This window comes from Pecten maximus, chromosome 15, assembly GCF_902652985.1.
Source record: "Pecten maximus chromosome 15, xPecMax1.1, whole genome shotgun sequence".
In the NCBI taxonomy this organism is placed as follows: domain Eukaryota; kingdom Metazoa; phylum Mollusca; class Bivalvia; order Pectinida; family Pectinidae; genus Pecten; species Pecten maximus.
In genome coordinates, this window is record NC_047029.1 from 22,181,891 (window position 1) to 22,286,718 (window position 104,828).

Consider the following 104,828-nt stretch of genomic DNA (forward strand, 5'->3'; position numbering starts at 1 on the left):
GAAGTAAAATGATTTTTCATACTTGATAGCCGAGAAACGCTGTCACTCCGTACCACAGTTCTTTAATACAAACCTTACACGAACAAATATCGTAGCCTGTGCTGCAGCCATTCATAGTCCAAAGAGGTCAGCTTAGGTCTCCTCCATCGAGGTGAAATAAAATTTGACCACGCGTTCGTAGTATTGCTGTAGAGGGCCTATGAGTATTTTTCAGGTCTGTGATAAGATCTTGTATGTCAAGTTCCAATTACGCTTTGCTGTCCAGTGTGTGATTACCACATATCCAACAGTGGTGTACGTAGCATGGTGTTAGCAATAACCACAAGGTCACCATAGTGCAAGATGAAAACACTACTTCATTAGTACATTTGTATTATATTGGGCGACATCTCAATAATGTTTTGATATTGAAGACTGTCACACTAACTTTCTTCTGTATTCTACCCGTCGATTACTAGTTATTTTTAGCAATTTTATACTAGTATTAACTCTTTATTTTTTCCAATGATAATTTTCTTTACATAGTTGAACTAATACTTTCCTATTTTTTCACAATTTTGTAACGCAAAAATAGATAGATAAAATAAAGTAAGAGGACTTTAAACTGAAAGTAGAGTGCTTTAAACTGAAAAAGAATTGATTACAATAAAGGACAAAATAGCCTTAAATAACAAGCTTGTTGTAAGTTATAAATATAACAACTACACAAACTAGCTGAGATATGGATGAAAGTAAAATCAGTGGTATTTATGTTGTGTTCCAAATAATATTTACTTACTAACTATTATTAAATACACACCTACATGTGTTTGTTTTTCTTACATGTAAGATACTCACTAACGTTAAAAAAATAGCCACTAGGAGGTTTTTAAGAGTAAAGTTGGACTCCAAAGTCGTATCTCAGAGTACAACTTTTTAATTAAGATAGCAATTGTTTTGGTAGATTTCACTACTTGCCTTTTTCGGAGAAAATGATTCTTTTCTTCTATGATTATAAGGTATGAACCGTACATTAGAGCGCGCCAGTTACAAAGTATTGTACACAAGACACGAGTAATTTCCAAATAAACTGGGAGCTAGATACAGTCGAGATTAAATGAATTGAAATGGACCATACACTGTTTAGACCTCCTTCTCATAATCAGTGTTGTTAGTGATCATAGGATGCGACAAGAAAAGAAAATAGAAGAAGAGGAAGAAGAAACAAATAAATCTGGATGAGTAGGTGCATAAGATTCATAATTTCAATAAATAATAAATTTTCAATATTGGATTTCCAAAGCACGTTAAGAACATGTGTACGATCTGAACTGTGCGACAATTCCTAAGTAGTGTTCCAAACATAATAGTATTGTTTTCCAGTTAGACGAGGTCTATGAAAGGCGTCCCAATATATTGCTTTCTTCGTGTACAGCCTACCTTAAATGAAAAAAATACCCTTTACATACTAAAGAGATCATACAGTTGTTTCGTCTTCAAAATACTTTTTAACTACTATAGATGTCATACAGTTGTTTCGCCCTTCAAATACTTTGATGTACTTTAGAGATAAAACTGTTATTTCGTCCTCCAAATACTTTTTACTTACTATAAAGATCATACAGTTATTTCGCCCTCCAAATAATGCTTACTTGTTAAAGAGATCATATAGTTGTTTCAACTTCCAAATAATCTTGCTCGCTATAGAGACCTACAGTTGTTTCACCCTCCAAATAATCTTTGCTTGCTATATTGACCAACAGTTATTTCACCCTCCAAATGCTCCTTGTTTATTGTAGAGACCTACAGTTGTTTCACCCTCAAAATACTCTTTGTTTCTTTGCTTATTGTAGAGACTTACATTTGTTTAACCCTCCAAATGCTCTTTGCCTACTATAGATATCTACGGTTGTTTCGACCACCAAATACTGTTTACTTCTTTTATACAGTACCGTTTTCTATCGCTGTTCCTAGAGGGGATCGCTCTGGTGAAGGAAGCTAACCATTTCTTAGATATAAACAGGACCAAACAAAATCACAGGGGAAAAAATGCTGTTCGCGCTGTCTCAGTAATCAATGGTCATACAGTTAATGATGTTCAACGTCTTCAACCCGCGTCACCTTTCATGGCTAGCCTGGAACGTCCTAAAGGTGGTGATTTATTACAGACGAGGAGGATTTTGTACTTTATGTCTAATATTAAGAAAGATGACTGGAACAATTATAACACTGTGTCATTGATTTTATTTATTTATTTTATTGATTTATTTATTCAGTGTAAATAATCAACTGTGAACAAAAGATGCTGTGACATTCCGTGAAACTGGCGTTAAGATTTTTAAGAACCATTTGAAGGGTAAATAACGATAAACTAAATTCGTGGTAGCGGCGCAGCCAAGATCCAAGACGCTGTCTAGAAATTAACAGCTCGCTTGTCATCTGGTGTTAGTAAGTTGTTGTACCGAGACCCAGACAACATTAGTTATACAACTCACATAAATATTACTCAAATATTGCGTCGTTGAAGATATTACAGAAGTTACGGCGAACTTCCGTGATTATTTACAGCAGATAAGTTTTCGTTTATTGACGCAAACGGCAATAAGAAGAGCATTCTGTGATGCAGAGCGCTTGACAAGACGGTCGGTGGTAACATTGTTTTGGACAGGTGAGCAGATTCTAATCATTTAACGAGGGAGTAAGAAGGCGATTGTGTCTAATTAGGACATAATAGCAGAGTAATATATCTTGATCTGACTTACCGCCACCGCCAACGACGTAAATGGTGATAATTAGCTCTCTGGCGATGGATCAACTGACAAACTCAACGAGAGTACTTATACCTTCTTACCAGCCGCGGTGGAAGATCAAAGATATTCAGCCCACCCATCCCAGTTTCGCTGTCAGAATATATTAAAGATACTCCTACAAAAAGTAATTATGATCGATTGAAAACAATAATAGGTTGTTGTGGTGTATATTTATATACAACACTAAAATTTTACATAGTTTAAGCTATTGTCACCTTCCATTTGTTTGAGCTTCTCTATTTACCCTTCAAATTTAAATTCAACTAATAATAATTAGTTGCACCCCGACAAATTCTGTCATGTAAATAATTGGTTTTAATTCACATGCACATCTTAAAGAAGGTACATGTCGGTTGCTTTATCGCTCGATATTTAATTTTCAGAAATGTTCACGAAAATTTCCAAATTCACGGTATTGGCAATATGATAAAGGTAGCTGCTAGGTCCTGTGCTGCTATTGTGAGTGACGTCATATCGCATGCTAAGCTGTATTAATCCTCCGCGAGTAAGGCCTTTTTAACATATGCAATGTTTAGATTTTGTCAAATGTAAGCAAATCTTGGAAAAAATAGATGTATTACTAATACATTAGAACAAAGAATTACCTCAGATATATATTACGTAGACTATTATATGCTTTTTTTTTATATCACTGTTATTATTATTGTATTGCTCCATGTTTAAATTAAGCATAATTTCTTATATGTAATACTGCTTATGAGATAATATAATGACACAAAAAGGACATGTATGTATGTATAAATATAGGTCTATATAACATTTGGTTGGGTTTGGTTTGTTTTATTTGTCTAACGTCCTATCAACAGCTGAGGTCATTTAAGGACGCCCTCCCGTGCGTGCAAATTGCATGCCTGTGGTGAGTGCGTATGTGTGTTTTGGGAGGCTGCAGTATGTGCGTGTTAAGTCTCCTTGTGATCGTTCGGAACTTTTGTCGATTTATAGTGCTATCTCACTGAAGCATACTACCGACGAAACCCAGCAGGACACCCCACCAGGTCACATTATACTGGCAACGGACAAACCATGCAGTCGTTCCACTCCAAATATGCTGAGCGCTAAGCAGGAGTAGCAACTACCATTTTTAAAGACTCTGGTATGTCTCGGCTAGGGCGACAGAACCCAAAGCCTTCCTCACAGGGGCGAACGCTCAACTTAGGCCAAAAGTGAGGTATTGTAAAGCGGGACATTAGGAAGAAGAAAGTTGTTCAGAAAGAAGAGAAAAGATTAGATCCCAAATTTAGTCGCCTCTTACGATCATGCAATGGGGGCAGCAGGTACAAATGTTACGCCCTACGCATATAACATGTAGACCTATAATAATTATAAACTTATGATTTCATTGGTTATTGTATATACACCGCCCTAGAGAAAAGGCCTTTGCACGTGCTCAACAATTGCATTTCGTCACGTCAACAATATCATGACATCACGGCGACAATAAAATGACGTCAACATTTCCTTGCATTGATGTAACGTCAATATTGGATACATAAGAGGGTAAACAGGGTAAGAGAAAAATAATCATTCATCCCCATGGAATTGAGACAGGGGAATCTCAAGCACTCGGGGTAAGATAGTTAAGCTGCCAAACACTCGGCAAACCTCATGTTTGGCAACTTAAGAATCTTCCCCCTCGGGTTGAGATTTCCGTCTCACCTCCAAGGGAGTAAACTATTCTATTTATCCCGTCACTAGTCATGTGAAGAACATCAGAAATATCGCGCTCGATATACCGCCTAGGATACCTCGAGTAAGACACATGGGTGATATTATCGCCTCGGATATCTCGAGTAAGACACATGGGGTGATATACATGTATATCGACTCGGATATCTCGAGTAAGACACCTAGTCCACGTCAGATATCTCATGATGTCATGTCTTTCGTATCTGTTATAGATTATGTCGAAAAGCATGTCCAACATTACTGCTCTATAGAGCAACGATTGTCGAAAGGACAAATTTTTCACTCCGAAGACTCAATCGATACATCTCAGGGAAATTTCCGGCAATCCTCGGAAATCAGCTCCCTCGAATGCCCATCGCAACGTGTTGTTTACGATTGTCCGAAGATGATTTGTGATATTAATACCACGGAAGAATGTCTGTCTGTCCGTCTGTCTGTCTGTCTGTCTGTCTGTCCGTCTGTAGAAAAACTATTATGCGGACCGTGATGTACTCCCTCTAAACTATTTGAATAATTTCAACGAAACTACACAGGAATGTTCGGGATCATGTTTAAATGTGCATGCAAGTTTCTATTTCGTAATTTTCAGTTGCCATAGTAACCGGTCACTTTACACAGGTTTTGTGTAATGGCCAGTAGCTCATTAGTCATTTGATCAATTATATCCGAATTTGGTTACGTGGTGTACGTTATCAATGCCTAAAACTTGACACATCACGTGATCCAAGAACTGTTTCTATGGAAACATAATAAGAGGCTTGTTATTGGTCAAAATTGAGATATTGTCCAATTATACTACTGAAAATTAGTATATAAGGATTTTGTGGGATAGCAAACACAATTGTTACTATTTTGGAAAACATTAATTCGGTTGCCATGGTTACCAATAGAAGACCCTTGATTAGACAGATCTTGTCCGGACTACTCCTTGTAAACTTTGTAGATGTGCACGTACTTTGTTTTTGATGGAAAAAACTTCGTAAAAGACCACTATACACAGGTTTTGGTATAAAGCCCCATATCTCATACTGTCTTTACACCAATTTTGTTCTAGTTGGGTCAAATGATGAAACATCAATGAAGTTAAAACAAATAGTTTCCAATAATTATATATAAAATAAAGTTTGATTTTAATAGCCTAAGTGACCAAGGTACCTGAGTGGTACCTAGGGATCACGTGAGATGCGTGCGCATCTTCCATCATTAGCCATCATAACTTCCAACGAGACCAGAGACTTTTGTTTGTTTGCTGGGTTTATCGCCCCGTGAACAACAAAGGTCATTTTGAGTTGAGGTTTCATTGTAGTAGTTGGTGACTACCTCATTGAACAACCTACAGGAGTCCCGTCGCATGCCATCGACAGCAATTAAGGTAAGGTGTCTTGACCATGGACACAACTACGACTGCACCGCCTCTCAGCTTCACGAGAAACACAAACCTCCACGGGTAGGGAGCGTCGAACCACGCACCTCGGATATTCGCCTGAGGTCACGTGATCGGCGCTCTAACAGACTGATCTATCGCGGCCCCTGAAGAATCAGAGACCGACAATTCTTTCTCTGACAAAACAAATCATTGTGGATGCTTACACAAACTGTATAGCACGGTTCTACAGGAAACGCTTGTTTTTAGATAGTTTACGGGTTCCGTTTTTGAGACTCGTACCATAAATAAAAAGGCATGCTGACTTTGAAATCTTGGACTATTTCGTACAAAGTTCTATATTACAGAAACATAACATGTCAAAATCAAAATATATAAGTTAAAAATTAGATCAATTAAAACTATCTAGAAACACTTAATGCTTATATACGTACTACACATTTACAAACCTCTTGTCTGATTTGCAACTAATACCTAGCTAAGCACTTTCAGGCACATCTAGATACTCGATCTCAAAATTGATTAATGACAACTCGAGGAAAATAATATACACCAATATAACTATGTTAGTGATAAATTGATATGAAAATACCTAGTAATATAAATGGTTAAATACGGCAATTCGTGATATTTAAAGTACAAAACAGCTATCATAATTTTACTTTTTTTATTGACGTATATACTCAGCATTAGAATGTAATCGCGATGCACTTAAAATCGCGTAAAAACTAACATGAATCTAAGCTGAGTTAAAACCACTGCATAGGGTTTGACGCTTTTACGCAAAACAACGTATACGAAAATAACTGGCTCCATACTCTACCGACTGAACTATTGTGGTTACCGAAATCGAATGCCCGTTGCTAGCCATTTGATTGGCGACAGACAGAAACATGTCACCAAGAATAAGGCAAACATCTTTACTTTAAATATTACAAAAATGTCGCACAAAAATCAAAACTGGTCCCAAAGACTTTCCAGGCTAATCAACTCGTACCATCTGTAAAGCGGTACCAACAGAACCCCGATTTTGTGATAACATATTCAAAGGAATCAAGAATGGGACGGATTTGGTGTATGGCATAATGACACCAGTGACAACAAACTCGTATCGTCAAACGCCCCAACAACAGTATTTCATGAATAAGGGCGAGATGGATCAAACATCATTCGTCCCTCAGACTACTTTCAGTATGAGATAGCCCGAGTTTCCTCTGGCCCTGACGTCATGTCTGACCTACACCAGACATGGTGCCAGGGCCAGAGGAAACTCGGGCTCAGTATTAGAGTGCTATTAGGACTAGTAAGAGTATTTGACCGTTGACTTTACACTTGAACATTTGAAGAGAATACATACATAAGTTGTTGTCTTTTTTTTCCTTTTTCGATTTTACACGAAGACCCTCGAAAATGTACAAGAAGACCAAGACCAGGTGTTCCGGAAGAGTAGGCACCTCCCGCTGCATCAACGACATCAGCCATGTAATCTGGGGCCGTAATAGCTGAGTCGGTTAGAGCGCCGACAATGTGACCTCCGAGGGCCGTGGTTCGACGCTCTCTATCCGTTTGGGTTTCACCGAGGTGAGGTAGTTACAAACAACTGTAAGGAGACCTCGTCTCAAAATGTCCCACCAAAGCAAACAGCCGTTATCAAAAGGAGAGCTACGGTAGTGACAACGGAACCACCAGGTATATCAACAAGTATCAAACATGACAATGGAACCACCAGGTATATTAACAAGTATCAAATATGACAATGGAAGCACCAGTATATCAACAAGTATCAAACATGACAACGGAACCACCAGGTATATCAAACATGACATCAGAACCACCAGGTATATCAAACATGACAACGGAACCACCAGGTATATCAACAAGCATCAAACATGACAATGGAACCACCAGGTATATCAAACATGATAACGGAACCACCAGGTATATCAAACATGACAACGGAACCACCAGGTATATCAAACATGACAACGGAACCACCAGTATATCAACACATATCAAACATGACAACAGAACCACCAGGTATACCAAACATGACAACAGAACCACCAGGTATATCAAACATGACAACGGAACCACCAGTATATCAACACATATCAAACATGACAACAGAACCACCAGGGATATCAAACATGACAACGGAACCACCAGGGATATCAAACATGACAACGGAACCACCAGGTATATCAAACATGCAAATGGAACCACCAGGTATATCAAACATGCCAACGGAACCACCAGGGATATCAAACATGACAACGGAACCACCAGGTATATCAAACATGCAAATGGAACCACCAGGTATATCAAACATGCCAACGGAACCACCGGGTATATCAAACATGACAACAGAACCACCAGGTACATCAAACATGCCAATGGAACCACCAGGGATATCAAACATGATAACGGAACCACCAGGTATATCAAACATGACAACGGAACCACCAGGTATATCAAACATGATAACGGAACCACCAGGTATATCAAACATGACAACGGAACCACCGGGTATACCAAACATGACAACAGAACCACCAGGTATATCAAACATGACAACGGAACCACCAGTATATCAACACATATCAAACATGACAACAGAACCACCAGGGATATCAAACATGACAACGGAACCACCAGGGATATCAAACATGACAACGGAACCACCAGGTATATCAAACATGCAAATGGAACCACCAGGTATATCAAACATGCCAACGGAACCACCGGGTATATCAAACATGACAACAGAACCACCAGGTACATCAAACATGCCAATGGAACCACCAGGGATATCAAACATGACAACGGAACCACCAGGTATATCAAACATGACAGCGGAACCATCAGGTATATCAACAAGTATCAAACATGACAATGGAACCACCAGGTATATCAACAAGTATCAAACATGACAACAGAACCACCAGGTATATCAACAAATATCAAACATGCCAATGGAACCACCAGATATATCAAACATGACAACGGAACCACCAGTATATCAACAAGTATCAAACATGACAACGGAACCACCAGGTACAAACAAGACAATGGAACCACCAGGTATATCAACAAGTATCAAACATGACAATGGAACGTAATTCGTATAATGTTAGAAATAAAGAAAACTATACCGTTCCAAATTTTCGATTGTCTACTTCTTATGAATCCTTTATCCCATCTTCTGTTAGGTTATGGAATAATTTACCTATTGATATCAGAGAACAGCCATCCATTAGTAGATTTAAATCCAAAATAGAAAACAATCGTGATATACTACCTATTTATTATCTAACTGAAAATAGAAAATTAAATGTTTTACACACAAGGTTAAGACATGTTTGTAGTAGCTTAAACTATGATTTGTATAGAGTAAATATAATTAATGATACAACCTGTGCATGTGGTAATGAGTGTGAAAACTTGTATCATTATTTTTTTGATTGTATATTATACAGAAGAGAGCGTGAAACTTTATTTGATAATCTCTCCCGCTATTGTAATGTGACTCTTAATGTTATTCTCTGGGGTTCTCCTAAACTATCTGATGAACAAAATGGCTATATTTTTCAATATGTTCAAAATTTTATTAAATCCAGTAATCGATTTTAGGTCATCTCTCTCTCTCTCTCTCTCTCTCTCTCTCTCTCTCTCTCTCTCTCTCTCTCTCTCTCTCTCTCTCTCTCTCTTTAAATTAACTGGCATTAACATATTTACTTTTCATTCTGTCCCTCATCTCTGTCTTTTTCTGGAACCACCAGGTATATCAACAAGTATCAAACATGACAATGGAACCATCAGGTATATCAACAAGTATCAAACATGACAATGGAACCACCAGGTATATCAACAAGTATCAAACATGACAATGGAACCACCAGTTATATCAACAAGTATCAAACGCATCTGACTTTATTGTTTCAAGAAGATAATGAAATTCAGATGATATTGCTCGGGATTTGAAAACCTTCACAGAGAGTTAAACATTCAAATATTACGAGCTCAATTTTTATATTGGAGAGATATGTGAAATTGATACACGTTGTACAGAGGTTGAAATGCTGATTTCTTAGCTGAATATATAATCGTCAATGGCGCTTACCGTTGATTGACACCTACTGTCAATTGACTTGATATCAATCTTCACAGCTTCAGAGCCTTAGTGCTGACACGAGGTGAGGGAAGGTCATTTGACTGAGGATAATCGGTTATACTCCGGAGAGCGAGAGATTATCTGAGTCAATACAGGGAGGCGCCAAATTGACCCCCAACGAAAGAAAGTAAACAACATCACTGGTCAGATTATCGCCTCGGGGTTTTTACAGCGAGTAATCAACAGATAGGGATTCTCTCCCAGAGTAGGTTAATCTGTAGATCTGCTGCCAAGACAGATCAAAACAGGAAAGTTGGTTTTAGATATACCTACCGGGGAAGGGCGGGGTGTATATTTTGATACATGATGCTGAACTCAGTTGACTTTCTGAAGAGAGGAAAGTGATCGGAAATAGGAACAATATTTGTATTTACATTGACTCGTGTTATACATATTTTATTTCGTCTTTTCCCCACGATATCTTTTTCATTTTGTAAATGTTTTGCCTCTTGTTCCAAAATGCTCATCTGTGTAAAGTTTCATAGGAAATGTCAAAATGTGAAGCAACCTCATATCAAATCCCATTGTAAAACATTCAGTTTCTAGTTTCATCAACGATCCCAAACTTAAGTTAACATCTTAACTTAAAAAATTCCTTAGGAAACCATTATCGAATTTAAGAAAACGATCTTATCGAGGAAATGTGATATTAAATTCTTTGGATGTCATGATACTTCAACCAATTCGGCCATAATGGCATTAATTATTATACAGTTGTGACCCTCTGTGGGATCCATATCCTGAATTGTCTTCGCCCTCGGAAAAAAAGCCCTGCCCAGGGAGACAAATCTAGATGAATCCCGGCATAGAGGATCATTATTGTTTTATAATATCGAACAAAACTGAACAAAACTGAACAAATATAAATTTGCATGATTATTTAATCAACAAATACATAAACAAAAGGCCGATAGGGCTTGCATCGCTCACCTAGATATTTCAGCAATCATGTCAAAAATTTTTAAGTTTCATTATGACTATTTTTCTGCCCCCCCCCCCCCCCTTTCCCATAAGATCCCCTCTCTCCGGCCCCAAGGGGGCTATACCCTCCGTTTATACAACATTAGATATGTTTCGCCCAATAATTCTCCTGGCTAAATTTCAGTAAAATCCATTAAATTGTTCAATACTAGCAGCGATTTAAAGGATTGGCCTCATTTTCCCCTATTGGAATCCAGCCCTACAGCCCCAAGGGAGCCACAACTTCCTTTTATACAACATTAGATCTCTTTTGCCCAATACTGCTTCAGACCAAATTTCATCAAAATCCATTCCCCTATTAGGCCAACCCCTCTGGTCCTAAGGTAGGCAAAATCACCATTTATGCAAAATCTGTTTCCCTTCTCCCAAGGATCTTTCTGACCAAATTTGATTTAAATCCATTCAGTACTTTGTGACTAGTAGCATTTTGAAGCAAATGTTGACGGACGATTGATGGAAGACGGATGCTGTGTCATAGTATAATCTCATCGACCCGTTGGGCCTCGTGAGCTAAAATTAAACTTTTTTTCAACATCAACATCGAAGTTTACTACACATCTAGCGATATAAGGTGTAAATCCTTTGAATAGTAAACTTGTAGAAGCACTTGTCGGCAATCTAATTAAAATCTAGATGGCCATTCTCACTACATATTTATGTAACGTAGTGAGAATGACCATGTAGAGTTTTATGTAACGTAGTGAGAATGACCATCTAGATTTCAATTAGATTGCACTTGTTGGACGCGTATTTTCTTTATTGTAAATTTTGTTAAAACATGTTTTAACTTTTGCAATCATTTCATCAGAATTCATATTGACCTTAACAAGATCTCTGTCAAGTATACTGTTCCACTGATCATCAGGAAGATCTATGACATCATGACGTCATAATGGGGTCAGCGAAGTGTTATCACCCTCGTGCGGCATTTTCGGGAAATATCTGTTATTGTATATATATCAGGTGGTAACGTTTAGTCAAATCACATCAGTGTAAGTGAAAGTGAGGTATAACTGCTTCATTTCGCATTTGTTACCGCCATAGAGGCAAGATCATTTTAGTTTTGCAGAAGACTTTTTAGAGGTTCAAGAAAATCTGACCCCTATGACATTGGAAGTTTCCATTTCAGCAAACTAATGTTCAAACATGATTATCTGTCTTTTGGTTCCTCAGTGGAAGAAGCTCAGGTGAACAGGTTCACAAAGTATGTTAAAAAAGAAATTGTCACCTCTGAAGGACATGTGCTACAGATGCATCATGAATTCCGAAATATTGTCACATTTTGTATCCGATTTAGCCTCTTACGGTACCATATAGTGGAAACTATCATCACGGTCCTTTTGAGAAGAGTTACAAAATGAAAGTTACTAAAATTGATTTCTTGTGAAAATTCTGGAGCCTCTCATCAAGATTTTGTCTTTTTTGTATTTTGGGAGCAGTGATAGTACAAATTGGAGAAAATAACCACATGACAAATCTATATTTGACATATTTTATTATGTTTTCAATAACATATAATACACGAACGATGAAATTCACAAACACTGAAACATCCAATACTCTGTGACAAGTTATAGCACCTTAATGTAAAAAAGCAAGCGCATCATTAAAAATAAAAACATAAGAAGCCAAAGAATGAAAGAGTTATCTCCCTTCCAAATATAACAGAACGTCACAAAAAGGAGTGCGAAATGTCAGTATGCATGCACTTTCGTTAAGATAACACAGGGACTCTACCATGACATAGGAAATTATGTAGAAATACATATACCACATGTCCTGTCGTGACACAGGGACTTGAGTAGAAGTACACATGCCATTTATTTATCATGACACAGGGTCTTTAGTAGATGTATTCATACAACTTGTCCTTTCATAACACAGGAACATGAAGGTTGATTCTGTAGGGCACAGGGACTTGGGAATTGGTCCCTTTTTGTCTAAACTAAAGTGGCTAGCGACAGTTTTTTTTAAAGATCTTTTCAAGAGATATAAGAAGCAGTAATAAAGAATATGTATTGTAAAAGATCGTTCGTTGACATACACAAATACAATTGTTCAATTCTAAAATACAAAATAAATAGTAAACATACCAACAAATAAAACAACAAGAAGACAGGGCTGCCTAGAAGAATTAATTATACATATATATACTTCTTTATAAATTAATGATAAACAAACATTTACCAAGCTTCTTCAGACTCATTATTTTTCAAAAATCTTGACATATTATTACATATCAAAGGCTAATCTGAAGAAACATGGATAGTACTACTCTAATGAAGATAAAAATGCCCTCATATTTCACATGGAATGAAATGTCCATTTCTTTCTATAAATGAATGATCTGATGCGACATTTACACTATCATGAATCTGATGAGCTTGTTGAGTGTAACATGATTTCCTTTGATCCCAAATCTTGTGAGTACAGCACTGGAATGACTAGACATTTCCATATAGATTATCAATTGTCTGGATACCTTGCATTATAGATATAAATTAAATAGCAGCAGATGTAATCACACAGAAGAGTTCCTCTTTAGAGCTTTTATAAAAAAAAAAGAGTTATCTCCCTTAGATCAGACCTGCCTGTTCCGCCTGCAGTCCCGTCAAGAAGTCAAAACTGGAATTGTTTTTGTTACGTAAATTAAAATATCATATGACTTAAAGATCTTATGAACTGAATAATCAACCCAGTTTTAATGGTAAACCATATTATATTAAGTGAAAATAATGGATTATATTTTCAAAATCTCTTATTTTTGAGACTAAAGTTTTGTACTGGAGATTGCCAGGTTTGCTCAAATAAACAGGGTGTTTAAGCCAAAGACAGAAGAATTGACAGTGACATTATTAAATGAAGCAAGACACTATAAAAATATTCTCATTTTAAAATGATTTTCTTGCAACTAAACATTTGCACAACCTATAGATTTTGTTCTCTATGTTTTGATATCTTCTTCATTTTGTGTTAGAAAAAGTAAGCAAATAAAGATGTCTACAATGTAAACAATGATGACACAGTCACTACCAGCATTGTTATTGTCTAAATCAACAACACATTTCAAGAGACAGTGCTCCAAAACACAATCTTTTTAAAGCAAAATACCTACATTTCAAACAGCATTAATAATCAGCACTTAATATACACATTGTTCATGTATACAGAAACCATCAACAAATGACATTTTAGATCCTTAAAATCGCAGGGACTTGTCACTAATTACATACCATTAAATACAAATGTTTAAACATTCATACAATACATATATAGACATGGGTTTAAATTTGTGCCAAGTCCCGGCATGCAATAAAATTGTATGTATTGCAGAGTAATCTCCCTTCACTCAGAAGGGTGCTCCTTTAAAGTATACTTGACAACTCTTCATTCAGAAAAACTATCAAAAAGAAACATTTTTATTGTTCATTTGACAACTTTTCATTTAGACGAAAATTATCAGAAAAAAACCCAACATTTTTATTGTTCATTTAAATCCAGCAAGTCCATAAGAACGAGTAGCATTCACAAACATCGAATGTATTACTCCGTCAAATGCAGTGCTATAAATGTACTTTTCTTAGGCATGACGAACTGAACCAGAGTTATCTCCTTCATTGAAATTCCTAAAATTTGGCAAGTATGCTTAATGTAGGGATAATGTAGTAAATCAGTAAGCCAACAGTCCAAACACATTTGTTGAAGTGACAACGCTTAACATGTAAAATGGACTTCAATGAAAACGGGACAAACCTCACAAATATCAACAACCTGAACTTCCTTTCAATGTTTAACAAATAAAATGGCAGTAATTTTCACGCAGGTTATCTGCTCATTGCACAAAAAAAGTTAAGTGTATTAATGTACACTAACAAAAGTATTCCATCTTTGTCAAATTTGGTAAATACTTCTACTAACTGGACGAGTTACCTCCCTTCCTGAATAATTGGCATTTTCAAAAAATATGAGGATCAAACCAAATTTAAACAAAATAATTTCTGTATTTCAATTCACACAGAAAAGTCACATGGGACACTTATATAATTTCACAGAACAAATCAACGATAAACAAATAAATCTAAACATGTTGTTGGCCTGTATGAGTTCTCATCTTTGGAGGCCAATCTTTATGGTTCACCTAAAACAATATCCTCTGGTAGTTTGAGTTTTCTGTCATAGAGATAACAAGAAATTAAAAAAATATCTGTTTCATTTTCTTGTTAACTGCATTTACATCAATGTTGTTCAAATATTCAGAAACTCTTCGAAGACAGATGTATAGCTTTTAATTCCAGCACTAGTCCAAATCTGTGATAGTTTCTGAGGGGTTATTTATTTTACATCATTGCTGGCCTGGAGTAACAGTGTGGGGGGTCTTAGCGCGGGAGGAAAGAAGGGTACTCGGGGAAAACCCGTGTGGGGGGTCTTAGCGCGGGAGGAAACCAGGGTACTCCGGGAAAACCCACTTGGTCAGACAGGTGACCCTTTAACTTAACATAACTGACTGGGGGAGTGTCCTTGAAAGTACTATTTAAACCAGATTACAGGTGATTTAGTCACAGGTTTCAGGCCTACATGATTCAGATATACATACTGTAACAGGATAATATTATTATCAACAGGCTTGATATGCAATATTACAGCGTTCTGTCATCTCAGCAAATGATTAATTTTTCAATTATCATTTTAAGAGATTCGTGTAAGTGGCCTTGTCTATACAAAGATATTGTATGAAAGGGAGGCAACTGCACTGTTTGGATAGTTATTTGTCCTTTCGACGAATTCAATAACAATGAAATCTGTGAGGCAACATCAATTGTACGTAACATATTACTACAACTTGTTGATATCAACTTATGTAAGTGTCACACATATCCTTTTAATAAACATCAATAAATACTACACAAGTCTTAATCAATTCTTATCAAATTTCACCATCAAGATGATATTAATATCGTTAGGAAATCTACTTCCATATTGTACCTAGAAAATAAATAATACTTTACAACACATTATCTAACACATTATCTATCAATAAATAAACAGGAATATATACAATGGTGAATTATCAATAAAAAGTTATTTTATATATATATCTTATAATATTCTTTAAAAAATTATAAAGCTAAAATACACACACTTAACGTAAATCTATAACAAATATTAACAGATCATTTCTCCTCACAACAGATTCAACCTCCTGTCTCCCCCTAAAGATAAATGCAATGGATTGGTCCACTAAATGGGAAATGTGAACCTTACATCCCTTTAAACAAATGTTAGTTTCCAGTCTCATATCAATATTTTCCATTCATGATAAATATTATCAAATATTTTAACAGGATATAAAGCAAATAAATGGGACTTGAATTCTGGCATCACAAAAGTTTCACCAGGATCAAGTTGAAATAACAATGATCCTATGTTTGTCCTTTTGTACAATACAGTGAAGACCACTGCTAAAATCCTGTCACTTGGCCTTAAAAAGACTTGTTCTATTCTGCGTTTTTTTAAATTATTATATCAATTACATTTTAAGAATCCACTATATGCAAGATTGACAAGTTGAGGATTAACAAATATCACAATAACTGCTTTCACAACTAAAATCACAATAAGTTTTTCAATTCTCATTAATGTAAAATTAATTTTCATCGAGGTACTATTTTTATATATGTACAGGAAATTCATATTCAGTGAAATAAGGTTTGTTTTTTCATTAATACTTCTGATGTGTAATTAATAGTTTTTAATTTTTCACAGATCCAAATTGTGAAAGAACAGCAAATTCCAGCATTTTTTACTTTCACAGTAATAATAATAATTATCAGATGATAAAAATAAATGCATGACAGAATATATTAAAAAGAAAATGACATAGAATGAACAAAAACAAAACAAAAAACAAAAAAAACCCAAACATATAAGAGGGAAAAAACGTAATGAAGAAAACAGCGGAAGCCCAATATGGTTAAAAACAAACAGCAATTTTTACTAACAAAATTTGCAAAGCAATGAACATTATCAAACAAATAAAAATGTCATCAAAATAAAATTTGTGGCAATTAGTGGTTAAAGAATAAAGTTTTGTTACTTTAAAATTCATCAATACATTTTGTATCACCATAATTCCATTGTCCATCGATTGATATGAAAGTAATTCCTCGTGTTTCAATTATATTTATCCAACACTTGCCTTTGTCATAGGTGCTTTGTTCACTCCATGCTATTAAAATATAAAAAAAAGAAATACTTTGGAGATTTTACGTAAGATGACTGAGTTTTAGAAAAACATATTGTCAGGATTATGATGTGCTCAGTAACATCAAACTTTAACATGATAACATGTAAGATAGAACAAATTTTGGTGGTTTAATCACAAAAGGAAGAGAAAGTTTATATTGCACAAGTTCACATTACATATGCTCTGAATGAAAATAAGATAACAACAAATTTTATTTCAACAATTCATTAGTGTAGGATTACTATGCCGCCCAAACAACAATAAAAAATAAAAAATAAAAGAGAGGCTGGGAAAGAACTCTCAGATGTGATATTGCAACTATCCTATGGCTTAATGCACAAGAAAAACTAAAACGCTTTCCTGTAACATCTAAAGAGATTTAACAGCATACAAAAAATTGTGTAATATGGAACTTGTGGTCGAAATTATCAATAATAAAAAAATACAAAAATGTGCAACCAAATATGTATTTAAGTTGGTGCATTTTTATCAGATTCATAGTGCTTAATACAACTTCGCTAGCCAAGGGTGTTCAATAAGATAATCTCCTTTTCATTGTGGAAAGGAGAGTATCATATTGAACACCCTTGGAGAGCGAAGTTGAGGTTAATAATGAAAAATTTAACACATGTAGAAATTTATATTTCTTTCAAAAACACAATTTGAAATACAAATTTTTGACCTTTAAATTATTTCTTATATTATGATGAACATTTCTACATGAGACATCATTCGGGAGCTGGAGTGAAGTACACAGAATAAGCCAGCATAGTTCTACATTAGAATTTATACTATACATAGTATGTACAATATTTCTGTCATTGTAGTGGGTTCCATCTAAACTTATGCTCAAAATATGTTTCTGTGTAGAAGATAAATTCTTATTTATCAAATGATTACAATATATATATTCTGACACAGTAATGGTCAGCCAAGACTTGTATCTAGGCATCATATCAATTTTTGTTAATTATTTGATCGAATGAGATCTATTTCTATAAACTTCAAAAATATTTCTAAGGATAACAATAATAAAAAAAACCTTACTGGAAATATTTTTAATATTTCGCTTGAACAATCTAGTTTGCAGAGAACTGTAAGAACTTAATTTTCTTCCATTTTCCTATAATTATTCCAAACTTAGATTACAAGATTAAATAATGAACGTATTTCCTCTTATCACATCATGCCCTGTCCGTAGGAAATACAGGTCAATGATGATATAACTAAAGGAATTTTAGTCACATCTGTCTTAAACAGGTTTAAGGTGCATTTAATGTTCATCAATTGTGTTTTTTTCCTTTCGGATATAAAAAAAAAAACTACCTTGCATAACTATAGAATGAATTGATTCAAGGGAGATAACTGTTAAATTGTGTCATTATCAGACTGAAAATAGTTTTACTTTGAGGATTGGTCAATATCTTTCCATACAGTGAAGATGGAATATAACATCTTATAAGTGAACAGAATGGATTTCCTTTTTTGTTTTTTTTGACATGATTAAATTGTGGTCATATCTATCATATTGATCATTATTTTTAGTCATTATTTAACACACAACTTTAAGTAAAGATATATAATTAGATTTTAACAGTGGACCCTGATCAGAAAATGAAAACACTGGAACAACGTGTCTAACAAATGATGATAATGATGAAGTTGATGATGATGATACCAATGATGAGGAAGGTGAGGATACAAGACAACTGTATATCTATATATAAATGATGCAAAAGCACGGAACCTAAGCTTTGACTCATATCCCCTACACTGGGTCACACACCTTTAGCTGCATTTATCCCTGAAACTGAACTGAAATTTTTGGATGATCCTATCAATGCAAAGGCTCTGTAAATCCAACCAATCAAATCCTCGGACACATTGGCCAATCAAATCCTTTTTTGTAAAGGTGATTGACTTATTGAAATAGCCAATGAAACTCTTCTATTCTTCTTAGAGAACATTGGTTGACCTAAGTTCATTTGGCCAATCAAATCCTGGGAAAGAAGAGACTGACCATGATTTGACCAATCAAATTTGCAGAGACCAAACCCTATGTCAGGGTGTCTCCTGTTTGAGTTTTTTAATGGTGTTTTTTAACGCTTGTCGTTTGTTGCAGAACCACACGCGAATCACTTCTCGGTCATAGTTCAACTTTTCTGACAGTTCTGTCATTTCTGCACCTGAAACAATAAAAACAAGTTCCATATTAAGTTAAAGAAATTTTTCATTATTACAGAAATTTCATGGACATCCATAACATATTGACCCATTCAGTTCACAAACAATGCTATAAAGTTTTTATGAATATTGTCAAGCATTAACCCTTACCAAGATTGGGGTGGAAATTAATAATGTCAAGCAAGTTCAAAAGAAAAAGTAATTTGATTTTAATGCAAACCAGGGAGTTTTCTTAATCTTACTGGGACAAAATTAAAACTAGAAAATGTCCGTAAGACATAAATGCCCCTACTGCCACTTGACACTCCTGAGATTACCTAGTTACATTGCATCGGGAAAGGACATGATGCATTGCAAAGCCACAGGACGGGACGGACATGGGTAACACTATATGCCCCCCCAAATTTTAAGGTGGAGACATAACACAACACAATTGTTTGGACCAATTCTTCTTCGAAATGCAGAATTACATAAAATTCCGTGTTACCTGAAGGATGTGTATTCCTCTCGAAGAACTGGTTGAGAACCTCCAGTGCCTGTGGGGTGAAAGACGTTCTCCGTTTGCGTTTCTTTGATGGTTCGCTGCCTATAAAGTCAGTAAGATTGGACACACCATTCTTATAACGTTCTTCTGCCTCAAGCATCCATCGCTCTAATACAGGCTTAATCTTCTGAGCACTTTTTGGTGTTATGTCTAATTTCTCAAATCTGAAAAACAAATGAAAATACATCTAATTAATGGTGGAAATAGGAAAATTACACCTAAAGGCTGTGAATGGGGTTAATACGTAACACTAGTTTAGATAGCCTTCTTCAAATGCCACTTGTGGTAGTCTATATGGGACATGATAACTCATGAAGTAGAACAAGAAACTTATGGACCTGATCAGGAAGCAGAAATCATGGACTGTCTTATGCCATGGTGGTTGTGTCCTTGATAAGAACACTTTATCTCAGTTTTTCTAGATAGCATGTGACAAGCCTCCTTATGCTGTTCAGTGAGGTAGCCACCAGCTACTACACAGAGAATCACCTCAAAATGGCCTAGGATGTTCATGGGATGATTAGCCCAGCAAATAAACCAACAAATGAAGGACACAGTATAAGTGGCTGTATATGACTTACCTACAGATAGCGGACTGACTGTAAGCAGGTCCTTCCGTTGCACTGAGTGCCTGACCTACTTGTGTTTGCGTAAGCCCCAAAGACAGTCTCCGGATCTTAAATTGTTTGGCAAATTCTTTGATTTCATCGAGATTGATTCCATCAACGGTGGTGCTCTCTGTTGAATTACCTACTGTGTCTGAAAGGTTAACTTAAAGATAAGGTTCAGATCGATAAAATATTATACGATTTCATAAAAAATCTACAAGTCAGAATGCACAATACACACAGTAAATCTAAACTCTAAACCAGGAATCTACAGGTAACAATACTTAAAATATTAATTTCAAACTTTATCTTAATGTGGAAATTTGTGTCAAAACCAAAAAAATGTCTGCAAGAAATTAATGCCCCTGAATACATGTGAAAACAGGATTTTTACGTGTGAAAATAAGTATCTTTGTTTTCACAGGTATCTATGGATACCATATTCATCCAGCAATTAGCTCATGTCTGGTAACAAGCCCACCTATATATAATGTTATTCAGGAAATTTTATTTCAGTGCCCTGAATTAGACCCTATCCCTGTGATTAATTTGTATGTTGTCCCAATAATTTCATGGTTCTATTAATACATGACAAAAACAAGTGCAATCAATGATTGCGAAAGCTCACCGGTGGCAGCAATCACACTATGCATTCATTTTTTATGCATGTATAAGCATGTCATTTTGAAATTGTATGTCACATAATATCGCTTCTAGACCTCTAATGGATGTATAAACCAAATAAGAAGGGTGTGGACCTACAAGCTTTCCGAAAACTGACCCCAAAAACTTTAAAGTGGGTTTTTGTGTCAACAAAATGGTAAAATGCGAAAAAATCACAATTTTTTTTCTGCATGATTTTGCCATAACATCACTAATAGACCTCTAATGAATATATACACCAAATTAGAAGGGCATGAGGTGCATACTTTTGGACTTACAAGCTTTCCAAAAACTGACCCCAAAAACTTTAAAGTTTTGGGGTGGGTCGCCGACCCCGACGTGACAGCATTATCTCGGTTACTCGTAACCGATGAGCTAACAAAGCAACTACAGTAAAAATATATTATGCGAAGTCAATTCAGCATTTGGCATTTCCCTACTTGATTTTTAAACAGTTTGATACACATATGCATTTATCTAAAGTGGACAAATGTGACCTTTAACCTCGACTGATAACGAGCAGAATCTGTTCAGACATACATAGATACTATGGATTGAGTATTTACCACATCTGTAGAAAATTTATGAAATATATAATACAAAAGGCTTTTTTATTGCAGAATTCGTAAAATGTGACGCTGACTGATGACCATTGGAATATGATCAGGTGAAGAACTCAATGTTATGATTCCATGGTGTGAACTTAAACAAAATCTATATATTGAGGGTTTCTCAAAATATGATCAGACAGATGGACTGACATGGGTAAAACTTGATTGTCCCCCCTCCCCTCCCCAATAAAATGGTGGGACATAAAAACTATATACACACAAAATCAGTGTGGTAGGACATGAGAGTCACACATTATTCTACTCACTTGGAAGCAGCTGGCTGACGTTTGGGGGCAGGACATCAGAGGTGACGGTGGGGGTGAGAACCTGTGTTGGCAGTCTGGGTGGCGAGGACACCACCGGCGCTACCGTTGGCTGGCTGTTGGTGTGGGCGTGGCGAATTGCTGTGTGGTGTGTAGAGGTGGTGCTGTGATTGGCAGTTAGCTGGCCGTTGGTCTGGGAGACTTGGGTGAGTGAACTGTTAGCTGAGGAAGCGAGGGTAGGCTGCGTCAAGGACAGTGGGTTTATTACCTGTACAATAGAGAAAAATAAAATCCAACATAAAGGTCACAATCTGTTAATACTGTATCTTTGCCCAAATAAACCCTCGAGCTCTCCCTTAGGGCAAATTTTAGTTGTGAAATTCGAGAGAGATTATTTGTGGAACACATCTTGTTTACTGTTTAAATTTTTTTGGAAGATTCTGTTTAATTTAAGAGAGGATTATTTGTGGACAGTTGCTAATTTGTAGGTAAATACAGTACTGCCATATTTTGAATGTCTAATTTGTGGATAAATACGGTACTACCATGTTGTGAATGTCTTATTTCTTATGTCATTTTATTTATGGAAGATACTGAATGTAATTATTTAACATTATATAAACAATGTTATACATAAAATAAGTCTTTCCAAATACAAGCATTGTATTGTATATTGTGTTATTATAAAACTAATATGTAAATTCTGCTGGAATATTATGTATTATGATAATGATCTAATGAGCTGTCGATATCCCTTCACTTCAGACTACTGATGTCATCGCCAAGGCAACACGAGGAATGGCATTATTGATTTTCGATCTTAAATGTTAATGATTTTACTGCATGGTCATATAATGAATTAAATAATCATCTTCACTAAACATGAATATAAATGGATTCAATGTTTGTCTCTGATAATGTGTATACCGTATTTGACCTAATAAGGGCACCCCTACCTTTTTTCAAGGAAATAAATCTTTGACTGAGTGTCAAAATGGTGTCAAAATGGTGTTCAAAAGTAATAATTCATGTGAAATATTTTGCTACTTTATGTGTTCAATTTTCTTCAGTAAATTAAGTAACTTGAACACATGTTTTCGCCACATTTTGTGTATTCCTACAGGCTACAGATGACATAACTAAACACACATACAAATAATAACTTACCATCTTTATTTGAAGATAAAGTAAAGACTTCATTCTTGTTGATAAATAACTTTTGTTCAGAAAAGAAAGCTAGTAAAAGACATTGTAAATCAATTATTAGGTCAAAGAAAACGATGTCTGATATGATCTGGGAAATCACCTGTTTCTATAAATAGAACACAAAAGAGTTCCATTTGAACATAAATGGTGGAACACACGTTCTCTGGTCTAAAGATCAGCTGGCATGGTTTACAAGTTTACAGGAGTATTCAAGTGATGTTTAAGCTTAATATATGATAATGAATAGATATCTTCATCTGGAATATTTTTATGACTGAATATTTTACCGTTTCCACAACCTTGGGTATTCTGCTATAAGGTATAGTCTGTTTCATATAACTTCAGAATAACTAATCTTAATAAGGGCACCCCCACTGTCAATTACCCGTGCCCTGCGCCCTTATTAGGTCAAATACGGTATGTGATATCGATGCTGTTTATGTTGTTATATTACTGCCCAGGCATTAGGAAGTAAAACATTGCTGTTTTATCTGATACAGGTTTTATTAGAAGTATATGATAATAATAATTATATGTTTATCTGAAATATATGACCATAACTTCATTTGGAATATATGGCAATAGGTTTATCTAAAGTATATATGACAATACTTTTATCTGAAGTATATAACAATAGGTTTATCTCAAGTTTATGACAAAATGTTTATCAGAAGTTTATAGCAATAGATTTTTTTTTAGATTTATCTGAAGTACAATAACTTTATCCAGAAATATTATAATATGACAATAGGTTTATCTAAATTTTATGATGAAATGTTTATCTGAAGTATAAGACAAAAGCTCTATTTAAAGCTTATGGAAATAGGTTAATCTCAAGTATTTGACAATAGTTTTATCTGAATTGTTTATGGTTTATTTTGTTTAACGTCCTATTAGAAGCCAGGGTCATTTAAGGATGTGCCTGGTTTTGAAGGTAGAAGAAAGCCGGATTACCTGCAGAAAAACAACCAGCCTACGGTCAGTAACAGGCAACTGCCCCACGTAAGTTTCGAACTCGCAACCCAGAGGGGGAGGGCTAGTGACAAAGTGTTGGGACATCTTAATCATTCAGCAACAGCGGTCCTTTCATCGAAAGTTAATGACAATAGGTAAATAACATCAAGATATCATTAATGGTTTGAGAGTTATTGGCTCAGACAATCTGTCATTAATAATGATATATGGTACATTACCTGAGGACCGACAGCTAAGATCTGCCCCTGTGCTCCCGTGGTCAGCAGTTGAGGTAGAGAGCCGAGTTGATTGGCCAGTCCCAGTCCACTGGCCTGTTGATGACTTTGACTGGAGTTATTAGTGGAATTCTGGGTTTGATGTGCCCCTAAATAAAACATAAGTCAGAATATAGGATAGCACTGGTGAACAATATCACACAAAGTAACTACAAACTATAAAGTTAATTCTGTATAACATCTATAGATGTTTTTCTCTCATAACAAATACATGTATCTCAATAAAAATAACTAAGATACTGCTATTTGTTTAAGTTAAGACTAGACATATACCTGTGTTGTTGAGGTAGAGAGGTCGTATTAGGTTGAGATTTAGATTAGACATACCTGTATTGTTGAGGTAGAGAGGTCGTATTAGGTTGAGATTAAGACTAGACATACCTGTGTTATTGAGGTAGAGAGGTCGTATTAGGTTGAGATTAAGACTAGACATACCTGTGTTGTTGAGGTAGAGAGGTCGTATTAGATTTAAATTAAGTCTAGACATATACCTGTGTTGTTGAGGTAGAGAGGTCGTATTAGATTTAAATTAAGTCTAGACATACCTGTGCTGTTGAGGTAGAGAGGTCGTATTAGGTCGAGATTAAGACTAGACATACCTGTGTTGTTGTTGAGGTAGAGAGGTCGTATTAGGTTGAGATTAAGACTAGACATACCTGTGTTGTTGAGGTAGAGAGGTCGTATTAGGTTGAGATTAAGACTTGACATACCTGTGTTGTTGAGGTAGAGAGGTCGTATTAGGTTGAGATTAAGACTAGACATACCTGTATTGTTGAGGTAGAGAGGTCGTATTAGGTCGAGATTAAGACTAGACATACCTGTGTTGTTGTTGAGGTAGAGAGGTCGTATTAGGTTGAGATTAAGACTAGACATACCTGTGTTGTTGAGGTAGAGAGGTCATATTAGGTTGAGATTAAGACTACACATACCTGTATTGTTGAGGTAGAGAGGTCGTATTAGGTTGAGATTAAGACTAGACATACCTGTGTTGTTGAGGTAGAGAGGTCATATTAGGTTGAGATTAAGATTAGACATACCTGTGTTGTTGAGGGTAGAGAGGTCGTATTAGGTTGAGATTAAGACTAGACATACCTGTGTTGTTGAGGTAGAGAGGTCGTATTAGGTTCAGATTAAGACTAGACATACCTGTGTTGTTGTTGAGGTAGAGAGGTTGTATTAGGTTCAGATTAAGACTAGACATACCTGTGTTATTGTTAAGGTAGAGATGTCGTATTAGGTTGAGATTAAGACTAGACATACCTGTGTTGTTGAGGTAGAGAGGTCATATTAGGTTGAGATTAAGACTAGACATACCTGTATTGTTGAGGTAGAGAGGTCGTATTAGGTTGAGATTAAGACTAGACATACCTGTATTGTTGAGGTAAAGAGGTCGTATTAGGTCGAGATTAAGACTAGACCTACCTGTGTTGTTGAGGAAGAGAGGTCGTATTAGGTCGAGATTAAGACTAGACATACCTGTGTTGTTGAGGTAGAGAGATCGTATTAGGTCGAGATTAAGACTAGACATACCTGTGTTGTTGTTGAGGTAGAGAGGTCGTATTAGGTCGAGATTAAGACTACACATACTTGTGTTGTTGAGGTAGAGAGGTTGTCTAGGTTGAGATTAAGAATAGACATTCCTGTGTTATTGTTGACGTAGAGAGGTCGTATTAGGTTGAGATTAAGACTAGACATACGTGTGTTGTTGAGGTAGAGAGGTTGTATTAGGTCGAGATTAAGACTAGACATACCTGTATTGTTGAGGTAGAGAGGTCATATTAGGTTGAGATTAAGACTAGACATACGTGTGTTGTTGAGGTAGAGAGGTTGTATTAGGTCGAGATTAAGTCTAGACATACCTGTATTGTTGAGGTAGAGAGGTCGTATTAGGTTGAGATTAAGACTAGACATACGTGTGTTGTTGAGGTAGAGAGGTTGTATTAGGTCGAGATTAAGACTAGACATACCTGTATTGTTGAGGTAGAGAGGTCGTATTAGGTTGAGATTAAGACTAGACATACGTGTGTTATTGTTGAGGTAGAGAGGTCGTATTAGGTTGAGATTAAGACTTGACATACCTGTGTTGTTGAGGTAGAGGTTGTATTAGGTCGAGATTAAGACTAGACATACCTGTGTTGTTCAGGTAGAGAGGTTGTATTAGGTTGAGGTAGAGAGGTCGTATTAGGTTGAGGTTAAGACTAGACATACGTGTGTTATTGTTGAGGTAGAGAGGTCGTATTAGGTTGAGATTAAGATTTGACATACCTGTGTTGTTGAGGTAGAGAGGTCGTATTAGGTTGAGATTAAGACTAGACATACCTGTGTTGTTGAGGTAGAGAGGTCGTATAAGGTTGAGATTAAGACTAGACATACCTGTGTTATTGTTGAGGTAGAGAGGTCGTATTAGGTTGAGATTAAGACTAGACATACCTGTGTTATTGTTGAGGTAGAGAGGTCGTATTAGGTCGAGATTAAGACTAGACATACCTGTGTTATTGAGGTAGAGAGGTCGTATTAGGTTGAGATAAAGACTAGACATATACCTGTGTTGTTGAGGTAGAGAGGTCGTATTAGATTTAAATTAAGTCTAGACCTACCTGTGTTGTTGAGGTAGAGAGGTTGTATTACATTTAAATTAAGTCTAGACCTACCTGTATTGTTGAGGTAGAGAGGTCCTATTAGGTTGAGATTAAGACTAGACATACCTGTGTTATTGATATTGAGGTTGAGAGGTTGCGTTAGGCCGGGGATGTTGGCTAGATTTGTGGCGATGATCTGTCCGTTAGATGTTGTGAGAAGCTGGATCTGTTGGTTACCGCCCGCCGCCAGGGACACAGGAATACTAATGAACTGCTGAGCTCCATTGCCTACAAACATATCCAATAATTATAAACATCTGAATCGAAAGTAGGAGAATTTTACATACTAATACTTATAGCTCAATCACTTGATTAGGGAAAATCTCATTTCTCCTTTTCTTCAAAACCTGTGTTCGTGTATTCCTTAAAACAGGCAGGTAGGGAGAGACTGACAAGTGTTATAGTTTCATGAAACTGTGTCAAGTTAGTTTTACCAGAAATGAATTGATCAGGAGTTTTAAATTGTTGTTAAAATTTGATTAGCCTATTTTGGGTGATTATGCAGTCATAGTTGGTGGATCTGTAGATTATTTCCCTTTCATGCTTATTGTTTACCACACCACAGGTTGAACGACAAATTATTCCGGTATCGTCATACAAAATGTACCAGCTTCTCTTAGTTTGACATCCAAGAGATAAAAGTTATGTCTCTTTTTTTTTATAATTGGTTGGGGATGTTTCCAGTGAAACATTTGAGGGGTGAGTATTCTTTTCTTCTGTTTAGTTCTCACAAGAAAGGTCAAGGATGTTGAGTCAAATTTTTTCCAAATAAAGACAAATTACTTCCCAAGAATTGTCTAGATTAGCAAATTGATAGTGAATGAATCTTGACTGAAGTTAACATAGCGTATGTAGAAATTTTATGTCAACATTTATTAAACTTCCAAATTCATTCTTTTACCAAAATAAATGTTTCCATGCTAAAACTATGTTATTTCTGTACCAAAATATTTTTTCCAAGCTAAAGCTGTATAGTATAAGACCAACTCTTCCTAAATTAGAGTATCAATTTAAAATGCAAGTTTAGTTGTGGAAAGTGATTTTGAAAAAGTTGTGTTTGTATTAATTTTTTCAGAAGCCCACATGAACAAAGTTTAAATATGGACTAGTGCACTTTCCATGTTTACCCTGTTATAAGCGCAGGGGGTCAAAACATAAACTTTAGGAGTGGGTAATTTATAGGAAGACGATGAGGTTTGTTAGTATTATCACTGAACTTCAATAGATATGGACAGACTTATTAGGCCAAAATAAAAATATAGTTGGTTTGATGTAACCCGCCTGATCCAGAAAAAATGCGGCAACTCAGAAAAATTTTAATGTGAAAAACATAAAAAAAATTTGTTTAATGTTGACAGTTACAGATATTTATGTCAGGAAGTTGCTTTGCATGTTTGAAAATACGTCTCCTAAACCCAAATAAGCTTGGGGTGTGTTTCTTTTGTTTAAGATCACAAAATAAAGTATGATTTCCAAACAGTTTATATTCTGGTTTGTTTTTGTACTGAAGGTTGAAAATCTGTTTTCAGAACTGAATACCAAAAAGTTCAGCACTACCTACCTACATGTAAAAAAACAAGAGGCCCAGGGGCCTTAACGGTCATTTGACTCTAAATTAAAACCCTTATATTATTGTAGTATGCATTCTCTGTAGCAAGTATATAGTGGCACTGTTGGCCATGGTGGCCATCTTGGATTTCTGACCGACCCAATAAATAATAACACTTGGTCTGGACCATCTAAGGATAATTTCTGGTAAGTTACAGCTGAATCCCACCGGTGGAATTTGAGAAGAAGTTTGAAATAGGTGTTGTTCAGGAAAACCATGATTGCGTAATCATGTTACAAAATGGCCGCCATTGCTGCCATGTCAAAGTTTTTACGAGGCCGAAAAATTAACAACACTTTGTTGGCCCTCCTTCCTTAACATCCTCACCAATTTCCACCTCAATGGCACCAGTGGAACTGGAGAAGAAGTTTAAATGTGTTTTTCAAGATGGCGGCTATGGCGGCCATCTTGGATTTCGGACCGACCCGGAAAATAACAACACTTAGTCGGGATCATATCAGAATCATTACAGGCAAGTTTCAGCTCAATAGCATTGGTGGAACTTGAGAAGAAGTTTAAAATGTGTTTTTCAAGATGGCGGCTATGGAGGCCATCTTGGATTTCGGACCGACCCGAAAAATAACAACACTTGGTCGGGATCATATCAGAATCATTACAGGCAAGTTTCAGCTCAATAGCATTGGTGAATTTTGAGAAGAAGTTTAAAATGTGTTTTTCAAGATGGCGGCTATGGCGGCCATCTCGGATTTCGGACCGACCCGAAAATAACAAGTGTCGGGATCATCTCAGGATCATTTCAGGCAAGTTTCAGCCCAACAGCTCTTGTGGAACTTGAGAGGAAGTTTAAAATGTGTTTTCAAAATGGCGGCTATGGCGGCCATCTTGGATTTCTGACCGACCCGAAAAATAACAACACTTGGTCAGGACCATCCCAGCATCATTTCAGGCAAGTTGCAGCTCAATCCCACTGATGGAATTTGAGAAGAAGTTTTAAATAGGTGTTGTTTAGAAGAACCATGATTGCGCAATCACTTTTCAAAATGGCCGCCATGGCTGCCATGTCAAAGTTTTTACGGGGTCGAAAAATAACAACACTTTGTTGGCTCTCCTTCCTTAACATCCTCACCAATTTCCAGCTCAATGGCACCAGTGGAACGGGAGAAGAAGTTTAAAATGTGTTTTTCAAGATGGTTGCCATGGCGGCCATCTTGGATTTCTGACCGACCCGAAAAATAACAACACTTCCTCAGGACCATCTTAGGATCATTTCTGGTAAGTAAGAGCTGAATCCCACTGGTGGAATTTGAGAAGAAGTTTTAAATAGGTGTTGTTTAGAAGAACCATGATTGCGCAATCATTTTACAAAATGGCCGCCATGGCTGCCATGTCGAAGTTTTTACGGAGCCAAAAAATAACAACACTTTGTTGGCTCTCCTTCCTTAACATCCTCACTAATTTCCAGGTCAATGGCACCAGTGGAACTGGAGAAGAAGTTTAAAATGTGTTTTTCAAGATGGTTGCCATGGCGGTCATCTTGGATTTCTGACCGACCTGAAAAATAACAACACTTCCTCAGGACCATCCCAGGATACTTTCAGGCAAGTTTCAGCTCAATCTCACCAGTGGAACTTGAGAAGAAGTTTCAAATGTGTTTTCAAAATGGCGGCTGTGGCGGCCATCTTGGATTTCAGACTGACCCGAAAAATAACAACACTTGGTCAGGACCATCCCAGCATCATTTCAGGCAAGTTTCAACTCAATCCCACTGATGGAACTTGAGAAGAAGTTTGAAATGTGAAAAGTTTACGCACGGCGGACGGCGCACGGCGCACGACGACGGACGAAGCATGATGACTATAGGTCATCCTGACCCTTCGGGTCAGATGACCTAAAAACCTAGTCGCGTTACAGCAAACCAAGATATTTTTTAAAGATGGCCTTACTGGATATGGGCTAAAGGAGCTTTCTCAGGGAGGGCTTTTTGGGAGCTGATAATGGCCTCCATTCCCAAATGTTTTTCATAAAAAAATGTATATACAAATGTATATATATATATACCAAATTACCAACATTTCCAGTTTAATCCCGTCCTTCCAAATTCAACAAAGTTTTTATTTTTCAAATTGAGGAAAAGAGGCCCCTTCCTGAACCAGTGAAAAAGTCCTTGGAGCTTATATTGCTGGATAGATACTTTTAGAGGCTAAGAAGGGTGGGAGGTGACAGGGAGTTTGTGGTAGTGGTGACTACCTGTGGAGACAGGAATGAGAAGCTGCTGGATTGAGGAGGCCGGACTGTGGCACTGACCAGCCGCTGATGCCGCCGCGGCCTGCACTGACTGACCTGTGAGGAAGAACTGCGGTGCTGCCACCTGCGGCTGACCAAACAGCTGAGTGGGACTGGACAGCGATGTGATTCCACCTGTTAACCAAAATAACAAATCAAAATAATCATAATTCTTCTGAAATATTCTACAAGATATTGGAATCTTTTATATGCCTGTCAAATTCGAGGGTGATTTTATGGTGTGGCATTGTCTAGATTTGTTCGTGGTCTGTCAGGCGTAAATTTTGTTATTCCTGCAATTTCCTAAATTGTTATTCCTGCAATCTCCTACATTTTTCTACCAATCTCTTTGAAACTTGATATAGATTATAATCATGATATGAAGTTGTCTTCCCTTCAACAGAATTATGATTTGGCTAATTTTGGAAAAGTTATTGTCTGTTGTTTATCTATAGTACCCGAATCTTAATTGTCAGGAGATCTCCTACAGTTTTCAATCAATTTCTTTGAAACTTAGTTGTGTTTAATGGGTTGGAGACTTTTGATTACATATTTTCGTCAACCTTTTGGAAAATTGAACTGACTTTTTAGTGAAAGATGAGATTTATAGCATGCAAACTAGTCACTCTTAAAGTGATGCAAATCTTATTTGAATGCAAGATACATCGTATTGTTATTTAATATATCTATCTTGAAAACAAGAGGCCCATGGGGCCTGTATCGCTCAACTGGTTGGATTTGACCAAATGTCAAAATAATGTTCATGTTCAATTTGTTAATACATATACAAAAATGTACTTTCTGAAAGACCATATGGATTATTTTTACACCATAATGGTGTTTAAAGAAACTAAGTCCCTTAGGGTGGGGAAAACCCTTTGGCCTATTTTTACATAAGAATTGTGTTTATCCCTTAATGCCCAGCGATACTATACATATAGTTATGGGATTGAGGGTCACAGTAACCATTTATGCAAAATCTGTTCCCCCATCACCACGGATGTTTCTGACCAAATTGGGTTCAAATCCATTTAAAACTCAAATCTCTATTTCCCCTATTTGGCCCCTCCCTTCAGGCCCCTTGGGGGTCAGAGTCAATATTTATATAAACTCTCTTTCCCCCTTCCCCTAAGGATATTCCAGACCAAATTTGGTTCAAATCCATTCATAACTTTATGACAAATAGCGATTTAAAGGATAAACTCCTATTTCCCTATTTGGCCCCGCCCTTCAGGCCCCTGAGGGTACAGAGTAAATATTTATCTAAACTCGGTTCCCCTTCTCCCAAGGATGTTCTTGACCAAATTTGGTTAAAATCCATTTAAAACTTTATGGCAAATAGCAATTTAAAGACTAATCTCTATTTCCCCTATTTGGCCCCGCCCCTCAATATTTATACAAACTCTTTCCCCCTTTCCTCTCTGGATGTTCCTGACCAAATTTAGTTAAAATCCATTCGTAACTTAATAATTAATAGCGGTTTAAAGGATTAACCCCTATTTTCCCTATCGGACCCCACTCCTCAGGCCCCTGGGGATTCAGAGTAAAAATTTATACCAACTCGTTTCCCCTTCTACAATGAATATTCCTGACCATATTTGGTTAAAACCCATTTAAAACTTTATGACTAGTAGCAATTAAAAGACTAATCTCTATTTCCCCTACTTGGCCCTGCCCCTTAGGCCCCTAGGGGTACAGAGTAAACATTCATATAAACTCTGTTCCCCCTCCCCTCAAGGATTTTCCTGACCAAATTTGGTGAAAAGCTATTCAACACTTTAGGACTAGTAGCGATTTAAAGGAGTAACCCTATTTCCCCTATTTGGCCCCGCCCTTCAGGCCCCTGGGGGTTGAAAATAAAGATTTAAACAAACTCTGTTCCTCTTCCCCCAAGGCTGTTCCTGACCAAATTTGGTTCAAATTCATTAAGAACTTTATGACTAGTAGCGATTTAAAGGATTAACCCTATTTCCCCTATTTGGCCCCGCCCCTCAGGCCCCTGGGGGTTCAAAGTAAAAATTTATACAAACTATGTTCCCCTTCTGCCAAGAATGTTCCTGACCAAATTTCGTTCAAATTCATTCATAACTTTATGACTAGTAGCGATTTAAAGGAGTAACCCTATTTCCCCTATTTGGCCCCTGGGCGTTCAAAGTAAAAATTTATACAATCTCTGTTTCCTTTCTGCCAAGGATGTTACTGACCAAATTTGGTTCAAATTCATTCATAACTTTATGACTAGTAGTGATTTAAAGTAGTAACCCTATTTCCCCTATTTGGCCCCGCCCCTCAGGTCCCTGGGGGTTCAGAGTAAAAATTTATACAAATTCTGTTCACCTTCTGCCAAGGATGTTCCTGACTAAATTTGGTTCAAATTCATTCATAACTTTATGACTAGTAGCGATTTAAAGGAGTAACCCTACTTCCCCTATTTGGCCCCACCCCTCAGGCCCCTGGGGGTTCAGAGTAAAAATTTATACAAATTCTGTTCTCTATCTGCCAAGGATGTTACTGACCAAATTTGGTTCAAATTCATTCATAACTTTATGACTAGTAGCGATTTAAAGGATTAACCCTATTTCCCCTATTTGGCCCCGCCCCTCAGGCCCCTGGGGGTTCAAAGTAAAAATTTATACAAACTATGTTCCCCTTCTGCCAAGAATGTTCCTGACCAAATTTCGTTCAAATTCATTCATAACTTTATGACTACGGTAAACCTCCGATTAATTCGAACACGCGGATAGTTCGAACACACATTTTTTTCTAGAAAAACAGTAATTTTTTAGCTAGTAATAGTTCGAACACTGGCTGTTTATAACTGACACCATTTCGGATAGTTCGAACTTGTCAAATGAAGAACGTAAAGTAACATTTTTTCCGGCAAACTCCATTGAATAGCTCGCGACGACCCGGCCCCGATGACCGGCCAAGAAAAAATGCCAAGATTTAAATTTGATCAACAAGCACGTTTAGGTTATAAGATTGTATGCGTGATCATTAGAATGCGTCTGTGATTTAATATATGCAACATATTTTAGCTTTAATTCAGTTTTTGTTACATTGCAAAATACACCACGCACGAGACAGCTGATTGCAAAATTTAGGCCCCGACAATGTATAAATAACATGCGATATTTGTATTCGCGCTGTGTATGGCAAACTAAGAAATCGTCCGTGTATTTTCATATATAACTAGTGTTAGCTTAGCATTATGATTATTTAATTGTGACTGGACAATCTCTTAAGTATTGTCAATCAAGGTATTACCTGAAAACCTGCGACCTCACGCTAGGTAAGCAGGCCACGCGAGGTGTCGCTTGCGGTAAAGTTGAAAGGATCGGCCGCCCGATCGTGCCGAGTGATGTGAAGAGCATTCATATCCAGTCAAAACAATCCACAGGTGTCCCAATTAGTGATGGATAATTTTGCAGGTATCAACTATGTTTTGTAGATAATACGACTGGGCATATTTAAAAGCAGACATGTTGATGTTCTGACCTAATTTTACCAGCACATATCGCCTATTTTTACAGCAGTGACAACAGGTTATGAAAACTGCTTTTGATGTATTTAAGAGACCATTTATTACAATAATAAAGTGATAGTTTCTCATTCAGATAAAAAATATAATCATGCAAAGATTATACTGTACAAATGTTTAACTTTTGTGTCACAAATGAAACGTGTACTGTACTGTTTTGGGGCCTACTGTAGCCGATCCGCGAGCGGCTTCGCGCAAAAACCATCCTAATTATCGCAAAATGAAGAACGTTTAACGATCAATTAATATTGAATTAAATGAAAAACTATCATTTTACTTACTTATAAATGTGCCATTGTTCAGGCTGCCGTTGTTACGTATCAGATTTATGATGGATGTGTTTGTGTCTAATGATTATACTCTGCCGAGATTTTCGCCGATATTGTCTCGAATAGTTCGAACTCACACATATTTTCTGAAGCATAATTTCGAATAATTCGAACAGGTTCATCAATATTTATTTAATTTTGTTCGAACTAACCGGAGGTTTACCGTAGTAGCGATTTAAAGGAGTAACCCTATTTCCCCTATTTGGCCCCTGGGCGTTCAAAGTAAAAATTTATACAATCTCTGTTTCCTTTCTGCCAAGGATGTTACTGACCAAATTTGGTTCAAATTCATTCATAACTTTATGACTAGTAGTAATTTATAGGAGTAACCCTATTTCCCCTATTTGGCCCCGCCCCTCAGGTCCCTGGGGGTTCAGAGTAAAAATTTATACAAATTCTGTTCACCTTCTGCCAAGGATGTTCCTGACCAAATTTGGTTCAAATTCATTCATAACTTTATGACTAGTAGTAATTTAAAGGAGTAACCCTATTTCCCCTATTTGGCCCCGCCCCTCAGGTCCCTGGGGGTTCAGAGTAAAAATTTATACAAATTCTGTTCACCTTCTGCCAAGGATGTTCCTGACCAAATTTGGTTCAAATTCATTCATAACTTTATGACTAGTAGCGATTTAAAGGAGTAACCCTACTTCCCCTATTTGGCCCCGCCCCTCAGGCCCCTGGGGGTTCAGAGTAAAAATTTATACCAACTCGTTTCCCCTTCTACAATGAATATTCCTGACCATATTTGGTTAAAACCCATTTAAAACTTTATGACTAGTAGCAATTAAAAGACTAATCTCTATTTCCCCTACTTGGCCCCGCCCCTTAGGCCCCTAGGGGTACAGAGTAAACATTCATATAAACTCTGTTCCCCCTCCCCTCAAGGATTTTCCTGACCAAATTTGGTGAAAAGCTATTCAACACTTTAGGACTAGTAGCGATTTAAAGGAGTAACCCTATTTCCCCTATTTGGCCCCGCCCTTCAGGCCCCTGGGGGTTGAAAATAAAGATTTAAAGAAACTCTGTTCCTCCTCCCCCAAGGCTGTTCCTGACCAAATTTGGTTCAAATTCATTAAGAACTTTATGACTAGTAGCGATTTAAAGGATTAACCCTATTTCCCCTATTTGGCCCCGCCCCTCAGGCCCCTGGGGGTTCAAAGTAAAAATTTATACAAACTATGTTCCCCTTCTGCCAAGAATGTTCCTGACCAAATTTCGTTCAAATTCATTCATAACTTTATGACTAGTAGCGATTTAAAGGAGTAACCCTATTTCCCCTATTTGGCCCCTGGGCGTTCAAAGTAAAAATTTATACAATCTCTGTTTCCTTTCTGCCAAGGATGTTACTGACCAAATTTGGTTCAAATTCATTCATAACTTTATGACTAGTAGTGATTTAAAGGAGTAACCCTATTTCCCCTATTTGGCCCCGCCCCTCAGGTCCCTGGGGGTTCAGAGTAAAAATTTATACAAATTCTGTTCACCTTCTGCCAAGGATGTTCCTGACCAAATTTGGTTCAAATTCATTCATAACTTTATGACTAGTAGCGATTTAAAGGAGTAACCCTACTTCCCCTATTTGGCCCCACCCCTCAGGCCCCTGGGGGTTCAGAGTAAAAATTTATACAAATTCTGTTCTCTTTCTGCCAAGGATGTTACTGACCAAATTTGGTTCAAATTCATTCATAACTTTATGACTTGTAGCGATTTAAAGGAGTAACCCTATTTCCCCTATTTGGCCCTGCCCCTCAGGCCCCTGGGGGTTCAGAGTAAAAATTTATACAACCTCTGTTCCCCTTCTGCCAAGAATGTTACTGACCAAATTTGGTTCAAATTCATTCATAACTTTATGACTTGTAGCGATTTAAAGGAGTAACCCTATTTCCCCTATTTGGCCCTGCCCCTCAGGCCCCTGGGGGTTCAGAGTAAAAATTTATACAACCTCTGTTCCCCTTCTGCCAAGGATGTTCCTGACCAAATTTGGTTCAAATTCATTAAGAACTTTATGACTAGTAGCGATTTAAAGGATTAACCCTATTTCCCCTATTTGGCCCCGCCCCTCAGGCCCCTGGGGGTTCAAAGTAAAAATTTATACAAACTATGTTCCCCTTCTGCCAAGAATGTTTCTGACCAAATTTCGTTCAAATTCATTCATAACTTTATGACTAGTAGCGATTTAAAGGAGTAACCCTATTTCCCCTATTTGGCCCCTGGGCGTTCAAAGTAAAAATTTATACAATCTCTGTTTCCTTTCTGCCAAGGATGTTACTGACCAAATTTGGTTCAAATTCATTCATAACTTTATGACTAGTAGTGATTTAAAGGAGTAACCCTATTTCCCCTATTTGGCCCCGCCCCTCAGGTCCCTGGGGGTTCAGAGTAAAAATTTATACAAATTCTGTTCACCTTCTGCCAAGGATGTTCCTGACCAAATTTGGTTCAAATTCATTCATAACTTTATGACTAGTAGCGATTTAAAGGAGTAACCCTACTTCCCCTATTTGGCCCCACCCCTCAGGCCCCTGGGGTTCAGAGTAAAAATTTATACAAATTCTGTTCTCTTTCTGCCAAGGATGTTACTGACCAAATTTGGTTCAAATTCATTCATAACTTTATGACTTGTAGCGATTTAAAGGAGTAACCCTATTTCCCCTATTTGGCCCTGCCCCTCAGGCCCCTGGGGGTTCAGAGTAAAAATTTATACAACCTCTGTTCACCTTCTGCCAAGGATGTTCCTGACCAAATTTGGTTCAAATTCATTAAGAACTTTATGACTAGTAGCGATTTAAAGGATTAACCCTATTTCCCCTATTTGGCCCCGCCCCTCAGGCCCCTGGGGGTTCAAAGTAAAAATTTATACAAACTATGTTCCCCTTCTGCCAAGAATGTTCCTGACCAAATTTCGTTCAAATTCATTCATAACTTTATGACTAGTAGCGATTTAAAGGAGTAACCCTATTTCCCCTATTTGGCCCCTGGGCGTTCAAAGTAAAAATTTATACAATCTCTGTTTCCTTTCTGCCAAGGATGTTACTGACCAAATTTGGTTCAAATCATTCATTCATAACTTTATGACTAGTAGTGATTTAAAGGAGTAACCCTATTTCCCCTATTTGGCCCCGCCCCTCAGGTCCCTGGGGGTTCAGAGTAAAAATTTATACAAATTCTGTTCACCTTCTGCCAAGGATGTTCCTGACCAAATTTGGTTCAAATTCATTCATAACTTTATGACTAGTAGCGATTTAAAGGAGTAACCCTACTTCCCCTATTTGGCCCCACCCCTCAGGCCCCTGGGGTTCAGAGTAAAAATTTATACAAATTCTGTTCTCTTTCTGCCAAGGATGTTACTGACCAAATTTGGTTCAAATTCATTCATAACTTTATGACTTGTAGCGATTTAAAGGAGTAACCCTATTTCCCCTATTTGGCCCTGCCCCTCAGGCCCCTGGGGGTTCAGAGTAAAAATTTATACAACCTCTGTTCACCTTCTGCCAAGGATGTTCCTGACCAAATTTGGTTCAAATTCATTAAGAACTTTATGACTAGTAGCGATTTAAAGGATTAACCCTATTTCCCCTATTTGGCCCCGCCCCTCAGGCCCCTGGGGGTTGAGAATAAAGATTTAAACAAACTCTGTTCCTCTTCCCCCAAGGCTGTTCCTGACCACATTTGGTTCAAATTCATTAAGAACTTTATGACTAGTAGCGATTTAATGGATTAACCCTATTTCCCCTATTTGGCCCCGCCCCTCAGGCCCCTGGGGGTTCAAAGTAAAAATTTATACAAAGTATGTTCCCCTTCTGCCCAGAATGTTCCTAACCAAATTTCGTTCAAATTCATTCATAACTTTATGACTAGTAGCGATTTAAAGGAGTAACCCTATTTCCCCTATTTGACCCCGCCGCTCAGGCCCCTGGGGGTTCAGAGTAAAAATTTATACAAACTCTGTTTCCTTTCTGCCAAGGATGTTACTGACCAAATTTGCTTCAAATTCATTCATAACTTTATGACTAGTAGCGATTTAAAGGAGTAACCCTATTTCCCATATTTGGCCCCGCCCCTCAGACCCCTGGGGGTTCAGAGTAAAAATTTAAACAAACTCTGTTCACCTTCTGCCAAGGATGTTCCTGACCAAATTTGATTCAAATTCATTCATAACTTTATGACTAGTAGCGATTTAAAGGATTAACCCTATTTCCCCTATTTGGCCCCGCCCCTCAGGCCCCTGGGGGTTCAGAGTAAAAATGTATACAAACTCTGTTCCCCTTCCCCCAAGGATGTTCCTGACCAAATTTGGTGAAAATCCATTCAATACTTTAGGACTAGTAGCAATTTAAAGAAAAAGTTGACGGACACCGGACGACGGACGTACGTACGGACACTGCACCATGGCATAAGCTCACTGGCCCTTTGGGCCAGGTGAGCTAAAAACACATTATTTCCAGTTATACATCATTTAATGATTAACTCTTCATTTGTGATGAATTCAATATTGAAATTAGTCTAAATGTTAATATAACACATCTTAAATATAAGTTGAAACCCAAATCCCACGGACCAAAGTGTATCAATAGGTGCCCGTCTCATCTCGGTCACTATAGAAAAACACCAAGCAAATATGCTGGAGATTTGAGTTTGGTCGATATATATACTGTTACTGTAAAAGTACGATATCAAAGATTTACTTTCCCTCTATCTGGCCACTCCTCTCTGCTTTTTTTTTTTTATTATACTGAGTCCCATTAACCCCTTGTTGGATATTGAGGACCAACTTATTCAAAATCCTTTCAGCCATTCTGGATAATTAGTAATTATGTTGTAACAGAGAAATGTTTACACAGCATGGTCATGATATAAGCCCATTTCCCCATTTAGGAGAGATAAAAACAAAGGCAGTATCGGAGAGGGGACGGATATTGGCCACAATGCTGTAGAGTTCCAAGTCTGGGGAGATGTCAGACTGCATGTATCCGACTGACACAGACATATGTGATCTCTCACCATTCCAAACCTTTATTGATTTTCCTAGAAATAACTACAACAGGCCACATGTAATGGGTCTCCATGGGGTTAGTAGAGTTCCAGGGAGCTTCACATATTTCCCCTAGGAGTAAATCACTATAAAGGATTTTTTATCTATAACAGCGGAATTGTTTGAAATCACAATATTCTACATGGCTTTTGATGTACACAGAAAGATGGCCTGGTGCTGTAATGATGGGGTGTGTAATGGTATGATTACAGCTGCCTGTATCCCAAACATCAATATTGGCGTGATTAATGGGGACGCATGCAAATATTCATATAAGCTAAAAAAAATATAATAAATTACGCCATAAAATTGACAAAATAAAGTGCATGTCTGACAGATTTTCAAAGCAGACAGAGTACACTAATGGCGTTGGTATAAATTATTGTTTGATATCACAATAATTGATTTCTGAAATAATTCTAGAATCAGAGGAATGGTCTATTGATGTATGCATATCGTGACAAAGAACATCCCAACAACAAAAACCTCCAACGTAAATGGGTTTTGGTGTGAGATTTCTGTTTACACTATCGGAAAAAAACAATTATCTTGTTACATCTAATCCCAGCCAATGTCTTTTCATCTGTACAATATCCGGACCACTCAAGGAACCGAGTGAGTTTGTATCGTGTAAAGATCACAATTTCATAGGAGAGGATTCTCAACTGAAAAGAACCAAAGTGCTAGACTTACATTCGATGTCATCAGAAACCGACTATTATAAAAGTCAGAACACTGATTAGAAATAGCTTAACGGATGAGAACATTGTCTCTGTTGTAAGGAAATGTATCAAGTTCAGCCTCATCAGGCAGACCGATACGTTTCATTTCTGTAATTAGCATTTTTGCGTGTCAACTGTCTATATTGTATCTTTCTGACCCATTCTTAATGAATCCTACATGAAAAGTTTACAATCAGGGAATACGTATCCACGCAAGTTATTCCATGTAGTGTTACACATAAAGAAGTCTCACCAGCCGTAACGAACACTAAAGATATCTTATCTATAACAAGAGGCCCATTGGCCTTAACAATCACCTGAATGTAACCATTTTCAATGTATTTACAATGTATTTCTAAACAGTTCCTCATAATTCTAACCAATTATGAATTATTTCCATTAAATGTGATTTTCCTTACATAAACTATAGTAAAGTTTAGCACCCCTTCAGGGGGAAACATGAAACCTATAGCTAGGGGCCATGAAATTTACAATTCACCTGAAGACCTTTCCATCCATGAAGAGCATTTGATTCTATCACATCTTCAGAAGATTTTTGAAATTCCAGTCAATTTGGTCCAAAACATGGGATTTACCTCCAGGAAATTACTAGTATCTCAGATATGTAATAGTGATCTAACAGTTGCTTTTATATGATTTTCTTATGTTTCTCTCTATTTTCTCTTCATTTCTGTTGACAGATTATTTGATTACAAATTTTCAAACCTTGAACTTTGATGGTCAAGGTCAACTATTTGCTATTGAAGCCAGCAACTCATGTTGCAGATGTGCTAATTATCAAGTGTATGTGTCACAATAATGAAAGAAAAAACACTGCAAAATTTTATAAACTTGAATTTTGGCCAGAAAACATTTTTCAAAGTGTCATATACTGTATAGCGGGAAATTTTAGCGGTCATAAAATTTGGCGATATGGTCATGAAAACTGTAAGTTAAATTTTGGCAGGTTAGAATTTAGCGATTTCCCTTAAATCTAGGGTTTTAATTTGGCGTTGAGCATATATATTAACTTCTGGTATATATAGATAATTATGTTATGTACCTACTAGTATATATATATAATTATGTTATGGCCATATACATCCTATCCATGTTGATTCAGTGTGTTGTGTATTATCGATCCTCTGTCTCGAAACCGGAAACTATTACCGAAATTGTCAGACAAACACATATATGTAGATTTGCTAAATTAATGTTTATGAGTATGTGTACAAACAACAGACACAGATAATTTAACCAATCGTATGATATTGCTGTGGTTATCTATTTATGACGTGTATACCTACAGGTTTAACAATGAGTATACAGGAAAAGTACTAGTGCTAATTAACATTAGTTCATTGAATGGTATGGGTAGATGGCTTTGTTTTCACAAAAAAAAAATATATATATTTTTTGTTATTGCTATACATGTATCGTAAGTAGTTGTTCACTAGCTATTCGTATGTACCTATCAGCATTTTGGCCGACAGTTGCAAGGCAACAACCAACGTTAAGCACCACTCGTTACTCTCGGGAGTTATCAAAGGTAAATGATGGTCGGAACAGAAACTATAGGTGAAATTGAAATTTTCGAGTCTTTTTAATTGGCCGGTGATAAAATTTGATGGGTTGAATTTGGCGATCTATATACAGACCCGCCAAATCGCCAAGTTAAAGCCCCACTAAAATTTCCCGTTATATGGTATCTTTGTCATTTTTGATTATTTGACCTTGAAAAGTTGCATACACCTTTTTAAAAGCAGGTTCTTCAAAATATGACCCAAATAAATCATTTTGATCTTATCATCATTTGACCCCTGTGATCTCGAATGAAGGTCAGGGTTAATGATAACCAAAATATTTTTAGCCAACCATACATGCTATCGTATAGATAAAAGTAGCAGAAACCTTTTATGTGCAATTTAGGGTGATTTTTGAAAAAAAAATTTCTGTCATTTTGTATCGGATAATCATAAAACTTGCATGTTCTGTTTCAGTGGATCATGTTCTTTTATATGCGATGAAGATGTCAATTTGACCTCTTTTTACCCTGCCCCTCATGCCACTGTTGGGTAGGGACCGCATAATTTAGTTTTGTTAGTCCTTCAGCCATGGAAGGTTTACACAAAATTTCATTAAAAATAGTTCAGGAGTTTTTGAGAAGAAGTCGAAAATGTGAAAATGTTAACTAATACTGGACAAGGATGGGCAAAGCCAGATTGGAAATTGAAATATGCAATATGGAGTGATAAATACTAATGTGTTGGATAAAATTAAAACAAATTTCACTAAAACTTCATGCATCACCAGACACACTGCTTTTTGCAATATCTACTGAACAACGTAGGCTAGGAGATGTTGGAACAAATAACATTGAATAAAGTGGCAGTATGGCAGTCCATACTGAAGTTACATATAGTCCTATATCATAATGTGTTATAAAGATATGGAAATCAAAATTAAGGAAAAGAATACGAAAATGCATGAGGTATCTCTAGAGGGAAATGTTTACGACAGATGAACAGCATCATATCACACTATATCTCATCAAAATTGTCAACAGCTGTATTATTAAAGGACATGACAAAAGTTAATCGAATTCCAGGCTCTACATTGTACAAGGTGAACTATGATATTATATAATTATGAACTTATAATGATGGGTATACATGGTCACATCTAGTGTCTGAATGTATATATATATATATATATATAGTCAATCTTGTTGTTGACTTCAAGGTCACAATGACAAGACAATTGAAATTTTAACAACAGACTTCGTCATACCATCAGCTTTGCCGTCTCCATGAGAATTAGAACTAGGCGTGTCTGTCACCGAGGGGATGTGTGGCAGGAAAAGGTGGTCAGCGAGTCCCCCTAGTCCGGTGTTGTTTGCCATGGAAACGGTTGGCATGGAAATGGTTGGCATGGTAAATACAGATGAGGCTGTGGCCAATGGTGATTGTGTGCTGGTCGCTGAGAGCATGACATCCTGAAAAGATACAAAGAAAATATATTGACACTCTATGATAACGCAAATACAAATACTCTGTGATATATTTGTGGGTTCTTCTTTCTTTCTGTTGTTGTTTGAAACACTTTAGGAATTTTGTATGTTGCAAACTTTTCCGTATTTATACTCCATATATACCTTACATAGCTACTTGGGTTATTTCCCCTGATAATGTCAAAAGACATGATAACAAAATGTTTCTTTTTTTGTTACTCTGGACTTTTTCTGAGGATTTTATTTGTGTCTGATAATAATGGATGCCATTCCAAATTTTGATAAGTTGACATTCTGTCGAATTCCTAAAATTCAGCTTATTCCTGAAAATTTCTTTCCCAATTTTCCCAATTTCTTCGGAAAATGACAAAAAAAAAAGGCCCCTTAACAATTAGTACAAAATATTTTCTGCAGCACATTGTTAAGTCAAATAACAAACAAAAATATCTGGTATCGGAGGACCCCATCCCATGCTACAAGTTTCTACAGCTTTGTGAGTTATATGTATGGTGAACCAGAAATTATAACAGAAACGAATGGCAGCAGAGATCCAGATCAGATCACAATCTTCCTCCACTAATGACTCACTCATAACAGGTTGATTTATAGAGGTTGAAAGGTCAACAAAGATCAATTTCTAATTATTTATTTTCCATTGAGATTATCACTGTTGACACAGCTTCCAACCTAACCAATCAGATTCCTGTCTCTATAAGATGATTTTCTACTTGAGCAATGAAACACAATGGAAATTCTGACAAAGCAATCCGATTACAATGACAAGAGTTAAATACAATCTTGTTTTAATTATCACATCATGAATTGCTTTATATTGATCTACTAACACTATGATTTATAACAGCAATAGAAAGTATTAGTATTGTGCTGCAGACAATCAAGGAAAATTCTTTTGGTTATTGTATAGTGTACTCATGCAGATCACAATAAAAAAATTCAAAGTACTAGATCTTTAGATAATTATAATATTTTAGTAATAATAATTTAGAAAATATCTCGTACAATTATGATAGCCTCCAAAATATCTTGTCTTAGGGACAAGACAATTAATCCTAAAAATGAAGGCAATTCGAAAATATCACAAGATTATGATAACCTCTGAAATATCTTGTCCTATGGACTAGAAAATTTACTTGTCTTTTACAAAAAATCTGCTGGTCATGATCAGGATCACAGAGCTTCTTGGGGCCATCAGGCAGTGCATGGTTTACCTGTGATTTTGTGTTAATTTCTTTGACACAGCCTAATAAATGGTTTGTAGTTTGGTATTTTACAGTACAGCAAAAAGTTGATGTCACCCTTTACATATATATTTAATGGATTTCATCATTCTTTTTTTCAATCCCCATTTTTATGAAAACTTGTCATCCTAGAGGCAATGTTTGGTACTCTGGTCTAGTGGTAGGATGCAGGAATATATATAATGTGACCAAAAGGTTGGTATAGCTATCTAGTTTGAGTTACAGCTCAGGGATTTTGTTGTACCATCGAACACGATAATTAATTAACTTTTAATTTCAAGGGCAGTAAAAGAAATATGTGTATTTAAATGTTAGTGCCTAAATGGTAGCTACGGCTGTATGCTCCCCAGGGAGTTGAGAAAGACATTGGCTGGTCACTAAAGGCCCAATAATCACGGATAATAATTTGTGAAGTTATGTGGACCGTTTTGAGACAACAGTATATAAAACTCCAAATTGTTATTGTTATTACTCTGTTGTATTCAGTTGACTCAGCTGTAAATGAGTATGCGATAAGGCAGTCAAATGTTGTTTGTAAGTCGTTAGTACCAAAAATGGCAGCTCCGGCTGCATGCTCCCCAGGGAGACATTGGCTAGACCCAATGACAGTGGATACTAATTTGAGAACCGATTCGAGATTCCTGTACTATGGCAATGTATAAAATCAACTTACAAATTATAATTATTATTTAACCTGTGAATGGAGTTTGAATGAGAGCTGAAGTAATGAGATGTTCTGTTGAAAACAGTATTTGCTGAAACACAAATCAGAAAGACCATTGAATAAACAAAATCTGTGTTCGTTGATTCATTTTTAGACCAGTTGAATGAACAGGATCTCACGGTGTTCGCCAAATTTTTTTTTTTATCATTTCCTGATCAGAATACTGATTTGATCAAATTAATGGAGGTACATGTTTTGCATTCTTCATAAAGAACATTCAAGGAACAATTATAATACATTATTGAAACAGCAATTTTCCAATTATTTTGAAAGTTTCAATCTCTGCCAGGAAGCCTAATAAAGCCATTGTCAATATGAAACATAATGAAATGAATTGCATGATTTTATCTTTTTTTAATGAAATCTCTACTAAATGAAGACATGCCAGTGGGAGTTGCCTAAATGACAAAATCAATTGGACCATATATATTGATTTTAATCAAATGCAAACTCATAATTTTTTCATCAGCAGTACTTGTGTTTATTCAAGTAACCATGACCAAAATAAATCAGTTGTTAAAAACTGATGATTCTGATGAATTGGGTCCAAAGTCTAATGTGATTGTGAGTAATCTGGAGGGTTTCTCTGTAACAGGTTCTCAGTAACAGGTTACACAATCATGGCTGTATTGATTTCTATCCTTTTGGAATGCAGCCTCTGAATCCAGCCCAGGATAGGTCTGTAACTGAAGGAAGTAGGCCAGAGTTTCTAAAGTCAGACAAATCACAATTCTACAGCACAAAACATTTCCTTCCATACACCACAATGAACCTCAGAGACTCTGAAGAAGCGTGTAGTCTAGCCCAGTTCTGCTACATTCCTCTCTCGACCATCAACAAATTCTTTAATTCCAAAGACACATGAGACCACATACCACCTTCCATGGGTATTTAATTAGTTTAGCACCAAATGTAACAGAAGATTTTCTGGAAAAATGCAAAAACCATTCTAGGGTTTGAACTTGGGACCTCTGAACTCAAGACGGATGCTCTAACCATATGAACTAATACCTGGCCACTGGCATTCAGGCTATGAAGTCTACCTCCACTACACATAAAAATAAAGAATATCCAACATAACTGTTCTCAATATGAAATGATCTTTCAGTGACTTTTATAAAAGTAGGATGGTAATTAAAACAATTTTGAGATTCGCTTCATTAACTGTGTTTATCTGGAGTGAATGTTCCTGTAGTTCAACCTATCTCATATTATTTGTAACCTTTGTTGCCAGGAACGAAAAATGACTTATTACGAAGCCATTTTTTTTTTCAAACTGTACAATCTTCGATGATATTTTATAAGAGAGTTGACCATAAACTCTAAATGATATTCTGAAAATGAAGATTGTTAAGATGTGCACTGTGTGATCTAACTTCAATACAACCTGTCCTACTGGATGTCACTGGGACCAGCATATTTTGCCAGTTTACAGATCTAGAGGTGTCCGGTTTATAGAGATTTTCTATCATCCCTTTCAAGATGGACACAGATCATAAATAGTAATTCCTAGTATGGTTGGAATAACATTGACACTTTTTGAGAAATTAACACAAATTCCAAGCATCCCTAAATTCCAGAGTCACTGGACCATAAATTCTGAACGATATTCCGTAAATGAAGGCTAAGTTAAGATGTCAACTATGTGATCTTACTATACCATGTTTGGTTAAAGTTGAACTTATACTTTTTGAACAATAGCAATGAACGCAAAACTTGAAATGTTCACAAAGATGCTGTCACGACTGGAGAAGTAATACCAAAGCTTCACTTCACCACTTTGTCTCAGGCAAGACTAAAACTAGACCTAATATTCAGCCAAGTCAGTACAATGACATCAGAGTTCTCCTATTTTTGATCATTTTGATGATCGTGGTGACATGTGTCCATCCACCCAAAGTTGAGTCCCAACTGATGTGCATAACATAAAATGTACATTGTTTAATACCATACAACAAACATGAATTGTTTTTTTATAATAAATGTATACTTATGAATACAATAAGCACTACTTTATGTCTTGCCATACATAAAACACTACTTGTTTTTATTTTACGCATGTTGAACTTTCCGTATTGGATACATAAAACACTACTTGTTTTTATTTTACGCATGTTGAACTTTCCGTATTGTGAATATGTTCCAACACATATACATATTAACAATGATGTGTTTTATATATGGCAAAAACAATTCCTGAACTTCCAACTTTTCATACTGTGAAGGAGCTGCAATAGCCAAGTCAGTTAGAGCCCTGGTCACATATCTTTAGGTGATGGTCCAAGGTGTGTGGTTCGTGCTCCGTTAATTAGCTTTCTGTGGCACTTTGTGTGTCTCAGGATGTCATGGTTGCACCCTTGGGCAAAACGCTTTATCCTAAATACCCTGGATGGCAAGTGATGGGCCTCCCTTATGTTGTTCAGTGTGGTAGCCATCAGCTACTACAAGCAGACCCTGAATCAAAATGCCGAGCAACAGCGAAACAAACTGTATTGTGAACTGTTTGCCAACATTGGCCTTTTCCTCCTAAAACAGACTGCCAAGAAAAGGCTTTCCAATCCTGCGTTTTTTGTTTGCCAACACGAATCTGTCCGCATTTCAAATAATTTGCCTATGCATAACTCAATTCAAACAGTTTGTCAACACAAAACTGTTCACATTTTAAACAGTCTGACAATCCATAACTTATTTTCATACAGGAACAAGAAAAGATTGACAATATAACACTTTCTACATAAAATTGCTTAAATGTCAACCACCAATGACATTGCAAGTTGTTAAAGGTCAAATACTTGAACAAATGTTATTGCTTTTCATTCAAGAATGCACCTGACCAAAATATGATAAAGCTTGGCCTCTTAGTTACTGAGAAAGTTGTTATTTACAAGATTTTATGACACATGACCTTTCACTGTGAACTTGAAAGATGGCCGGTCAGTCGTTTGGTTTTTGATAAATGTGACATCCCTTCAAAGAAGGATGCATGCTTGGTTTTGATTACTCTTTTGTAAGTCCTGTTCAAGCTAATAGGCTATCTATAATGGAGAAGACTGAATACTTGTATAGTAAAACTGGCCATAGATCATTTCATCAAATTAACCTTTCCCATAAGGAAGCATTACAGAAATCAAATTCCTTAACAAAGATTTTTTCTTTTAATCTAACAAGACTTTTCTTTATGGTAAGGAACATTGACTTGGGGTTTGGTCCATTTATCAATTATAAATTACCAACAATTTTCTGGGTGTGTTTCTGGGAGATCCATATGCAGACTGAAAATTAACTGTCTAAGCTATTTTTGCAATCCTGTTTGGGATGGGGCCTTTTAAACAAATTTTGGGAAGAAATTGGTGACCTTAGGAAAGATTTTTTTCAGGAGTAAATTAAACTGCAAATGGGAAAGTTATAAATGTCACAAATTTTATTATATATTTCTGCCTATTAATTAATTAAAGCATCACATTTGTGATTCACTGTTAGACAATTATATTACATTAGGGACGGTGTTCACACATGATATAAATTTACATTACAAGCCTTAGCTGCCCTTCATTTTTACTGGTGATGGAACATTGGTTAGATATACAAATTAATTATTGATTCTAACCTGGTCGTGCATCCGATATGGTTTTGCTGATTACAATCAGCTGCTGAAGCATCTAGTTCAGTGTGTGCCTTTTATTGGATTTTTGAAATAAAGCAGACAAGAACACAACTCTCCTTACTGATTAATAATACTGCAGTCATACAACAATACAACATTGTTCTCCTCCAGCATCAAGCTGGTCTGACACTAGAAACTTTTTTCATTTATTTTGCTACATTTTGAATATGCATGTGTGTTGTTAGTGTTATAATTATATGTAAATAATGCTAGGATTTCCATTTAGATGCTGAACCATTTACTTTACCTCTTGCAATTTCAATACGTAATGAAATTTTCTGAAAGAAAGTCAGAAGCACGCATATAAATGAACTGTCTCCGTGCCAATTCTCTCCTTCATCATAAATAACACACACTTTCCATATCTGAAGACGACCAGAATATTAAGCATGGTTAGCTAGTTTGACGGGTAATAGTCATGCTGGTGATTACAGAACATAAACTGAGCTGTCTTTCTGATCGAGTTTGATAACTCCATCTTGCATGTCAATAAATTGATGAACCCTACCCTATGAAGGACAACAATATGACAAATTGTAAAGGAATGATCGAGATTTTCTATAACACAGCGTACTCTAAAAGCTAACAGAGATTTTACAATAGCACCAGGTCATCTATTCAAGTGGAGCTGAACTACTGTTTTCAGTTGTGGAAGCTAGTAATTGTCTTTTGGTGCTGAAACTGTCGCCATCTTCTTCAAATGCTGAAGCGGGTCGATCAATACTTTACTCTGTGCTGGAATTCGGTTTACGTTCAGAAACAAAACTTCAACTGCACTCAAGACTATTCTTTCGATGGAAAAACAATCTAATAAAGACCATTTTAGAGCTTAATTCCAGGAATTCTACATGTTAATTTATCTTTCTGCTGGTTTTGTTTTACAACAGACAATTATTTACTGGCAACTCGTTTTAAGTACATAACGTTTATGCTGTGGTTTTATTCTGTTAATATGTTTCCGTCCATTTTCAGAAAAGCCATTAATTTTTGTCAATAGACATATAGATATTGATAACCAGTTATAACATCAGAATATAATATGAATGTATGAAAGTGGTATTATTTTTAATTCTTCACCTTTTCCTGGAATATTTTAAGGATGCATGCTACCAATTCAGTTAAAATTGGACCACAATTCAACTTCTGGCCTTTCCAGTAAAATAGAGGAAGCATCCTCTACTAATGAAATCTGTTGGTTAGGTAAAACTGCATTCTTCTTCAGAATAAATATGTTCATTATGTAGAGAAATGAACCTCTTCCTCCTACAGGGAAAACCTGTTTGCTGAGCAAGTTATGTAATTATACCTCTCCCCACAAATAGATCCATATACATAACTACAGATGTACAATCAGACTTCTAATGTAACTGTCATAATTACTCTATTTCCTTTCCATTTAGTTTTGGCAAGATATCCATATGTTTTTCTGAATCAAATGTAAACAATTACATAATGAGCATTTCTTTTTGTACACTCTAAAAGGTGATTAGTCACAGATGTAATTATAACACCAAAGTCCTCCTCCAATGTAGCCTAGTCAGAGGTTATAGTGTAGAACATAGGGTACATTTTACTTAGGGAGATGCTGCAGGGAGAATATCAAAGTTATATAACCATCTAACTACTACAGCTTCAGAAAAGAATACCGACACATCGAAGATCATAGAACTAGAGTTGTTTCCCTTGCCCACTTCCATATAACTCCTTAAACTAATTTACACAAATATGAATATGCATACAAAGATTTTTGAAGAATTAATATTTAATCAGTATTATATCAACAATCCCTGTCAATATAACTATTCATTACTATAATTTTTCATTTTTCATATTTTTCCTTGAAAATAAGATCCAGCCAGAATCCTTAATAATTTCTGAGAAAATGTTATAGGATTTTGTCACACTCTTCACAAAAATCGTGGAAAAAAATCCCAAAAAGAAAATATTTTGTGTACATCTCCACAGAATAATAAACAAGTACTAGAAGATTTCTCGTTTTAATATTATAATCAGCAATCCCAATCTTAAAAACAAATTATCATACATTTGCTATATCTTATACAATTTAGGCAATTTCTTATAAAAATATTATTTATATACGTATTTTGGTGGTTGGTTGCAGCGCCCCCCTCTCCCCCCTCATGTTTCACATGTACAGCTGGTAGCTATCTCACAGCCTATAGAGTTCCATTACCAAATGTTCTGTACTAAATAACCTGTACACTATATAGTGCCTTTGATGTTTTACACCTGAGATAACGAGTCGTAACAGATTACTCCAGGTGTACACTATCTATCTCCTTTCCTCAGTACCAGGAGTCAGTTCGCCTGATCAGCTTCCACCAATTATACCAGCCAACACAAACTGTTTACAATTAATGAAAAACATACAGCCTTGTTTTCATTTGTATATAATACCATCTACAAAGTCTACTTACTCTATTTTTCATGTTCTGTTTGAAATTACAAAGTACGATCCCACATCTATCTTTATTTTTAGAAGACTTTACACATGCGGCACTTAATATATACTGGATCCTCTCATTAGTCTACACATCGTTAGTAATACACAGCTGGTTGGTAATTAAATTACCACTTAATTTTACTTACTCTTATTAATTCATTTACAACAGTTTTATATAATTATTTTTCATAATATGATAAAGGCTCGATTTACTTGATGTTTTAACCTGAATGATATGGATACCTGACAGAGACCATTTATTTTGTTCCAGAAAAAAAATTATGTTGCAAGAGATGTTTTACACTTGTCAAATAATGAGGTTATGAAAATAGAAAGATGATTAATAATTGTCTTTATGTTAGCTTCCCTTTCTCCTGAAATAATATTAAAACAAATTTGATTTTACCTCGCCGATTTCACCTACCCAATTTTACCAGTCTGATTTTACCTACCCAATCTTACCTAGCAGATTTTACCTACCCAATTTTACCTAGCAGATTTTACCTACCCAATCTTTACCTGTCTGATTTTACCTACCCAATCTTACCTAGCCAATTTTACCTACCCAATATAATCTTACCTAGCCAATTTTACCTACCCAATCACACGTAGCCGATTTTACCTGTCTTGATTTTACCTACCCAATCTTACCTGTCTGATTTTACCTCCCATTAATCTAATCTATCAAGAGTAATTTGGCCAATAGGACACTGTTACCAGTTAACTGCCCTAAACCTGAACATCTTTTCCTTGTGCCATTTGGAGTTACAACAAAAATCAACAATTTCTTTAAAAGATTTTCACCTAATAATTTTCTAAACATATTGATTTTTTGAAAATGAATGCCACAATTTTAAGATCCTTATAAATATCATATTACTCAAATTGATATCACTATATTCAATGTAAAGATATATGGATGAAAGCTGTAGAGCGTTAATACTAATGACAATACACTCCTTCTTTCCTACTTCATTTAAGACTGCTACATTTAACATGACATGAATCCTGGGTCTTTGAGAAATGGATTTTCATCAATTTCCATGGTAACATTCTTGCTGCCTCTATCTGAAATCAATGAACTTGTGTCCTGCAGAACGTCTATCTCATAAAATCAGAGAATGTATAGGCCTGTGTAATAGAAATATTAAATATCTCGGGGCAACTGGTATCATCTAAAAAGGATAATCACCATTTTATCATTATTCTAAAACATTAACTCAGGACAGCTGAAATTTTATCATTTAATCGCAATTTAATCATTAATTCTTCAACATCAGCAAAGATAAGCTTTATCATTTATTTACAAGCATTGGGGAGAAAAAGACTAAATTAATCTACATAATGTTCACGATTTCCATACATCCACGAAGATTTCTGAATTTCATTTGTCTTATCTACAAAGATTTCTTAATTTCAATTAATTACCAGGTACTCTGCATAAAAAAGATCATGAGTTTTTAAACTATAGATTAAAAGAGCTAATACAGTAGTAATCTTTTGATAAAATGGATATTGCTTATATATACAATTACATCTTTATAATTTCTGCATACAAATTGACAGAGTCCTATCTTTCCACCTCATAAGTACAGAAATTGAGAAATGGGTTCACCTGCTGCCGAAGCCCTATTCAACCTTTGAATGTGTATTACGAAGAATATAGAACAGGCTTTAGAATCTTAATATGCAGGAAAGGTGTTAAATAATTACAACAAAAGTTCAAAACTAATTAAGAAATGCTTTCAATGTTGATCAGATTAATTATAAACCATAATGTTGTATTTAATTTTTAATCAAATCAATTAATTAATCAATTTCTTTACAGACTGATAACAGTTTTAATGAATCAGATAACATAGTTCAATCAATGAGCGGTTCCTTTCAAATCCAACATCAAAAGCTGTAATTACAGCCAAGTAATTAATTACTCAATATATAATGACTTATACATGTAATTACAAAACACATACTGGATACCAGATCAATACAAATCCAATTCAATGAAAATTATGATCATAACAATTAAGTTTGTTTAAAATATATTTCAAATTCAATTAATAAATTAAGGAAAGGCAATTGATAAACCTGGAAAATTTCGCCAGCATTAATTTTGTTAAAATATACAACCGTACGTTTCTCCATATGTCTGTTGTTGTTCTGTAGATTTCTTACCTTTTCTTTTCCATTTTGATTGGATATAATCCCTTGTCAAATTGTTTCTGTACTGACACACTTGTATATATGCAATTTACAACCAAATACACCTTAAAACCCAATATAAATCCAGCAATGTCTTAGAATTCCACTCAACATCATCACGTCTACACAAACTATGTACCGTTACTTCCTGTACCCTGTCTCTGCATAATAATTTCCAAGAGAATTAAAATACTGCACTCATGAAATATCCAATTCAATGTTAATCCCGAGCATCCTCATAAACAAAACACCACACACAAATAATCAGTGTTGATAAAGTCTGTATCTAGTTGGGCTGAGTCAAATACTACATCACTATTAACTCAGTAAAATAAATTTTTTTCAGTGATTTATCTTCTCCGATAAAATGCTTGAGTAAATTTTAATCAGATAAAATTTGGTTGCAACATCCCCCCGAATGATATTCAGAGACTCGGCCCCATTACATAGCAAATCAACATAAGCACATCAGAATTGTCTTAGGTCATCCTCATAATACCTCGTAAAATATTTAAATTAAACATTATTGAAGGAAAGAAATTTTAATAAAGTAAAACTTGAATATTTACTTAAATTTTCAGTCTTATTTAAGCAACGAATCTCCATAATTATGAAAGTAAATAATATTTAACATGGAGTCAAAATTTACAACCACATAATTATGAGATACAACCAATAACAGCCTCTAGCTGTCACCAATAGCTACCCAAGTATCTCATTGACACTGAATATCTCATCCCAACCCTACCCGTCTCTACGTGCCAGCTGGTTGGTAGCAATTATCTCACAAACGCATAATAATGATAACTGTCTCCCAACACCATTTAATATAGAATGTGTCTGACACCAGTGATTACACAAACTGGTATAGTATGCATTGTCATAATTTTCTGAAAAGTTATGCCTTTCCTGGCTATTGTGCAGCTTACCTGGTCTATAATTAAACGACCCCGATTCTCCTGTCACTATTTAATTAATATTTCTTACACCGACAAGTTGTATTTATCAATTAGGCCGGCCTACATATATATTAATATCACATGAGCTCAGAGGTTGAAATATTTCCATTCATGGTTGAGTTAAACAGTGTATGACCTTCATTAACAAAATATATAGCGAAGGTAAATTATATAGATATATGTTTAATGAAGGAGTGTACCCAACCAGGAATGGTCAGAGTGGGTTTGTACAAGGAAGCTCAACTTATGCACATATATGCTTATATCTATTTCAGCACTGCCTCTAATATATATACATCAACCAGATCTAGCTTTGGCTTTCATGAAGAAATGTTAAGTTTTTTTATTGCATTCTGAGTAATGTTATTTTATGAAAAGTTATGAGTTTGGAGCTTAACATTTCTAGCTCTGGCCAAACAGCATCAGAGCTGATTACAATTCCTACTGTGGAGAAAATTTATAAACATGGTTTCAGGAATTCTGAATGGGTGAGAGAGATTTAGGCCTCTGCAAGATAATCAACTTCTCATATTATTAACATAGATTTGTTAATGAGTATACTCATTATTATCATTCTTGCACCTGAATAACTGATGGAACAACAGCTGGTTTTCACCTGGAGACAGACGGAGCAGATGGAAGAGCCACTCAGACGTGGCACCATAACCACTAGGGGATCTTTGCTCTCCACAAACATGGCAGTGGGCTGTTGCAGGCCTAAACAAGGTTACATTACACAACAAACAACCGAAAAGGGAGTTGAAACGTACCTGTTTAATGATGGCTGTCTGTGCCAATTTCGCCGCATCTGGTTTTGTTTCTCCATTTAAAGATTCCGTAGTAGTTCCATCATTTGAATCACCATCCATATTTGGTAGGACTGGGCACTACTCTTGTTAATCGGTGGGCGAACAGCGCAGATTTTTTCCGGACTTGAGGCGGCATGAACCTGTCGCTTGTAGGCTGCGAAGGAAAAAGCACAGAAAATCAGCCCAACCAAAAACTCTGTTTTAGGAGGCTTGTTGGATGGACAAGAACACCAGAATGGTAAAAGATAGAATTGGTCACAATTTTCCATTTTTCTGAGTAAGTCACTTTCCACAACAACTATTTTTTTTTATTTTCACTTATAATAAATGACCAAAGATATGTCTAAGTTATGACTAATTATTAATTGTATGCTTGCCAATATATGCCTGATTGTGTGTGCACACTGTATGCTGATTATTATAATATTTTCAGAGTCGGTACCTGATGGAATCATAAATATCCAATGTGCTCTGCCTCAAGTGAAAAGACCCGCTGAATAAGTGTGTGCTTGTATGTGTGTGTGTATGCTGGGCCCTGATCAGTAAGCAGAGGACCAGCATCAATTCTGCAGTAGGCTTGGCATATTGCAAAGCAAGCCTGCCTTGACTGTCATTCTTTCCAATAACATTACCATAGAATTATAGTCAGTTCCAGAAAAATACTAAAACAGTAGATGTTTCCTAGGCTTTCACTAGAGAAATTCACATTCTTTTAGATCCCTGATTAAACATTGCGATGCTAACTATTGATATAAAGTCTGTTTCATTTTGATGCTTTAAAACAAGGAATCTTGTTTTTTATTTCCTTGGATATATACAAATAACTTCTTAGTCATCTTCATAACAAATGATGGAAATAAATAATGCAGAATACAACAATGTATTCTAGAAAAATTTGCATTTCAATCTGGGCATCTGATCATCATAATTTCCAATTCTGCTTGTGTATGCTTCAACAGGTGGGACAATCAATTGGATATGTGTGTGTGGATCTGATAATTTATTTACGAGGATATTGGGATGTCACAGTATACAGGAATGTGATTCATGTTGATGATGCTGTGCTGGAACACACATGGGGCTCTTCACATTCAAATGCTGACTTGAGTGTGCAATGTTAAAATTCAATTGACAATCAGGTGTTACAACTGCAGTGTGGCTAGCTTTTGTAGAGAGATATAAGGTTTCACAATGACAGAAGTTTCATGGTAACTCTAGCCACACAGAAGAATGTGGAGTTTTATCCAGGGCACTGGTGCTGGTCTATAAACAGTGTCGGGAGTGGTCGGGAGTGGTGTCGGGAGTGGGGTATGGAACCCTCGGGAGTGGTGTCGGGAGTGGTCGGGAGTGGTGTCGGGAGTGGGGTATGGAACCGAACAATTGGGTAATGGTCAACCGGGTCAGTTATTTAGAAACTGCATGGTTTATTTGGTTTATTTTCTTTAACGTACTTTAAACAGCCAGGGTCATTTAAGGACCTACTAGGTTTTGGAGGTGGAGGAAAGCTGGAGTATCCGGAGAAAAACCACAGGCCTACGACCAGTACCAGGCAACTGCCCCACATGGGTTTCGAACTCGCAACCCAGAGGTGGGGGGCTAGTGATAAAGTGTCAGGACACCTTAACCACTCGGCCACCATGGCCCCCTGTAACTGCATAGTTATAATACTGTCTATAGCTATGTGACTCAGCAATAGATTGAGTCATGTAGACAGTAACCCAGTAACTATCTATTTTACCTACCTAGTATATTATTATTTCCTGGGTAGGTGGGGTGAACCTCCCTTATATTTGTTTTATTCTGTCTTCATGGGGTATCATCAGTTTAGTCAGGATTTGTCCAGTAGGTTGGTAGGAGATGTTTTTAAAGCAAATCTGTCAATTCTAATGCTTATACTATCCTTAGTCTGTATAGTGGTGCTATCCCACAAAGGGTTTCTTTTCGCTATATTCGTGTTTCAACTTGAATCTGTGAATTCTAAACACCCAGCAAATACTTAACACATCACTGACATTATGAGATGTGTTATACATGTATATTACTTGATGAAAATATAACTCAACATTACAGAAATTACATTTTAATCCACTTAAAAATAAAAGTGGGGATGTGTATCATATTCCAATAATGGATATATCCCTGGTCTGCTCACAAATCTGTCTGTCCATTTTTACAACCCATATATGTTTCGGTTATTTGTCAAAAGACCTGGTATAATTACAATTTAAAGTGCCAATATATATGGATGGATAACTATCAGTCAAGTAAAAACAACACAGAACAGACAAAATCATGTTCTAACAAATACATTAGAGAATCATGCGGTCTTACTATGCATATACTGTACTTATATATAACTACCTATAGCTAGTACAATATTAAATAATTGGGACCTTTATACGTTTCAATTATTGCACCCATCCTCTTTTCCTGAAAAAGACAGGAGGGGGAGGTGTTGCTTATTGGGGCAAGTTAGCTAGCTTATATAGGTCAAATCTGGTAGTACATAATACTTTTTATTCCAGTAGCCTCTAGCTGCAGCTTCTCCTTTACTAGAACATAAGCTATTATTACAACATGGTTGAAACCTGTCCAATTGTTTCAGAGAATACTAATATTTGAAATAATGATAAGTGTATTTGACAACTTTTTATCCCTCTTCCCAACTTAAAAAGATTAGGACCTTTAATTATATCTCAATGTGTATAACACTCATGATCAATATCCCTGTGTATGTGTCAGCACATTAAATGTATACATTCTTAGCAAGAATTAATTAAAATCTGTTCAGCAATTTGGGAGGAAATGTCATTTAACTAATATAGCAGATCTACTGATCAATGATTTGCCATTTGACTGATCATGATCACTCGGAATTTAGGGTCAGCCATATTAATGATCTGGGATTTTAGAAACAATCTAACAGAGTACTTGGAAGGTATATATCAGTACATTTTAAACATTTTATTTTACATATCTATTACTTAATGAAAGCTGTGTACCCATGACTATATGTATCTTAATACTGAATATTTCTATACTCCCAGAGTATTACGTTTTATCCCCAATGGGCCATTCAGTATGCTTACCCCTATGATATCTCCCAGGGGCTTGACACTATCCTGTAAGTCAGAATGAAACTAGAAAATGTCTGTTAAACATAAATGTCCCCGCTGCCACTTGACACCCAGAAACACAGTTTGGTTAGGATCGCATCATGCAGTTCCCGAGATTAGCTAGTTACATTGCATCGGGAGGGGACTGGACTGGGCGGACGGGATGGACGGGATGGACGGGACAGGACAGACATGCAGGTAACAATATCTGCCCCCCCCCCCAACCCCCATTTCATGGCAGTGGCATAAAAACAACCTTTGGGTCTCACCCCTAGGCCATTAATAAGTGATCTAAGGGGTCAGACCCACTGGTTATTGTTTTCATTCTGGATCATAGGAACATGTCAAGCCCCTGTGTGATATTCCCTACAAATTTGACCATTTCTGACCCGATTCCTTATTTAATTATCCTCCACTGGAACGGAGAGTCTAGGAAGGGATTTCTTAGACCACTGAATCACGACTGACTGTTCAAACCGATACATGTACCACGAGAATTTTGCTGAAGTCAGCTCAATACTTTGGATAGGTTGTTGCAAAGATCATGGGCTATGGAAGATCGACAGATAAAGAATATGAATCTCCAGTACATGTAAACGCAGTACACAACATATTACAATACCAGGACACAATGGTCACTGTATGACAAGTATTCAACCTCAAAACAAAGAGAAAATAAGTTTGAATATGATACAAAAGTATTGTCAGATACTGTAAAGCTGCTAAATGTAGATATACTGTACTCTGGTATTTATATACATATAGTAAATATTATCAACAAACAAATCTGTATGGTTTTATTGCTATCAAAAAACACCTATATGTAATATACAGATTACTTTATTTATTCATCTTATGTATAATGTATGTAATATATACAGATTATTATATTTATACAGTACAATGTACATATATATAATTTATGTAATATATACAGATTACTATATTTATACAGTACAATGTACATATATATAATGTATGTACAGTGGACCCGCGATAATCCGGACGCCGATAGTCCGGAAAACTCGCAGTCCGGACGGAATAGCATGGGAACGGATTTCCGTAACGTTATTTGTACTCACCAGTCCGGAAATTCGGTTTCCGATTCCGGAAGCCCATTTTGGGAACGGAAAGTACTTTTCATTAGTAAATTTCCCCCGATAATCCGGACAATTTTTTCACCACGAGGAGAGAAAAATGTCGGGCAAGTCACCCGTGTCGACAGCTGTACAGACTATCGCTTGACACTGTGCGTAGTCATAGCGACCGTTGCCAGGTCATAGCCCCGGGTGTTTACCTGTGTTACAATGTAGCTCTGTTTTTATAACGGTACATTGCTTTTCTTTACGATCGACCTAAATGCTTCAGTATTAAAGGGTTTTATAGTGTAGACTGGTCTTGCTTTTATCAACTTGACGTACAATATCTATTATAGTTATTTTACATAGTGCTATTTCGTAGTTAGCAATAATTAATTCACTAAAATACAGTATGTGATACGATACTTAATCAATCACAAATGCATGTAATAAATTTATTATCGGTAATTAACATCACTAACAATTGTATTGGGTAAACAAGGATATCGGCTTGTAACACCGTTACGTGTAATGACGACTCATTGAAAGATGCATGTTATTAATTACACACATGGTACATTTACCGGGTCTTTCATTTCAGGTTCATAATTTACGTAAAAAAACGTACATTGTACATAGTGGGTCTTTCATTTCAGGTATTTAACGTATGTAATTTCTACTCGTTTGTGAACCTCTGGGACGTAACCCATGTGTGTTGTTTGTAGGTCACATATGTCCGCTATAAATAAAACAACTTTCACTTCACATGTTCTTTTAAAAACATTGTTTATTTTTTAGCTTCTACAAAATAAAAGAAAACAAGAATCATATCAAGAACATAAGTATATTTATTTTTTAAAAAGACTGACAATTAGACGTGTTTATGAAACGTCATTAAAACGTCCCGTATTGTATAGAGTCAAGGGAGATAACTCTTACACAACATTTTTTTTTGACCTGGTAGACGAAATTCGGTAGTCCGGAAAACTCGTAATCCGGACGGTTTGGGCTGGGAACGAAGGTGTTCGGATTATCGAGGGTCCACTGTAATATACAGATTACTCTATTTATACATCATATATATATAATGTATATAATATACAGATTACTATATATTTATACATTATATATAATATTATGTATGTAATATACACATTACTCTATTCATACATCATATATATTTATTTATACATCATATATATATAATGTATGTAATATACAGATTACTATATTTATACATTGTATATAATATATACATACAGATTACTATACATTTATTCATTATCATATGTATGGAAATCTGGTATATTTTCTTTATTCACTGAAATCAACTGAAGGTACATGTAGCTTGGTTTCACCATTCTGATAACAGACTAGCTTTAATATAGCTAGCTTCTAGTTAATCAGAAAGCAAATATATTACACTTATCAATTCATGAGGTTTCCATAGCAACCATTAGATACATATAATACACACTCAAATCTCCACCATAAATATATACCCTTCAATTATACATATCTCTAGGATACATATACATCATAAAACTTTATACTTATATCTAGTTCTAATGTCTGTATTGTCAGAATCTCGTGATGATTTCAACACAAAATACATATACATTATATATATTTGTGACATTTAAAGCAAATGCTTTATAAAAATATTTAACATAAACGATATTTTTTTTGATAATGAAGAGGTTTTCATCACTCACAGTTTGAACAGACATTAAAACTGAAGTACCAGGTGGGAAAATAAAGTGAATGACTGCGCATTTATGTCCTCAATTGACCAGGGAATGACGCAATCATTGAACATTATCCTCAAGAATAATTAGTGCATGTTCCTTATCGCTCTGATCAATAAGACAATCAGTTCGGAGTACAAGAGCTCTATTCTCTCATGAATAATTCCTCATCTCGTTCTGGATTTCCTTGTCCTTACAGACACTCTAGTGTATAATGAGGAGATTATGTACATCCTACACCAGACATCAGGTTACAATCATGATGTAGACCTGAATTTCTGGCAATAAAACATTAAAATAATTACACAATATTATGCACAAAATCAATTTATAAATGAAGTCGCTAGAGCGCTGACAATAGGTAAATGTATGTACACATGTGTATAAATATAAGCTCAAAAGGAATGTTCTACCTCCTCCCGGACTTCTTTGCAATGGATAATAAGCCAAGAAATCCTAGCTCCCTAGCGAGGTCAATGAGACTTGGTGTTGATTATTTCATGATATTAATCGATTCTACGTTAGTCTGCTTTCTTTACATTTCTTTACTCTTTTTTTTTAGGTTTTCCTCAATCAACAAAAATATGACTAGATCTATTTTCTGATCAGTCCGAAAACTGAAGAAAGTTCTCGGAAAGACCCATGTCAATGGTGGAAAATCAGAGTCTAGTTCGGTGAAAGGTGTGGGTATATACTGACCTCAACTTCAGGTACATATAACCATATATTCACCTCAACTTAAGTCCATAATTGATAATTATATATACATATGAAATACATTTCTTCCATACTCCTAGTTAATGACTTTGGAAGGCCACTGGGGGAATTATGAAACAGGCTATACTGGGATGGGGAGAGCACCTGAGGTCAACACACATTAATGATATTGTCAATAATGAGGGCATATTCCTCACTATAGTTACTATATGCACAAAGACACTTCTGTAATCTAGTGTGTATTTGCTTGGCACCGTATGAGATCACAATCATTAATTTAACATCAGAACACATTTGGATCCATGATAGTACAGACTGTGTTACATTTGATAATAAACAGATGTTATAAAGATGAACATTTTTGTGTGTTGTTTTAAAACATTTATTAATTGTTTCATTCAGAATCATAAATATCAATTAAATATAACTTTTTCACTCTTTATGTTTATTATGAATAAAAAACATAAATATGAAAAATGCACACCATTGAATGATCATTATTGGTTCTATGTCAGACTGATCTCTCTATTTTTCTTTTTTTCTTTTTTCCCCCCTCTTAATAATTTGATAAAGAAAAAACAAGTGTAACCCACACGTGATTTTTGAGAAAAATCCTTTCAGTCCTTTTCAAGAAATAGTGTTAACAAACTTCAATTCTCAAAATCCAAGAAGGCCACCTTCCGGCCATTTTGTTTTCCTGATCAAAAATCTTAAATGAATTTGCGTAACTAGGAACCAAGGGGAACCTACATGAAGTTTCAGGAGAATCCCTCCAATACTTTTCAAGAATAGCAAAAACAATCTCGAATTCTCAAAATCCAACATAGCCTCCTGTTAGCCATTTTGTTTTTCTGATCAAAAATCTTAATTGAATTGGTAAAACACAACTATAAGGCACCAAGAGGAACATACACATGAAGTTTGAGGAATATCCCTCCCACATTTTTCAAGAAATGGTGATAACAAGGTTTATGGATGGACAACAGATGGACCACGGACCACTAAGCAGGGCGAATTGATCATGAAGAGCCCACCATTTGATGATGGTTGGCTAAAGACAGAAACTTTTTTTTCAAAACTTAAGAAATGATGAATACATTCAATGAATAATGAATGGAAGCTGAAAAAATTCATTTAAGATGTGACTACCTATCATCTGGTTCCATTTATATAAGAATCTTTTTTCATATAGGATATTAAGAAACAATCTTCCTGATTTTTTTTCCATGTGAGCTGTCACTTGAATCACTGGCAATATTATGACATCAAAATCCATTTCTCAATGGTATATTACCATTTATGCAAAAATGTATTACATGGTAAATTTATAGGATAACAGGTTGCAACATAAGGTAATAACTGTGATGTTGTGTACATGTACTGCATTTTCAGTACTGAAATGACATCCTTTATTATACATTTAGTAGACTGAAACAACGTCCTTACCACATTAAGTAGACTGAAACAATGTCCTTACTACATTTAGTAGACTGAAACAACGTCCTTACCACATTAAGTAGACTGAAACAATGTCCTTACTACATTTAGTAGACTGAAACAATGTCCTTACCACATTAAGTAGACTGAAACAATGTCCTTACTACATTTAGTAGACTGAAACAATGTCCTTACTACATTTACGACTGAAACAATGCCCTTACTACATTTAGTAGACTGAAACAATGTCCTTACTACATTTACGACTGAAACAATGTCCTTACTACATTTAGTAGACTGAAACAATGTCCTTACTACATTTAGTAGACTGAAACAATGTCCTTACTACATTTACGACTGAAACAATGCCCTTACTACATTTAGTAGACTGAAACAATGTCCTTACTACATTTAGTAGACTGAAACAATGTCCTTACTACATTTAGTAGACTGAAACAATGTCCTTACTACATTTAGTATACTTAAACAATGTCCTTACTACATTAAGTAGACTGAAACAATGTCCTTACTACATTAAGTAGACTATAACAATGTCCTTACTACATTTAGTAGACTGAAACAATATCCTTACTACATTTAGTCGACTGAAACAATGTCCTTACTACATTTAGTAGACTAAAACAATGTCCTTACAACATTTAGTAGACTGAAACAATGTCCTTACTACATTTACGACTGAAACAATGTCCTTACCACATTTACGACTGAAACAATATCCTAACTACATTAAGTAGACTGAAACAATATCCTAACTACATTAAGTAGACTGAAACAATGTCCTTACCACATTTAGTAGACTGAAACAATGTCCTTATTACATTTAGAAGACTGAAACAAAGTCCTTACTACATTTACGACTGAAACAATGTCCTTACTACATTTAGTAGACTAAAACAATGTCCTTACTACATTTAGTAGACTAAAACAATGTCCTTACTACATTTAGTAGACTAAAACAATGTCCTTACTACATTTAGTAGACTGAAACAATGTCCTTACTACATTTAGTAGACTGAAACAATGTCCTTACCACATTTAGTAGACTGAAACAATGTCCTTACTACATTTACGACTGAAACAATGTCCTTACTACATTTACGACTGAAACAATGTCCTTACTACATTAAGTAGACTAAAACAATGTCCTTACTACATTTAGTAGACTGAAACAATGTCCTCACTACATTCAGTAGACTAAAACAATGTCCTTACTACATTTCGTAGACTGAAACAATGTCCTTACAACATTTAGTAGACTGAAACAATGTCCTTACTACATTTCGTAGACTAAAACAATGTCCTCACTACATTTAGTAGACTGAAACAATGTCCTTACTACATTTCGTAGACTAAAACAATGTCCTCACTACATTTAGTAGACTGAAACAATGTCCTTACTACATTTAGTAGACTGAAACAATGTCCTTACCACATTTAGTAGACTGAAACAATGTCCTTACTACATTTAGTAGACTGAAACAATGTCCTTACTACATTTCGTAGACTGAAACAATGTCCTTACTACATTAAGTAGACTGAAACAATCCTTACTACATTCAGTAGACTGAAACAATGTCCTTACTACATTTAGTAGACTGAAACAATGTCCTTACTACACTACGTAGACTGAAACAATGTCCTTACTACATTTAGTAGACTGAAACAATGTCCTAACTACATTAAGTAGACTGAAACAATGTCCTTACTACATTAAGTAGACTGAAACAATGTCCTTACTACACTACGTAGACTGAAACAATGTCCTTACTACATTTAGTAGACTGAAACAATGTCCTTACAACATTTACGACTGAAACAATGTCCTTACTACATTTAGTAGACTGAAACAATGTCCTTACAACATTTAGTAGACTGAAACAATGTCCTTACTACATTTAGTAGACTGAAACAATGTCCTTACTACATTTAGTAGACTGAAACAATGTCCTTACTACATTAAGTAGACTGAAACAATGTCCTTACTACATTTAGTAGACTGAAACAATGTCCTTACTACATTAAGTAGACTAAAACAATGTCCTTACTACATTTACGACTGAAACAATGTCCTCACTACATTCAGTAGACTGAAACAATGTCCTTACTACATTAAGTAGACTGAAACAATGTTCTTACTACATTTAGTAGACTGAAACAATGTCCTTACTACATTTAGTAGACTAAAACAATGTCCTTACTACATTCAGTAGACTAAAACAATGTCCTTACTACATTTAGTAGACTGAAACAATGTCCTTACTACACTACGTAGACTGAAACAATGTCCTTACTACACTACGTAGACTGAAACAATGTCCTTACTACATTTAGTAGACTGAAACAATGTCCTTACAACATTTACGACTGAAACAATGTCCTAACTACATTTAGTAGACTGAAACAATGTCCTTACAACATTTAGTAGACTGAAACAATGTCCTTACTACATTTAGTAGACTGAAACAATGTCCTTACTACATTTAGTAGACTGAAACAATGTCCTTACTACATTAAGTAGACTGAAACAATGTCCTTACTACATTTAGTAGACTGAAACAATGTCCTTACTACATTAAGTAGACTAAAACAATGTCCTTACTACATTTACGACTGAAACAATGTCCTCACTACATTCAGTAGACTGAAACAATGTCCTTACTACATTTAGTAGACTGAAACAATGTCCTTACTACATTTAGTAGACTGAAACAATGTCCTTACTACATTTCGTGGACTGAAACAATGTCCTTACTACATTAAGTAGACTGAAACAATGTCCTTACTACATTAAGTAGACTGAAACAATCCTTACTACATTCAGTAGACTGAAACAATGTCCTTACTACATTTAGTAGACTGAAACAATGTCCTTACTACACTACGTAGACTGAAACAATGTCCTTACTACATTTAGTAGACTGAAACAATGTCCTAACTACATTAAGTAGACTGAAACAATGTCCTTACTACATTAAGTAGACTGAAACAATGTCCTTACTACACTACGTAGACTGAAACAATGTCCTTACTACATTTAGTAGACTGAAACAATGTCCTTACAACATTTAGTAGACTGAAACAATGTCCTTACTACATTTAGTAGACTGAAACAATGTCCTTACTACATTTAGTAGACTGAAACAATGTCCTTACTACATTAAGTAGACTGAAACAATGTCCTTACTACATTTAGTAGACTGAAACAATGTCCTTACTACATTAAGTAGACTAAAACAATGTCCTTACTACATTTACGACTGAAACAATGTCCTCACTACATTCAGTAGACTGAAACAATGTCCTTACTACATTAAGTAGACTGAAACAATGTTCTTACTACATTTAGTAGACTGAAACAATGTCCTTACTACATTTAGTAGACTAAAACAATGTCCTTACTACATTCAGTAGACTGAAACAATGTCCTTACTACATTTAGTAGACTAAAACAATGTCCTTACTACATTCAGTAGACTGAAACAATGTCCTTACTACATTTAGTAGACTAAAACAATGTCCTTACTACATTCAGTAGACTAAAACAATGTCCTTACTACATTTAGTAGACTGAAACAATGTCCTTACTACACTACGTAGACTGAAACAATGTCCTTACTACACTACGTAGACTGAAACAATGTCCTTACTACATTTAGTAGACTGAAACAATGTCCTTACAACATTTACGACTGAAACAATGTCCTAACTACATTTAGTAGACTGAAACAATGTCCTTACAACATTTAGTAGACTGAAACAATGTCCTTACTACATTTAGTAGACTGAAACAATGTCCTTACTACATTTAGTAGACTGAAACAATGTCCTTACTACATTAAGTAGACTGAAACAATGTCCTTACTACATTTAGTAGACTGAAACAATGTCCTTACTACATTAAGTAGACTAAAACAATGTCCTTACTACATTTACGACTGAAACAATGTCCTCACTACATTCAGTAGACTGAAACAATGTCCTTACTACATTAAGTAGACTGAAACAATGTTCTTACTACATTTAGTAGACTGAAACAATGTCCTTACTACATTTAGTAGACTAAAACAATGTCCTTACTACATTCAGTAGACTGAAACAATGTCCTTACTACATTTAGTAGACTAAAACAATGTCCTTACTACATTCAGTAGACTAAAACAATGTCCTTACTACATTTACGACTGAAACAATGTCCTTACTACATTTAGTAGACTGAAACAATGTCCTTACTACATTTAGTAGACTGAAACAATGTCCTTACTACATTTACGACTGAAACAATGCCCTTACTACATTTAGTAGACTGAAACAATGTCCTTACTACATTTAGTAGACTGAAACAATGTCCTTACTACATTTAGTAGACTGAAACAATGTCCTTACTACATTTAGTAGACTGAAACAATGTCCTTACTACATTAAGTAGACTGAAACAATGTCCTTACTACATTAAGTAGACTATAACAATGTCCTTACTACATTTAGTAGACTGAAACAATATCCTTACTACATTTAGTCGACTGAAACAATGTCCTTACTACATTTAGTAGACTGAAACAATGTCCTTACTACACTACGTAGACTGAAACAATGTCCTTACTACATTTAGTAGACTGAAACAATGTCCTAACTACATTAAGTAGACTGAAACAATGTCCTTACTACATTAAGTAGACTGAAACAATGTCCTTACTACACTACGTAGACTGAAACAATGTCCTTACTACATTTAGTAGACTGAAACAATGTCCTTACAACATTTAGTAGACTGAAACAATGTCCTTACTACATTTAGTAGACTGAAACAATGTCCTTACTACATTAAGTAGACTGAAACAATGTCCTTACTACATTAAGTAGACTGAAACAATGTCCTTACTACATTTAGTAGACTGAAACAATGTCCTTACTACATTAAGTAGACTAAAACAATGTCCTTACTACATTTACGACTGAAACAATGTCCTCACTACATTCAGTAGACTGAAACAATGTCCTTACTACATTAAGTAGACTGAAACAATGTTCTTACTACATTTAGTAGACTGAAACAATGTCCTTACTACATTTAGTAGACTAAAACAATGTCCTTACTACATTCAGTAGACTGAAACAATGTCCTTACTACATTTAGTAGACTAAAACAATGTCCTTACTACATTTAGTAGACTGAAACAATGTCCTTACTACACTACGTAGACTGAAACAATGTCCTTACTACACTACGTAGACTGAAACAATGTCCTTACTACATTTAGTAGACTGAAACAATGTCCTTACAACATTTACGACTGAAACAATGTCCTAACTACATTTAGTAGACTGAAACAATGTCCTTACAACATTTAGTAGACTGAAACAATGTCCTTACTACATTTAGTAGACTGAAACAATGTCCTTACTACATTTAGTAGACTGAAACAATGTCCTTACTACATTAAGTAGACTGAAACAATGTCCTTACTACATTTAGTAGACTGAAACAATGTCCTTACTACATTAAGTAGACTAAAACAATGTCCTTACTACATTTACGACTGAAACAATGTCCTCACTACATTCAGTAGACTGAAACAATGTCCTTACTACATTAAGTAGACTGAAACAATGTTCTTACTACATTTAGTAGACTGAAACAATGTCCTTACTACATTTAGTAGACTAAAACAATGTCCTTACTACATTCAGTAGACTGAAACAATGTCCTTACTACATTTAGTAGACTAAAACAATGTCCTTACTACATTCAGTAGACTAAAACAATGTCCTTACTACATTTACGACTGAAACAATGTCCTTACTACATTTAGTAGACTGAAACAATGTCCTTACTACATTTAGTAGACTGAAACAATGTCCTTACTACATTTACGACTGAAACAATGCCCTTACTACATTTAGTAGACTGAAACAATGTCCTTACTACATTTAGTAGACTGAAACAATGTCCTTACTACATTTAGTAGACTGAAACAATGTCCTTACTACATTTAGTAGACTGAAACAATGTCCTTACTACATTAAGTAGACTGAAACAATGTCCTTACTACATTAAGTAGACTATAACAATGTCCTTACTACATTTAGTAGACTGAAACAATATCCTTACTACATTAAGTCGACTGAAACAATGTCCTTACTACATTTAGTAGACTAAAACAATGTCCTTACAACATTTAGTAGACTGAAACAATGTCCTTACTACATTTACGACTGAAACAATGTCCTTACCACATTTACGACTGAAACAATATCCTAACTACATTAAGTAGACTGAAACAATATCCTAACTACATTAAGTAGACTGAAACAATGTCCTTACCACATTTAGTAGACTGAAACAATGTCCTTATTACATTTAGAAGACTGAAACAAAGTCCTTACTACATTTACGACTGAAACAATGTCCTTACTACATTTAGTAGACTAAAACAATGTCCTTACTACATTTAGTAGACTAAAACAATGTCCTTACTACATTTAGTAGACTAAAACAATGTCCTTACTACATTTAGTAGACTGAAACAATGTCCTTACTACATTTAGTAGACTGAAACAATGTCCTTACTACATTTAGTAGACTAAAACAATGTCCTTACAACATTTACGACTGAAACAATGTCCTTACAACATTTAGTAGACTGAAACAATGTCCTCACTACATTTAGTAGACTGAAACAATGTCCTTACTACATTTAGTAGACTAAAACAATGTCCTTACAACATTTAGTAGACTAAAACAATGTCCTTACTACATTTAGTAGACTGAAACAATGTCCTTACTACATTTCGTAGACTAAAACAATGTCCTCACTACATTTAGTAGACTGAAACAATGTCCTTACTACATTTAGTAGACTGAAACAATGTCCTTACCACATTTAGTAGACTGAAACAATGTCCTTACTACATTTAGTAGACTGAAACAATGTCCTTACTACATTTCGTAGACTGAAACAATGTCCTTACTACATTAAGTAGACTGAAACAATGTCCTTACTACATTAAGTAGACTGAAACAATCCTTACTACATTCAGTAGACTGAAACAATGTCCTTACTACATTTAGTAGACTGAAACAATGTCCTTACTACACTACGTAGACTGAAACAATGTCCTTACTACATTTAGTAGACTGAAACAATGTCCTAACTACATTAAGTAGACTGAAACAATGTCCTTACTACATTAAGTAGACTGAAACAATGTCCTTACTACACTACGTAGACTGAAACAATGTCCTTACTACATTTAGTAGACTGAAACAATGTCCTTACAACATTTACGACTGAAACAATGTCCTTACTACATTTAGTAGACTGAAACAATGTCCTTACAACATTTAGTAGACTGAAACAATGTCCTTACTACATTTAGTAGACTGAAACAATGTCCTTACTACATTTAGTAGACTGAAACAATGTCCTTACTACATTAAGTAGACTGAAACAATGTCCTTACTACATTTAGTAGACTGAAACAATGTCCTTACTACATTAAGTAGACTAAAACAATGTCCTTACTACATTTACGACTGAAACAATGTCCTCACTACATTCAGTAGACTGAAACAATGTCCTTACTACATTAAGTAGACTGAAACAATGTTCTTACTACATTTAGTAGACTGAAACAATGTCCTTACTACATTTAGTAGACTAAAACAATGTCCTTACTACATTCAGTAGACTGAAACAATGTCCTTACTACATTTAGTAGACTAAAACAATGTCCTTACTACATTCAGTAGACTAAAACAATGCCCTTACTACATTTAGTAGACTGAAACAATGTCCTTACTACACTACGTAGACTGAAACAATGTCCTTACTACACTACGTAGACTGAAACAATGTCCTTACTACATTTAGTAGACTGAAACAATGTCCTTACAACATTTACGACTGAAACAATGTCCTAACTACATTTAGTAGACTGAAACAATGTCCTTACTACATTTAGTAGACTGAAACAATGTCCTTACTACATTTAGTAGACTGAAACAATGTCCTTACTACATTTCGTAGACTGAAACAATGTCCTTACTACATTAAGTAGACTGAAACAATGTCCTTACTACATTAAGTAGACTGAAACAATCCTTACTACATTCAGTAGACTGAAACAATGTCCTTACTACATTTAGTAGACTGAAACAATGTCCTTACTACACTACGTAGACTGAAACAATGTCCTTACTACATTTAGTAGACTGAAACAATGTCCTAACTACATTAAGTAGACTGAAACAATGTCCTTACTACATTAAGTAGACTGAAACAATGTCCTTACTACACTACGTAGACTGAAACAATGTCCTTACTACATTTAGTAGACTGAAACAATGTCCTTACAACATTTAGTAGACTGAAACAATGTCCTTACTACATTTAGTAGACTGAAACAATGTCCTTACTACATTTAGTAGACTGAAACAATGTCCTTACTACATTAAGTAGACTGAAACAATGTCCTTACTACATTTAGTAGACTATAACAATGTCCTTACTACTTTTTGTAGACTGAAACAATGTCCTTACTACATTTAGTAGACTGAAACAATGTCCTTACTACATTAAGTAGACTGAAACAATGTCCTTACTACATTTACGACTGAAACAATGTCCTTACTACATTTAGTAGACTGAAACAATGTCCATACTACATTTAGTAGACTGAAACAATGTCCTTACTACATTTAGTAGACTGAAACAATGTCCTTACTACATTTAGTAGACTAAAACAATGTCCTTACAACATTTAGTAGACTGAAACAATGTCCTTACTACATTTAGTAGACTGAAACAATGTCCTTACTACATTTACGACTGAAACAATGTCCTTACTACATTAAGTTGACTGAAACAATGTCCTTACTACATTCAATAGACTGAAACAATGTCCTTACTACACTACGTAGACTGAAACAATGTCCTTACTACATTTAGTAGACTGAAACAATGTCCTTACTACATTTACGACTGAAACAATGTCCTTACTACATTCAATAGACTGAAACAATGTCCTTACTACACTACGTAGACTGAAACAATGTCCTTACTACATTTACGACTGAAACAATGTCCTTACTACATTTAGTGGACTGAAACAATGTCCTTACTACATTTACGACTGAAACAATGTCCTTACTACATTTACGACTGAAACAATGTCCTAACTACATTTACGACTGAAACAATGTCCTAACTACATTTAGTAGACTGAAACAATGTCCTTACTACATTTAGTAGACTGAAACAATGCCCTAACTACATTTAGTAGACTGAAACAATGTCCTTACTACATTTAGTAGACTATAACAATGTCCTTACTACTTTTTGTAGACTGAAACAATGTCCTTACTACATTTAGTAGACTGAAACAATGTCCTTACTACATTAAGTAGACTGAAACAATGTCCTTACTACATTTACGACTGAAACAATGTCCTTACTACATTTAGTAGACTGAAACAATGTCCATACTACATTTAGTAGACTGAAACAATGTCCTTACTACATTTAGTAGACTGAAACAATGTCCTTACTACATTTAGTAGACTAAAACAATGTCCTTACAACATTTAGTAGACTGAAACAATGTCCTTACTACATTTAGTAGACTGAAACAATGTCCTTACTACATTTACGACTGAAACAATGTCCTTACTACATTAAGTTGACTGAAACAATGTCCTTACTACATTCAATAGACTGAAACAATGTCCTTACTACACTACGTAGACTGAAACAATGTCCTTACTACATTTAGTAGACTGAAACAATGTCCTTACTACATTTACGACTGAAACAATGTCCTTACTACATTCAATAGACTGAAACAATGTCCTTACTACACTACGTAGACTGAAACAATGTCCTTACTACATTTACGACTGAAACAATGTCCTTACTACATTTAGTGGACTGAAACAATGTCCTTACTACATTTACGACTGAAACAATGTCCTTACTACATTTACGACTGAAACAATGTCCTAACTACATTTACGACTGAAACAATGTCCTAACTACATTTAGTAGACTGAAACAATGTCCTTACTACATTTAGTAGACTGAAACAATGCCCTTACTACATTTAGTAGACTGAAACAATGCCCTAACTACATTTAGTAGACTGAAAAAATGTCCTTACCACATTAAGTAGATTGAAACAATGTCCTTACCACATTAAGTAGACTGACATAATGTCCTTACTACATTTAGTAGACTGAAATAACAGTCGATTGATCTGAAACCTTGACAGTACTCCATACTGTACATGTACAGCTATCATAAATGTGACATTTGCATTATAACTCGACACTAAAATGATATACACTTCAAATTTCACACTAAAAACATTTTATTGGAGTGTGTACAAGTATATAAATGTGTGTTCAATCTTGTGGGAATGTGTTCTGTTAGTATTGTTATATTATTTTAAAGCTTCTGTGTCAGTAAGCATCAGCGTTAAACATGTACTCGAAGAAATCTTATTTGACACGTGCACTGACAGATAAGTTTAAGTGTTCCCAATACCTGAAGCATTCCAACAGAAATAATCAGAGCAGATTCTTTCTAACAAAGAAGAATTGATTTTTTTTATCATCTATGACATTACTTGAGGGCTTACCGATGGGACCATAACTGATTGTACTTTAAAGAATTAATTTCCACATATTTTTTCCCTTCTGCTAAGTGTACACATCAATTACCAGTATTCTGCCAGAGGAAAAGCAAACCAACTGGAAATTCCCAAAGTTAACATCGATAATGTTCATTCTATGATTAATGCCTTGTCGGATACATAAATTGACTTGTCATTATATATGCATAAAAAATTACCCAATTTAATGACTATGCGGATATATTTTCAGAAATAATCTTTCACCTCTTATTACATCGATCAAATCAAGGGGAGATACATATCTTTTAGGATTTAATTAGCATCAAGTATTTGTATTTCATTTAGTATCAATATGTCAAACAAGATTAATATTTCATTACACATCAATATCTCGGACATTTTCATATTTCATTTTTCAAATCAATATTTTAGAAATTGAGTATTTCATTTTACAACGATGCTTCCAAAAGATTCATATTTCATTTCATATATGTATATGATCATTTCAAATCAAACTTCTACTTCATTTCCATGTAGATTAATCTATAAGCGTTGCTAGAGAAAAGACACAGGTCTTCTAATGCAAAACTTTTTATCAAACAATATAAGAAATTTAAATGATATTTTTATCCTAATCGCAGCACCTTGAAACGGGAGGTTTGTTTCTCAGAAAGCTGAGAAATGGGCCCAAATGACCTGTCGTGGTTGTATCCTTTGGCAAGACACTATACCCTAAATATAATTGCTTTGGATGGCATGCGACAGGCCTCTCGTATTTTGCTCAGTGAGATAGTCACCAACTACTACAAGGAGACCCTGCTTCAAAATTACCTTGGATGTTCAAACAAACAAATGTACAACAAACCTTGAAAAATAATTGACCACTGATCATAATTCACTATTTTCCAGAAATTAACTTCGGTATTTGTAGAGTAGGGTAGAAATTATAGGGTAGCTAGAAATTATAGTCCATTGTCATAAGATGGATATCCTATTTGTGCGATAAATCTTTTGTTGCAAATTGTAAAATTGATGAAAAAAAAAGAGAAAAAGCGATTGGGTCAGACTTTCAGCAATGAAAGAAATACTATGTAGCAACTATGCTACAGATTCAGAAATAGAAATAATTCTACAGAAATCTATGACTCAACAGACGTACCAACTCATTATTATTCCACAGGGCACAAATGTTGATCAATAACATTTACAAATCATGTTTAAAAAGCAGGCTCTCTCTCACTCTTTCAGGTCATGTCGTATTAATATGCACATGACAGGGTCCTATTCAACAAGCTAGATTTCCATCAATACCAGTTCTCTAGCTAATTTAACATAAATCAATAACAGTTTATAATGAGACGATTTTGTTATAGGCAAACTGTTGATGTCAATAGAGATAATCAGGGGCTGGCCAGTATTATTTTGAGAAGATGACAAACAATACCCTTTGGTCTAAGTATCAGGAATCCTCATCAATACCCCATACCCTGATGGAATAAAGGCCTAATGTGTTTGCTAATGCTGCTTGCTGTCCCAAATGGCTCTACTGAAGCTTGAGAGTTCAGCTCAGTAAACAAAAACTTTATAATTTTATAACAATGATTTTAATTTCAATAAAATATGTGTGTTATCAAACAAAGAAACTAAAACTCAAGAATATTTGAAAAAACTAATCCCATTTCTGCTTTGACAAATGACAACTACGAGTCAAGATTTTTACAAAGTTAAAAATGTGTCAAAAGTTTGGACATATCTTCAAGCTGTCTGATTTGACTTGACAGTAATGATAACATTTTCCAAAAGCACTTTGGTGCAAAAATTACCAGCATCAAGATTATTGACTTTAGTATTCTCATATTTGCCATTAATTCCTGAACATGGATGTGGTGGACAGGGAAAGTTGAGGCAGCTTCATTATAATTCTGAGTTTGTATCATTTCATCATCAGCTCTGTTAAGCTGAAACTCGAAACTAATCAGTCCAGAAGGATATTCACTGATTAATATTACAGTATTAATGAAGCATTTTACACTAATACTAGTGCAATGGTTGATCAATACCTTTCAGACTGATGAGAAAGAAGTTTTTTATTCTGAGACAACGAAAACAATGTGGATGACAATGTCAGACTTTTCCATCAGAAGATTATATCATAATTTATTTACAAATTGTATTCTCTGTTATTAATACACAGTGTGACAATAAGATGCAGTATCATCGCTTACAACATCGATCACACCATAGCAGCTGAATGTACTAGCATTTAACTTCTTCACACCAATCACACCTTTTGTTTTCAGCATCGTCAAATAAATTCAAATAATTTAATATTTCACATCACTTGAAACTTGGGCAATTTGTAGATAAGGGCAATTTGTAGATAAATTTTTAAAATCTTACTAACTTATCAGAAAAATTTAAGCAGAAAGAACTTGAACAAAATGTACTATAAAATTAATGTCACAAATATAATACTGATAAATTGATTCTAAATATTGTATTTATAAACTACGTAAGTGTGTCTGCCTCTGTGAGAGTGGGCTTAACTAGCCCATTAAAATGTTTGCTTACCTCACCAATTTTCTATTACAATCTTTAGTCTTTAAATACTCTGTTCCGGAGTAAAAATAAAAAATTTTAAAAATTATTTCAATTGTTTTTCAACTTTAGTTTCAGTTCACAAAGTCATTGTTCCCAGTAACTTTATTTATTAAACATATCTCAGTTGTGTTTTGTAAGCACACATAGTGCATTTGTTAGGGCAGAAAATGGTGTGTTTTTCTTTTTTAAATAATTTATGAACATTTAGGTTTAACATTTTCATCAGTTCACATATTTAAATATTTCCCATTAAATATGAAAATATTTTAAACTCATAATGAGTAAATATTACCATTGTACCACAAGTCTAAAGCATAGGAAGTCCAGTAGTTAAAACAAGTATCTTTATGTTTGACCAAGCTTTATTATTTCAAATTCTAACAGTGCCAATTATTTTCTAAAACATTAAAGTACCCTTCAGATGGCCTCTCATCTTCAGATTATAAATCATAAAATCTCCAAAGAAAAGACTTATCGAATTCCAAAACAATACCCACAAGTAAAGTAATTAAATATATTCTAATTAACATAAAATAACAGCATACATTATCAGTAAATTACATTTATTGTCATACTTAAGTGGCTGTTTTGGAATTAATTTATGGTAATTTTCCCTTATGGGGCCTCTCTGAAATTCAGTTGAGATTCCAGCACAAGAAGACTGTTTTCTAAAGCTAAACACTGACAGATGCAGGCCAACTCTCTGGGCCTCATCACTTGGCTACTATAGAGACAGACTCTGAATTGGATCAGCTATTGATTTTGTGCCCAAGCACTTCCATTTGTTGCAAGCTTTATGATGGTACTACTGACTACTGGCCAGACCATCATAGAATATCCCAACTTTATTGATCCCACAACCACCAACAACATAATTTATATGGAACCCACTGTGTCCTGGCCTGGAGGCTTTTATCTGAATGGAACAGAGGCCTATACTGTCCAGACAGTTCTGCCTGGAATCATCACAGGACAGACAACATCTGAATCCACAAAGACTCTTATAAATAAACTTTCATCTAAAAAAGTGTCACTTTACATTTAAGATCAAAGGGAATAATAATGTCCAACTATGAAAACAAATAAAAAATGCAACAAATCTGTCACAGTTGAGTTAATGTTCATGAAGAAACACCAGATCGATCCAACTAAAAAAAATTCTCTTCCTGACAGAACATACAAAAAACTTATTATCAAAAATAAATGACTCTCGAATTCAATACTGAATTGCATATCCAGTATAATATATATTTGATCATTTCAAAATTCCCAATTTTGCTAATTATTTCATAATACAGATACTGGATCCAATTTGTTTCGCAAACCACAGGTATGTCTCGGACTAGAAGCTTGGACGATTCAGATCCAAGTTAATGATTGTATTAAGAAAAATCTGAAATATAATAACTTTTCAATCCCAGTTGTGAAGTACAATATTTCCTGTGTATAAATTATACACATATCTTCTGAGATTTAGAATACTTTAGCATCTATCTCGGCTACCATCACCTTTATGTTACTTAGAAACAATATCACGACTTAGAGAAAATCATTTAAGCTCATATTGCTAGTGGCAAAATGCTATTAATATCTTGTGCTCCATATCCAAAGTATGAAGGAACTATTGTGGAATGTCTGGTATGTAGTGTTTTAATGCTTCAATAATTCAGTTCAACAACTTCGCCATTATAAATTATTTACCAGCCAATCAAATGTTTACATATTTAAAATACTCCACTTAAGACAGCTGGCTTATCATAACAGACATGTATTAGCAGATTGTTATTGCCTACATCAATTCCTTCCATAAATTATTAAGTTCTAATTTTATCTAGAATGTTCAAAAGGAATTCAAACAAGCCAATTTTGAAGAACTTTCAATGCACATGCAGAAAATAAACATTTTTAAGCCTAAAAATAAATTATCTTAACACCTGTGCTGTGCTAATTCGACAAACATAAAAAGTGGGACACCAAAGCTAGATAAAAAAAAAAAAACCTAAATTAGAAATGAAATGTTGTATCACTGCAGAAACCAAATACATTGTTTGAACATCTGAGGTTTTTAACATTTGATTAAAAATCATAATAAGTTCAGTAACATTTTTTTTCAATTAAGAAGCCAATATTTAAACTAATTTAAAAAATGTTCTATTCTGAAAGTTTCAGCATAGTTTATAATTTACCTTTATTCTACATAATTATGCAGACTTTTTAACTGATGTATTAGTTTTACCTACTAACTTATAAAGCCTTTTGTGCTGACATGAATTGGATAAATACAATTTATCAAATTAATTTCAGAATTTTGGGAGAATAGCACACTTGTAAAATATAATATGTTACCATAGCAACTAGCTGTTTCTATATACCAAAAAGAAAAGGTTTTTGAAAATTAAATCTGTTTCTAAACGGAACAGGTGCCGATCAGATATTCAAATATTGCACAACATACATGTATTTAATGGGTACGAAAATTAAATACTAGCACAGGTGCTCAACAAATTTAGTTACTTTTTTTTTGTATGTTCTTATAGGTATATAGGGGTATATATGCTTTGTATACCATAAAACTTGTAAAGTTCTAAATAATTTTCATTAATTCAAAATTTTTCAAAACCTTGCCAACAACAACCACAAATGCATAAACACAAAGTTTACACACTATATTAACACTTAATATTCATCCTGAAAAAAACTTGACTGAAAAATAAAAAAATAAATAAAACCAAATTGTGATTAGAACATTTATTTTATCTTTTCAAAATTCAACTAAAGATACATGTACAAAGCATTTTTATACTAAAATCATGAAACATCATTATGTGTGAAATGTCTATATAACTTCAAAATAAAATCTAAGTTTGACATTTTAGAGTTTCTACTCTGATGATCACAAACTGATACTTTTAATATATAATTATGAATTGCAAACATTTAAAACATTCTCAGTTAATGATTTGATTATAATAGTAATGACATTTATAAGCTATGATAATACTCCATTACATATAAACATTACTTTAATAAATTATAGCAATTTTTCAATAATATACACATTATGCAATTATAAATTATGATAATGGGACAACATTTCATATTCCAGCCCATATCATAAATATATTCTCTGACCCTAATCGTTTATATACATCTACATGTGCATCTTCTAGCTTTTATTTCTGGTTTGTCTGAAAACCGCTTCGCGCGCTGCAGCAGGGATGCTGATCTCCGCGCGCGGCATCCATCTTCCTCGCCGCTTCAGCAGCCCGACGCTTGAATAATGGAAGCTTTGTATCGATTTCATGAGAGGGACAAAGAATATAGTGAACACTCGTTTCTGTGTAGTGCCACGGAAAATGCTAATAATGACAATCTTTTACGGTATAATTCTTGCGCATTTATTTGATAAATTATGTTAATATTTTGTCGTATAAATCACTAATTAGAAAATAAATTAATAAATAAGCATATATATGACCTACATATTTACTTACCTGATATTCGCTCGATGTCGATTTTCCTAAGCTGTTGTTGTCCAGTTGATCATTTCACATCATTTTATACAATGTGTCTTCAAAATTAGCGGATCGTGGAATATTATATTATCAATGTATTCAAGCACATGGGATTTTATAATAAATTATGTTAATGCGTGCTCGCGGTCTTCATAAATAAATATTAGCTGCTTGCTAGTCCTACCTTCCAGTAGTCTACCTTGACCTACACCGAATAAAATAGTTCGGCAAATAAATTCTACTCCGAAAAAGGAAAGGAGTTTAGAGTGTCGGATTACAAGTTAGGGGAATACGAAATAAATATGAGTGTTATATTTATTTTAAATTGGGGCTAAATTCTGCTAAAAATAATATTTTGTGAGACTAGAAGAGGGTCTTCATAATAAAGGGGTGAAACACCAGAGAAATTTTTATTTGGCAACGGGCACCTGCTTACTGTCGGGGGTAGTTTACCCCTCTTTGGACCTCAGTTTATTACGCCTAGTAAACACGTAAATAACATCCGCGTCAGAAAATAGTTCATAATAAACATGCAGATTTTGCGTTGTATGATAATAACATATATCCAACATTACCAATTTAGTATGTAAGTGTATTAAGATATGTTGAAATAATTCGTATCTAATAACATGATTGATATTTTTTATTGTTTTGACATTTCACTCCACGCCTCCTTTTCAGATCATGTGACATCTCAGAATCAAAAATGGCGACCTCCACACCGAGCCAAGAAACAGTTGAGGTTTCGTTTTATTTTCTTTTATGAGAACTTAACATCAGCCTTAAGAGTGAAAAACTTACATCTATGTGTACAAATTGATCACATGACACATAACTATATACTAATAATTGACGATTATGTAATGTTTTTTCGGGGTTTTGATACAACAACGTTGGTGTTTATGTTTTTGAACGGATTCTACTCGAGTCTTGACTCAAGAATATGTTAATATTATCTCCTCACATTAATATCTGCCAGTATCAAAATGTCATTTCAATTTCATCCTGGAAAATGCCCGTTTCATTTGCAAAATGATATTGTAGCAGCTAGCTATTTGTGTTTATTAGGCCTATTGGGACAATAAAAGGACAAATGTTGATAAAAACAAAATCATAATTCTTGCTTTTTTAATGCGATGATTTCTGATTTTTATCGACATTTTAAAAATCTTATGTAGGTCGACTAACATATGCATCCGATTAGGCAGCCCATATTAAGTTTTCAAAAGGCTGATAAAACATCACAAATACTTTCACAGTCAGTATACCAATGTTTAATCAGCCTTCTATTTCTACTCTGGTAAAAACACCAGAAATCTTCGAATTAGCACATTTTTGACTGACGAAATGTTGGATTACTATATATGATTTCAAAAACAGGTATTGTTTGGAGCAGCAGATGTGTTTGGACAGTCTTGATATTTCATTTTAATTCATTATGCATAATATAAAAAACAAAAATCCAATAAAGTAAATAAATAAATGAAATAAAACAGTTCTATAGATTAGGATAAGATATTTTCCTTTTTATATGGATAATAAAGAATGAAATATCAACCAGAACTTGTATGTTTTATGCTTACTTTGGGATATACATGTACTAGAATTTGAAGATACATCCCTGGAGCAGTCTGTCTTATCTAACTACGTGTATATATCATCTTCATAATCAGTTGTGCACAAAGAAAAATCCTATACAAAAATAGAAAAGGAAGATGAAGATTACCTTAAACCAAAAATATTAACATCATTTCACAAGTAATGATCGTCTTCTTGTATGAAATGAATTGTTTTTGGTTGTGATATGCAAATAATATAATAGTTTCTCTTGTATCAGGTGATCACAGTTAAGTTTTAGAAATCAGAAGAGTTTTTGGAGAGAAGTTCTCACCATAACATTAAGCTGAACATGTAAAAAAAAAACAGCTGCGAAATTTGTTTTATATAATGGGAACATGGACAGCCTTCAAAAGGAATAATTAATTAATGTCAAGCATAAAACAAAACAAAAACAAAAACAAAAAATTGTAAATATTTAGAACTTGTTTTATACATTGTACAAGAACTTGGAAATTAAAAAGATTTAATATGATAGACAATTAGACATAATATTGTTTCACTGGGTTTCAGTCAAGTTTTCTTTGTTGAAGCTGAGTAATATTATCATGCTGGTATTTCTTTTCATTCATAGGATGAAGATCAAGATGAAAGTGATGAAGAATCATCTGAGGAAGTATGTTCTTAATTAAAATATTAAATGGTGAGGTGGGGTCATCATCGGAAACACTGGTAAAACTTATATACATTTTAAAATGGAACAATTTTACCGAAGTAGCATACATGTGTAAATATTTGTGCCCCTATTGTAAAGTTATTGACAATTTAGGTACAGGGAATAGAGCAAACACCATGGTTTTGAAACTGGTTCACAATGTTGTGATATTATTTCAGGAAGTGGAACCCAAACTTAAGTATGAGAGACTTGGAAATGACCTCAACACAATTCTCAGTAAAGACTGTGCTAGTTGTATGGCAGTTGACTCCAAGGTAATCCTTTCATAGGTGACTGTTTTCATTGAAAATGGTAGTGTAAACATCTGAAATGATGTTCATGACTTTCAAAGAATTATTATATTAATTTATAAAATTAGACTTTCTTTAATTTTCATCAGACAAATGAACTTCAGGTGAAGATTGGAGGCGTTTTGTTCGATCCCAACTCAGGGTGGTTTGTACTACATTTCTTTCAAAACAATAGGTATATTTCCATGTTTGACAAACAATTCATTTTGCTAGCATATAGTCAAACCTCACTTAGCAAACACCTGTATAAAATGACCACCTGTCTATAGTATAGCAACCAGTTTCTATTGGTCCTATGATTGGATTTCATAGACAAGTTTTACTGTATTGATGAGTGTCATAGATTTTGACTTTGTGTTACAGTTCCTAGCTGTGGGGACCCACTGGGGTATGATATACATATTGGACTATATTGGGTTCAACATCAACAGTAAAGAAGTAGCCTCGGTGAGTTCTCCATACAAATGTCTTGTCACTCCTGTCTGTGATTACTACTCCATATTAACTCTATAAAGAAATATTAGGAAACATTTTGTTCTGGTTTGTATTTAGAGGGCATGTTAATAGACTTTTGTCTATCACAACCAGTGTTAGTATATATACATAGTAGACAAATTAACTTCTCCACAGAGTAATCATAGCCAAATTGACTTGCACACTGTTTACATCTTCAGTGTACATAAGATTACAATGTGTCCAAAAAGTCCTGTTGATCTGGTAACGATATGAGATACATCATACCTCAGTGTACATATTACACTTCACTGGTAATTGTTTGATGAAGGTGACACTGAAACGTCATGCGTAAAATCTAATACTGATTTTGATATCTACGAAAGTTTATTTACGTGTAATAAAAAGTGAAACATTTTTCAAGTTGGTAAGTGTGTATGTGCACAGAATTTTGTGTATCAACTAGTATGGAATTGATGTGTGATGTTTCGGTGACTATACTCAGTCACCTTAATCGGACAAAAACTGTTGTCAAGAACGGCTATCTACATCTCTTTAACAATATTCTAATTATAGATGTTTATTGTTTAATTATAAATATTCTACTCTGTTATAGGTTTTTGATGAAATGAATATCTCGTTTAAGTCATTGTTGTCCAGTTTACTATTTTAATCATACCCTCTCTATGCTATGCTCTGTTGAGGGAAATACTCCCAACAATATTAGAGGTTCAACACAGCAAGAAACATAGGCAGGTGCCATTACAGTTAGTACAATATTGTCAGATAATAAATTGGTCGACTAGCTGGCTCTTATGTTATATGAGTAGCGAGGGAATGTTACATTACCACTGTATTTTTATTCATGAAATTATGCAACCAGTGTCTTGATTGGTCAAAACTAGGAATCTCAGTTTATGAATGAATTTCCTCACATTAATCTCAATTTAATGTGGAAATAAAACGGTCATGGTTGGCTTATTAACTTAGAGTTCTTTATGTTTCAGCATTCCACCACTGTTAATCAGATCAGTTTAGATGACAATGGAGACTTCATCGCCAGCTGTTCAGATGATGGACGGGTGGGTAGATGTGATTTATACATTTCTGATGCTTGAAACAACAGATCAGCATTTGTTTTTGAAATTCAGTAATTTTAAAAATGACATTTATTTTGTGAGAAATTTTACTTGATTTATATACTATTACAGATTTAGATTTTTAACACAGGAATACAAATAATGTTATCACATCTGATCTGTGGTTTTAATTAAAATGTTTGGAGGAGTAATGAAAATTGTTTGTATTTTCTCTTAAGTTTTTTTTACAACGGGATAAGAAAATCATTGGATATGTAATTCAGGTGTAGTAGGAATGAGCAATGAAAGAAAACCTTTGAACACACTTGGCCTCGAACAAGATACCTCGATCTCACTCTCTGGGCTGACATCCTACCACTAGGCTAAAGGGCAATTCCTGCTAGTCTGAGCTAGTAAGGTGACCTTATACTCTCTTACACATACACAAATGACAAAATGATGTAAATGGTGATTAGATAATTAATTTAGTTTATTTTTTCTTACAGATAATGATCACTGGACTGTATACTACTGAAAACAACCAAACTTTGAACTTTGACCGGCCGGTAAAGGCGGTGGCCATGGATCCCAACTTCTACAAACACGGTAGTGGACGACAGTTTGTCACCGGAGATGACAAGGTGATCTCTAGTGTACTGTCAATGTGGATCATATCCCATATTAAGGGTATATGTATATTGATATATTGTTGACTTCTATGCAAAAGATTTCCGCCCATGAAAAATCGTGTAAGATAGAATTTTGATTTGTAAAATTATTCAAATAAGTGCAAATGTATACAACATAAAAAAATGAATGAGGTAAGAAATGAACAACCAGAGGTTATCATTCATTGGAAAGATTGTATGTATATGTATATAATATTATAAAAATTATTGTATTTTACAGTTGGTGCTGAATGAGAAGGGATTCCTCAACAGGCATAAAACTACAGTGTTACACCAGGGGGAGGGGCCAATACGCGAAATCCAGTGGAAAGGCAGTTTCATAGCGTGGGCCAACGACTTGGTAAACTCATTAAAGATACAATTGTACTACCCACTGATAGCATGTAACACTGCTGGTCACAAAATAAATAACACCCACAGTATAAAAATATATCTAATTAAAACCAACAAATAAATTAATATTAACAGTGCCCTAAAAAAATAATCACTTATAAGATTGAAAGTTAGTTATATACAAAATAAAGAGGATTTCTTTGGGATGCGATTTATTTTATTAGTCCCGTACTTGTGAGAATTGGGCTAGTGTAGGTTTCCTCTCCGTCCTTCTTGTATGTACTGTACGTTTTGTATGTAATGCCAAAGTTTGTCAGCACTCTAGCGTCTTCATTTCTTGAGAGATTTTGGACCAGTACGCTGGAGGTCGCTGGTTCGATCCCCGGTGGAGTCACACTACTTTCTTTCCTGTTACAATCATAAAGTATTATTTTTTGCTATTTTATAAGATTATACAGTTGATCCTTGTTTTCATTCGATCAATATTACTCCATGTCAGGGATGTATCCTCTCTAACTATTTTATACAATGATTCCCCTTTGGTCTTAGGTGTTGTTGTACAGTAAGACCTGGTGAATATCACTAAGGTCAAGCAATGGTTTATTTTGATGTTACTCTGTAAAATTAATTTTAAATTATTGTAATAAGCTGTTCCCAATGTTGACTGACACTGCTGACACTGTCTGTTTTCTGTATATTTCAGGGTGTCAAAGTTTACGACATGAACTCTCGGTCCAGAATAACCTTCATTCCTAAAGGTCACGAGTAAGATCAATATTCAGTTATAAAATTAACATACACGTACATTGCCACTGAAACTAGGTCACTTGTAACCTATTTTTGTAACTTTGAAACTAGGTCACTTGTAACCTATTTTTGTAACTTTGACCTCAATAAAGTAAAAACTGTGATTCTTTATATATCATATGAAGAATTGGAGTATGTCAAACTTGATAGCAGTTACGTATATATACCTGGTAAGGTCAGGATGTGGCAAATAAAAACTAGGTCATTTCAACCCTTATATTAGCCTCTGTATAACTCTGATCAGGGAAAAGCAGTTTCTCCAGAAAATTCCCTGTGTATTATACTATATAATTATGAAAATTAAATGTCACAGAGGTAAATTGAAGAGGTCCATATGATCCTAGAAATTATTCATCAGTTTAGAAAGATGAAAATGATATGTGACATTTTGAAATTTTTTCAATGACATGACCATTTGTACAGAAGTACATTTATAAACAAAGGTCATACTGCCTCTGAAATGTTAATTATCAGAAACATTTTTTTTACACTGATTTTGTAATTTATCATAAACTTCAAATTTAGTCATAGGGGAGGAGGCAACTATAGTTTTAAGTTGTCATACATCAAAGAAAATGGTTGTATGGGCTTTATTTCCTACGCCACTCATCCTTCCAATTTCATACTTGGGGTATTGGCTCACCGTATTAGTCCTTTAACTGATGAAATCAGGGAAACAATAGGTTTCTTTTCTGTCCGTCTTATAGGTACAATGTATGTATGTAATGCTGAAGTTTGTCGGTGTTCTAGCAGCGTCATTCCATGAAGGATTTTTATCAAACTTCACATAATGAGAACGGACCATCATATCTTGTTTGAGTTTCAGGGTTTTTGGGTCAAGGTCACTGTTATTTTTTTTAGCGGGGGCCTGTAAAGGGACATGTATTGGCAATACCCAGGGTGCTTATTTATTAATTTATCATCCATGCATTCTTAGCATATATTTCACATCCTGTGAGTGACTGTTATTTACTATAATTTGACATGAACTTGTTACGTTTTGTGATTTGACATAAACTTTGTTATTTGACATTAATTTGGTAATTAACTTGGCTTATATAATTAACAGCCAGCGAGCAGACCTATACCGGTGCAGTATCTGTTGGAAGGACAGCCGTACATTCCTGATTGCCTGGGCTGATAGAGTTAAGGTAAGCTGGGGATAAAATTCTCATAAACGTAACGTTGCAGAGAATAGGCCTGAGGCATATACCTCGGTACCATGTAGTGTGACTCTTGGTCCATCCATCTTCTGTTCATTTTGGTTAAAAAACCTATTATCTACTCATTTATGGCCGTGATATGTTGATGCTTTCCTGAGATAAGCATCAACACTCTATAGTCTGGTTTGAACTTTTTTTTTCCCTCCTGACCAGTTTTTGACATTTCTAACTTTCGTTAAAAGTTGTGTATTCTCCTACATTTCTGTCAAATTGGGAGTAGCATGCATGTTTTTGTGAAATAAAAAAAAAAGATTTCAATTATTAATATTATGTAAAGATTATTATGAACAGTTTTAAAATACAAATCTTAGCTAAGCGTCTTTTATGAAAAATGTAGCTGTAATATACTTTTTACATTGTATGTAATAAGTTTTGTATTAATTAATCTTCACCAAGAATCTGATAAAAAAAAGTGGTTAAAATTTGTTTTGGTATGTATGTGAAAGATACTGTTTAGATATTTGTGGTTTGTTGATCAGGTGTGTGTGGTACGTGACCGGGTGCAGCAGGATGTCCGAGATCTGCCGAACAGATATGTGGAGATCAGTAAGTTTGTACTGTAAAATCTACATAACTTTTAGAAAACTCGCATATAATTAAAATTGTAATCCTAACTGGAAATAGATTTTTTTTTAAAAGTACAAGGAGAATAGAACTGCTTCATCGACAACATTTGCCACTAAAATATAGGTTAAATTTTGATGTATACTTTGTAATTGACATTTATTTGGTAATTGACTTGGCTGTGTTTGACAGCTGTAGAACAGAAGATGCGTTTTGGGCCTTTTGCTATACTAAATTCATTGCGTTAAATGTTTTCTTCCATAGTTTTACAAAAGGTACATTCTCCAAAAATCTGGACTAATATCCTGATTAATCATTAGATTACTTGTCTTCTTTACAGCGGCCATGTTTACGGTGGACAGCTACGTGTGCGGTATCGCACCACTTGGGGATGAGCTAGTGTTACTGACTTACGAGAAGGACCTTCACAAGGAGGTGAGACTCCATATATTACATTATCAAGTCAGGACAAATCAAAATGTTGTTACTTACTGTAAATTCATCTATCTTCTAAAGAGATCAGTTTTGTACCGTGACAGTAAGGTTTGATAGATATCTAATTATTTTATATGATAAAGACCTGGTACCACGATAAGTTTATCTTTGTCTTTGATTAATTCTGCAGCTATGTTTAATTATCAACAAATTTAAAAAAAACTGTTTTTCTGAATTTCAATTTGGTGAATTTTGTCTTAATATTATTTTTGGTGATTTTTTTTCTTAATTTCATTTTGAGTTTGTGTGAGAAACATCAATTAATGTTTTGTTGTCAGGGGGATCGTCTGGTTGCCCAGCGACCACACCTACAGGTTGTGAAGCCGAGTCTGAATGACTATGAGGAGGTATCTAATGATGCGCTGTCCATCCGTGGATTCCAGGAATACAAGTGTAATGACTATCACTTAGGTCAGCCTTTGTACCATACCTGTTATCATTGACATTCAAGTGTAATAACGATCTCTTAAGTCAGCCTCTGTACTATAGCAGTAACTGTTATCATCCACATTCTAATACATTGTACTCCAATTATAGTCCACAAATTTTCAAAACTTGTTTATAGAGTCATGAGAATTTTCAGCTAAAGTTATGATTTCAGGCTTCCCACGGCCAGCTTGTATGTTGTGAAGATAACTTTAAAATTTCCCAAAGAAAATGTTATTTTAGACTTCTTTTACTTTGAGCTGATCTCATCCATGTTTATGTAAAGATATAACACCTTATTATCCTACACAGAGTGTCTGCGAGAGGAGAACCTGTTCTACATTGTCAGTCCCCGGGATGTTATTGCGTCGCGACTCTGTGATATGGATGACCACATCTCCTGGCTACTGGACCATGACATGTTTGAGGTCAGTTTTGACCGTTAATTAATGTCTGCTAGATAAAATTTTAATACCCATGTAAGAAAGATTTGATGGAAACGATAAGATTTGTTTCTGAATAGCCATGCTCCAAACTTCATGCGATCACAATAGTAGTAATGGTTGCTGTTTTTGATAGTTCAAATTTTTTTCATTTTCACAAAACATTTGATGCTATTTTGGGAGGAATTTTTTCGAAATTGACCTTTTTTTTCTGTTACACTGTAATGATTTTTAAAAAAATTGATTTTCCTCTTTTTACTCCCTAACTCTTCAAAAAAAGGAAAAATTCCATGTTTCCCTTTTTGTGCACTTTGATTCTGTGCAAGTATAATTTGCTTTATATCTTGTGGTACTGGCCCTTACAAAAATGTAGGATATTTGCTACATCGTGAGGCCATGATATGTAGCAAATTTCTTTCATCAATTTAATGGTAGATAGCCAGATAGTTACTGATCAGCTCCTATCATGGCCTCACGATGAAGCAAAAATTTCTGCATCGTAAGGGCCAGTACCCCATGATAAGCAAATTATACCCAAAAATACATAAAAAAAAAAGGGCAACGTGGAATTTTCCCTTTTTTGTTGGAACACTGTTCCCTAAAAACAGTAAAAAAAACATGTTATTTGAAATTATATTTAACCTTTACAGTCACTGCAATGATAGGAAATACATTATTTGTGCATTGTGTTGTAAATGCTAGGCATTGTTGGTATTTATGACTTTTATCCATTTTTGTAATCAAATTAACTTCATATAATTCTGTATGTGAGGATATATACCTTGACTAAGTTTATATGTTAGAGTGTTTATGGCCGGAATAAAGTTCAACTATTTATAGAAAATCTGTGTGTATTAAACGTAACGGTATACTATTTATAGAAAGTCTTTGTTATTTGAAGGCAGCTATATATCATATATTGAAAATCTTTGTAAAGGGACGTTCTTTTTAATAAAATGAAATTGCTAGATGGTCTATGTCAGTGTTTATAACTTATTTATGACATCCTGAATTTTTGTTGATCAGGAAGCAATGGAATCTACACAGAATCACGAACAAGAGCTGAGGAAACACACCCCTCAGGTAAGGTTAGACTCTTCCAAATGCAATGGTATGGTCGTAACCCTGGTAAATAATTATATTGGCTGCTTGCTACAGACTTGGCTCGAGAAAATTTTTCTTGAGCTCATTCGGCAGAGTGTTAATCTAGTAAATTAGCCAGAGGTCCTGGGTTGATATCCAGCAGCGGCATTAAAATAAATATAATTTATCCTTACCTCTGTTACATAGACCACATGATGTTTAATACATTATTTGGAACCTGTCTTTAAAGGTCGTTTGTTTCTGTTCACATTGTATTACAATTCATTAAACTGTTATATAAAGTATTATTAAGGCCACATGTGTTGGTTTGCAACATAGAACAATTCTTTGTATTATGAACTTAACTCTAAATAAAGTCCACGTTTCTTTGCTCCCACAAGTGGCCTTTATAGACAGGTTTAACTTCATATGTACACCTTGTACATAGAAATTCTGAGAAAGGCTATTCTAGAAACTCCTTTTTGAAGAGTCACTTTGTTGTACCCATCAGTGATCTTTATAGACAGGTTTGACTATATAGAAATCCTGAGAAGCGGGTGTTTTAGAAATTTTTTACTTAAGAATCACTTTGTTGTAGGTTTGACTATATATAGAAATTCTGAGAGGAAAGTGTTGTAGACATTTCTTATTCAAGAATCATTTTGTTGATGTTAATGCTGTGTTCTATGCTGTATTCGTCAGCGTGTAGGACGACAGTATCTTGTGTACCTACTGGAGGATCAGCAGTACGATCAGGCCGCCCAACTCTGCGTGAAGATTCCTCCGCAAAGACAAAGAAGCCTGGGAGGAAATTGTTTACAAATTTCACAAAATACATCAGCTCAAGGTCGGTAGTAGTGACTGAGAAGTAAGGTTAATGGTTTCCATTAGAATGTACAAAATTAAAATCATAGCAAGAAATATAAAGATTGCCTTTAGCCATTTCCATATAAGGGCCACATAGACTGATATGAGGGAAGGGGTGGGGGTTTGCATTGATATCAGTATTGAAATGTGCGTATGATAATCTTTCTTATATTTGCGTTTTTCTGTGACAGGCAATTGCCCCATATCTACCTCGTGGGGACCCTCAACTTGGCCAAGCTATTTATGAGATGGTACTAAACGAATTTCTCGTTACAGATGAAGAGGCGAGTAAAAATACTAAATTATAGCATGAAATTTTACTGTGAAATTAACATTGTGGTTGATGAGGAGACAGACATAATCATAAGGAATTTAAATGAAATGACTACTATGTGGTGAAGGTTATACTACTAAACTGTCTAAATACCCTGAAACCACTGAAGAATGTTCCCACAAACTATTATTATAATAGTATCATACTGTCAGAGTGGCTTCTGGGTACAATGAATAAATTAACCACTCATTGCCAGTGAGTATGTAAAGGTTACCCTGATTGGTAAAATGATATGCTATGTATGTTAGCTCCCCTTTATTTTACAGCTGTAGTTTCTACCAGTACAGTAATACCACTCGGTATGGATTGATCCGAAATAATTACTTGAAAAAATAGAATATATTTTAGCAAAGTGGTGGAGCATTTATGTTAAATGTTGTTGTAATTATACTGTTAAAATTTTCATATTTTATACTTTTAAGAGAAAAATTATTTTTGAACCCATATGTTTTGGGCCACTCAAACCTTCTGTCTTATAAAGAGGCCTACATTATTACATGATGTGATTATACCTAGTTATGATGTAAAATCTACCTGAATGTTGATTATTTTCTCTCCTATTTCTAGACTTACCTGAAGATGGTGAAGGAATGGCCTAGTTACCTATACAATGTAAAGACACTGATAAGCTCCACACTTGAGCGACTCGACAGTAACCGTGGTAATAAGACACTACTACAGGCTCTCGGTGAACTGTAAGTTTATTGTCTCGGTTGATGATTCTGGTTTATACAGATGAAGACATTTTGGGTGTTGTCATGGTTTCCACTATTGGTATTAGTGGTTTCTGACCTGAAGCCCAAAGTGTGTTCATGATATAGTCAACAAACTTATTTTGACAACAGCCAATAGCAAACAGACATTTATGTACTTTTTAGTCTTTACCTGTGAAATCGGGGGTACAATATGTTTCCTCTGAGCCTGTCTTGTATGTACGTAATGCCAAAGTTTGTCAGTGCTCTAGCGACTGCATTCCTTGAGGGATTTTGACCAAACTTTACACATTTATAAAGGACCATAATATATCAGACAAGTTTGAGTTTCAAGGTTTTGGGAGGTGAAGGTCAATGTTACTCTTACTTTTTTTAGTGGGAGCCTTTTAGGGGATATGTATTGCTTTAGCTGTACCCAGTATGCTTGTTAAAATTAAATGTGTCTGTTTGGCTATGCTACAGTATACAGGTCAAATCTATGTCCAGAAAAAATAAAATAATTCCTGTTTAAGCGGAACTTGGAGAGGAGTCGTTGCAATACTTTCTGGTTTGGTGGGGTAATAAGCCATCACATTTGTTCAAATAAATTTCCTTGACCTTCACAAGTTAAATGTGTAATAATGTTCAGTCCACTTCTGTCAAACATGTACATATCTCAGGTTTGGCCTATATGATGAAAATTTAAACATGGCTAAGAAAAAATTAAAATATATAAAAAACATATTTTTTAATGTATGTTATATTTAACTTAACGGTGCACAGGTTGTGGTAAAAATTTTTTTTTTTTTTTTTGCTCTCACACATTTACAGTTGTACCTGAGTATTGTTTGGTATGGTGGTTGAAATGTCCTTATTGAATTATGATTTGTGTGTTACAGTTATTCTTTTGAAAGATCCTTTGACAAAGCCCTGGCAATATACATCAAGTAAGTCTTTCTTTACTGATACAGACAAATCCTGTGGAATAGCCAATGTCAATACCTGGTTCATTGTGGTACTGACGTGTTCAATGATAAAAAAAGATGTACAGAAAATTCCCTCCAAATGTATTATATATATTGACATAACACCTGTCCTAAAAGATCAAATCTCATTTGTTAATTGACATTTGTTAATTGATCTATTGATAACATTGAGCTTATTTCCATGAACTGTGTGTAATTCCCTGAGTTAGGTAAATATAAGGAAACAAATTAATATTTGACTAATTCAAAAATAAAATATAATGAAATAATGAACATATTGAGAGAAATGAAGGTGAATGAGAAGTGGATAACGGAACTGTTTCTTATTTTTATTATTGAAATATTCAGGGCCAAATTTTGGCCTTACAAACCTGTGTTTTTTCTAGCCATTTAATTTTGTTGCAGATTAAAACACAAAGATGTGTTCAGTTTGATCTACAAACACGACCTCTTCGACTCCATCAGCGACAAAATAATACAGCTTATGGAGTTTGACTGTGAACAGGCTGTTGCCATGCTGATCGGTAACATGAAGAAAATGTCTGTAAGTGATTTGAGATGATGATCTGAAGGACAGAGAGGTGCTGTGTAAAATTTAATGAACCATACTATACCAATCAGAATTTAGCTCTGACCCGGACCTTGTAAATTCTTGATCTTTGAGTCTGAAACTAAAACCAGCACCATCATGCTTTCTATAAGTGAATGCATGCATGATGCTTTTGTTGATGATATGAAATTCTCACTAGTTTTGGGTTTGAGGGTATTTTTATTTTAATGGCTTTTCTCTCACAGGGTGTAATTTACAGTCCAGGGAGTGATTCATGTATTTGAGAAACTTATTTTTTTTTTTTAATTTCAGATTGACAATGTTGTGCACCAGTTAGAGAAAACCCCTCATAACCTATATGTTGTAAGTTGTCAGACCATTATGTATATGCTGTCAAAACATCTTGTATATGTTGTCAGAAGGTTTTCTGGTAAGTCTTAAGAACATTTTGTGGTAAATTGCAATTTTGTGGTAAGTTGTCCGAACGTTTTGTGGTAAGTTGTCAGAACATTTCATTGTAAGTTGTAATTTTGTGGTAAGTTGTCAGAATGATATTTGGTAAGATCTCGAGAATGTTTTGTAGTAGATGGAAAAAAGTTTTAAGGTTTCTATAAAAATCTTAAGATGTAAGAGTTAGGAAACAATAAAGTGATCAAGATTTGTAATTTGACCAAAATTCAATACTCAGTTGATCTATAATAGTGATTCTATATTCCACTGCCAGTACCTAGTTGATCTATAGTGATTCTATATTCCACTGCCAGTACCTGGACAAGCTATTCCAGAAAGATCCCCAGCTCTGTCAGAAATATCACGGCAAACAAGTGAGACTGTACGCAGAGTTTGACAGACCACGCTTACTGTCCTTTCTCCGCAGTAGTAACCACTACCCCCTCCAGATGGCGCTGGAGGAGTGCGAGATGAGGGACTTCATACCTGAACAGGTGTTTTTATTGGGTAAGAATTTGTCATTTATTGTTACACAATAGTTATATCAATACAGTACATGTGTAATTATGCTTGTAAGTCACAATACACTGAAAATATATTGTACTGACACAGAGTAAGAACTTTCTTCTTACCTGTAAAAATGATTTGAGCGCTTTGTGGTGGTAAGAACAACATACATAGAGTTAACACTAGGTCACAGACAAAAGGTGAAATTTATAAGGAAAATTCGAATTATAAGCGATTTGGTAGTGTGAGTGAATTTTTAGCCCACCATCATCAGATGGTGGGCTATTCAAATCGCCCTGCGTCCGTGGTCCGTCGTCCATCCGTCCGTCCGTCCCTCCGTCCGTCCGTAAACAATTCTTGTTATCACTAATCCTCAGAAATTACTGAAGGGATCTTTCTCAAATTTCATATGTAGGTTCCCCTTGGTGCCTAGTTATGCATATTGCATTTTGAGACCAAGCGGAAAACAACATGGCCGACAGGCAGCCATCTTGGATTTTGACAATTGAAGTTTGTTATCGTTATTTCTCAGAAAGTACTGAAGGGATCTTTCTCAAATTTCATATGTAGGTTCCCCTTGGTGCCTAGTTATGCATATTGCATTTTGAGACCAATCAGAAAACAACATGGCCGACAGGCAGCCATCTTGGATTTTGACAATTGAAGTTTGTTATCGCTATTTCTGAGAAAGCACTGAAGGGATCTTTCTGACATTTCATATGTAGGTTCCCCTTGGTGCCTAGTTATGCATATTGCATTTTGAGACCAATCAGAAAACAACATGGCCGACAGGCAGCCATCTTGGAATTTGACAATTGAAGCTTGTTATCGCTATTTCTGAGAAAGTACTGAAGGGATCTTTCTCAAATTTCACATGTAGGTTCCCCTTGGTGCCTAGTTATGCATATTGCATTTTGAGACCAATCTGAAAACAACATGGCCGACAGGCAGCCATCTTGGATTATGACAATTGAAGTTTGTTAGCACTATTTCTCAGAAAGTACTGAAGGGATCTTTCTCAAATTTCATATGTAGGTTCCCCTTGGTGCTTAGTTATGCATATTGCATTTTGAGACCAATCGGAAAACAACATGGCCGACAGGCAGCCATCTTGGATTTTGACAATTGAAGTTTGTTATCGCTATTTCTGAGAAAGTACTGAAGGGATCTTTCTCAATTTTCATATATAGCTTCCCCTTGTTTGAAAAGTACTAGAGGGATGTTTCTCAATTTACACAGATTAGTAAAAGGAAGGGAAAAATAGAGAAAAGATCAATCTGACATGGAACCTATAAAGATCGTTAAATGGTGGGCGCCAAGATCCCTCTGGGATCTCTTGTTCTATATTCTTTGATGTTGAATAAACAGTGCTATGTAAGCATAAGGAATTAAGCAGGTCTGCTTATTGTCTTAGCTCTGTCCCCTCAATTCTAGATTACGCAAACTTTACATGTTTTGCAACAATTGCTAAACAAGTTGCATTGTATACCAACTAATCTAAATTATTCTTGTCGGCCTGGATGGAAGCATGCAATTAGTCTTACTGTGGGAGGAAACCAGAGTACTTGGAGAAAACCCATATTATATATATTGTATTGACCCCCATACCTTTTCATGTCTCGTCTGGGAATTGATCCCCGCCTGCCTAGTGCCACCCAACTGCTCATATTCTAGACTCTCAGGTATAATTTCTTTATCATCATGCTAATATAGAACAGGATGTTTGATATTGATTTTGTTCATGTTGTCAGTCGAAAAATTGTTCTTATCATTTCAGGTCGGATGGGTAATGTTAAACAAGCCTTAGAATTAATAACGTCAAGACTTCAGGACGTGAACCAAGCCATCGAATTCTGTAAAGATCAGAACGAACAAGAACTTTGGGAGGATTTGATCCAATACAGTATAGACAAACCTAGTAAGTATACTTACACAGAAACACAAATATCGTTCAAGAAAGGCTGGAAATGTCACATCAGTTCACTTCAATTCTGGTAGGAATTACTCATAAATGATCGAATTGGGAACTATCGGCTCAAATATTGCTCGATTTAGTATATGATTTGTCCTGACTGATGTTTCAGTCCAAGGAGTCAGTAATATTTATTCTTGTTATTGGTGAAAATAATTTCCGTCTTTTCTCTACTGTCCCGATACATTTTGAATGTTGTATCTCCTAGGTTTTATAAAAGGCCTACTACAGAACATTGGTACCCACGTGGACCCTATCATCCTCATCACCAAGATTCAAGAGGGCATGCACATCCCTGGTTTGAGGGACTCTCTGGTCAAGATACTACAGGATTATAACTTACAGGTATAATCTCCAGTCTGGGGGAATTCCTCGTCAATATACTACTGGATTGTAACTTACAAGTAAAATCTCCAGTCTGGTGGAATACTTCGTCAAAATATTACAGGATTATAACTTACGGGTAAAATCTACAGTCGTTGGGAATCCCTCGTCAATATACTACTGGATTACAACTTACAGATAAAATCTCCAGTCTGGGGGAATCATTGAAAAAATTGATATTCATTAAGACTTGCTATACAGAAATGGGTATGTATGTTCAGTATTTATATAGAGATTTTAATTGTGTGGTATTTTCTCTTCCGTCTAGATGTCCCTGAGGGAAGGATGTAAAAGGATCTTGGTAGCAGACAGCTTCAACCTGATGGATCGCCTTGTGAAAACTCATAAACGAGGAATCTCCGTCAGCAGTAAGTCAAGCTGGACGTAAAAGTTAGATACATGCAAAAATACGTCTGAAATGTCGTGATAGATTAACAACGACAAAATGATAACAATAATTTAAATTTTACACAAATGTAAATTAATAGATACACTTTATACCCAATTATGATTATACATGTAAAACTGCAAACCACAGCTATTTTTGTCGTTCTAGGACTCGACAGCATTAATATAGAGGCATGTGAATGTTTGGGAATCTAGAAATTTAAGTCTGGAAAATGGAAAACACCCAATGAACGTAAACAAGCCTATTTAGGGTAAAATTGTAGAAAGGAGGTATTTCAATATTTTCCACAGATTTTTCCAATTTTGTACTTTGTGATTTGTTTATCAATAGGTATCCAGACCTGTCATACGTGCCAGCAAGCTGTCATAGTTTCAGGTGAGTTGTCAGTACATGTGTTCAGCCTGTGTGTCACTAGCTCGTTGTATGACTCGGTACAGATATAAAACATTGGTGTATTCTGGATTATGGGTCTTAATTTTGTTAGGGCGAAAGGGATTTAAAATGCTTAAAAGAGTTATAAGTTACAGGGGTATCATGACGTAAATTATGCAAGAACCAATGTCCGAGTAATGGCAACTGTTAGCTAGCCTCTTAAAGAGAGGGGCAGCTTACGTTGTCGCCCCGGTGTTGGAGTTAATGTTGGTTTGTGTGAAGGTTTGGTGCAAGTGTTGAAAGGCATCAGCAGACTCCTTTATCAGTGTACTAGCCTGATATTTGGTTTGAGGGTTTCTTACAGGGCTAAATATTATCTCCCGGTTCTGTTTCAGATCTCCGGTATGTCAGTAATACTCCTATTGTAGTATATTGGATTCTGTTTCAGATCTCCGGTATGTCAGTAATACTCGTATTGTAGTATATTGGATTCTGTTTCAGATCTCCGGTATGTCAGTAATACTCCTATTGTAGTATATTGGATTCCGTTTCAGATCTCTGATATATCAGTAATACTCCTATTGTAGTATATTGGATTCCGTTTCAGATCTCCGGTATGTCAGTAATACTCCTATTGTAGTATATTGGATTCCGTTTCAGATCTCCGGTATGTCAGTAATACTCCTATTGTAGTATATTGGATTCCGTTTCAGATCTCTGATATGTCAGTAATACTCCTATTGTAGTATATTGGATTCTGTTTCAGATCTCCGGTATGTCAGTAATACTCCTATTGTAGTATATTGGATTCTGTTTCAGATCTCCGGTATGTCAGTAATACTCCTATTGTAGTATATTGGATTCCGTTTCAGATCTCCGATATGTCAGTAATACTCCTATTGTAGTATATTGGATTCTGTTTCAGATCTCCGGTATGTCAGTAATACTCCTATTGTAGTATATTGGATTCCGTTTCAGATCTCCGGTATGTCAGTAATACTCCTATTGTAGTATATTGGATTCCGTTTCAGATCTCCGGTATGTCAGTAATACTCCTATTGTAGTATATTGGATTCCGTTTCAGATCTCCGGTATGTCAGTAATACTCCTATTGTAGTATATTGGATTCCGTTTCAGATCTCTGATATGTCAGTAATACTCCTATTGTAGTATATTGGATTCTGTTTCAGATCTCCGGTATGTCAGTAATACTCCTATTGTAGTATATTGGATTCTGTTTCAGATCTCCGGTATGTCAGTAATACTCCTATTGTAGTATATTGGATTCCGTTTCAGATCTCCGATATGTCAGTAATACTCCTATTGTAGTATATTGGATTCTGTTTCAGATCTCCGGTATGTCAGTAATACTCCTATTGTAGTATATTGGATTCCGTTTCAGATCTCCGGTATGTCAGTAATACTCCTATTGTAGTATATTGGATTCCGTTTCAGATCTCTGATATGTCAGTAATACTCCTATTGTAGTATATTGGATTCTGTTTCAGATCTCCGGTATGTCAGTAATACTCCTATTGTAGTATATTGGATTCTGTTTCAGATCTCCGGTATGACAGTAATACTCCTATTGTAGTATATTGGATTCCGTTTCAGATCTCCGATATGTCAGTAATACTCCTATTGTAGTATATTGGATTCTGTTTCAGATCTCCGGTATGACAGTAATACTCCTATTGTAGTATATTGGATTCCGTTTCAGATCTCCGGTATGTCAGTAATACTCCTATTGTAGTATATTGGATTCCGTTTCAGATCTCCGGTATGACAGTAATACTCCTATTGTAGTATATTGGATTCCGTTTCAGATCTCCGGTATGTCAGTAATACTCCTATTGTAGTATATTGGATTCCGTTTCAGATCTCTGATATGTCAGTAATGCTCCTATTGTAGTATATTGGATTCCGTTTCAGATCTCCGGTATGTCAGTAATACTCCTATTGTAGTATATTGGATTCCGTTTCAGATCTCTGATATGTCAGTAATACTCCTATTGTAGTATATTGGATTCTGTTTCAGATCTCCGGTATGTCAGTAATACTCCTATTGTAGTATATTGGATTCCGTGTCAGATCTCCGGTATGTCAGTAATACTCCTATCGTAGTATATTGGATTCAGTTTCAGATCTCCGATATGTCAGTAATATTCCTATCGTAGTATATTGGATTCCGTTTCAGATCTCCGGTATGTCAGTAATACCCCTATTGTAGTATATTGGATTCCGTTTCAGATCTCCGATATGTCAGTAATACTCGTATTGTAGTATATTGGACTATGTTTCAGATCTCCGGTATGCCAGTAATGCTGTGATTTTTTTCTGTCGCCATGTATTTCATGAGGATTGTCTACCAGCACATTCTATGGTAAGTTTCTGTCCATATTTATTTCTTTACAGAACTTTCCTATGTAATTAACATCGTTACATTTCTGTAATACAATTAGCTCTACTTTCCTGATGACTTTGTCTAACGATCTTAATTTTAATTTAGGAGCTGAAATATGTTTGGCCTTATTCCTAATTCAGCTGTTTATCCAATTTAACAAAAATATTTATTGATTAAATAAAAAAGACTTTGATTTCACTTAATTCAAACTATTATCACTTTGGAATTGGATTAGAATAATGGTGAATATTGCCACAAATTATCCTTTGATATACTTGCCTACACTAACACAACAAATGAAATTGGACATACAACTGAGAGCAGAAAGTTTTCCAGAACGAATGTTGAACAGAAAGTTTCCCAGAGCGAACTTTGAATAGAAAGTTTTCCAAAGTGAATTTTGAAGAAAAAAAAATGTTCCAGAGCGATACAAATGTAGAAACCGTTTACAACGATGTACTAATTATAAATATCCTGTATAATTTAGAAAAATTTAGATTTTATTATCGAGTCTAAAACCAATTAACCAGTGTCTTATTTTTGTCCCGATAGGAGAGTTGTCCAATATGCAGCAGTGCTCAGAAGAGAGGACCGGGGGCCAAAGGTTTAGGGACGTAAAACGTACCTAGAGTCTAGGGCTAAGGGACATCAAATCTTATTTATTGCTGAAGTAGAGGTGTAAGAAACAGTAGTGCGTGTGATAGTTCGAGGGAGAAAGATTCCAGTGAGATGGACATCTGTGAAGCTACTGGATTTTACGGAGACAGCTGTGATACTGTAGGATTCTGTAGGAGGTGTGCTCCAGAATGTATGGACAAAAATTTATTTGTGTTGGACTTTCGTGGAATTCGTTTGGCTGAAAGTACATCACTGTTCCTGTGTTTACCGCAATTGAAATACCATGCCATAATAAATATGTTAAGCATTTCTCAAGTAACCTTCATCACAATTATAGTACAGCATCCTTTTAAAGGACGAAAATCAGTTTGTTAATGTACAAATATGTGACGGTATTATATAGCTCCGGCTGTATTGTCTTGCCCGACATCGTATCAAATGAGGTAGTGTTTACCATCAGGATATAGTTGTGCTCTGTTACAGGATATCATGGAATATTAAAGTTATTTGTGAGATGTTATAAGATTTATATTCATTAATATATAGTTGTCTAACATGTTAACATTGTGAACATTTTTTGAATATTTCTATAAAGTGCTAAAAATGTAATAAATGTTATTTGTTTTCATTTCACTTTTTATCTCCACTTGACGAGTCGGTGACGTTATACAGGGATAGACTCATATGTACGTATCTAATCAAACTCACAGTACTGACCATATTTTGTTGTGTATTGGTCAGTGTTGATTAGAGAGGGGATTCTTATTGCTCCAGATGCCTTGTTTTCATTCTGTAACAACTATCCATTGTGAATTAATTTCTTTAATATTGTGTCATGTAAAATTGGAGCAGATTGGCAGCAGAATTGCATAGTGAAGCATGTGCCTTTGTTGGGTGCCAATATGAAAGAATGTGGAGACAACATTTCTGCTGAGTGTGCCAACAGGAAATTGGACCTCGGTCTCCTGCCCTGATAATCCAGGCCTTTACTATTTTAACCTAGGAAGTTGGTTCAATCAACTGAGTGACAGAGACCCTATTTAACAACTGTCTAGTTGCCACGAAAGTCCTAGGGTAACCTGGAAGTGACAAGACAAGAGCTTTTCTTGTCCTCATAAAGAAATAAAAGGACAAATGGCCCCTATTGTGTATTGATAATTAAGTACCAAAGTATCAGCAGAAAAAAAAGAGAATTCCTTGTCAGTCTGTAGTTTGTAGACAGATGCTGCACCTATGTGTTGTCTATAACATGTACTGGAATACACAACAAAACACAAATATTGAAGAGCATAATAATACTTTTACTGAATTCTGTATCAATATCCTGCTCATAGTACATAACGTCGGTAACAAATCTATAACCATATCGTACAATCAATGCCCAAATACGGAATATACACATCAACACAGGTCTACAAACAGCTGATCACATACATGTCGGTTCACACCTTAGATTCATGTAATGAATATGTGTGGACTAGTAGAATCTTTTGTGCGTTTTAGACTCAACCCAAGGGTAAAGATTTTTTTGTTTTGTGTGCGGCTTTACAGAGTGTTAAGAATAATAAAATCTGTTGCCTGTAACTCAATGAACTAAGGTTATCTGATCAAAAGTTCAGGGCTAATATTCTGTATGAAAATCCCAACCATGCAAGGCACACACTGACTTTGGGATATTGTCGGATTTTGTTGGAGTTGGGATTATCTCAAAGATAGCAGTTTCTCGTTCAGTTACAGGTAATTCTTTTCTTGTACCTCATTAGAAAAAATCATTAATTTCACTATAATAGTTACAAGCACCCTGTTTGGGGCCCCAATGTGGCCTCTGTTCTATGAACATTTTAGTTCAAATGTTTTCTTGAAAAGAATGAGGCCCTTGCTAAAAAGAACATGTTTCACAGTGTATATTGTAAGTTGGACGGTAATATAATTGTAAATTAATTCAAAATAACCTCGGATCCAAAAAAAAACCAACATTTAACAAGATTGATAATGAACATCACGTACAGGAGCTGGACAGTAGATGGATTACAAAAATCGGGCATCACCTCAATTTGAGGTTAAAGAATGTACAAATTGGATCCGGAGGGTTGAGTTTTCTGACAGTCTACACCACAGAGGAATGATTGATATTTTTCTTCAAAATTTTATTAATTCAACAAAAAGAACACTAAGGCAAGTTAAACTATACTATACTATCAATGGCATCTGAGACATAACACATTACAGGGAATAACCTACTGTTTACATACATTTTGTTTCCTGGCAGTATACTGTTGAGAATCACATTCTCTCTGTCAGAAAATTACATTAAATAATAATTTAAGACATTTTTTATCTTTAGATTTATTTTTAGAAAGGGAGAAATTGTATTCTAAAATTGAGAAATGACACTCTAAAATGCGGGAATTAAGTTCTCAAATTTCAGAAAATTTTCATTTTCTAAATTAAAAAAATACAATTAATGTTTGATTATGGCTATAAATTAAGAGTTTTTTCCACTGAAAATCTCTACATGGCAACAAAATAAAAGATATACATTTTAAAATCGTTAACAAACTCAACTTAGGAGGAATTTATTGTGTCTATCACAAAGTGAGAAATGGCAGGAACAAGTCTAATTCCTGTTGAATATTAACTGTAACGAAAGTGGTAATGATTGTGGTTGTCACAATAATGTAAACACACTACACAGGATTTAGGCTTGGGCGCTTGTATCTGGTGATGAATATACCCGAGTTAAAATCCAACCTCCCCATTATACTGTACAGTATAACTAGTATATCATGGATTTTAGATTTTAACTAGGGTTGTTAATTACCAGATACAGGAGGCTAGCATGGGGTTTAGGTTTTGTGAATGAAAAGGTATTGATGGTGTAATATTGCTAAGTTAAACTCAAAATCATTCAAAGATCATAATGAAAATAGTATAAAGATTTATATAGACACTAGAAAAATATGACTTAGTATTCAGGAAATGTAAAATATCTACTATTTCATCTGTGACTACACCATGTAAATCTAGGTTAAACTGAAAAGTACCTGGTAAATATCAGCTTCGGTTTTCAGCAGAAAATCACTCTAAAACATAACAGTATTTGGTTTAGTTTGGTTAATTTTGTTTAACGTCCTATTAACAGCCAGGGTCATTTAAGGACGTGCCAGGTTTTGGAGGTGGAGGAAAGCCGGAGTACCCGGAGTAAACCATCAGCCTACAGTCAGTACCAGGCATCTGCCACACTGGGGTTTCAAACTCGCAACCCAGAGGATGGCTAGTGATAAAGTGTCGACACACATTAACTCCTCGGCCCCTGCGACCTCACACAACAGTAACTAAGGACTATTGATAACATTTTATAACAAGTTGTGTATCATAAACAATTCTGAATACTATTAATGCTACTTACTAAGAAACTTAAGTGGATTTC

At 35.1% G+C, this 104,828-nt stretch overlaps 2 protein-coding genes across 6 annotated transcripts; one reads left to right on the top strand and one right to left on the bottom strand.

Annotated features, from left to right (window-relative positions):
• Nucleotides 1-12,510: 12,510 nt before the first annotated feature.
• LOC117343137 (POU domain, class 6, transcription factor 1-like) lies at nucleotides 12,511-80,874 on the bottom strand. Of its 5 annotated transcripts, none has more exons than XM_033905457.1 (10): nucleotides 80,655-80,874; nucleotides 55,774-55,966; nucleotides 43,512-43,716; nucleotides 31,155-31,232; nucleotides 27,311-27,472; nucleotides 24,549-24,694; nucleotides 22,153-22,417; nucleotides 20,586-20,775; nucleotides 19,948-20,168; nucleotides 12,511-19,462 (listed from the first exon to the last, which is right to left on the bottom strand). In XM_033905457.1, exons 2-10 carry the CDS (start codon nucleotides 55,870-55,872, stop codon nucleotides 19,338-19,340), a joined length of 1,491 nt encoding a protein of 496 aa, XP_033761348.1. In that variant the 5' UTR covers nucleotides 55,873-55,966; nucleotides 80,655-80,874; the 3' UTR covers nucleotides 12,511-19,337. The 5 variants fall into 5 exon arrangements, with proteins under 5 accessions (XP_033761348.1, XP_033761347.1, XP_033761344.1 ...); XM_033905456.1 differs by having other exon boundaries at nucleotides 20,586-20,763; nucleotides 31,062-31,232; XM_033905453.1 differs by having other exon boundaries at nucleotides 31,062-31,232.
• Nucleotides 80,875-81,351: 477 nt separating this feature from the next.
• Nucleotides 81,352-102,007, top strand: LOC117343140 (vacuolar protein sorting-associated protein 41 homolog). Its single transcript, XM_033905458.1, is given in 28 exon segments — nucleotides 81,352-81,417; nucleotides 82,867-82,908; nucleotides 83,127-83,222; nucleotides 83,622-83,705; nucleotides 84,719-84,793; nucleotides 85,297-85,431; nucleotides 85,700-85,819; nucleotides 86,516-86,577; nucleotides 87,689-87,770; nucleotides 88,322-88,388; nucleotides 88,747-88,841; nucleotides 89,180-89,312; nucleotides 89,640-89,755; nucleotides 90,797-90,853; nucleotides 91,556-91,633; nucleotides 91,635-91,700; nucleotides 91,912-92,004; nucleotides 92,622-92,749; nucleotides 93,646-93,693; nucleotides 94,138-94,276; nucleotides 94,595-94,645; nucleotides 95,047-95,239; nucleotides 97,017-97,157; nucleotides 97,420-97,556; nucleotides 97,864-97,963; nucleotides 98,335-98,379; nucleotides 100,680-100,759; nucleotides 101,333-102,007. Coding segments are annotated over 28 exon segments (2,565 nt in total). The 5' UTR covers nucleotides 81,352-81,381; the 3' UTR covers nucleotides 101,399-102,007.
• The last annotated feature ends 2,821 nt before the right edge of the window (nucleotides 102,008-104,828 follow it).

Excerpts from the sequence above, each read along its gene's own strand:
- LOC117343137 (XM_033905453.1), bottom strand. The coding sequence starts at position 55,872 with ATGGATGGTGATTCAAATGATGGAACTACTACGGAATCTTTAAATGGA. Across the intron at positions 31,233-43,511 it reads TGGAGACGGCAAAGCTGATG|GTGGAATCACATCGCTGTCC; the intron begins GTATGACGAAGT and ends TTTGGTTAACAG. Across the intron at positions 19,463-19,947 it reads GAGGAATACACATCCTTCAG|GTGCAGAAATGACAGAACTG; the intron begins GTAACACGGAAT and ends TTATTGTTTCAG.